This window comes from Mesoplodon bidens (genome assembly GCF_964165515.1).
Source record: "Mesoplodon bidens genome assembly, chromosome: 10".
NCBI lineage: Eukaryota > Metazoa > Chordata > Mammalia > Artiodactyla > Ziphiidae > Mesoplodon > Mesoplodon bidens.
Window position 1 is genome coordinate 77,907,129 of NC_138172.1, and position 144,179 is coordinate 78,051,307.

Consider the following 144,179-nt stretch of genomic DNA (forward strand, 5'->3'; position numbering starts at 1 on the left):
TAGAGCTGTCAGCTGGATGGAAAATCCAGTTGTGGGAAATCAAATTTTTTGTTTATATCAAGAAGTTTATCATAAGATGCAAAAATCCTTCCTATATTGAAAGTTAAAATAATATGATAATGTACTATGATAAGATCATAATAAAATAAAATTAAATTAACCAAGAGTTAATGTCGTTCCCCTGATCGAGATCCCATGATTATTATACGTAGGCTTTAATCATTAGTGGCAGTTTTCTCTGGTACAAGGAATTAAAGGTATTTTTTTCCTTCTACTCTTCTGTATTTTCATGATAATCACATATTCCTTTCACAGTCATTAAAAAAATGTTTTACCCATTTGATTTAGAGTTATTGGTCCCCATTGGGTTGTTCAGAAGGGAACAGTAAATTAGGTAGTCTAACATCTCATTTTACGATATGGGAAACTTGGCAAATTTCTTTTGGTTGCTATTCTTAGGAAATACCATTTTAACATTTTGTTTCACAAAGATTCTCAGATACCTGTTCTGCTCTTCAGTTTCCAAAGCGCTAATACACAGTAATCTAGGAGCTAGAACAAATTCCCATGGGAAAAAATTCCTCTATTTGTCAGTCATGTCAAAAACACAGACCTGGAGGGGAGGGATAAATTAGGAATTTGGGATTAACAGATACACACCACTGTATGTAAAATAGATAAAGAAGGATAGTATGGGAACTATATTCAATATCTTGTAATAACCTATAATGGAAGAGAATCTGAAAAAGAGTTTTTATATGCATATGTATAACTGAATCACTTTGCTATACACCTGAAACTAACACAACATTGTAAATCAACTATATTTCAATTAAAAAAAATTTTTTAAAGACACAAACCTAGGAGGATTCTAGAAAGATGGTGTGTTCAGTTCCAGACCACCCCAACAGAGTGAGTTACAAGAATGTTTTGGTCTCCCAGAGCATATTAAAAAGTTATGTTTATACTATACTGTAGTCTATTAAGTGTACAATAGTATTATGTCTAAAGAAAGTACATAGCTTAATTCAAAAATACTTTATTGATTAAAAACACTAAGCATCATGTGAGCCTTCAGCAAGTCATAATGTTTTTGCAGTAGTAACATCAGAGATCACTGATCTCAGATCACCATCGCAAGTATAATAATAATGAAAGAGTCTGAAATATTGAGAGAATTACCAAAATGTGACACAGAGACATGAAGTGAGCAAGTGCTTTTGGAAAAACACCACCAGTGGACTTGCTTGAGGCAGGGTTGCCACCAATGTCCAATTTGTATAAAACACAATATCTGTGAAGCACAATAAGAAAACGAGGTGCACCAGTAACAAAATATATATAGTCTATATAATATAGTATATAATACATGGAATTATATATAATACATTTTTCTAGTTTAATTGTGATATTGACATGTAACAACTTTCAAGTATGCAGTACAGTATTGTCAACTGTACACACTATGCTGTACATAACATCTCCAGGACTTACTTATCTTGTAACGAAGTTTGTAACTTCTGGCCACCTTCACCAATTTCTTCCACCACTCACCCCCCAACTCTGGCAACCACCAACCTGTCCTCTGTTTCCATGAGTTCGTTTTTTTTTAGATTCCACATACAAGTGAGATCATATGGTATTGTTCTTCCTCTGTCCGACTTCACTTAGCACGATGCTCTCAAGGGCAACAACCATCACAATGCCCTTCCTCTCCCTTCCCTCTACCTGTTGCTAGAATTCCCATTGTCCTTTTGATCCATCCAGTTGAAGGTGAGCTCTAACCCCAGCTTTCAAGACAGCCATGAAGCCTGTGAATGGAGTCTGTCTCCACACACTGACCCCAGGTTGCCCTCCTTACTCAGGTGTTGTCATGGTGATCCACCCGCTATTCCCCGCTAGAACCTTCCTTCTGTTCCTTCCTTCAACTCCTCCAGCATCAGGGTTAGACCCTCTTAGAACTTTCCACAAACCCAAGTATTTCATACATCTTTCCCAGAGGGAAATCTCAGTACACCATTCTGCACCTCTCCACTCCAACACGTGAGCATTTCCGTGACAACTTCCTGATAACAGTACTTTTGTTACACTGAGGCTCGTGTTAACATGTCAGACAAAAGAAGCCATGATAAGTCACTAGAGACATTTAGGGGTAAATTACTCTGTTTAGCAGAGTAACACTGGATGTCAGACCAGGGCATGGCGGAGGGGGCATGAGGGCAGCAGGACTTAATTTTCTCTTTTCCTCCATGTTCTTGCCAGAGGAGTGGGATTGCCCACTCCATGTGGCTCTTGGTTACACCTGCTTGGTAGGGAAGAAAGAGTTGAATCTGGAGGGAGACCTGAATTCATTGCTAACTCACTCTGTGGCCCTGGACCCAGTTCTTAATGCATCTACCTGGGCCTCGGTTTCCTCATCTGCAAAATGGGGAAGTGAATATCTACTCCATGAGATTGTTGTCTAAAACACCTGGCATATAATAGAGGCTCAGAAAATGGTTACTCACAACCAGCATCCTTGTTCTAAGACTCCATCCTTGCTGTCCCCTTCTGAAGCACGGGGGAGAAGTGAGCACACATGATTGGGAGGGCCTTGGACAGACTGGGTGTGGTGTCCACATTCAGAGAAACACCCTAGGGTGTGGCGAGCCTCTTGCTTTCCTTTCCCCAAATCACTACTCCCACCGGCTTCCTGCATCTTACACCACTCTGGGGCCACCTCAAAGCTTCCTGCCAGCATCCTCGCCCCTCCCTGAGTCCTCCCAGGGCAAACATGTCAGCACTTGGTGTTCAGAAACAAAGCTTTGAGGCCCATCCAGGTGCAGCCTATGGCCATAAAACTCACTTGGCCTGGACCCACATTTGGCAATCAGGGAGCATCAGAGGGTATGCTGCAGTGAAGTGCGATTCAGGGAAAGAAATCCCCTTTCTCCCTTTCCTTTTTAATTTGTTTTATTTGCATAATGCCATACATAATTGCTTAACAATTATATTCATGGACCAATCTCTTCCTGCCCCGGACCTCCCCACACTCATGCTTTCAACTTCTGATATTCCTGAGCAACAAAGATTTATGTCCCCACCCCATACATCAAAGTTAAGAAGGCAAGCCCTCCGGGTTCCATCATGCCTCTGGGGTTATTCAAGCTGTTCATCCGGTTATATTCATGGACACAGGAAACCAGCCTCCCTTCTGTTGTGAGGACCAGCACTGTGTCCAACTGAGTCTTCCTTGGCCTCCCTCATTCAATCCCCTTGTGTCCCTCGTCTGCTGTGGTCAGCCCAGCCTGTGTGGTACTCAGCTGACCCCTCAGGCTGACCATGGGCCTCTACCACGTGGGTCGGCAAAGCTTTTCTGTAAAGGGCCAGATAGTGACTATTTTAGGCTTTAGGAACCAAGAGACAAAGTCAAAGATACTACAATCATGTAGGTACTTATGCAACCCTTTCAAACATAATAATTTTTTACTTTTATTAATTTCAATTTTTGTTCCTGAAGGTTCTATTTGATTGTCCAGTTGGCCCAGTCATTTTCAATAATCTCTTATTCTTTACTCATCCATTTGATAGCATCTTTTCTTTGATAAGCATATTAAATATACTTCAATTTATTCCATAACCAATAACCGAATAGCTGAAGTGTTTGGCAGGCTGTACCTGTTGTCTGTTGTTTTTTCTGGTTCTCTCTCATGAGGCCTTGTTTCCTCAAGTGCCCTGTGATCCTTTTTTCAGTTGTGAACTCCAGTTCCGTGGAATTTTACATCTGGGCATCGGTAAGGTCTATGATAAAGGTGATTCCTTCAGTGTGGATTTGATTTGTTACTAGACTGAGAAACTTGGCCCCATTAAAACAAACTATCAACTAGGGTTTTTCAAACTACAGGGAAAGTGTGAAGTTGGCTGCAAGCCTGCAAAAGGTTAACCGGTGGTCATAAATTCTCAGCTTCTTCCTCCTGTTATCCAGAGACTGTTAACGCAGGCAAGTTTCCTTTCTATCCTCTTCCGTGGGGAAATGGAGTTGTAGAAATTCCTGGTTTCAACTGTCACCGAGAAGATATCCTTTGGGGTTAAAGTACTTTATAAGAGGGCCTCTGATCTGACTTCTCATGTTCCCTGGACTTTGTCTCACGTAGATTGTGCAGATATTAAAACCAAGTCTCTGGGTCACTTGAGGGTAGAAAGATACCCACAAAGGGGCCGTCAGCTTCATCATTCTCTTATGTCTCTGCTTCCTCATCTGTTTATTTTGTCTCTTACTTTGCAATCAGCATAGTGATACATTTTGAAAGATTTTTAAAAAATTTTTTAACAAATTTTTTATTGAAGTATGAGATTAAAAAAAATTTTTAATTCAGAAATTGTAGGTATTTTAAAGAAGAAAACTTTTACGATATCCAGGTCCCCCTATGACCTCTTGTATATTTTTGGAAACCTCTAATCTCTCCAACATATGAGTTCAGTGGTACCAGCATTCCAGATGCTCCCTAGCAGTCCCACCTATTTTCTCTCTTCCCTATGTGACTGACTGTATCTGGCTATGACCTTGACTTGGGTACTTCTTTCCTGGCTAGGATTCCTGTAAGTTGTCACATTTCTCTCTCAACTCCTGTTCACTCTCTCTTTTTTCTGTTTTTAAATGCTCATTTGTTTCCCGGTTAAACCAGTTTTCGGTGTTGATGTTTAATACATCTGCTCTTCATAAACCCTGCAGGCTGTTTCTATCTGTGCAAACAGAAGAAAGTCAAATAAATGGGCCTCACAACTGCCACTTGAATGAGCTGCCTATGATCCCAGGGCCCTTTGGTTCCATAGCATGCATGTTCCTTTCCACCTTCTTTTTAAAGTCTTCCTGCACCCCATCCGCAGCCTCCTATGGCCAAGAGAAGATACTCATATTCCCTTAAATTATCAGAGTAACTTCTTGGTTATTTACATGGAAATGAATTGAATCAACTTTTTTGTTTTCTTCTTCTTGAATAGAAACCCATTACAGGATGAAAATATACAGGGAGAGGCAAGTGGACAAACTTCTACTTCATTTATTTGCCTCACTGGAGCTGAATAGCTATTATTTTATGAAGTCAGTAGCTCTTAAATTTTGGAATATATTTCTGTTCTCCAATAATATTATCATGAAAATCAATATTTCTAAGTAACATCATCATCTTCATTAGCACTTACAAGGATATTCTATGTGCCAGGCACTGAACTGATTTCTCTATATGCACAGGTCATTTAATCTTTACAACCACCATATGAGGTTTATTACTACTACTGCTACTTTTATTATTTTACAGAGGTAGAAATGAAGGTTCAGAGAAGTTAACTTGCTCAAGGTCACAAACACACAGCTTGTAAGTGGTGCAGCAGAAACTCAGAACCCAGCATGTCAGACTCCCAAGTCCACTCAGTAGTCAACATTCCAGCAATATTTACAGAGTACCTGCTAAACCCCACCATGATTCTAGGCACCAGGTACACAGCGGTAATCAAAACAGACTCGGTGTCTAGAAGAGTTTACAGTTGAGTGGAGGAGACATAGTAAACAAATAAACAGGCCAATTTTTAAAAATAAATGTATTTATTTATTTTGGGCTGCGTTGGGTCTTTGTTGCTGCATGCGGGCTTTCTCTAGTTGCAGGGGCTACTCTTCGTTGCGGTGCGCGGGCATCTCATTGTGGTGGTTTCTCTTGTTGCAGAACACGGGCTCTAGGTGCACGGGCTTCAGTAGTTGTGGCACGCAGGCTCAGTAGTTGTGGCCCACGGGCTCTAGAGCACAGGCTCAGTAATTGTGGCACACGGGCTTTGTTCCTCCGTGGCACATGGGATCTTCCCGGACCAGGGCTCAAACCCTTGTCCCCTGCATTGGCAGGCGGATTCTTAACCACTGCGTTACTGCTCTGCCAATTTTGTTTAGTGAATGGATTTTTCATGGAAATCATGAGTGCTAGATTTTGTTACACCTCATTTAGCAACAACAACAAAAAACCCCTGAAATTCCCCAAAATGAAATTGGTCAAAGATCACAGTCCAAAGAAGTAGGCCAATGGTATTGAAACAAAGATCAACTTCAAATGTAGATCATTAATGGCACATGACAATTTTCTTGGCGGGGAAGACATTCTAAGGTATCTTGAAGATGAGAGAATAGGAAAAAGGGAATACAATCAGCAAAATCCTTAAAAATAAATGGAAACAAAAAAGAAGACAGAGTCAATTGAGCACATAAAATGAATTGCACAGCCTAAGCCTGCTACCATCCTGGCCTGGAGAAAGATGACGTAGAGTGAAGATCAACAGAGAAGAAACAAGTCTCTGAAAACTGGGTAACTTGCTGCAAAAGATTTCCAAAGAAAACAATGTAAAATAAACTTGGGGAGGAAAAGTCACCAAAATACCTTCTTAAGAACTCTTTTCACACAGCAGAAGAGCAGAACATGCTGTTGCTTCCACCTCAGCACTTCTGAGCAGTTGTGTCCATATTTCCACAGTTACACAGAACACGTTTACATCTAGGATTAATCCCAGCAACTGAGACAAATAATCCTTGACTAAAAATCATAGGAAAGTTTTAGGGCCCAAGTTCCACAAGTGGGGACTATGGGGGATCAAAGTAGACTGTGTTTGATCTTTTTGTCTTGTATCCTAGTAAACTGGACAAGAGGATAGCAATATAATTGTGATGATTGTCAAAAATAACTAAATCAGAATCTCTGATGACAGGGTCCAGACATCAATACGTTGGACGTACTGGGCTGATTCTAAATGTGCAGCCAGTGTGAAGAGCTCTTGGCTTCGATGAAAGAGCCAGAGGGTTGGAGTCAAGAAACTGGGTTTGAATCGCAGCTAGAAGGTACCAGCCTTGAGACCTTAGAGCGAGTTCCTCACCTCGCTCATTCTGTTTCTTCATCCACAAAATTGAGCACATCTACCTTATGAGCTCTTGTGAGTATTTGATGGGACTTTGTAAGCCAAGTATCTCATGGTGCCTGGTAGAGGGGCCATTAAAGTCGGGGAGAGTGGGTTTTGCACATAGCCCAGTAACAATAAATACATGTCAGATTTGAGTGATTTTGCTCATGGCCACCCATTCAACTGTGCCTGGATAATTAGGAGATGCCAGAATGACTTATTTCTTCTACCATCACACACACACACACACACACACACACACACACTCAACACATTACACACACACACACACACAAGGCAAAAGTATCCAAAGGAAGCTGCAAATAATTTCTAGTTGGGGAAAAAAAACATCCAGGACCAGGGGAAAGGGAGAAGAGGGAAGTAAAATATGGTCGTGAAGGGCTGGATGAGGCGCTACAACATCTCAAGGTGCTGACAAGGCAGGCTTAGAACAAGAGATGAAGAACAGACATCTTAGAAAGCCAGACAATACCTTAGCCTGAGAGTAGGACATACCTTTGGCTTGGGACACTGGAAAGAAAAACCAAATGAGTTAAGACATTTCTCCAAAGGAAGACTGGGATCCATCCTGCATTTTTATGTTTCCAAATGATATATAACTGATTCCTTTATAGAGTCCGTATTGTCTGTAGCAAAGTGGCTGCTGCTAAACTCAAGCTATGTAGTCTGAATGTATTTCAGTGTTTCCAGTAGTAACAGCTAACAATTACTGAACATTTTCTATGGAGCAGACACTCTGCTAAGCCCTTAATGTGCGGTCAGAAGACAGAAGGTAGATAGTGACTACAGAATAGATACCCTTGTCTTCTTACCATTTCACAGATAAGCATGATTTGAGAGTGGGTGGTTTGCTAAGGCACACGTGGTTAGGCTAGTGATGGGAACACAACACGGTCTGGTCCTCTGATTCCAAAGCTAAGGCTCTTAGGATCTATGCTCATACCTGCTGGTGTGACAGTCCCTTTACTAATCAACAAGAATTTACCAAGCAACTTCTTTGAGGAAGAAACACTGGGGGATGCAAATGTGACAAGCTTGCTATCGTCACATCTTGTACCTTTCAGTGAAGGATCCAGAAAAGTGCACAGCTATCTGTTAAAAAGTTAAAACACACACACGCACACGCACACACACAATACAGGGTGCTCAGTTAAATTTTAATTTCAGATAACCGACAGAAAAATTTTAGCGTAAGTATTCCCCCTATTATATCTAGGCCATAATTATACTAAACAAATGTACTCATTGTTCATCTGAAATTCAAACTTCACTGAGTGTCCTGTATATTATCTGGCAACCCTGCTGTGTGAGAGGTTGCATGGCAGAGATTCAAAGTAGAAATTCAGAAGAGAGAGAGTTCTAGGAACAATTAAAGCCAAGATATAAAAAATGGTGATGAGATAGAACACTGAGATAACTCCAAAGAAAGATCACACCTAGTTGTGCAGTTAAGGAAGAATTGGGAATTCCCTGGCGGTCCCGTGGTTAGGACTGCACACTCTCGCTGCCGAGGGCCCGGGTTCAATCCCTGGTCAGGGAACTAAGATCCCACAAGCCATGTGGAACAGCCAAAAACAAAAAAGGAAGGGCTCACAGGCAGTATTTGCACTTGACCTTAGGGGTGAAAGATGTTGTAGAAACCCAAGGAGGAGTGAGAAGACAAGAGCAGACCACAGCATCCATGTTGCCAAGAGGTCAAATAAGATGAGAATTAAAGAGTGTCCACTGGATCTGGAATGGAGAAATCATTGATGACCTGGCCAGAAGCCCTCTGAGCAAGTGATGTAGACAAAGGCTAGATCACAGTGGAGAGAGAAATGAATTAAAAGTGAGGCATTGGAATTACAGACAAATCTGAGGAAATTCAAAAACCACTACATCTTTATGATGTATCCTCGTTTACATCACTTTCCTCCTCTCCTGCTTCTTTCCCTCATTTACCTATACTGTCATCCCCAATTCTCTTCCTATTGAAAGCCTAGCCATTTTGTTAAAGATCAAATCAAATAAAATCTTCTTTGAAAATCTTTTCCATCTATTGTCTTATTTTATTTTAGTTATTTATTTTTTAAATAACAGAACATACATTTTTAAAATTAATTAATTAATTAATTTTTGGCTGCTTTGGGTTTTCGTCACTGCGCGCGAGCTTTCTCTAGTTGCAGCGAGCGGGGGCTACTCTCTGCTGTGGTGCACGGACTTCTCATTGTGGTGGCTTCTCTTGTTGCAGAGCACAGGCTCTAGGCACATGGACTTCGGTAGTTGCAGCATGCGGGCTCAGTAGTTGTGGCTCACAGGCTCAGGAGTTGTGGTGCATGGGCTTAGTTGCTCCGCAGCATGTGGGATCTTCCCAGACCAGGGCTGAAAACCATGTCCCCTGCATTGGCAGGCAGATTCTTAACTGTGCCACCAGGGAAGTCCCCAAATACCATCTTTTTTTTTTTAACATCTTTATTGGAGTATAATTGCTTTACCATGGTGTGTTAGTTTCTGCTTTATAACAAAGTGAATCAGTTATACATATACATATGTTCCCATATCTCTTCCCTCTTGTGTCTCCCTCCCTCCCACCCTCCCTATCCCACTCCTCTAGGTGGTCACAGACCTACTAGAGAATGGACTTGAGGATATGGGGAGGGGAAAGGGTAAGCTGGGACAAAGTGAGAGAGTGGCATGGACATATATACACTACCAAACGTAAAACAGATAGCTAGTGGGAAGTAGCGGCATAGCACAGGGAGATCAGCTCGGTGCTTTGTGACCAAATACAATCTTATTTTGAGCTTCCCTTCACTCCTGGCAGTTAAAATGGATTACTCAGTACTGGTTACATAAATCTTTGCTGAATTAGCAAACTGTTCCCATCGCACTGATCATATGGAATTTCCTTTGTATGTCTGTTATAGCACTGACTTCTTATTACCTTGTAATCTATTTAGTCATACACAGCTGTCTCCCTGACTATACAACTTAATGATGAGCTAGCTATGTATTAGTTACCTTTAAACCTCTCATAGTTTCTAAGTGCATTGGGCAGTGGCATCATCCAAATTGATATCTACTGACTGTTCTCTAGCTTGCATTGATGTAAGCACATGCTATATATGCCATGATCTTTATCCTTGGAGACAGTGGTTTTTAATGGTATCTATAATCCTAGGATTTGCTAGAGTCATCTTTTTTTTGTTGTTGTTGTTGTTGTTTTTGCATTACGCGGGCCTCTCACTGTTGTGGCCTCTCCCGTTGTGGAGCACGGGCTCCAGACGCGCAGGCTCAGCGGCCATGGCTCACGGGCCCAGCCGCTCCGCGGCATGTGGGATCTTCCCGGACCGGGGCACGAACCCATGTCCCCCGCATCGGCAGGCGGACTCGCAACCACTGCGCCACCAGGGAAGCCCTTAGAGTCATCTTTAACCTCTCAAAATCTTTCCACTATTATTCATATGCTTTACATATTCTAAATTCTATACAATGTTATCAGATTGGATCTCTGTATGAATGAATACTCTACAAGCCAACTTTCTGATTCAAGGAAAACAACCCACTCAACTTTTAAGCTCAGAAGACTCAAATAGCAACTCATTAATGAAATTAAGTTAATATTCACACATATCTTTCTTTCCAAAGAACAACCTAGGAAATGTTAAACCAAGCCAAAATAGGAAAATGACATTGAGCTTTTGGGTTTCTAAAGACTAAAACCAAAAGAATGTCATATTCTTAAATTCTAGGCACCTGATGATTATTTGGATTTGATTGATTTGAAGAGGGCAAGGACCATACAATGTTCGATGGATTTATTATGTCATAGACTGAAAGACTTCCAAAATTTTTCAAAAATTTAGTAGTTGGGGAAATTAAGAGCAACTTAAACTCTGTTAAATTCATACAATTGATAAACTCCAGTTTTAAAATATTTTAGAATTTCTATTAGCATGTTACATAATTCTTCTGCAATGGAATCTGGAACTTTTGTCACCTCTTCCCTTTCAAAGCCCCACCTTTCACCGCATTTTAAAGAAAAAGCACAGAAATAGCCAACTCATCTCTGGGTCACTCAATAGAATTGGGATTAAAGTCCAAAGCTCCATTTCTTTAGAAAACAAAATTAGGAAGCAACTATGGTTAAATGTTAATATCTGACAAAACTGGGTAGTGGGGACCCAGGCAATTGTGATATTACTTTCTGTTCTTTTCTCTTGGTGTGAAATGTTTCATACCTTTAAAATGAGAGGGAAAATATCCATGTCATCCAAAATTACTGGAGAACTCAATAACAAAGAATTTCTTGTACTGATTCTTAGTTACCCAATTTCTGTGCTTGCCCCATGAACACTTAGGGCAGAGCTATTTCTTCAGTTTCCAGAGGAAGAAACAAAAGTAGTTAAGAGAAACCAAATGATTCTGGAGTAAGGGTAGGTGCAAGTTCAAGTCAGAGTTAAAATTCCTGGAGTATCAAAGGACAAGAGTCTGCCTCCAAATACTGAAAGCATAATAGACATTCAATTAGCACTGATTTGATTAAACGGTTGCTTGTTTAACAGGAACGAGAGCTCAGCTCCTTGAGAAAGATGGCAGATGTCACCTTTCATTCATCACTGACCATGGCAGTGCTGGACCAGACTCAGGCGACCTTTGTGTGACTTCAGGAGTGGTGAGAGTTTCATGTGGAAGCAATCACACTCTCAAGGGGCCGTGCATTTATAAGGTGACTTACCTGGGGTTATGGGTACTGTTAATAGCCTCCGTGTAGAGCAAAGTTAATAAATCCAATGATAGGAAGAACTACAGAACCTAAGGACAAGAAAGAGCAAAAATATCCCCAAGGAAATTAACATCCAATCTCCCTCACTTTGCAGCATTTCTGTTGCCAAAGAGGTGACTAGATGGTGCTGATTTGGTTGGTGGAAGAGTCCACCAAACAAGAGAGAGAATGCATGGTGGTCCCAGTCCAGCTCTTTAAATCTTCTCTGTCCTTCAGTTTAATACAGCAGCACTTACTAAGCACGAGCTTTTACTGAGTGCCAACAGTAAGATACTACACTGTCTTTTCTCCCTCAGCTTCTCAATGTGTTATCTCTCTATCAATCCTTCTCAATCAGTCCCAATCTCTCTCTCTTTCTCTCTCCCTCTCTCTCTCTCTCTCTCTCACACACACACACACACACACACAGACACACACACACATTCCCAATATTGCTAGCAATTTGTTCTGCCTACAAGAAACCCATGTTCAGATGGGCATCACTTTAAGCAGCTGTAGTGGGTTGAATGAGCCAAGGAAGGCCAACCTCAACTCTAAGGAAAGATACTGGCTGAAAAAACAAACTGAGCTCGTCAGTGCTCATTTCCTCGAGGCTGTCTTCTTAGGATTCCTTCACAGTGCTAACTCATAACTAAGTCGCTACAATTAGCTGACCTTCCTCAGCAGCAACACACACAACGTGGGCCCACCTTTCTAGGTGCCAGCTGTTCAGCTCATCCCCAGTGTCCTTGACTGATGCCTCCTTCTTCTCTCCAACATCATCTCCCACTGCCCATGAAACCCTGCCTCAAACAGGCAAGTCCAGGCTCATCTTGGACCTCTTCCTTCTCACATGCATCTCGGTTCATGTTCTCCTGGGAAATCTCCCTGTATCCACCCCACACAACAAATCCTCCCAGTCCTCACATCTCCACTGCAGGCACAACCTCTAGAAAACTTCCCTGGACCTATCAGCTCTTCAGCTGAAAGGAGGACGCTTGTGGCATTGACAGCCTCTCCCCTCTCTGGGTAGTTACTACATAAGCCTCTCTGCAGGACTGGTCACCTGTCTCCCTTAACCAGACTGAAATCTTCCTTCAAGCTGAAACCCTGGCTTGCCCCAGTCTGGAACAGCACGGTGGGCCATGCCAGAGTCGTCAGTACTCGACTTACTCATCCCCTGTTGACTATTGCTGCTGTGGGATGAGAATAGCAGAGAAGAGGGTCTGGCAATTCAAGGATATGGGGCAGATTCGAGGATCCAGAGATGCTATGACTTAGGGACCACATGAGTCCATGATACATATAGAATTTCCCTTAGCTTTGTCTTAACCAAGGGCCATTACACGGTGCAAGAGGATTCTGGTGACAAGGGCACAGGTGATATGTTCACTGAAGTGTCTTGGGAGAAGTGTAGTTCAAATGCATCCTCTTAGAGAGAGAGCGGTCAGAGTCACAAGAAGCAAAGATGTGCATGTGTCTATGTGCATGAGCATGTGTGTGACTGCTGTTTGCAGGAGTGGTTCTTACATGGAGGCGGCATTCATGTGCCCTCCCTGGGCAGCCACAGCCCTGGTTGGAGCCAGGATTCCACCCCGGCCAGGGCTGAGGATGGGAAGGTCCTCAGGGAATCCTGAAGGCTGCAGCTGGAAAGAACTTAGCAAGAAGCCCAGCCCCCCCCCAACCCCACATTGCACAATGGAGAGGTAGGACCTGGAGATGATGCTGAGCTTAGACCAGACTCTGGGTGAGCGAGAATGTCAGCTCAGACTCTGTTCCTGACCTGAGTGGTGTGGGGCACAAATGCCCACCGGGAGCCTTCTTTGTCACCTATAAAACACCGCCAATGACCGAGAGGAGGAATCATGAGGCTCATGCTCTCATGAGCCTCATGAGTCACCTTCCCAGGCTGGGCCATATACAGTGTCTTTCCAAACCTTGCCCCTGTGACTGGCAGTGGAATTTCTCCTCCACAGCTCCATGAGAAGGAGCCAGAGAAAGTTAGAGAAGGTTTCAAGAAGGGCAATGAATGAACAGGTGGGAGAAAGGGCTGCACAGAGGAGAGGGGTTATAAGATGAGCCAAAGGGAAGCCAAGGTCAGCCCTGGACCCATGACAGCAAAAACCAAGTTGAGCAATGCTTTTCTCCTCTCTGCAGGGGAGGAGAGCCAGACCAGGCAAGTTCTGGGAGTTTCCTCTGAACACCCCAGCCTGCTGAGTCCTTTGCTTTCCATGACCTGGAAATGGTGGGTGAGGGGATGGCATGGAGGCAAACCTGGTGGTGGGATGAGTCCCAGACACACAGTCAGGGCCCCCGAGTGAGTCCATCTTTCCTAAGCAGGCTGCCATCACTGTACCTGGGGGACCAACGCTGGGCCAGACCTCGGAATAGGATACCTCCTTCAGGACTTCTCATCAACCTTTGGTCTGAACTTGCCTAAGACCAAGACGTCCTATGCCTCAGCCAGCCTAATCCTCCTAAAAAATGCTTTCATCTCACCGCTCCCAGGATCAGATCACTCTCCTGGCTCCAGAGCGCCTCCTGCTTCAAGTCTCAACTTCTCTGCCTGCTTCCAGGCGCCCCTAGTTCAGCCCTGCCTCCTTCCCCATCCTCAGATCCCTCCCCTCGCTGCACACTCACTGTCCGCTCATTCCTAACTCCCTTGTCTTTCTCTCACCTCTCTTACCCAGGACATCCTGTCTTCTCCCTCTGCCTAAAAATAATCTGCTTATCCATTCAAGCGTGGCTTGGGCTGACTTCTCCCATGAATCCTGCTTCTTTAAGAATTCACATGGATCTCTCCCTTCTCAAAATGTCATTGTAACAATCCAGAGCACACCCGGGAATGTAGACTCTGAGCTCTGGGGAAAGAGAGCTCCCAGGCAGCAAGATGAAGAGTCAATGGTCTGACTCCCAAGTCTGCTGGGCAGGTTCACACAGGGCATCTGATAGTCCGTATGACATCTTTGTGCCCATTAGAAAGAGGTGCCCCACCTGCACAGTGGTACACAGCAGCCCTGGTGCCAATCGCTCACCTGCTGCCCACTAGCTGTGTGCCCTGAGGCAAGTCCTTAATTTCTATTAGCCTCAGTTCCTCATCTGTAAAATGGAGGTAATAGTGCCTACCCCGCTGAGTTATTCTAAGAGTTAAGTATGAAAGCTGATATAAAGTGCTCAGCATTTGAATCCATGGAACAGTCAGTCACTAAATGTTAGCTATTACTGTCATGAACCTTCACTACCTCTTTGATGAGCTGTCTCTAGAAAAAGGAAAGGTCTTCGGTAATTTTTTAAGACAGCAACTGATGCCTCTGCCTCTTTCTCTTCTTTTTTCTTTGCCATCATATCACTACAGCCCATAATTGGCAATTTCAAAGACCCTGGAACCAAAAATAATATAGCTGTGGGGAAAAATTACATCTGAGGAGTAAGAGGAATCAGATTTAGCCTAAGACAATCCAGGCATCAGGAATACAAGAGAGAGAAAAAATTAACTTCTAAAATGGGAGAAAGAGAGTGAGAACATTGTCCCTAAAGCCAGTATTCGAGAGTGGGGAGGTATGAGTACAAATGAAGTGTATGTGGAAGCCGAAGCATTATAGGGCTGACTTGGGCAGTTCTTAATGATTAAATGAATTGACTTTGGAGTTTGACACCATAGGGTTCAAATCTTCAATTTGCTCCTTACTAGCAGTGTGATATTGGACAAGTTGCTTAACCCCTCTGTGCCTTAAATTTCCTTTCTAGGTATAGGAGTTGAGTGGAACCAATTAAGGGAGATAGTATGGTAAGTGTCCCCATATTTGATAGATATTTAATATGTAAGAGGCCCTCTGTGGCATCCACTGAGAGGAGAAATCTCTGCCCATTTTTCAACCATGGGACCATTAATAACCCTTACCATCTCCTCCAGAATAAATCATCCCTGAACTGAGTCAGGGTTCGGGACAACCAGGATTCACTTTGAGGAGGAAGCAGGAAACATAGGGACAGTTGCATTTATCACAGTAAATATGTGATGCCTTGTCAAGTATCCGACACATTAACTTTTGTTGAAGGCATGCATAAACAAGCAGTTAGTATATAATTTAGCCTGGAATAATACTTAACCAGAGCAGAATTCATAATCCTGATGAGGATTTATTTTGTATTTTTTATTATGAATAATTTATACAAAAGTAGAAAAGTTTCATAAACCTCAGTGTATTCATCACCCAGACACAACAACAGTCAACTCACGGCCAGGCTTGTTTCACAGACATCCCACTCTCTCCCTGCCCAAAGCCAAATTATTTTGAGGCAAATCCAAAATACCATAGCATTTCATGATGAGGATATATTTTTTGTAAAGGAAAGGGAGAAGGGACACATACCTTTTACATAAGTTTTACTTTTCCTAAAACAAGGCATGCATGGCAAAGAGGAGGCAGGATGAGCAGAAAGTGACTGATTCTAGTCCTTTTTAATTGCTTCTCCACTTTATACTTACACCATTTATTCTTTATCATTGCTGTTATGTATGTTGCCCTGTAATGTGTAGCTTTAATCATCTCACTTGGATTTGTTTCATCAACTCCAATGGAATCGAAATCACATGGTTAGCAAGAACCATGTTTTCCTCTCACTGAATTTAATGTACGTTCTAATGTCCTGTATGACATCTGGTCTACCTTTCCACGACCCGTTCCTCTTAATGTCCTGCCTTCCACCCTCACCAATCTCCTAACCTCCTAATAACTTCCTAACTTCCTTCTATTAATCCCATCAACATTGACTGGGCACAGATCCTGGCGTACAGTAGACAAAATGAAAATGAGATGGGAACACCTAGCAGACCATTGGAGGCTGAAAGCTGGCAGGAAGGTGGTGCATGCAGCTGAGTCTTAAAGGATAAGAATGAATTAGCCAATAACGGAGGAGGTGGAAGGCAGTGAGGGTGCAGGAAGATCATTTTAGGAGGAAGCAGCCCTGACAAGTGTCTAGGAAGGAAATTTGGGGTCTCTTTGGGGAACTGCAAAATGTACCATGTAGCTGGACAAATAAATTTGAGGGGCTAAAGGGGTGAGAATAATAAGGGTTGAAAAGGTAGAATTAAACATAGTCCAGTCCCTGGAGAACAGTAACGGTTGGTTAGGGTGGGGGTTTGTTGGAGTAGGGCTGGTGGGAGTGAGGGGTCCTGATATGATGGAGACACAGCTAGGATGCACTCTCCAAGTACCTGGAAGTCTTTTCAAGTCCTACATCATCTCCTGGGAAAGCATAATCTCCCAAGACTGGCTTATCTGTTTGCTAGTTTACTAAAAACTGGCTCCTGCCCCAAATATTCTTTTTCTTGATATAGAATCTACATGTCAAAGTAGGCATAATATCCAAAGCAGGTACATTTATTTTGTTTGCAAACATTTGTTTTCCCTGAAAATATTTTCAAAGCAGAAACGAGACCAGACCTTATTATTATTATTATTTTAAAATAAATTTTATTTATTTATTTATTTATTTTTGGCTGTGTTGGGCCTTCATTGCTGCGCGTGGGCTTTCTCTAGTTGCGACGAGAGGTGGCTACTTTTCGTTGCGGTGCACGGGCTTCTCGTTGCGGTGTCTTCTCTTGTTGCGGAGCATGGGCTCTAGGTGCACGGGCTTCAGTAGTTGTGGCTTGCGGGCTCTAGAGCGCAGGCTCAGTAGTTGTGGTGCACGGGCTTAGTTGCTCCGTGGCATGTGGGGTCTTCCCAGACAAGGGCTCGAACCTGTGTCCCCTGCATTGGCAGGCGGATTCTTAGCCACTGCGCCACCAGGGAAGTCCCAGACCTTATTATTTTTATCTATTTCTTTTACTTGGTGCAGCAAAACAAATGCTAATTAGGATGGAAAGGTGGTGATGTGGACAAATCATTTTTATGGTGGTGGTTGTTTTTATTAGGTTGACTGTATCTGTAATGCACCTGTGGAAATATATTTGGAAATGTTCACTTCATAGCCCTTGAGCTGTTTACTCGTGTAGCTGAGGCTTTGAGTTAGATTTGTAAAACTCAAAATGAAATCAATTGACCACTGAATTGGAGTGCGTAGATAATCATTGCCATTGAATTATCTATTTTTTCGTCACTTCCCCAATTTGCTTGGCAGTTGAAAATTCCACACTTTGCACTTGAGTTGTTGCACTTGACTACTTTTAGAGCTCAGGGGCTGGAGGGTTGTTTTTAAGTTTCATGGGTCATGAATTTGAATTAGAGTGAAGTATGCAATAGAGCACTTCGGAGTGAGAAGTGTGATTAAATGACCTCTAAGTTTCCTTCCATTTACATAATATTCTAGTTCCTGGACCACAGAGATCTGGAGCTACTAAATTTAACTATCTATAACTAGATCTACATCTATATCTATATATTAGTATTATCACTTTTAATGTTCTATAAAAAGGGAAAGGCTATTTTCTACCTGAGCCCTAGTGTGATCAAGAAGAGACCGTGTACCATGGGACAAGCTGCTTTCTGATGGACCCCTCCCCTCCAGGGGTGCAGGGCAGAGCCACAAGTGGGCTGGAGTTAGAATTAAACTAAATTTCAGGAAGATGACTCAACGACAAGTTTGGATGGTAGAGGTAAGAGTTTGACCATGTTGAGATCTAGTTTCATATTTTATGATATTTACATTCAGGGACCACAAAGAATCTTATTCCAGGACAATTCCAGTTCCCCTGCATCCAGAAGTGACTTCATTTCCACTCACTTGCTCCCCCTTTGAATCAGGGGCTCACTCACCTGTCTTCCTCAATTCCCATGGTTTTTTATGCCCTGCTTGTATTGTCTTGCTTGATTGCCATCCACCCACCTCTCATCCTCATCTATAAAGACAATTGTGCCCCCAACTCCAGGGATAGATCTGATCTTAGGGGAGGAAGGGCTCTTTGGGGAGAACTTGGAGCCTAAAATCCCTGCCTTTAAATCCTCCACTCTCAAACCATCACGAGTGGGTTTCCACCCCTATTTCCATCTTTGAGGGGCTGCTTGCCGAACCCATGCTGCTGGCCTTCTAAATACTAACATTCTACTCTCTGGACTTTGGCTCATCTCCCACGCTACTCCTGCTTGGGGCCACCACTGATTTTAAACTGGGAGGCCTTGAAAATTGTCCTTGTGACCTACGAGTTCTAGATCCCTGGGACACACACCCTCTGGAACCCTCCTCCATCTGTCTCCCAGCTGGGCTCCCATGTGGACCTTCAGGTTCTGTCTTGACTCAAGCTAAGCTCATAATCCATAATTCCCTAGTCTGTCCCAGCCCCCTGCCAGGGCTATGACCCTGGACTTGGTTTCAGGCCAAGGAGAAAGTGAAGGTGAAATCTCTGGCTCTGCCAAAGCCTTGCCTCAGTTATCAGCTCCACATGATCACTTTCTAATTGCTTTTCCCTGTATCAATCTTCTGTCTTCTATGTCCAAATGCTGGTCTCTGACCCAGAGCTTGACCTGATGATCATGGTAACAGTGTCTGTCTTATGCTGCTTGCTTCCTTGGAACTCTCTGGGCCTCTTTAGCCACTGGGATATTACCTAACTCTGATAGATGGCTCAGATGTGCTCAAACCTCCCTAGCCTTAACCAACAGCATTTGTGGGCTAAGGTCTTCTGACCCCAAATCCAGTGTTCTTTCTAGGATGCCACAGTGTTATGATTTATACCAGTGCCCTAACTTCCCACCTGAAAACCACCGGCTCCCTGGATGATGTCCAGTGTTCCCTACAAAGGTAAGGGCTACAATTCTGGCTAAACAAAAGATCACATTTACTTTTCTCAAATTAAAGGTCAAGATAGGACCTTGCTGCATCTACAGGACTGTACAATGAGATGGAAGCCCCAGTGGCTCAGGTGTTGCAAAAGTCTGAGATTCTATGATACAGTCAGTGCAGGTTTATGACTCATGATACCTTATTTCATTTCTTTGAAATTGGCAAACCTTCAATCAAATATACAGGTAGAAACATAAATCAGGATAACATCACTTCCCAAGTGTTCCTGTTTAATCATAGGTTCATAACATCACTTCCCGAATATTCTTGATTAATCATACCTTATATATTATGCTCAAAGCCATGAAGAACTGATTAGTTGCAGGTGGGTTCATCAGTGCAATTAAGCCATAAGATGTTGCCCCAACTGTGCTTGGTAGTGTATCGATTCCTAACAGTTACATAACATTTTAATTAATTAATTAATTAATTAATTAATTAATTTGTCTGCACTGGGTCTTTGTTGCTGCACTGGGCTTTTCTCTAGTTGAGGCAAGCGGGGGCTACTTTTTGCTGCGCTGCACGGGCTTCTCATTGTGGTGGCTTCTCTTGTGGCAGAGCACGGGCTCTAGACGCATGGGCTCCAGAGCGCAGGCTCAGTAGGTGTGGCGCACGGACTTAGTTGTTCCGCGGCATGTGGGATCTTCCCGGACCAGGGCTCAAACCCATGTCCCCTGCATTGGCAGGCGGATTCTGAACCACTGCGCCACCAAGGAAGGCCACTAACAGTTACATAACATTTTACAGCAGGGTTATGTGTCCCAAAGCAAGTCTGCAGGGTTGTGTGGGACTGGCTATAGCAAAATCACAGCTGCAGATCCCCAGGTTACCTCCCTGTAAGATTTATCCATCAGATCTGGGGTGAGGCTCCAGAATCACTCTCTTCACGAGCTCTTAAATCAGCCGTTGTGCAAGCTGACTACACACTGGCATCTCCTGGGGAGCTTTAAAAAATGCTCATGTCGGGGTCCCATCCCTGAGAGGCTGACACAATTGATCTGGAGTTGAGCTTGGGCATTGGATTTCTCAAAGCTCCTCTGGCTGATTCCAGTTGCTGTAGATTCTGACCAGGACTGGATTGCCTGACGGTGGAAATCTCTTTAGATCATCAGAGATTTTTTCCTTCTCTCCTGTGGAATTGGTGTAAGCTTCTCCCACATCAGTGCTACTCTTTGGAAGTCTCTTTGAAACCGAAGCTTCATCTCAGGCTCCTCAGTGTGATCTGGGGGTCAGCAGCATCCATGCCACCCAGGCACCCCCTCTCCCCGGCCAACAACTGGAAAAGAATCTGTGCTGTAACAAGATCCCCAAGTGTTTCATTGCTTATTAAAGTTTAAGAAGCACAGCAAAGTGGCCTCAAACTATGCATTTCTAAAAGCTCCCAGACGTAGTTCGGCTGGTCCCCAGTCCACAGTGGCAAGGATCTAAAGCACTTTTCTCAATGTGACCCAATGAGGGTTTCCAGAAAACTTGTGTGGGAAGCTCGAACTCCATGTCACCACAAATATCCTGAATCAAACTTTCCAGGAATCTGCCTATTTAGCAGCCTGCTCATTCCCAGACGATGCTTACTTACATGAAAGGTTCAGAAGCACTGAAGCACGTCCAAGTTCTCCTCAGAGGAGGAATCATTCTCTTTGAACACCAGCCTCACCTAGGTGTGTCAAAGCTCCTCTGCATTTAGCCTAAGTTGGCCTAGAGAAGACAGTATGACTCTGTAAAGAAAGATAGTCTCTTGCTTAGCCTTTCAAATCACTGAAGGTAGTCTTTCCCCTGCCTCCATGGATCTTCCTCATCAAGTGTAGATTTCCCAGCCGTTGCTCTCAATTCTGTGTCCTACTCTTCTCCCCAACCCCACAGTGGAGACCTTCCAGTTCAGCAGACCCCTCAAAGCAGGGCAGCTCCAATCAGAGAAAACCTCCAAAGTGAGCAAGAGAGTATACAAATGAGATTATCATCAGCTCCAATCAGAACATTCTAGTTTTTAATACTGCAGTTAAAGGTGGTCTTTTTTTTTTTTTAAGAAAAGCTATATATCATGTTAATTCAATATTCAGCTTCTGTTTAACCACAACTCCTATGTCCCTTTCCCCCGGGTCATCAAGAGATGCCACCCCTTCCCTATATTTCCACAATTATTTATTGAACTTAAGTATAGGGCTTTCCTTATAACCCAGATAAACTTTATCACCATGATCTCTGTGTCCACTGCTTCAGCCTGACAAAAGAGTTCTGGATAAACAGTCCTGAATAAACAGTCTTGGATTCAGATTCAAGTCTGATCTCTACAACTCTGCTGTTGGCCCTTAAGCAAGTTCCTTAGCCTTTAAAATAAGCCTATTTTTCATCTATAAAATGGGCACAAATTATAGTTCCTGTCTTATAGGATAGTTGTGCGGATTCAATAACATAATATGCAAAGTACTTTGTAAAGTATAAAGCTGTGTAAAAGATTAATAAAAGCATCTCCAAGCTATGAATAATTTACAAATTACCGTTAACGCTGATTCATTCATTTATGATGTTCTCAACCCCACATAAAATAAGTGGCAGTCCTGAAATCCTCTGAAAAACAAAAAAATCTGTCTCCTCCACTACCCTCCAGGACCCATTCTGGTTTGTTTTCCTTTTGTGAAGAGTTTCTGTCTTCTGGTGACAAAGAGGAAAGGAAACTTGGCCCGAGAACCATGAAACCAAATCCCAGGATGGCGCTCTAGAAACCAGCCACATGGAAGTGGACAAAATCAGAAAACCCCTTTCATGTCACTGACATGGGTGTCAAAGTGTTCAGACAGGGTATCTACTTCCAATTTCTCACTGAAAGAGGAACTCAAAGTTGCTGAGGGTCTGGCTGTGGGAATTCTGTAGAGCCAGAGTTCCCAAGCTAAGGGAGATAAGCAGTGAAATATAAAATATAACATAATAGATAAAATATAATGTAATATATCCCACCAACATAAGATGTTACCCTGCCATACTGCCAAGAAAGCCCCCTGAAGTTAATCAGGGGCAATAAGGTTTCATATAGAAGCCTATGAACTTGTGTAGACAGGCCCATGAACTTATATAGACCCGCCCATGAGTATTAATTTCCAAGATGGAAATGAGTTAAGAAGAATATAATCCAAAGCCTAGTCAGCATTTATACCTCTCCACCTCCCAATCCTCATTTCTTAAAGCAGAGACAATCTCAAAAGCAGGAGCCTCAGATTTACCCCCAATAAACTAGGAAATGCTTGTTCATCCTCAATGCTTGGAAGTCCTTCTCTATGAATCTCTAGGTACTTTTCCAAACACAAACCTTTGCTAATGTGCATGATTCAGATTAGAAATGCTTACGTTTTTAGAATACACTTTTCCAAGAGACTAATCAAAGAATTATAACATGAGCACACGAACAAGGCAAGGATTAAATATACTCAACTACTCAAGTAACAAACACCTAATATTTATTAATAAATTAGTACACTTGAAGGCAGTTTTCTGATATCAGTCCCTCACCACTACCCACAAACCCCACCCACACAAAGGGAGTCCAGACCACCTTTGCATTAGAATTCAGCAACTAAGCATCAAAGAGCGCGTTTATAAATGGGAGCAGAGTTGCAAATATATCAGACAAGAGTTCTTAAAGCTGCAGCCATTTTTAACTAAAGTGATTGAATGAAGGAAACCCACCGAGACCAAGGCCTTGAGGGCAGACCAGACCTATCGACTATGTGTGTATAAAAAACAAGACATCTTGTAAAGCAAAGCTGGACAAATTCCCTTTGGAAAAGGTGCCATTTGTCACCAGCACTTCAATTGTGACTTTCCAAAGTGCAGCAATATGTTCCAGAAGAGCTCAATCTCTAAAAGTTGAAGTTCAAGTTCCTTGGTGGCCCAGTTGTCAAGCCACTCAAATAGCAAGTCATGATGGCTTGTGAGGATTTCATGTCTCCAGCCCAGAGCAGATTAGCGTAAGGGGAGCACAAGTAAACAAGCATTCAACACGGTGTCCAGGTGAAAACCATACAATCAGCAACAGTGTGGTCAAGTTTCAGCCATAAATATGAACTATCCAACAAGGCATGTTAAAAAGAGATTTCAAGATCTAATTGCATTACAGTAACTCAATGGGGTCTTACGTTTCTTGAACCCTTAAGAAAATTCATAAATGGCAAATAATAAAATAGTAATAATAATAATAATAAAGCAGATGTGAATGTTGAGACATGAAGACAGCTTATAGCATTCACAAGATGCTATGACACTTTTAAGAAGTTAAGAGCCTCATAATCCAGTGTGTGGGAAAAGCCACACTATATTTGTGATATATTAAGTGAATTTAAAGTGCACAGAACAATTTTGAGAATACATATGAAGGCAAAACAGAGAAAATATGGAACCTAAAAAAACTTCAGCGGTGGATATTCTGAAACAGTTGAAAAGGCTTATATGTTAACTTCCCAGAAGGGTTTTTAAAAAGAAAGAATGAACTCAAAACACTGGCCATATACTCTGTTAAACACACACACATGCACGCACGCACGCACACACACACACACACACACACCAAAAAACAAAAATTTAAAAAAAAATAAGAATAAAAACGCCACCCTGCCACTAAATTGAGTAATTTCCAGAGTGCAGTATTCCTCGTGTTCTACAACAGGTCGGGAAGGTGGCTATAAACAGAGTCCAGGAGGGTCTGGCTGGCTTCCTGGCTCTTGACTCCAATGATCTCAAACAGCCGGTCCAGCTTGTCCTCGGCCTGAGGAATCTCTTCAATCACCCGCAGCTCCTCGGGATTCAAGATGTGGAGCATGTCATCAAAAATAGGCTGCAAGTCGCAGGGGTCCAGGCGCACCTGTCGCAGCACTGTGTCCTTCTTTTCTGCAGGGAGGAGAGCAGAGGGGACAGCTGTAACGGGACTGTATTGGGGGACGGAGGAGAGCTAAGGTGACAGCGACCCTCTCCCCAGGCTGTCCCCATCCCACCCCACAAGGTGAGGGAGTGAAGCTCAGGCACATTGGTTTTTACCGACGTTGCACGTAAGATAACAAACAAGATGTGCCTAACAGAGATCAGACAAGGATCTGCTCATCTGCTTGAATGCGTTGATAGAACATGACATTTGCCTAGACTCAAATGACGTCTCCGAAATTCTCCTGAAACTCAGGAGAATGCTGAAATACTTAAAGAAACTTTAAAAAAACAAAAACAAAAACAAAACGTCACTACTTTCCCCATCTGTAACATATTAGTAAGCAAAGATATGAGCCCAGCCTTTCCCCTCAAACATTCCAAGTCAATAATCGGCTTATCTGACTTCCTAATTACATTGTCATATTTTAAAATTAAACTGCTTAGAGCAAAAGCACATAAATAAGAAAATATTGCTTCTTGGGTCATATCTTACAATGGAGTGAGGAACTATAACTTCTATTATCATTTATAAAACGTATTCTCTAAAATATAATATGTAACATAAATTATAAACTAAAATATAAATCTTTATATAAGTATAGAGATATATGAATATATAAAGTATAAAATATAAATATGTAAAATAGAATTATTTTATAAAGATATAAAAAACAACATAAAGTATAACCCTTTTGGTAAAATATAACCGGTGTTACCCAAACTAGGAAATTTCTAACAAAAACCTGTCATCAGTATAGTGTACATGCTAATTCCCTACCCTGCTATTCAAAACTGCAAGTGGCAAATTATTTACCGAAGTACCAACCCATGATGTTTAAAACATTGTTATTTGCAACCAAGCTTAACAGAGCGAAATTTAATTTCAGTCACTAAAACCTCTACTCCAGACTCTCAAGATAAGTTATACTTTAAATCCCTGGATTCTGCAAGCCTAGTAAATAATTTGCACACACACACACAAAAAACCTGCCAGACTACACGTTATCGGACCTTCCCCGAAACACACACTCGATAGCATCATGAGGATCAAGGGTGACCGATACTCCTGGACACAGGCTCCCGGCCAGACAGTCGGGGCTGTAAAGATTTTCTAGGCAGGTCCCGACTAGCTAATGATGTCATTTCGCACAGGCCTCACCTCGGAGTCCAGGGCAGGTCATTTAGATGACCCAGCCCCTACTGGAATGGGGAACTGATGGAGGGAGAGATGCCACGGGCTATTTGAGGGGAGGCTAAAGAATGAATGTGGGTCTGAGCCATCCGTACCTTTGGTTATAAAGGATCCGGTCCTGCTCAGCGCCGAGGAGCCGCTGGACGTGGAGTCACAGCGAAGGAGGGGCTCGGACTCGTCCACGAAGAAGCCCTTGTTCTTATCCAGCGGGGAGGGCTCCACTGTCAGAAGCGTGGAATTCTCAAGTTTCGGGTTGGGGCTGGCGACCGGGCTCGTGCTAAGCGGGCTGGGGCTCCTCGGGAGAGCCAGCTTGTCAGTTTCCAGCTGTGGAAAGAAACAAACAATTTTGAATTATATACTTCAAAAATTATAGAAACTGGGACTTCCCTGGTGGCGCAGTGGTTAAGAATCCGCCTGCCAATGCAGGGGGCACGGGTTCGAGCCCTGGTCCAGGAAGATCCCACATGCCGCGGAGCAACTAAGCCCGTGTACCACAACTACTGAGCTTGCGCTCTAGAGCCCACGAGCCACAACTACTGAGCCCACGTGCCTAGAGCCCGTGCTCTGCAACAAGAGAAGCCGCCGCAATGAGAAGCCTGTGCACCGCAACACAGAGTAGCCCCGGCTCGTCGCAACTAGAGAAAGCCTGCGCGCAGCAACGAAGACCCAATGCAGCCACAAAAAAAAAAAAAAAAAAAAAAAATTATAGAAACTAAATGGAAAGCATCTGAAAAAGAATATACATATATGTGGATAACTGCATCACTTTGCTCTACATCAGAAACTAACACAAGATTCTAAATTAACTATACTTCAATTTTTTAAAAAATAAAATAAAAAATAAAGATAGAAATAATTTTTAAATTAAAAAAATTAAAGAAAAAAATGAAATTAAAAGCCCTTCTTGGAGGCTTTTTTTTTTTTTTTGGTTCCATTTAGTATTTTGTGGATAAATTCTCCCATTTGGACAGTCCATAACTTATATTATTGCTAGATACACACACACACACACACACACGCCCTTCAAAATGCACGAGAGGATATGTATGAACATTAAAAATTAGGAAGCATATGCACCAAGCTGTTACCTCATAGGAGTGAAACTTGGGCAAGAAAGTGAGGAGGAAGATCTCCAACAAAAATATAATTTCGTACTGCTGGAAATGGTCTTAGATATTATGCAGCATATTCCCCTCTGTTTCGGGATGAATTCTGTGCCCCCAAAATTTGTATGTTGAACTCATAACTCCTTGTACCTCAGAACATGACTATATTTGGAGATAGGGCCTTTAAAGATGTAATTAAGGTACACCTGGGCCTTCCTCCAATATGACTGATGTCCTTATAAGAATAGATTAGGACACAGACACACAGAAGGGAAGCCATGTTGAAGACACAGGGAGAAGATGGCCATCTTCGACATGCCCAGGAGAATCAACCCTGCTGACACCTTTATCTCAAACTTCTAGTCTCCAGAATTGTGAGAAAATACACTTCTGATGTTTAAGCTTCCCAGTCTGTGGTAGTTTATTATGGCAGCCCTTGCAAACAAATACACCCTCTCCTTTACAAGTAAGGAAACAGGCCCAGAGAAGGTAAGTGACTGTCTTTAGGGCACCCAGCCAGGAAGTGGCAGAACTAAAACTAAACCCTCCGTTTCCTGATTCCCATTTCAAACTAGCTCAGGAAGTAAATAAAACTGCTTGAACAAAATGAGAACAGGAGAACACCAGAGCAAGAGCGGCTGGAAGGAGAGAGGGAGAACCACCCCGCTAGAGCCAGTGGATAGGCTCTTCAGGATGTAGGGGAGACCATGAAGCTTGTATTCCAGGGCAGGGATCAGAGAGAAGATAACAAGAAAGCAAGCAAACAAGATGGTTTCAGATGGAGACAGTGAGCATCATGACCGCTCTGGCTGGTGCATGGAGGCTGGATTTTAGGGAGGTAAGAATCAACACAGGAAGACTAGTTAGGATGCTGCTACAGTGAGTGGGCAGGTGAGGTGTAATCATGGCTTGTACCAGGGTGCACAGTGGAGATGAGGGTAAGTGATGAGTGGTATCACCCCATTTTGCAGGTGAAATGACTACGGCCCAGAGAGAGCACACAAACCCAGGGAGAAAGTCAGTGCTCAACTCAGGCCAGCTGGACATCTCTAGTTGCCCCTGTCATTTGACACCGTACCCGAGAAACCTGGCAGACACTGGTGGCACCTCCTAGTCAGTTGACTTATATTTTTATTGGTTCTTCTGGCACAGAGGGAAATCTGGGAGCCAGGTGGCCAGACGACATGGGGCCGGGTGCAGACAGTGATGTGCACTCTTCCCGGAGCTGTTAATCACTGCTCATTAGAAACCTCATGACTCGACTCCCACTTGTCAAGAGAAACATTTTCAAGTTCCTCAATCAGGAAGACATTCCCCCTTGTTTCAAAGGATGACGTTCTCCAGTTGTAAAACACACAAAGCAAAGCACAACTGCCTCTTTTACATGCCTTACGGCCTGAGAAATTCTTGCAACTGTGCAGATTCCGAAGGCCTCTGACACGGCAAATCTAATGTTCCAACAGCATTTTTCCCTTGTACAACCACCCACATCCTGCTTCTACTTCCAGTGCAGTCTTAAGGCTTAGATATCACGCATTCCCACCAGCCCCCTTCTGATCCACAGACAAGTTTTATGGATACGCTTTTAAGATTTGAATTCATTAGGCCCTGGCATGCATATGCCCCTCCTCCCTGAAAATGCACATGGCCACTCATGCCAAAACATGTTTTTTATTCACTCAATTAGACAAAGAACACTTGTCTACACTCTGGTTCTCAGGGACAGTACATTGGATGACCCGGCCAGTCAATATAGTGCACTGTTCTTGCTTAAGAAAAGGAATTCCTGCCCACAAACCACATGCCAACAGCCTAAGAAATCCACCCACCTATTTCCTGAACTCAGTTCAAAACTTTCAATATTTAATATCCTCCCCCAATTTTGCCAAAGGATATTATCAGTGGAAATTAAGTACATGACTTCTAACATGATTTCGAAGGCAGAATGCTGAATTGGTGCTTTCCAATCATTAACAGTGAGTCAAGTGAATGGGAAAATGCTGCTAGGAATGGTTTTAGCAGCTCCACAATGGAGCTCAGAACCACAGCTAAAGCCAGAGACCATTTGACAAGCACCTTTCTAGAAAATCTATTCCTCTACCAAGTATAGATATCTGTCACTATGTACAGGATACACAGTAGCTGGCTGCATTCCAGATTTCTCTAAAGTTACTGGCATTTTTTTCCTAGCAGGAAAAAAAAAAATTTGCCCCTAGAAACTTCCTTCTTTCCTCCCTTTACCTTACTATTGACAATATCCATCAAAATTCTTTTGCAGCACTGCAACTCGAGCATTGTGTTACCTGTGACTTCTCTAATAAGAAATTGAAGCCTCAGGGTGTGTGGAATAAATTAATTCTTTATTTTCTTAGTTCAGAAAGTTCATGGTTCAGTATTGAGTTTATGGCAAATAAAGAGCACTTATAGTAAGATTCAGATACTAAAAAAGAAGGCAAATGCTCTAAACAAGAAAGCTAGATGTCCACAGAAGCGGGTTGTATCCTCTTGGAAAAGATTTGAACATACACTTATCCAAATAGTCACAAAAGAGATCCTGAGTAAATTAATGTATTCCTTTTTCTCCTTTAAGCTTCCCAAATTCTCTACAGGGCCATATTAACTTTTATAATTAGAAAAACAATAAATGTTATTTTTAAAAGCAGTCACCACTGATAAGTATATTTTCCCTCTGTTAACTGGACAATGTGGCTGCAACAGCTCTTATTTATATTGGTAGCCAAGGAACAGGACAGGTGGAAAATCATCTACTTGGCTGAGCTCCTCTCTTTACTTTTTGTAAGCATTCACAGGCACAAAAGGGCAACACTCCTCCTCCCAACTTATTGTGGTGATGCAAATATTAAGACTTAAAAGAAAGGCCTCAGGGAAAACTTGGCCAGTGAAGGCAATGGATCCACCAGATATTTGAAGTCCCTTTGGAGAAACTTGAAAAGTAGAGTTCTTTTTGCTCTATAGCCATGTTGTAACCGTGCTAACTGAGAAGACTCATTTGAGAAATCAGGGTGAGACAGTAAGACAGACCAAAAAGGGGGGAGAAGGCAGGGATCATGAGGGGAGAGCTCCCTAAGTAACCCAAATCAGTACGAGTCTATTGTATGAACTTCAAGACCGTGAAATTTATTTTGGCCAAATGAGCCCCAAATGTCGTCCTGATTAGTTTCCATACAAATACACTTTGTCCTTCCAGATACTGTATTTATTGGTCTAAGCTGATAAGAAAAGAGAGATAAGTGGTTCACCTTACTGGACAGCTGAGTCATACCTGAAACTCCACTGCTGACCTGACTATTTTCCTTTCGGATTCCCAGAACCACTGAGTATGAGGAACCATCCAAACGGATTAGGTAAACAAGCTATTGATTAAAATTCGTGGGCTTGAATGCCTCTGAGCTACAGAGGTTTGAGCAGTATCGGTGAGAACAATGATATAACTTGTCCTTGGTTTGCATTGGAAAGAGCCATTTCCAGCTGTGTCCTTGCAACCGTCCACTCCTCCCTCAACCAGCTCCCCAAACTGACATGCCCGCTCTGGGTGCACAATCAAATCACAACTTGAAACTGAACCTCAAAAATAACTCTCCTCTTGGGCTTCCCTGGTGGCGCAGTGGTTGAGAGTCTGCCTGCCGATGCAGGGGACTCAGGTTCGTGCCCCGGTCCGGGAAGATCCCACATGCCGTGGAGCGGCTGGGCCTGTGAGCCATGGCCACTGAGCCTGCGAGTCCGGAGCCTGTGCTCCGCGACGGGTGAGGCCACAACAGTGAGAGGCCCGCGTACCGCAAAAAAATAAATAAATAAATAAATAACTCTCCTCTTAACAAATATACACTACTATAGATAAAATAGATAATCACAAGGACCTACCATATAGCACAGGAAACTCTACTCAATATTCTGTAATAACCTGTATGGGAAAAGGATCTGGAAAACAATGGATGTATGTAGATGTATAACTGAATGACTTTGTTGTATACCTGAAACTAACACAACATCATAAATCAACTATACTCCAATATAAAATAAAAAGTTAAAATAAAATAAAATAACTCTCCTCTTTTAACATCAAACAAAACACACTTCCCTGTTGACTGGCCTTTCTGAGGATGACACACTGTGGAAGGCTGAAATGTTTCTCCAGCCCTGGGGATGGTGGAGCCATGGATGCTGAAGCCATTGTCATGGCGAGGGTGGTATATAAGTGAAACAAGAGTTTGAGACTACTTTGCTTCTCTCCTATGATGGAGCAGCATTCCTGAGGATACTCTGCAAACAGGCAGGGGTGGAAGACTCCAGCCCCAGAAGCCTTCTTTTCAGCGTGTTTCATGATCTTCATAGTCAACTCCTAAAAGTCAAAGTCATGACAATCCTGGAACATCATGGCAAAGGAAGAAAGGAAATCTACCACTCACTAGCTGTGTGGTCTTAGAAAAACCGCACCCCTTTTCAGATCTGTTTCCTCATTTCTATAAGAAAAAGGTTACTCTAGGTCATCTCTCTTCAAATTGTCTTATTGTTTGTCTCACTATGGCTCTTTCATTCTCCCCCCTCCCCACCTACAGACCCCAACTCCCTTTCTCCTTCCAAGTTACTTCCACTGGTTCCTCAACTAAGGTTTACCACTGAGTTATTTTCAATTACTATCCAATTACAATCTCCCTGTGGTTGCACAATTTGTTTTCATAAAACTAATTAACAACTTTGATGCATCAGTGATCCCCTGAAATGAAGCCTTAATTACCCAGCCCTGATGCCCCTTGCCAATCTGCTAAAATGGTTCAACTTAACCCCTTGGTTCCTGGCATCACCCAATCAGATTCCACAAGATCCTTTTCTCTCCTCTCTGTAGCCAGATATGTCTGATAGACTCAAGAAGAAAGCTCCTTACAATTAAAAATCACCTTCCTACTGAACTTTCCCTCCAGACCTCATCATCCAACACTTAGAAAGAAGGAAGAATTCTCATGTTACATTTGTGAAAACTTCTGTCACTTTAATGATGGTTTTCGAAAACCCATTTGCTAAATTCAATGTAAACTAATTGCTATTCCATCTGAGTTGACCAGCTTGTTACTCAGATCCAGTAAACAAAAAGGGACTTTAAAAAATAAGCCATCATCAATACTCTGCTAAACAACTCAGCATGAAATATATGGAATCCATTTGATGTTAGGGTAGCTCTTATTAGCTCCATTTTACAGATGAAAAAACTGTATTTAAGAGGTTTAAGTAACCTGCCCAAGATCACAGAAGCCAGGACTCAAGATCAGGTCGGGTCTAGTTTCCAAGTAATCCTCTTTGCTGAGTCATGTCACTTCCCTGTCTGGACCCACTGCAGTTACAGAAATTGACAAACCCTGTAAACTCAATACAAAGACATCACATGACCACAAGGGGCTGCCGTGGTCCATCAGCCAGGGTGAAGGGGCCAGAGCCAGGGTCTGCAAGGACCTGTAACTCAATGGCAGATCTTGAAGCCCAGCTGGATGACTGCCCTGAGATAAAGATGAGAGATTATGTAATGAAACTTAAAAGCTTTTGCACAGCAAAGGAAACCATAAACCAGATGAAAGGACCACCCTCAGAATGGGAGAAAACATTTGAAAATGAAGCAACTGACAAAGGATTAGTCTCCAAAATATACAAACAGCTCATGCAGCTCAATATCAAAAAAACAAACAACTCAATCCAAAAATGGGTGGAAGACCTAAATAGACATTTCTCCAAAGAAGATATACAGATTGCCAACAAACACATGAAAAGATGCTCAACATCACTACTCATTAGAGAAATGCAAATCAAAACTACAATGAGGTATCACACCTCACACTGGTCAGCATGGTCATCATCAATAAATCTACAAACAACAGATGCTGGAAAGGGTGTGGAGAAAAGGGAATGCTCTTGCACTGTTGGTGGGAATGTAAATTGATACAGCCACTATGGAGAACAGTATGGAGGTTCCTTAAAAATCTAAAAATAGAACTACCATATGACCCAGCAATCCCACTACTGGGCATATACCCTGAGAAAACCATAATTCAGAAAGACTCATGTACCACAGTGTTCACTGCAGCACTATTTACAATAGCCAGGACATGGAAGCAACCTAAATGTCCATCGACAGACGAATGGATAAAGAATATGGGGCACATATATACAATGGAATATTACTCAGCCATAAAATGGAACAAAATTGAGATATTTGTAATGAGGTAGATGGACCTAGAGAGTCTGTCATACAGAGTGAAGTAAGTCAGAAAGAGAAAAACAAATACTGTATGCTAATGCACATACATGGAATCTAAAAAAACGGTACTGATGAACCTAGTGGCAGGGCAGGAATAAAGACGCAGATGTAGAGAATGGACTTGAGGACACAGGTGGGGGCAAGAGGAAGCTGGGACGAAGTGAGAAGGTAGCATTGACATATATACACGACCAAATATAAAAGAGATGGCTAGTGGGAAGCTGCTGCATAGCACAGGGAGATCAGCTCGGTGCTTTGTGACCACCTAGGTGGTGGGATAGCGGGGTGGGAGGGAGGCTCAAGAGGGAGGGGATATGGGGATATATGTATATATATAGCTGATTCACTTTGTTGTACAGCAGAAACTAACACAACATTGTAAAGCAATTATACTCCAATAAAGATATTAAAATTTAGGGCTTCCCTGGTGGCGCAGTGATTGAGAATCTGCCTGCCAATGCAGGGGACATGGGTTCGAGCCCTAGTCTGGGAAGATCCCACATGCCGCGGAGCAAGTAGGCCCGTGAGCTACAATTACTGAGCCTGCATGTCTGGAGCCTGTGCTCTGCAACAAGAGAGGCCGCGATAGTGAGGGGCCCCGCGCACAGCGGTGAAGAGAGTGGCCCCCACTTGCCGCAACTGGAGAAAGCCCTCGCACAGAAACGAAGACCTAACACAGCTATAAATAAATAAAATTTTTAAAAAAAGATATTAAAATTTAAAAAATAGATAAAGATGAGAGACTATGTAAATAACCAGACACTTCAACTGTGGCCAATAACTGTTTTCTATTAGAAAATATTTCCGATCCCAACAGACCAGTGACTATTTAAAAAAACACAAATTCAATTTCCACTAAAGGTTTATCTCAAAGGAATTACAGTCACAAATAAATACATGACTACAACTATTTAAGGATGATATTATCTGAAGCTTGTTTCCCCCATTCTCCCAGCTGCCCATGTAATCAAGATCTAATTAGATTTCATGACCTCCCATAGGTCCATGTAGGTATGTAAGATGGGCTCTGATAAAAACGAGCACTTTCCTCCTTGCTATACCAATACCTCTTGATATCTGAATCTATGTAGTTCCTACCTTGAGAGAACAGGAATTCGGATGATAAGAAATGCTTTGTCATCCAAAAAGCTATGTGGTTCCAGGACTTCAGATCTACATGAGGGTTCAGATAATGATGGCTACCAGCCCTATCACAAAACATGTACCTGAATCTATTCAATTCCTAAGTTCAGATACTAAAGAATACCTGTATACGATGATTTCTCCCTAAAAAAAATAAAACAAATACACCACCTCCAACAGAAAAGGGGGAAAATAGGTGGGTTTCTTTAAAGTTCCAGCTGATAGGGGACAGACTTTTAATTATTCTTCCGAGTGTGAATTCTTGTTCAATCCAACCCAGAGAAAGAGGTCTTAAGAAGAATAACCCAAATTTACTCAGCAAAAATTTTTGCAAACAAAAAGAAAAAAATTAAGAGGAAATTGAGAAGACGCTGATTCCTAAACCTTTAAAAGAAGGGTTAGGGCTTCCCTGGTGGCGCAGTGGTTGTGAGTCCGCCTGCCGATGCAGGGGACACGGGTTCGTGCCCCGGTCCGGGAAGATCCCACATGCCGCGGAGTGGTTGGGCCTGTGAGCCATGGCCGCTGAGCCTGCGCGTCCGGAGCCTGTGCTCCGCAACGGGAGAGGCCGCAGCGGTGGGAGGCCCGCGTACCGCAAAAAAAAAAAAAAAAAAAAAAAAAGAAGGGTTAGCAGTTATAAGAAATTTGGATGGAAGTCTTAGAAAGAGGAACATGGACTGGAAATATATACACACATATATAGATAAAGCAAAGATGTCAAAATATAATTGTTGAATCTAGGTGGTAGGTTCTGGGTGTTTGTTGTACTGTGTTTTAACTTTTCTTTGTTTCCTAAGTCTTATTTTTAAAAGTTAGGACAATAAATAAATAAAAAAGAAGGGCTAAGGGCCAAATAACCTGAAGACAGAAATTCCCCAAACTTTTCCTAGGCTTCTGATTATTTAGTCTTTTGTTGACCTTCCTTCTTTCTTCTCCGGCCCAGCCCAGAACATAGGAAAGGGAAGCACAGAGGGGCTTCCATTGCATAAGTAGGGAACAGTGCTAACGCTTAAACGTAAATCATCAGCTGGCAAGCGGACACTGCAGCATTATGCTGTCTAGATCTCCCTGGGTTCACTGGAGGTCACGGGATGGAAGCAGGAACAGGAGTACAATGCCAAGATGCCCTGTTCAGCTTCCCTGGGAACCCCTGTGCTAGACCACAGAGGCAACAGAGCTGAGTGCACACTGAGCTATGCACTGCCCAGGTAAGCTGCAAGCACCTGCAGAACAAAGTCACCCACCCTCAGGAAGCTCACAGGATTCACGTGACCAAAAACTGCCCAAACCACTGGGGAATTATTTTAAAAGACACCCCACACGCCCCCTACATCCGTCCAAGCACAGGATAATTAAAGAATTTTGTTTCAACTGCAACCTTACTTAAGATTCCATTTAAACATTAGTCCAGGCGAGCTGGCCATGGCTGGTTTCTCCTTTAAGTATCTCAAGCCCCAATCAAGGCAGTTGTCAGAGTCTTGTGTTTATATGTCATCTGCTAATTCTGATCATGTCTAACAAGTTCATTTCAAATCCACCCACGTTTAAGCCAAGGTGTGGTTGGTGGCCAATCCTTGCCTAGCAAGAGAACTTAAGAGGACTGGGTGCACGGTTGGGCGAGGGGGCAGCCACAGGAAGCCACAAGCAGTGCTGTGCAAAGCTGCCAAAACTGGTAAGAACCAGCTGGCTCCGGAGGGAGGAGAGGAGGGCGTGGCCACCAGCTGCTGGCACATGTGTCTGCCAAGCAGTCCAGGCTGCTGACATCAACCGTAATGCTGCAGCCCTGAGCTGACTCACCGACTAGCTTTCTCAAAAAAGGAAGTGAGGAGAGTAAGTCAGGGGTCCCCATCATTATAGGAGGAGATCTTGCTGTTGGAAATGCCTCGGGTTTTCGTAAACTTCACTCAATGAGACCTATTAGGAAACCTTTCCCACAAAAAAGCCTTTGGACAATTCTAATCATGAAAAAAGGTTGCAAGAATCATAAGCTTGACTTAAGACAAGATAGAAGTATCCAACTATATAAAAGGAGGTCTTGTGCATTTCAAGTTTGCAAGGCACCTGTGTACTTAAGCTATGTACAGACACTTACTGTACAGTAGCTTTGACCCTTTATTTGGGGTACATTAATCTTAACAGTATTTATCCACCCAACCCCAGACTGAGATACTGCTCCAAGGTGCCTTCAGTAGCTGCCAGTAAATTATGTTAATGGCTGTCTTGAAGTTAACAACTGTTATAATGAAATAGTCTACCTGGTGCTAAATAAAGCCTTTAGAATGTTTTTTAGAAAAGTATGGAGGACAGAAAATAATTTCATAGGAAATGCATGACCTTGAAATAAGAAGGGTCAAGCCAACCTTTGTGACTCAAGTTTTCTGAACGTCCCAAATTTGATTAAATTAGTGTTAATAAAATCGTTAACTGAATTCATGCCATTAGAATTAGACTATACATGGTACACAATGCCACAGGTACAAAAGGGGACCCTGAAAATACTTCCCCCTCACTAAACCCTGACTTTAGCTTCTCCATACCCACCCCTCAGTGTTAACTGTTACCAATTCCCCATGTATTCTTCCAGACATTGTCTATACTTATACCAATTGGTAGGTACATATATTCTCCACCCTATTCCAGACCTTCTCTTTCATGTTTTACAATTTTTTTTTACAATATGGTGGCAAGGTATACATACACACTGTCCTGTACCTTGCCCATTTTTGTTTAAAAACCCTTCTTGAGGTTAGCACATAAAGAGCTGACTCATTGTTTTTGATAAGTGCATACTGTTACACGGTGTAGATGTTCCATAGCCTACATAACCAGTTTTCTATTGAAGCGCATTTGTGTTGCTTCCACTCTTTTGTTATTAATGAGAGATACTACAATGAATACTTATACTTGCATCACTCTGCACATATGTGGGATGTATATAAGGATATATGTAGGATGGGGTCAGGAAGGGATGGATTGGGAGTTTGGAATTAGCAGATGTAAGCTATTATATAGAGAATGGATAAACAACAAGGTTCTACTGTATAGCACAGAGAACTGTATTCCATATCCTGTGGTAAACCATAATGAAAAAGAATATGAAAAATAATGTGTGTATATATATATGTATAATTGAATTACTTTGCTGTACAGTAGAAATTAACACAACATTGTAAATCAGCTATACTTCAATAAAATAATTTTTTTTAAAAAAGAATATATGTAGGGCTTCCCTGGTGGTGCAGTGGTTAAGAATCCGCCTGCCAATGCAGGGGACATGGGTTCGATCCCTGGTCCGGGAAGATCCCCCATGCCGTGGAGCAACTAAGCCCGTGCGCCACAACTACTGAGCCTGGGCTCTAGAGCCCGCAAGCCACAACTACTGAGCTCGCATGACTAGAGCCCGTGCTCCACAACAAGAGAAGCCACTGCAATGAGAAGTCCAAGCACCGCAACGAAGAACAGCCCCTGCTCGCTGCAACTAGAGAAAGCCCGCGTGCAGCAACGAAGATCCAACGCAGCCAAAAATATAAATAAATAAAATAAATTAAAAAAAAAGAATATATGTAGAATGTATTTCTAAGAGTGGAATGTCCGTGGTCAATGGACATGTCCTTAGGTAGATGATACCAGATGGCCCTCTGAAGGGGCAGGGCTGATGTACACACCCATTGGCAATGGATGCTGTTCCTCTTTCCTTATTCCCTTCACAGTACAAGAATGGTGTCATACCTTTCCCTCTTTGCCAGTCTAAAAGGTTAAAGTTGTATCTCAGTGTAGGTTTCAATTTGAATTTTTCTTATTTGAGCAAGGTAAAAAAATAGCATTCCATTGTATATATGTGCCACATCTTCTTTTCCATTCATCTGTCAATGGACACTTAGGTTTCTTCCATGTCTTGGCTATTGTAAATAGAGCTGCAATGAACATTGTGGTACATGACTATTTTTGAATTATGGTTTTCTCAGGGTATATGCCCAGTAGTGGGATTGCTGGGTTGTATGGTAGTTATATTTTTGGTTTTTTAAGGAACCTCATATTGTTCTCCATAGTGGCTATATCAATTTACATTCCCACCAGCAGTGCAAGAGGGTTCCCTTTTCTCCACACCCTCTCCAGCATTTACTGTTTGTAGATTTTTTGATGATGGCCATTCTGACTGGTGTGAGGTGATACCTCATTGTAATTTTGATTTGCATTTCTCTAATGATTAGTGACGTTAAGCATCCTTTCATGTGGGTAACGACTAGTTTGTTCTCTATATCTGTGAGTTGCTTCTTTTTTGTTATATTCACTAGTTTGTTGTATTTTTTAGATTCCACATATAAGTGATATCATACAGTGTTTGTCTTTCTCTGTCTAACTTATTTCACTAAGCATAATGCTCTCCAAGTCTATCCATGTTGCTGCAAATGGCAAAAATTTGTTCTTTTTTATGGCTGAGTAGTATTCCAATGTATCTAGTGTGTGTTTTCATTTAGTATATCTGGTGCCTGGTACAGGGCTTGAAACAAAATGGGTGTTCCATTAACGAATGCTAAATAAATTGCTTGTGTTAAACTATCTCATTTTTAAAGGCTACTAAAAAAAAACAAAAAGCATGTGTAAGTCTGTGTGTGTTGGGGAGGGAGGGTATATCAATCCCAAGATCCCAAGAATCTGTTTCCCAGACTTTTCCCCCTATAACCTGTACTCTTCAAGCTCAACTACCATATTTCATTAATTCTATGGTGGGATATTTCTTTTCACATTTTAACATCTCTGAAATAGGGATGTATCTAACAACTATAATTAGCAATGTTTTTATTGCTTTCTTAGTGGTACCTATAATAACGGTGCATACATGGTTGCCATGGCATTCAACGAAATACAGAAATATATCTTAATTCTAATATTGACCTATATCTCACAGGGCCATGAAGCTTGCTAGATAAAAGCAGATGCAAAGCACCCAATGTGTTTGGGACCCAATAGATACTCAGCAAACACTGGTCCCCTTTCTCCTTAATCTCCTTTTACAGAAAGTAGAGTGGTATTGCTCTTGAGTCAAAAAAGGAGAGTGTAGAATTCAAATTCCAACATGGAAAACAGTAGCTAAGATTTACTGAGCCCCCCTAGTAGATGTCAAGTGCAGGACTGGACATCTACAATCATTACCTCTACTATGTACACTCTATCTCACCAGATGCTTACAAGATGGCTACAAATTCAAGAAGTAGGGAATTCCCTGGCGGTCCAGTGGTTAGGACTTGGTGCTTTCAATGATGTGGGCCCAGGTTCGATCCCTGGTCAGGGAACTAAGATCTTGCATGCCGCATATTGTGTCCAAAAAAAAAAGGAAATATATATATATATATATCTGTTCTTATTTTCTAGGTATATTTTGGTGGGTCGCATAACCCTGCCTTCTGATGCTATCTTACAATTCCTCGTGCACACTTCTATTATACATTTGCTTATCCCACTGAATTGTCATTATTTGCACGTCTCCATCTCAGTGAGTGAGCTATTGAAAGGCACACACCTTTCTTCTTTACATAGTACCAGGAACACAGCTGGTGCTCGAAAAAAGATTGTTGACTAACTGAATGAAACCTTGGAGTATGATAACAAGTAGAATGGCCTGAAATGTCATTAAAAGTCAAAAGGCTTATTCATAGACATGGCTCCTTTGTACACAATAACCACCTTAAACACAAGCATCACTCAATGTACTTGGGCCCACTGTGTGTCAGCAATGCCTTTACAATGTCCCCTTCTCACCACCTCACAAGTTCCCCAGAGCCCACAGTCACACCCTGCAAAATTAAGTAACTTGACCTGAAATGACCTTCCACGCAGTGGTCACACAGCAGAAGTCAGGGGCTCGACACACGTGAGCTTAGCTAACATCTTAAGGTCTTAGGACAATAATCCCTGTTTTCTAGGAGATGATCAACTGGCAAGTTAAAGACAGATTTGAAAAGCCAAAAAGTCAACAGCTAAAGGTACAGCTGGTATTTGCCTCCACTCACCCTCGCTATATTAAATTTCTGAAAAGAGCTGGTCTCAGTCACACTGTAGATAAGGACAGCTGCACCCTGCAGCTGGTAAGAGAAAAAAAAAAAAATCACATAGTTCCCTTTGCAGCAAAAGCAGTGGTACCGTCCTTGCAAATAGAATGCCCAGTGCTCACCTCACTGGTAGATTCTCCCTGTTGATTATACAGAGCAAAACCACTCAATCTCCAACACAGAGTCCACTATAGTTGAGAGAGAGAGACAGAGAGAGAGAGAGGGAGAGAGAGAAAGAGAAAAAACTCTGTCCCTGAGATGTAGGTTTCCTATGTGGTTTCTGGAAAGGATTAAGAATCTCTAACAAAGAATCATTCTACTACATAGAAGTTAACCACAACAATACTGGCTTCAGAGCCACTGGTTGGTACATTACAGTGTAGTTTTAATCTAGCTAATCCTATGGAAGGAGGGCAGGGGGGATGAGCTACCCAAACCCCCTGCCTGACCAACACCAACTCTTTTCATTTATGAATCTCTGGTCAAAGCAGGAAGCTAAAGTAACACTTTATATTATTTTAAATGACTGTGGTTGTTTTTAATATGATCATTTCTTTTTATGGAAGTGTAGTTGATTTACAATGTTGTGTTAGTTTCTGGTGTACAGCAAAGTGATTCAGTTATACGTAGATATATTCTTTCTCATATTCTTTTCCATTATGGCTTATTACAGGATATTGAATATAGTTCCCTGTGCTATACAGTAGGACCTTGTTGTTTATCATTTTTAAGTATACCTAAAATTCCTTTTGCCTCCCTTTCTCAAAATGAAACTATAAAGGAATGCTGGAAAATTCAAATCACCACGACTTCCGAACCTAGCCAGTAGGCATCACTTTCATTACCTCATTTTTTTTTACATCCCACAGTTCAACAAGCCATTATCTGATTTAACTCTGAAAAGCACTTGAATTCCCATTTTAAATAGAAAACTCTGAGTCAGAGAAATCATTTGCCCAAGGTTTCCTAGAGAGAAAAAAACAAGTCCAAGGTGAGGGGAAAAAGAAAAGAAAATAACAGCACTGGGTAAGCCTATTTGAATACACAAAGTACCCCCCGCCAAAAAAGAAAACAAAGGAAAGTAAGGAAACCTAGAAATCCAGTTGCTCAATTTCATGTCCTTTTTCTGACAGCCCTTGAGAGCAGACCTGTCTACATACACACCATCACCTTTGTTTCTTCACTACAGCAAACATCCCTGCCAGCCTAGGAACGCTCACTCAGGAAGTAAGGAATAAATATCTATAACTACTAGAATTTCCAGTTCTTGGGCACTGAATGCAAATGGCAACCCTCGTGCTCAACCATCTACCCGTCAAGCAGTCTTGGACTTGGCTGTCCCTTCCCACCTGACACTGAGCAACCCTTGGCGTTCAGGATTTAAAGGATCCACCATGTGAGTTGGAGCTAGTTCAGGAACATTCTTCCACCTCTCTTGCCTCTAGAGCCTGGGAATAACTGCAACGATTCATGGCAAACATTCACCAAGAGCTTCCTGTGGGTCACACTGACCTAATGTCACAACAACTCAAAGGACAGGCACTAAGGGTGCTCCCATTTTCTCAGGAAAACACTGAGGCAGAGAGGTCAAGTAATTGACCATTGAGTCCCCAGTGTGATATGCTGCCTGGACAGGAGTTTAACCTGGCACACACCTCCACACTGACATCCCGATTTGGAGCCTTAATGTTGATAAACTGTACATCCACCAATTCCCTCCTCCCTCCCTCCCTCCTGGGTTTACTCCCTTAGATTAAACATTGATATGTATACGTTTCTTCAGTTCAATGGTAAGTTTCCCCAACAGCAATGAATCTGTCTTCCTTGTCTTTGCATTGCCCGAAGTCCCTGGTATAATACTGCACGTGTAATTCGTTATGTAATATAGATTTAAAAATAAAATCACATCCCCTCCTTTGCTATTTATTTAGCAAGGGAAACTTAAACCCACGCAAGAAAGTACTGAAAGAAAAATAACTATCAAGCTTAAGTTCTATTTTCCAGCTCACCTTCAAAAACAAAGGGCAAGAGGCTTCCCTGGTGGTGCAGTGGTTGAGAGTCCGCCTGCCGATGCAGGGGACACGGGTTCGTGCCCCGGTCCAGGAAGATCCCACATGCCGTGGAGCGGCTGGGCCTGTGAGCCATGGCCGCTGAGCCTGCGCGTCCGGAGCCTGTGCTCCGCAACGGGAGAGGCCACAACAGTGAGAGGCCTGCGTACCGCAAAAAAAAAAAAAAAAAAAAAAAAAAAAAGGGCAAATAATGCAACTTATTTTAGTCAGTGGGCATTTTCCAGGTGAAGAAAAACAGAGTTTATTGCCGGAAACCTACACTAAGTATTCTTTAGGCCAAAGAAAAGTGTTCTCAGGCAGAGATGGGGAATGAAGAACAATAGAAAATATCAGTAAGTAGGTAAATCTATGTGGATCGTGACTGTGTAAAACCGTAATAATTATGCCTTTGGGAGGTTTAAGAAATGTGTAGTGTTAAAACGTATGACAACAAAAACACAATATAAGAGAAGGATAAATAGGATTAAAGTCTTTTAAGGCTGCTGTGTGGTCTGAAAAGTAGTAGAAAGTACACATTTATAAAATGGCTCATAATTTAAGTAGGCGTGTTGTAACCTCTGGGGTATCCATTAAAAGTAAAGAAAAAATGTGTAACTAAGAAGTTAAGAGGAAAAGTAGAATAATAAAAAAAATGCTTTATGAACAAGAAAGGAAAGGGGGGAGAGAACAGATAGGACAAATACAAAACAAATAATAAGATGGCCAAATACACGGGTAATTATGTTAAAAATGTAACCACACTGAAATTCTCTAGTTAAATGACAAAAACTGTCAGAATAGGTTTTTTAAAACCTTAAATATATGCTCCTTACAAAAGACTTTCCTGAAATAAAGCCACAGAAAAGAATCAAAGTAAAAGGACGGAAAAAAAGAGATAACATAAAATTTGGAAGGCTGTGTTAGGTTTTTGTTTTGTTTTTTTTTTAAAGAGTTTCGGCAAAATCCCAGTAACTTCCAAACTATTGTCCCACTGCTTTACTGCTTCTCCCAAAAGCTCATGACCAGGAAGGAAAGAATTCAGATGATTCTGGAAGGCTGGGTTCAGTTTTGATGTTGACCTTGAAAGAAGAGGGAACTGAAAAACCCAGCTCATGCTTCAGAGAAGGAAAGAGTCAGGCAAGTGGATGAATACATAAACTGTGATAAATCCAGACAACTGAATATTATTTGGCGCTTAAAACAAATGAGCATTCAAGTCATAAACAGACACAGAGGAGGCTTAAATGCGTATGACTGAGTGAAAAAAGCCAACCTGAAAAGGCTACACACTCTATGATTCCAACTATATGACATTCTGAAAAAGGCAAAACCGTAAGAGACAAGGAAAAGGTCAGTGGTTGATGTAGGAGAGAGGTGGGCAGTGGGGAAGAGAGAAACAGGGAAAACATAGAGGATTTTTTGAGCAGTAAAAGTATTCTGGGGCTTCCCTGGTGGCGCAGTGGTTGAGAGTCCGCCTGCCGATGCAGGGGACACGGGTTCGTGCCCTGGTCTGGGAAGATCCCACGTGCCGCGGAGCGGCTGGGCCCGTGAGCTATGGCCGCTGAGCCTGCGCGTTCAGAGCCTGTGCTCCGCAACGGAAGAGGCCACAACATTGAGAGGCCCGCGTACCGCAAAAAAAAAAAAGTATTCTGTATGATAGTATAGTGATGGACATATGTCATTATACATTTGTCCAAATCCATAGCACATGTACGACACCAAGAGTGAACCCTAAGGTAAACTATGGACTCTGGGTAATTATGGTGTGTCTGTCAATGCAGGTTCACTCTTGGTAAAACTGTACTATTCTGGTGAGTGAGATTGATAACGGGTGAGCCTGTGCATGTGTGAGGGGAGGGAGTATACAGGAAACTCTGTAACCTCCCTCTCAATTTTGTTTTAAACCTAAACCTGCTCTAAAAACTTGTTTTAAAAAAATGCAAAGAACAGTACACCAAAAAGTAAATTTTACTGTATAATTTGTTATGCATATTTTTTTTTTAAAGTAAGACTCTGGATGTGTTTAACTCAAAAATGGCTAATAGGCCACCATGGTTAATAATGGACCAGCTGTTCCTGACAGAGGTAACTAAAAGGAACACCAGGGCTAATCCTTCGAGTGGAACATAACATAGGTGTTCTTAGGCTCATGAATAGGAAAAAACATTAACCATTTTAAACACACACACGGAGTCATTTTTGCATATTATGAGTCCATTAACTCCTGGGGCAAAGTCTCAAATTGTCAGCAGTACCACCATACACACAGAATACAGATCCACTAGAAAATGGAAGCTAGGTCTCAATTATGCCCCCTGCATTTTGATTCTCTTGTTTGACTCCACAAGTCTCAGAGATAAACTATGAACAAACTGTGCAATCAATAATAGCTGGCAGCCAGAAATCCATGCTCACTGGCTGTTAAAATTAGAGTAAGATCTGGGTCCACAACACTGCCAGACAATGATGGACATGATTAAAACATGGAACAAGAAGCTTAATACTGCCTTCTCAGCCTCTATCCTAACATGCAGGCTGCACTAGAACCAAGAAGAAGGCTACAAGAGGTCTTGATGTCACTGTTTCTTACAAAATAAACAACAAAAAATAGACACTAGCATCTTTTGTATATGTAGGAGATAAGAGGAAGGAAAAAACTAAAAGGAACAAGAGCTTGGCACTTGGGGACCAAGGGTTTTGGTTTCTTATTCATTGACCCAGTGATTTTTGCTATAATCACTCTCCCTGACATGTAGTCTCCTCCATGGAGTCTGCACCTTTGGTCCACTTTTCTCAGCACCTAGGACAGTGCCTGGAATAAAGTAGGTGCTCCATAAACATTGATGAAGCTCAATGGTACTATAAGAGAAACATACCAATGTCATTTGGTATAGACAGTACTCTACCATCATCATTACCACCATTCAGAAGTACCTTAAAGACTAGGCCCAAATTCTAAGTGATTGTGGAGTGTACACAGAGAGAGGAGACAGATCTGCAGAACCTGAAAGTAAAGTAAGTTTTAGGCAAATATGACCCAACATAGCAAACCTCAGCCAGTCCTCCCAAGGAAGAATGGATGGCACATAAACCACTGTCTGCTCTTCCTCCATTAAAATGAGGATGGTTCCGTCTTTCAATTCAGCACAGTAAAACAAAGCCCTACCTATCTTTCCTCGTGGGCCTTTTCAGCTGTCATTTAAAAAAATGTTTTAAACCACAAAAGTAATGTTTTCATTATAGAAAATAATTTTTAAAAATCACTTCTAATTCAACCACCTAGATTTAATAATATTAACATTTATGCATTTTCCTATGTTTATATTTGTTTTTTCTAATGAAAAACCTTCTTTTGAACCCTTAACAATACATCATGATCATCCTTCCACCTTATTAAATATTCCATTGAACGACATCAATGACATTTTCTCTTTTTTGAGAAACATCGCATCAATTACATTTTCTCTTTTTTGGAGGCATTATCAAGGTGATACAGCGGCTTATTCTCAAGTATCTAAATCCTTCTTCAAATCTACTGCTCGTCCTAGCAGTTCTTTCCTTAAAGCCAGCACTCCAAGGAAGCACAATAATGTTTTTTTGTTTGTTTCTTTGTTTGTTTTTGCGGTACGCGGACCTCTCCCGCTGCGGAGCGCAGGCTCCGGACGCGCAGGCTCAGCGGCCATGGCTCACGGGCCCAGCCGCTCCGTGGCATGTGGGATCCTCCTGGACCGGGCACGAACCCGTGTTCCCTGCATCGGCAGGTAGACTCTCAAACCACTGCGCCACCAGGGAACCCCTGCCTTTTAAATTTTAAGTGGGTTTTTTTTTTTTGGTTTTTGTTTGTTTGTTTGTTTTGCAGTACACGGGCCTCTCACTGTTGTGGCCTCTTCCGTCGCGGAGCGCAGGCTCCGGACGCGCAGGCTCCGGACGCGCAGGCTCAGCGGCCATGGCTCACGGGCCCAGCCGCTCCACGGCATGTAGGATCCTCCCGGACCGGGGCACGAACCCCTGTCCTCTGCATCGTCAGGCGGACTCCCAACCACTGCGCCACCAGGGAAGCCCATTAAGTGGGTTTTATCAAGGCTCAAGGGCAGCATTTTTCCTTTGGGAACACGTTACAAAACTTCAATCGAAGTCTAAGAAATATGATTCAATAGCCAAATTTGTATTTAATTCATGGCCTTTCAGGGAAGCACCTTATGATTAAGGAAAGGCTAAGTAAAATGAGTTACATCATGACCATAACTACAATTTACAGAACACCTTCAATGTGTCAGGCATTTTACATACTTTATTTCCAGTCTTAATTAACCCTATAAACCTGGCTTACAAGGGAGAGAACAGAGGCAGAGAAAGTTGAAGTAAAGTACCCTTGGTCACCCAGCTAGTAAGTGTCAGAGCCAGGATTCCTATCCAGTGCTGTCTGACTCCAAAGCCAGGGCTCATGGACCAACGATTATAAATAAATCACACTCCGGGGTCCCCTCAGTTTCATCTGAGGCACTGATTGGACAAGCCCAAGGAGAAATATCAATCCTGTTACTAACTACTGCCAGTACCACCTGCATCCTTGGGGGTACTCAGGGGTAAGACACAGCATTCTTAAACCACATCACAGAAAATATTGTCTGGAAGGGAAAGGGGATAGAAAAAAGTCTTGCTTCTTGCTTTTGTTCCAAGTGTGTTATGCAAAATGAAACTGTAAGTTGGGTAACGAGGAATAGATCTAGCCATACGGTCTGATGCCAGAATGCACTCCAAAGGCAAAGATTCTCCACTTTGCACATTAGAATCACTTGGAGAGCTTTTAAAAATACTGATTCCTAAAAATACTGGTTCCTAGTCCTGTCCCTAGAGATTCTACAGTGACTGGTCTACAGTGAGGTCCAAATAACCAAACGTTGTTAAAAGTTCTCTAGATAATTAATGGAAAACCACTGAGAAGTACTGCCCTAGAAGAGGGGTGTGTCTGTGAGTGAGACAGAGAGAGAGAACCTAGCCACCTACTATCAGTTCTTTCTCCTTATTACATATACCTGGTAAAGTCGGGAGCACAGGGACCTAAAGGTTAGTGGGAAAGACAGACAGTCCAGGCTGCATTACCTGGGCTGTATCTTCCATCAGGCCACGGATCTTCTCCACAACATCGTTGCGCCGGTGCTGGCGCAGGGCGCTAATTAACTGGGCCAGGCTGGCCTCGGGGCCCCGGATGGTCCAGTGCTGCAGTGCTGCGTAGGCCCGCTCGTGGTCCGCCGTGTACCCGTTGGAGAAAGCGGCCACCTCCCTCTCGCTGGCGTTGCACAGAAGCTGATAGATATCCTTCCACTGGCTTCCCACTTGGGCTGCTACAAGCTTCAGGATGTCAATGCCTATACCAGACACAAAATAAAATAAAACACAAATACAGATATGTGAGGTCTTTACAGAAGGCCAGTCTGTTTTAATGAACTTAAAGAAGCATGCCTTCCCATGGCTCTCGTCCGTCAAAGGGATGCAGGGCCTGCTACTGCACACGCAGGCCATCCGGGAGACTAGTTAGGTACCCTCCTGCAAATGTCACTTCCAGAACGTGGAACCAGAGGAGCAACCTGGAAGAAAAATAAATCGCCCCTAAACAATATTTTGAAAGTCAAACCCAAACAAAGTACTCAGAGTGATGCCTTTATCGCTGCTAAAAAACTGGAACCAAATAAATTAGAGACTCTCAGATGAAAAAAGCGGCGACTTTATAAAATCTAGAAAAGGTAAGCCACAGGTTCAAACTGCAGTGGAGTTTATCCAGCAGGGTCTGGGTAATGGGTGGTCAGAGTCTGGCTATGGTGTCTTGTATATCAAATGATGAAATTCCCAACTGATCCAGCCCAATGGGGGTATTCCTTCAGAACTTCTAACTTCCCATGCTCTAAAATTCTATGCTCAAAAGGCAACTTTCTGATTTATTAGTCAGTCTCCTAAAGTTGACTTGCAGTTATAATGAAGACAACAGCAAAATGACAGTATACTAACAATAGCTATTATCTTCCAGGTATTATGTGAAGGCATTCGCTCATTAACATTCCAATTGCCCCGTAAGAAAAAAAAAAAAAAAAACACAGAAAAGTCAGGCAACTTGCCCAATATCACAAAGGTAAGTGGGTTGGGTTTTGAACCCAACTCACTGGATAATGTTATAAATGGAGTCATTCTGGCTCATCAGTTACTTATAAACTCAATCAGCATGGGTCTGCAGTCCCCAGATCTGATGAACAGAGGGTGAAAATGCCAAAATCAAATCTTGGGATTTGACAACTCAGGATAAGCACCTGGCACCGACCCTCTGTGAGCTGGGGTTTTCCCCGAGTGGCACAATTTGGTGTCTTCCTCTTTAAGGCACCTTCTCTCTGCAATTATGCATTGGCTTTTCCCAAATTTATCCATGGAGTGTATATATAACCCCACAGTAAGGGCTCTGGTAGGTATCACAACAGGTGAATGAGTCTTCTGAATCAATATCACCATATCTTTGAATGAGGCCATACTCACAAACCCAGATACCAGAGTTATTATAGTTAACAATGTCTTGGCTAACTACAGCTAACAAAGAGGATACACAATGGAATACTACTCAGCCATAAAAAAGAATGAAATAGGGACTTCCCTGGTGGTGCAGTGGATAAGACTCCGAGCTCCCAGTGGAGGGGGCCCGGGTTTGATCCCTGGTTAAGGAACTAGATCCCCCATGCATGCCGCAACTAAGAGTTCACAAGCCACAACTAAGGAGCTGGTGAGCCGCAACTAAGGAGCCCAAGAGCTGCAACTAAGGAGCCCGTCTGCCACAACTAAGACCCGGTGCAGCCGAATTAAAAAAAAAAAAAAAAAAAGAATGAAATAGTGTTATTTGAGCAACATGGGTGGGCCTAGAGATTATCATACTAAGTGAAGTGAGACAGAGAAAGACAAATACCATGTGATACCCCTTATATGTGGAATCTAAAATATGACACAAATGAACTTATTTACAAAACAGAAACAGACTCACAGATGTGGAAAACAAACTTATGGTTACCAAAGGGAAAAGGGAGTGAGGGAGGAATAAATTAGGACTTTTGGATTAGCAGACACAAACTACTATATATAAAATAGATAAACAACATCCTACTGTATAGCACAGGGAGCTATATTCAATATCTTATAATAAACTATAATGGAAAAGAATCTGAAAAAGAATATATGTGTATAACTGAATCACTTTGCTATACACCAGAAACTAACACAACACTGTAAATCAACTACACTTCAATTTAAAAGGAAAGTTGAAAAAAAGTCTTTAAAACATTTACTACTCAAAAAAAAAAAAAAAAAAAAAAAAAAAAAAAACAGGGGGGCGTATTCCCTGGCGGTCCAGTGGTTAGGACTCTGTGCTTCCACTGCAAGGAGTACAGGTTCGATCCCTGGTTGGGGAACTAAGATCCCAAAGGCCACTAGGCGAGGCAAAAAAAAAAAAAAAAAAAAAAAAAATGAAGTCAAGTTCCCAAGTGAAACTTGGGGAAGAAAGCAAAAGAAGAGAAGAGGCGCTTACTGTGATGGTTAATTGAATTTTTCAATTAACTAGAGGTTAGTCGGGGGGGAAAGAAAAAAACCTTTTTTGCTCCAATCAGTTGTTGGGGAAAACATTTATAAAATGAGCTATCAACTTTTGCCTGAGAAAAGAGCAATAAGAATTCCCGAAGTTCCCTTGTAAATAGAGGAATTTGTGGTTCCTCCATGGAAACCTTTCCTCTGCCACACAATACCATTGAAGCAGATGACTTGGAAGACTTGCGTGTACATCCTGAACCAACCCCCTGAAAATGGTTTCGGAAAGTGAAGTTCCTGGTGGCAGGCTGCTTTCTTGTCAACTGTAAAAGTAGAATGCCACAGATTGAGACCCGACTGTACTTCCCACACTATTTTCCCCGGCAGTGTGAAATACACTTGAACCCGCTGCTTTTCAGTTTTCATAGCAATGTTTAGCCAGATACTGAGCTTCTGATTTCAAGCAAACAGACGCCTCAAAAAACAACAATGTCTTATTTAAAACCCCGCAGGTAACTTTCAGAAGCAAGCCAGCTCTTTGTGGTTGGTGTGGTCGATTCTTCCAAACACCAAAAGGCTTCTTAGCCCCTGAATCTTTTTTTTTTTTTTTTTTGCGGTACGCAGGCCCCTCCCATTGTGGAGCACAGGCTCCGGACGCGCAGGCTCAGCGGCCATGGCTCACGGGCCCAGCCACTACACGGCATGTGGGATCTTCCTGGACCGGGGCACGAACCCGTGTCCCCTGCATCGGCAGGCAGACTCTCAACCACTGCGCCACCAGCGAACCCCTGCCCCTGAATCTTAATTTAGGTCAAGTCAACGAAGGCCCACAGTGTCTTACATGGAAACATGACTGTGTTTTCTTGTATGTGGGCCTTTTGCTTAAATCTTCGTAGTGACAGTGACAGTGTGGCTTTGGGCAAACCACTAACTGTCATGTTCATTTCCTCATTTGTACAATGGAGATACTCAGTATGGTCCCTGGGGATGAGCTGATTAACATTTTCTATAGAGTGGATGTATTTTTGGAAGCACCCCATCATTATAAATGTTCCATACACTGGGCACTACAACTTAAGACTAAATGCATTTCTGATGGAAACACACAGGCTTTATAGAGTAATTACAGAGTTTAAAAGGCTTACGCTTAACAATAGCTCCTTCTTCCAAAAGCCAGTATTTATACATTTTTTCTGCCACAAAATTTAAAAAAAAAAAAGGAAAACATGAAGAATGGGTGCAATGAGATTTTCCTGCAACTAAAATTGCCTGGAAGCTAAATTTTAGGTCCACGAATCAGGTTTCACCTTATTCTTTTCCTATGTAAACATTGGAGTCAGCTTATGTGAACCGGCCTGGATCAACAAGGTTCCTCACCAGGGGCCCCTCCCACTTCGGAGCTGATAAATACAAAGATATCAGAGACAACCACTACCTCCGGAGAGCCCAGCCTCAGCCTAGCACAGGATCCCAAACCACAGCAGGAGGAGGGAAGACCAGTCTGAACTAGCCCACGACTTTGACTTTGGTGTACCCTGCCCCGACCCCACTATCGCCACCAAAGGGAAAAGAAAAACCTGCGAAATATTTCAAGAGTATTTGTTGGGCAGCCACTGTGTGTTAACTTTGTTTGCTGGACTGAAAGCCCTTGGGAGATTTTCAGACAAAGAGTTTAGCACCAAGAAAATGAAGTCACACTGATGAAGCACAAAATTTGATGGAATCTGAAAGTGCTCTTCGTTTAGGAAACAAGTTTCAGGCAAAACTAAACAATACAACTATAGGGAAAAGCAGTAGAATGATTAAACTAAATTGAGATAGCTACCGTTGGGGAGGGAGGGGGGTACGGTAGCTGTCCACTACTGGATAGGTGCACAGAGGGGACTTCAAAGGTTTTCCCGAGGTTCAATTTCCTAAGCTGGATGGTGGGGAAATGGGTCTTCTTTTTATTTTATTTTTGTATTTCATATTTATGTTATTATTCCTTTTAAAGCTACATACATATATATATAACATACATATATAGACATATATTTACATATACTTCATACCTATACATACTATGATGTGGGATACATAATTTTTTAAATGTTTAATTTTACTGGTGAGGAATCTCATGTAGAAAGGTTAGTGACTAGTTCAAGGTTGTCCAGCTAGTTAGTGGTACCTCTATTGTGGTTAACAGGGAATATGGTATCACAGAGGAACATTGCTATTCGCTGAAATTAGGCTCCTAGGGCACAGTCCACATATGAATGCACTCGGCATAGACCATGGTGTGTGTGCTTCTTCCTGGCCTGTTATTACTGACCAATCAGATGCTTGGAAAGTTTTTCTTTAGGGCTAGCAAGTGTAGTTCTTGGTACCCTTTTTAAAAAAAAACTATGGAACCCTTTTTTTAAAAAAAAGGAAGTTTCAGCAAGCTTTTTCTGTACAGGACAAGAATAAATATTTTAGGCTTCGAGAACCGTACAGTCTCTGTTGCAAGTTCTCAACTCTGTTGTTAAATGACAGCAGCCATAAGCAGTACAAATGAGCCCGTGTGCTATAGTTCTCCAACCCCTGAAACTGTAGCAATTTAAAGAGACCATAGCTAGACTGTCAAATGGCAAAAAGATTTAGAAAAGCATTGTGTTAAAAGAAGCACAAATGCACACAAAGCCCGCAGAATGAAAGCTCCAACCCCAATGGTCAATCTCAATGTGAAATGATAGTAAAATAGAGACCAAATCTCTGCGTGGCTGGGTGCCCTGGTCACCCGTCCATCAGCGTTCCGACAATTTTCATCTAGAATGGAGACAGTCACCACGTGTTGAATTAATCTAACTTGTTTAGCGTGATGCCAAATCTCTTTTTTCTTAGGTTGAAAAGCAATACAGCCGTCCACCCACAGAAGTGCTGACAGATAGGCAAGGAGCTTAACTTTGCTCTTCTTGTGATGGCAGGTCCTGGGGCTCTGGAGAATGGCTGAAGTTTCCAAAGAAGTCAGGAAGCAGCCAAGCCCTATAAACCAGGGGCTGTACTTGCCAGGGGCTGTGTCTGAGAAAGTGGTCCTGGCACCAGGGAAATGGCTTGTGACTCTTAAGGTGCAGGTAGTAGAAAGATCATAAACTTGCGAATCCCAAGATACAGTTTCAAACTCCATGACTTGTGAGTTGTGTGACCTGGGGCAAAGGACCTCTAAGATTTCAGTGTCCTCATCAGGAAGACGAAAATACCACCTCTTATCTCATAGGCTGGGTAAGGAGATGTATGGGGTCAAGTATGAAACCCGGAAAGCACCTTGGTTCTCCTTCCTCCGTCCCCTCCATTTCTGGACAAGAGTCACTGGGGCAACGAAGCTGACAGGCGGGAGGAGTTCTGCACAGACATCGGTTTTAGCACCAGGACCACAGGCGCTGAACAATGAAGCCGGGCACCAGCATCCTCGCCTCCTGGGTTTTTCAGAACCTCACCAGTATGTGTCCGAAGGGGCACCACTGCACAAGAGGGGCACCACCCACAGAAAGGCACATGTGAGAAGTCAACGCTGTCCCCCGCCACACACAGGGCATCACAACAGGACTCGGGGGCGTTCTTCCGAATGAGCGGACTCTGCCCAGCTCTGCTGTGAGGGAGCTCAAGGAAAAGGCACGAGGTGAGCAGCTGGGTTATTGTGGAAGGCATGGCATTTTCCCATGCGTTATAAAACCCTGAATCAGATATAATGTGGGTGACAACCCTCATCGGAGGCTCAATGTCAATGTCAGTGTGCAAAAAAAGTTCCTCCTCTTTTTTTTTTTTTTTTTTTTGCGGTACGCGGGCTTCTCACTGTTGTGCCCTCTCCCATTGCAGAGCACAGGCTCCAGATGCGCAGGCTCAGCGGCCATGGCTCACGGGCCCAGCCACTCGGCGGCCTGTGTGATCTTCCCGGACCGGGGCACGAACCTGTGTCCCCTGCATCGGCAGGCGGACTCTCAATCACTGCGCCACCAGGGAAGCCCCTGCAAAAAAAGTTCCTCCTCTTTTAATACGAACCTGAATTGACCTTTACAAGAGAAGGTATTAACGCTCCTTCCTTTTGGAGATAAATATCTAAAATGAGTGCTATCATTAAGAAGCCACGGTAAAGCCTTCCCTGGAAGATGCATGAAGGACAGTGACGACAGAGCTAGAGGAAACGAAGGCCGTCTGGACCCCATGACACAGCCCTCTGGATTTCATGCTGTACAACCATACTTCGTACAGAATGGGTACCTCGAAGAGGCGAATGTGTTTATAAGCTTTTTGCTGGTACCACATTCTCATCGTTTAAAAGATTCAGGTATTCCCACTGCATCTCCCATCCTTGTTAAAGGTCATGGCTCTTCTCATTATTCTGCTAGGAAAAGAAATGGCAGGGGCGTGGGAACAAATAATGAGAAAACTCCCATGGAGGCAGTTAGTACACAAACGCACTCCTCTCGCGACAGATGACTCCACAGTTATCCCTGTGCTGGTTTGCTGGTTTACACACACACACACACACACACACTCTCTCTCTCTCTCTCTCTCTCTCTCTCTCTCTCTCCTGAGACATACATGTCGAAAACAGGCCATATGAGCTCAAAACAACTTCCCTGCTACCAACAGCCTGACTCCCACCCCAAACGTGCCCTTCATCGGCAAGTGCTGTGACCCCGGGCTTGCCAACTGAGGACACAAGGGCAATGTTGGACAGGACACATAAGACATTTGTACAGAACAACAACTTGTAAGTCAAGTTCAGAAATGTGAATAAGAGTCTGGCTTTAGGGCTTCCCTGGTGGCGCAGTGGTTGAGAGTCCGCCTGCCGATGCAGGGGACACGGGTTCGTGCTCCCGTCCGGGAAGATCCCACATGCCGCGGAGCGGCTGGGCCCGTGAGCCATGGCCGCTGAGCCTGCGCGTCTGGAGCCTGTGCTCCGCAACGGGAGAGGCCACAACAGTGAGAGGCCCGCGTACCACTAAAAAAAAGAGTCTGGCTTTAGCACGCCATGATGGTCTTCCCTGTACAGTGGTCACGTCCTCAGAGATGCCTTTTCTGGCCGCCTTCTGCCTGAGCCCCATGTCTGCTTCGATCACCGTTATCCCCAGCTACTCCCGGAGCCTAGCACATAACAAAAGTACAGTGAATATCTCTGATTGAATGAATGAATGAGAGCCTTTTTTTTTTTTTTTTTTTTGCGGTACGCGGGCCTCTCACTGCTGTGGCCTCTCCCGTTGCGGAGCACAGGCTCCGGACGCGCAGGCTCAGCGGCCATGGCCCACGGGCCCAGCCGCCCCGCGGCACGCGGGATCCTCCCAGACCGGGGCACGAACCCGTGTCCCCCGCATCGGCAGGCGGACTCTCAACCACTGCGCCACCAGGGAAGCCCTGAATGAGAGCCTTTTTACATCCCTCCCCTCTTGCCTGAACCTCCTCCCCACCTATTTGTTATCCCATTAGCCCCTGTAACTTAAGTCCCTGAGAATGAGAGGCACCAAATGTTATCACATCCTTGCTGTGTAGCCCTGCCAGATCTACAGTCTCTATGATGACAAGAAGGAAGGCCCACGTGTGGCTGCCAATGGGGGAAACGTGGGCTTCCTGGCCCAGGAACCCAGCTGTTGTGCAATAACTCTCCCTCTGCTGGCGCCCGTCTTCCCATTGAGGGCGGTCCACTGAATCCATGTCAGGGCCCAGAGCTCACGAGGCAAAGAGGTCTCACCATGGCGGAAACCTCCTCCAGAGATAAGCTATCCAGGCCACGGTCTGTCTGGCCTGATAACATAGTAAATGCTCCTAAAAGCAACAACCCCACATGTGCATGGTGTTTTTTTTGTTGTTGTTGCAGTAACCAGCATGTCATAGGATGGTTAAAACATGCTATATCAGGACTCCCCTGGCGGTCCAGTGTTTAAGACTCTGCGATTCCATTGTAGGGGGCACGGGTTCAATCCCTGGTCAAGGAACTAAGATCCCGCGTGGCCAAAAACAAAAAAAAAAGACAAAAAAATACTATATCTAAAGTGATCGTTCCCAAAGCATCACACAGGAAACTGCTTCATCCACGCCAGGAACTTGGTTTGCCCCAAGTTAAAAATACTCCTTCCCTACTGAGGTAAAAAGTTGGAGGAACTGCTTAGATTTCATTTGAAACCCCAAAAGTGATTTCCAAAGCTGAATTCATCAGTATCTTGTTGAAGGTTCAATGGGCAATCACTCCAAGCTCAGATGAATCTCGGGAGCCGCTAAAAACCACCGTGCAAAGGTCTCGTGGTTAATGGAAGAACTGTTTACCAAGGGCAAACTCTATCAAAGCAGTAGGAATGGAAGATATAAATTTCACTGAGGCTGTGAGGACAAAACTAATAACCTTTTCTTTCATTCCTGTAGGAAAACAAAAACAACACAAAACAAAAAATGCCCTCTTCCTCCCTGTCTTAGACTCTGTATGAAGCTGTTCGTTTATTCATATAATGAAAATGTACTGAGCCCTTACTGAGCACCAGACACGATTCTGGGCATTGGGGACGTGGCAGCGAACGAGGCAAAACAAAATCCTTTTTCCTGGTGAAGTCTGCATTCTGTTGGGGAACGCCGGAAGTACTAAAATATTCCATACGTTACACAGCCAGGAGTGCTAAGGAGTAAAAGACAGCAGGGGAAGGGGACCGAGGGGGCAAGGCTGCAATTTCAGACATGGGGCCTTCTCCCTGATATCTCAGAGAAGGCTCCACTGAGCTAACGCTGAATCAAGCCCTAATGGGGGTGAGGGAGCAAGTCCTGCGGAGGGAACAGCAGGTAGAAAGGGAGGAAGGGTGCTGGCATGTACGCGAAGGGCAGGAAGGCCAGTGTGGCTGCAACAACGAGTGATGGGGAGTGTGGTGGGCGTCAGAGGCCGGATGCGAATGGCCAGGAGGGGAGTACAGATTGCACTGGGCCTTCAGGCTGCCGCTCCCCGTGCAGTGAAAAGTCACTGGTGATTTCGACTTTTCAAGGACAGGACTGCCGCGATGCGACTTACATTGAACAGGCTCACTCTGGCCGTCGTGAAAAGAATAAACTAAAAGGGGCACAAGCAGAAGTGGAGCAACCAGTTCAGAGGCCACGGCAAGGATCCAGGAGGAAGGTGACAGTGCCTTGGGCCAGGGTGGTGGCTGTGGGAATGAGGGCAAATGGTCGCCTTCCGCATCTACTTTGAAGGTAGTGCTGATTGGATTGGCTAATGGCTTGGATATGGGGTGAGAAAGCAGGAAAGGAGTTAAGGATGATGCTGAGGTTTCGCTCGGAGCAGCGGGAAGACCAGAGGGGCCATTTTCTGCACGGGCAACCGATGTGAACAGCACGGCTCGGGATTCAGGTTTTCACATCTTAAGTGGGAGGTGCCTGTTGGACATCTGGGTCCATCAGGCAGGTGGGAGGCTATCTGTATGTTGAGTTCAGGTACAAGATCCAGGCTGGGTAGATGCACTTGGGAATTAGCAGCAGATAGATGGCATTTAAAGCCATGGGTCACCCAGGGAAGGGGTGTGTGCGGGTAGAAAAGAGGGGTGAGTCCTGAGCCCCGGGGCTCTCCATTATTCAGAGGTGGGGTCCAAGAGGAGGAACTAGCCAAGGAGCTGGAGAAGGAACAGCCAGAGAGGTGGGAGGAGAGCAAGAGAGGGTGGAGTCCAGGAAGCCAAAGGAAGGAAGTGTTTCAGGAAGAAGGGAACCAAGGGACCCAGTAGGCTGTAGAGGACAACTCAGAACCGAACAACGCAGTTAGAATCATGCTGTCAGACTACGTGGAAAAGAGGCAAGATAGGGGCTAAAACATTGCTACCATATTTTAGGTGCTAAAACATCTAAATGCACTTTTTAAAAACTGAAATATAGTTGATTTACAGTGTTCCAGGTATACAGCAAAGTGATTCAGATATAGATAGATTGATAGATAGATAGGTATTCTTTTTCAGATTCTTTTCCCTTATAGGTTATTAAAAGATATTGAATATAGTTCCCTGTGCTATACAGTAGTAGGTCCTTGTTGGTTATATACAGTAGTGTGTACCTGTTAGTCCCAAATTCCCAGTTTATCCCTCCCCCACTCCTTCCCCCTTTGGTAACCACAAATTTGTTCTCCAAATCTGTGAGTCTGATTCGGTTTTGTAGATAAGTTCATTTGTATCAGTGTTTTAGATTCCGCATATAAGTGATATATATGTTTTTAACCAATGCCTTTCTGTAGCTTGGTTGCAGGGTGCTTTTTTCCTTCGTGGTGTATAAAATACTGGTGCGTCTCACGATCGGTGGTGTCTTAGATTTGACGAAATATAGTAAGAACGATTATTTTTTTAATTTATAAACTTGAACCCACCTAATTTTTACAATCTCACATACCATCAACAACCTAATACGTCAAATTCTGTTCATACGCCGCAAGGGTAACAACCAGTTACTCGTGAAGAACAATCAACAGAATTAGAGAAATTCCTCCTTCTCTGCAAAATCTGCTTACACAATACCTGACCAGGTTGATTCAAGGACACTCATTTGTAAGGATTTTCTTTTCTGCTTGTATTTTAGCCCTACGTGGGGAAAATGCTTATGTGTTTTTCAGTATCCCAAACAGCTTAAATTCAAAACCTGTTTGATAAATTAGACAATAAAATATACATTTAAAATATAAATACCTGTCCTCTAAAGCCTAGAGGAAGAAGCCATTGGTGGGTGGGCCTGGGGAGGACAACAGCCTTCCAAGGGCAAAGGCCACACCTTCTTTGACTCTGTGCATGAGATAATGCTTTTGAGCCTGTCGCAATAAGAGGCTTTTCTCCTGCAGTGGTTGTGTGTGCTTTATAATTCTCAAACATCCTAGAGGTTCAAGCAAAAGGTGCCGTCGGCTGGAAGCAGCATTACCGGAAGCAAAGGTGGCAAAGACCGGGGTTGGGGAGCACAGGATGGAGAACAGCCCGCCTGTTGCTGCCTGCTCCCCGAAAATGACTGCGGCCCTGGGCGCAGAGCAAGGGCACAGGAACCTCTTAAATGGAATAATCTGCTCCCTTCAGCCCGGCTTGCCGGTGTTTACACTTCAAGTCTACTTCCCGTAGGAAATTTGGGCTGACAGACAGGATGACTGTCTGGAATTTGGAGTCCAGGAGCCTTTTGGCAAAGGAAGGAGGGTTTCTTTGGTTGCAGCTGCTGCTGCTCTCTGGAGCTGAGAAAACTACCACCAAGTTCAACAGATGTGCGTTCCAATTAGCACGACTCCATCACCTCTGACTTATCTGAAACAGCCTTTATGTTTTCAAACAGCCCTCAGAGCCTTCAGCCATTGGGTATCTGGCTTTAGAATGTTTCCATTTCAAGCAATCCAAGAAAACAGTGAAAAGTAGGAAATCGGGATGACTTCTATGGAGGAAAACTCATTCTTGGTGACAATTTTTCAGTTGTTTTATTTCAGAACAAGCTGGGTTTTCTAAGGGAAATAAATTTTTCTTGATTGAGCACAATTTTAAAAAATCAACCATAGAAACTAGAAATTTCTAACATTGGAAAAATTAAAATCCAGATTCCAAGAACCAGAAAAATAAATCCAGATTCTAAGAATCAAGGGGCAGTGTCCAGAGTCAGATCAGTGCCTGAGTTTAAAGCCTAGCACTGCCCTTTGGTAGCTGTGTGACCTCGGGCAAGTGATTCTCTGTACCTCAGTTTTCCCACCTGTAAAATGGTGATGATAGTGGCCTACCTCATATGGTTAAGAAAATTAAGTTAATATTTATAAAAAATGCTTAGAACAGGATATGGCATTCAGTAAGCATGATACAAGTCTTTGTTAAAGAAAAGTAGACAATAAAAACTTAATGGTAGCAGAAACCTTTCTTATAAGGTTAGAAAATTATATTAGTAAGTCACGGTTTATTCCATCTTTTGCACCCCCAAATCACCTCAATATCTTGCCTATGTGGGTGGTAGCAAACACTCCCTAATCTCACTTTAGAAAAATGTAAAGTGGAAAAGTACTTATTATTGAATTCCTAATGCACTTCATTCGTTCTTCATTTCTCAACACTGTTTATGGTGGTTTTAATAATTCAGGCGAAATGTTACGTCATTCCTGAAACCTGATTGAAGAGTATATTGATGTTGTTCAAATGCATCCAAGGCACAGATTTCAGTTACTCAGCATCTGTCCCTAAGCAAGCCCTGCAACTTCGGGGAAATATTTATAAGAGAAACACAATCACAATTCCACTCTTACAATTCGATTGCATCTTACTGCTTCCCCTCGAAAGAGGATGAAGTCTGCAGAGTTGCAAAACTGGAGGATGGTTTTCCTTCATAAGCCCCAATAAAAACCACTTCTCCCACACTGGGCCAATCCTAAAGAAGGAAGCACTTTTTCTCAGCCTATTGCTGGGATTTGTAAGGAACCAGAATTTGGGGAGGAAAGGAAGCATTTATTCTCAGCCTATTGTTGGGATTTGTAGGGACCCAGACCTGAGAACATGGTCGTTACTGAGTAAAACCTAAAGACAACAGAGATGGGAGGGGATGTGTCTCTGCTTGTTTGCTGGGTAAGGCAGGATGATGCCCTATTTTGCTTTGCTTGAGCAGTGAGTTGTGGATGGGGGAAAGGATGGAAGAAATAAAAAATATATTACCAGAAACTCAAGATCTAAAATAGAGCTCAGTGCCAGGACGATATCTGAACCTTTTAAGTAAGTGCACTAAGCCAATTCTGTTCCTTAAGCAGCATTGTTTTCCCTAAGAACAGTCTTTAGGTACAGATTGGGACGTCAAAGTTATGCAAAAACATGGATGTACCTAGAGATGATCATACTAAGTGAAGCAAGTCACACAGAGAAAGACAAATACCATATAATATCACTTATATGTGAAATCTAAAAAAATGATACAGATGAACTAATGAACTTATTTATGAAACAGAAGCAGACTCACAGACATAGAAAACAAAGTTATGGTTACCAAAGGGGAAAGGGTGAGGGAGGGATAAATTAGGAGTTTGGGTTTAACAGATACAGACTACTATAGGACCTAATGTATAGCACAGGGAACTATATTCAATACCTTATAATAACCTATAATGGAAAAGAATCTAAGAAAGAATATAGATAGATAGATAGATAGATAGATAGATAGATAGATAGATAGATATAACTGAGTCACTTTGCTGTACCAGAAACTAACACAACATTGTAAATCAACTATACTCCAATTTAAAATTTTTGTTAATTAAAATTTTTTTTAAAAAGAAATAGCATCTTAGTATCTCGTTCTACAGTATGAGCCCCTTGCCTTTTTGCTGCTGCAGGTACAAAACGGTCTGCTTGAGAAAACATCCGCCAGCTACCTTCACAATCCCTTTTGCAGTCCATTGAAAGGAGATGCTGTCTTTATATAACACGTGCTTTAAGAAACTACACAGGGACGCATTACTGTCCCTGTCAAATGCTTCCGATCTCCCCAAGATCCAGGACTATGAATGTGCTCATCAGGAGCTAAGTGCAGTTTAAACAAGGTAAATCCAATTCCTTTGTCTCTCACCCTTTTTTTCCCCTCATTTTTCTTCATAGCCTGAAGTCTGAAAGAAAAAGGGAATGCGATTGAAGAGAGACATTGTCTGTTTTTTGCTCCTTTTCTCACTATCCAGAACCTTCTCCACAAGTATTTCAGGGCAATTTCCATGCCTCACTTGCTTTTCCAAACTTCCCCTCAAAATCCCTAGGGCAACAGGGCTGCTGGGAACCCAACTTCATACTTATTACAAACAGTTACAGGTCACAAATAGGAAGAGAAAGAAGTGGGGAAGGCAGAAGGGAGGAGAGGAACAAAGGAAGGAAAGTCAATAGCAAGGACCCATATTAGAAACAGCAACGGGAGAACGGCATTGGCTCCCGTTCTCAAGCCATCTCTGTCCTTAACTGGGACAGGACCACAGTTCTGTATGATCCATAATCCTAACGGAGTGAATGAGGTGACTGTTTTAAGATCATTTGAGACTTTCTCAGTGCAATGGATGGCCAGTGTGTACACGCTAAGTGTCACTCTCCTTACTTTGGTGCTTTTTGTTTCCAAAGCGATCAGACAAAAAAAATATTGTTTTCCGTGTAACTTCCCAAATAACATGAACCCACATTCATCTTTAAGTTGAACATTTTGGACCCCCACTTGCCCCGTTATGCTTGGGTTATGTTATCAAAAGAACTAAAATTTTTAAAAACGACAAAAAGGGACTTCCCTGGTGGCACAATGGTTAGAAGCCCTCCTGCCAATGCAGGGGACATGGGTTCAATACCTGGTCCGGGAAGACCCCACATGCCACAGAGCAACTAAGCCTGTGTGCCACAACTACTGAGCCTGAGCTCTAGAGCATGCAAGCCACAACTACAGAGCCCGCGGGTCACAACTACTGAAGCCCGCACGCCTACAGCCCGTGCTTCCAACAAGAGAAGCCACTGCAATGAGAAGCCCGCACACTGCAACAAAGAGTAGCCCCTGCTCGCCGCAACTAGAGAAAGCCCGCGCGCAGCAACAAAGACCCAACGTAGCCAAAAAAAAAAAAAAGACAAAAACATGGCACATTAAGCATTAACAACAGACTTACATCTTGATGATACTTGGACCCAGTAATAAACTCTTAAATAAATTCTGAATGGACATTCAATTCCTGCTGCTGAAAAGGACATATTACAGGAAACCACAGTACAGTCCCAATCTACCAACAGAAAATTGCTATGACTCCAGAAAGGAAGGAAACATACAAACTGCCACAGCCCCTCAGTCTCCCATCCTCCTGGCCACATAAGGTCTCATCATGTGTTTCCAACACTAGGATTCCACGGAAGTAGGGTAGCAGTTTTGTGGAGTTCAACTTTAAAACCGTAAACCCATGGAAGGCAGAGAGGGGTGAGTGGAACCAAAAGAGGCTCTTGTTGGTGAGAAAGATGGGAACCACTGGGCTGGCTTCACAGTGCTGGGGGTCTACATGGCATTCAGGAGCACAGCACCATCTGCTTAAGGTGGGTAAGGGTTAAGTGAGATCCTACACGACCTCTTATACAGAATACACAGGACTAGGCGATTTTATCCCCACCCTCATCCTCTTGAACAATTCAGTGTGAAATGGACAAGGACCAGAAGACGATCTTATTATACAGGATCATCTGCTGCCCAGAACTCACTGCAATCAGATCAACAAGGTATTGTTTCCAGAGGCCTCTCTGAGCACCTGGAATGGTTTTTCTGAAACAGAACCTCTCTTTGTTATGGGATTTTACCTGGGTGTACCTCTGAGAATAGCAATTTGGAAACAGACCTTCCTTAAAAAAAACACCTTAAACATAAACTTCCCAATGCAAAATCCCAGGGAAAAAGGTTAAACTACTGGAAGAGATAATAACATCTGAGTGAGATGACTGTGATTTAGTTGTAAGAGTGTATTGCTGAAATACTGCTTTCTCGGAAGGTAGGCTCAGGTTTTGTTTGATTTGGCACTTCCATTCTTTCTACAAAATAGGATTGTTTCAAGGACACAGACATAGTAGTTTATGAGGTTACAGTGGCTATAAGAATGCCTAAGATCATTGTATTAAATTGCTTTCTGCTGCTGGACCAGATTTACTTCTACAGCTCCCTGTGTTCTCAAGAATTCTGAAAACTGCACTGCAAGAGAGTTTAGAACTATAGCTGACCATAATCTAATCTATAAATCCAGCTACTAAGGTAATGGAGCTGTTTCTTTAATAAAGTGAGGGCTTCCCTGGTGGCGCAGTGGTTAAGAATCCACCTGCCAATGCAGGGGACATGGATTCGATCCCTGGTCTGGGAAGATCCCACATGCCCCGAGGCACCTAAGCCCGTGCGCCACAGCTACTGAGCCTGTGGTCTAGAGCCCTCGAGCCACAACTACTGAGCCCGCGTGCTGCAAATACTAAAGCCTGTGTGCCTGGAGCCCGTGCTCTGCAACAGGAGAAGACACCACAGTGAGAAGCCCGCACACCGCAACGAAGAGTAGCCCCAGCTAGCCACAACTAGAGAAAGCCCACGTGCAGCAACGAAGGCTCACGCAGCCAAAATTAAACTAAATAAATAAATAAATTTATTTTAAAATAAAATGAATAATGAGAGGAGAGTTCCAAATATTTACATAATTAAGCACAATGTGCACTGTTTTCTGCTAATTAGATATATTAGAACAAGTATTCTGCCTGGCCACCTTAAAGGACAATTTAATGAAATATAGGATCCTAGGCAGGATCCTATACCAGAGGAAAAAGTATGCTGTTTATCAAGGGGCTTACTGGGTCAACTGACAACTATGGAATATGGACAGCAAATTAAAATATTGTATCCATGTTAAATTTACTGAAGTTGAAAACTGTGCTGGTTTTTTAAGAGAATATCCTTATTGTTAGGAAATACATACTGAAGAATCTAGGCATAAATGGTCATAAAATGGTTCAGAAAAATTATTTTATGTCTGTATATATGTGCATATACATGCTATATATTGTGTACTATGTAACATTATATTATATAACATTATATATAACATAGATTATTCTACATGGCACATTTTATAATATAAAATTTATATTTTTATAGAAAGAGAGCAAATGATAATGCAAAAGGGCAAAATGTTAACAATAGGTCAATCTGGGCACAGGTATATAGATATTCTTTGTACTATTTTTGTAATTTTTTCATATGTTTGAGATTATATCCAAATAAAAATTTTTTATTAAAAAGGAGGAAGAATTGGAGCCTCCCTTGCCCAGCTGGTTGCCTGCAAAGGGTTGTTTTATTCAAGTCTGTATAGGCTCATCCCAAGTCGGGGGTTCACCCCAGTCTGACTTTCACTTGGTTTGAGCATTCATATAAATTAGCAAAAAGAAGCAAAATGAGTTGTTTTTTTAAACTTTCTCTACATTTCTGATTATAAAAGTAGCATGTGCTTATTATAGAAAATTTGGGAAAAAGACAGAAAACTAATAAAGAAGGAAAAAAATCCACATAAATCTCACCAAATCCCACCAAACTGGAAGAAACATCATTGTCATTTTGGCATACTTCCTTCAGTATTTATTCCCAAATTTTAAGAGAACTAGGATAATATTCTATAAAGTGTGTAGTGTGGAGCTTTTTTTTTCCCCATTCTTTAACCTAGTATAAACATTTTCCTATATCATGGGTAAAAAGTTAAAAACTTCATAATAAAATCTTCAATGTCAACATAATATTCTACTATATAGATATGCCATAATTTACATAGCCATTTCCCTAAAACCAGCCCTTTGAGTATTTCCAGTTTTTATTTATTATAAATAATGCTGAATTAAAAGTTCAAGATCTTTGTGCTTAAATTTTTTTTTAATATCTCTTGTTTATATCTTTATGATAGATTCACAAAAATAGAATTGCTGGGCCAAAGAGTATAAACATTTTTTTCAGACTCAATACAAAAGACCAAACCACCTTTTAGGAAGTTAAGCTTACTCCTTTATCTTTTTATTTTGTTTTTGTTTTTTTGTTTGTTTTTTGTTTGTTTTTCAGTACACGGGCCTCTCACTGTTGTGGCCTCTCCCGTTGCAGAGCACAGGCTCCGGACGAGCGGGCTCAGCAGCCATGGCTCACGGGCCCAGCCGCTCCGCGGCATGTGGGATCTTCCCGGACCGGGGCACGAACCCGTGTCCCGTGCATCGGCAGGCGGACTCTCAACCACTGCGCCACCAGGGAAGCCCACCCCTTTATCTTTAAGGAAAACGATCCCAAATGGGATTATCAAAACTTTGAGCTGAAATATCATTTAATATTAAAGAAACGGAAGTTACTGCCATAGTCTGAAAACTGTAGTCTTCAGATCACACTTAGCTGCTAGGACAAGTTCTATAAGCTATTTTTTGCCCTCAAAAGAGGAAGAACTGAAATATTCCAGCCTGCATCCACACACACTGACAACTAGGTAAAAGATACAGGGCCCAGCCTCAGATGATAACCTATATACTAAGCTTTGAGTATCTAAAACCCTAAAGACCTTTCTATCTTCCTGATAGAAATCCGATCCTAAAAATATAAGGGGGAAAAAGTACATGTGAGAAAAGTGATAGGAACCTAAAAGCAAGGTTCAAATTCAAAAAGGCAAATTTAAGACAAGTTGTTTTTTTCCTCCCTCAATTTTCTGAGCAGTCTCCTGTGAAGAAGCAAGGGCTCCAAAGTCAGGAGACATGGATTCAGTCCCATCTGTCCCGAACAAAAGACTCCCCTGGGTCAACGCAGCCAAACCTCTCTGAACTTGATTCCCTCACTTGTTAAATGATGAGGTCGAACAAAGTCCCTAAAGGTCACTCTCACAACTCTGATGCCAAAACACTGTCCTCTAAGTGTGCCATGGGGACAGATGGCAGAGGAGTTATTCTCTCTGAACATATTATGTCGAAGGCTGACCACCTCCTTTTTCGTAACACAAACAGCACTTGGTATTCAAAGGAGATGCCAGAAACTTTGAATTTCCCATTCCTTCCGCCCACAGGGACTAGGGAGGGAGAGGCGGGGGATCTGGAAGCAAGGGGAAAGGATGGGAGGCTTACCGTGGCCATTGCAGTAGTAGATCCACTTCTCCCGGTTCTGGGTGGGGGTCATGGATTTCTTGAGCCCCGCCTTTTCCACAATGGTGCTGGGATCCTGCCGGGGCCCCTTCTTCAGAGTCCTCGAGCTTTTCCGGATACTGCACACCACTATCACCACGAGCACCAGCAGCAGGAAAAGCACGATCATCCAGGGCAGGTGCTCATTGATGTCAAAATGCTTGTGTGGGTTCTGCCTGGGATGGCCCCTCTTGAGGCCCTTGATGGGCGTGCTGGACTTCTCGCCCCCAGTGGCCTCCATGGATGGCAGCAGCTTCAGGATGTGTCTGTGGTGGGGGCCTTGCTGGTGGTTGACTACCTGGAGGTTTGGGAGGGTCTTGTTCATGCCTTCCACCCCCTTCGCTGAGCTTGTGTTCTCAGGGACTGTCCCTTCCTGGATGCCACTCGGCACCTTTGGTCTAACAGAGGCAGAAGAGTTGGATTCTGTTGAGTTCGTGCCTAGAAAAAAGAGTAAGGAGGGGGGAAGAGCTTTTCTATATGTGGGGCTCCATACATTCCCTCCTCTTCCTAGTCATCTCCAAACCAGGCCAGATAATCCAAGAAAAGATGACCTTTGGAGCTTAAGAATAAATGGCATTGTACGTTTTCATAAAGACCCTGACAGCACCTTTATGTAGAAGGTAAAAACTCAGCTTAAGAGCTAAACTCACTTCCTCATGTCAAAACCAAGAGCATCCTCAGGGATCCAGTGTCTGAGCTTCACAGCAGCTTCTCCTGGGCTGCACATACTGAGTCAACCCTTAATTGTTTTGATTATTCAGAAAACTAGTTCCAGTTGAATTCCTTTGTCCTTTAGTTTCTTTATTGCTACTCTCCCACCAGTTTGCTATTTCACGATGCAGTGGTAAAATGGAGAATATGAGTAAAATAAAGAAAAGAGCTCGAACTCCAATCGAAGTCTGACTAGTGAAAGGTCCGGTGAGACAGGTCAGTGAATAAAATAAGGCAGGACTTGCTTAGTATGTGCTCGTGATAAGAGGGACAAGATTTGAGCAGGCAGCTTAGTGGGCTGCTTTCGGAGAAGCTTCCACAAGCTTTCTCTATTAAGGAGAGAAAGCCTGGGAATTTGAGTCCCAAGAGACAGGACCTGGCCTAAATCGACCCCTGAGGAAACCTGGGCAGGTCATGGGATCTCTCTGAGGCTGTTTCTTCATTTCAACTGGCGGTTGTGAGAAGGCCCTCCTCATGGAGTCATCAGGAAGGTCAAACGTAACCACACGTGAGAGTCTGCCGGAAAGCACAGCTCACATTGGCTGTCATCTCATGAAAATTAAATTTAATCAAAAAGGATTTGAAAATAAAAACAATGTTATTCTTGCCTGAGGTTCAAAATGAATTCTGAGGAAAACTGGGGTACACTTAATGCAGGACATGAAGTCCTTTGAAAACAAGAAATTCTTTTCTAGATGTGAATGCTAGTTACCTTCCGTGTGACACGGATGTGCTTGTTTCCTGAAGCTTCTGCCTTACTTCCCTTTTCTGGCCCACCTCTCAGATCCAACATTCATCCCTCCCTTCCAGATGTCATGGTATTTTTCTCCCCTTCTCCTTCTGACTTTCAGGCTGTGTCTCCCCAGGATTGGCTGGGTGTTGGAAAACTTTTAATCTAGAAGGGACCTTAAAACAGCTAAATCACTCATTTATGGTGCCATACGATTGACAAGTTTGCAACCAAGGCCTGGAGAAGTTCAGTGACTTCCATAAGGCCACACGCTGACCTTGTTTCTCTCAGTTTTTACTTTCTAGCTTGATGTCACCTGGTTCTCAGATACTTGCTCCCCCCAATAGATAATTTCTGAGTCTCAATGTTTCTAATAGGTCCAAAGAAGCTAGACTTTAAATAGCCACAAAACGCAAGCCCTTTCTTCAAGGGGTGACTTTGGAACAGACCAGATGGAGAAAACATCCTGGGTCCAAGCCCATTCTCAGTACCTCCATGGGGCACAAAGCCTTCCTCACATACATAACTCATGAGGTTAAGTTACCTTTGGGAACATAAGTGGAGGAAGGGACTTCGTGGGGTTCCACGTGCTCAGGGCGGGAAAGGCTGATTGTGCCAGGGGAAGGAGGGGTGGTGCTGGAGAGGGGCGGGAGCGTGCCACAGACGTTGTCTGCCTCCTTGGTCCCCAGCCTGATCACCACCAGGTTCTGACTCAGACAGTCTGTGTATGATCTGCATCTCATCACACTGGAAGGCACATCAGAGAAGGTCCCCCGAGCACACTGCTTACACCGCACGTCCTCTGTCTCTGTCCCCTTCTTCCGCACCCCCCAACCCACAGGGCACACCGTGTGGGGGGCGCAGGTAGCATTTGACTGGAACATGCCAGGTGGGCAAGTGCATTCTCGGTCAGTCAAGGCAGCGCAAGGTAATTTCTCAATCATCGGCCGGGGGCACGGCTGACTACACTCGTGGCATTTCTCAATGCCATTCTCGTGTCTGGTAAAGGTCCCCATGGGGCAGCTGCTGCAGACACGCAGGCTTGTGTTGGTACAGTGCTCAGACACATAGGTTCCTGCTGGACACTTGTCACAGGTAAGCACCTGGCCGGTGACACGGTCGACATGGTGGTATTTGCCAATGAGACTTGGGGCCTTCTGTTCCGGCTGAGCCCTGGTGGTACTGAGGAATCCAAGCTGAAAGAAAGAAAAAGCAGGTGGGGGGACAAAAACCAAGAAGGTGTTACACGGGAAGAGGAGGAGAAAGGATGGAAGAATCCCAACCCCACCATCATCATCATTCCCATGAAAGGCCTGACCCGTTCTGTACCCTTTTAACACTGCATCTGCAACATAACAGAGAGAGAAACAGACTCCAGTTCCGTACAGGGGCCTGATCTCCTGGCTGTGAAGCTTTGGTTTTGTTGCCTGACCTTTGCCTCAGCTTCCTTTTTTTCCATCTGTAAAATGAAGCTGACAGTACCTCTCGAACTGATTGTAAAATCAATGGAGAATACGAACGTGAAAGCACTTTGGGACTCACATTAAAAACGCTACACAGAAGTCAAAATTCTAATGCAAGAGGAAAATAACTTGCTGAATAGTATCCTCCTTCTATGACCCAAAGGTTGCGTGGCCATTTCTTGATACCAGGACAAGTCAGCTGAGAAGCAGGATGGCAGATATTTGAGCTGCTACTTCCATAACAGGTGATCCGGGTGGAGCTGACCAATAGACAAAGGTAAATGTTTTTTTGTTTGTATTTTGTAAAACAGAGGCAGGCCCTTGGCATTCGTAACGAGCTTTAAATAACAGAATTAATGTTTTTAGATGCACATCCTGTTTGTTGAGCCTCCGAAGGCCACAGTCAACCTGCAGCCACCTAGGAGCCCAAGCACAAAGCTTGGGGAGGAGGGCAGTCAAGTTCAAAAACAGTATTTAAGGGACTTCCCTGGTGGCACAGTGGTTAAGAATCTGCCTGCCAATGCAGGGGACACGGGTTCGTGCCCTGGTCTGGGAAGATCCCACATGGCGCAGAGCAACTAAGCCCGTGCGCCACAACTACTGAGCCTGCACTCTAGAGCCTGCGTGCCACAACTACTGAGCTCATGTGCTGCAACTACGGAAGCCCATGCGCCTAGAGCCCGTGCTCCGCAACAAGAAAAGCCACTGCAATGAGAAGGCCACGTACTGCAACAAAGAGCAGTCCGCTTGCCACAACTAGGGAAAGCCCACACGTAGCAACGAAGACCCCATGCAGCCAAAAATAAATAAATTATTTTAAAAAAACAGTATTTAAGAATGTTCCCTATAAAATGTAAAGACAAATTTGATGATACCGAAAATCTGATGTTAGGGAAAACACCTGAATCGAGAGACACAGTCACTGAGAAAAGTTCAGGAGAACAGGAGCCAGAAAGCCTGAGGCTGGTTCCCCCTGATTGAGATCCTTACTTCTCTCCTTGATACAGAGGCAGGGAAACTAAATCAGAGCTTCAAACAAAGACTCGGGCCTCAAACGCAGCATCAAAATTACCTGAGAAGTTTTTAAAAAATCCACATCCCCAGCCCATCACCTGAGATCATCTGGATCTGCAGTGTGGCCAGGAATCTGTTTTGGTTTGGTTTGGTTTGCTTGTTAAGCTTTCCAAATGATTCTCATCCCCAACTAAGTTTTAGACCCCCTGAACCATGACGGGCCTCCTGGGGCTCTAATCACCTATGATTCTGAGACAGCTCAGTTCCACGGTCAGAGCCCTTCCCTCTGCCTCTCACCCAACCTGGCACTTTTTACTGTTTTAATATTACTCTTTTTTAAGTATTATTTTTATAACAAAAATAAACATTCTTGTAACAATTTTACTAATTATGAAATCGAGTGAAATGTTTAAGTCTCTGCTCAAATCCACCCATTCCCCAGAGAAACGCACTGTTCATTCTGGTGGGCACCGTTCCAGACCATTTTCTGAGCATTTACACATAAAACACACATACATGCTTTCAGTTGGCCAGTTCAGCTACTTTGGGTTTGGTTTTGGTTTACATATATAAAGGGGATAGGCCATACCCACTATTCTGTGACTTGCTTTTGTTCACCTTCTAATACTGCATCACTGAAATCTTTCCATGTCTGAACACATAGGTACTTCCTTCTTTATAATGGTCAAAGCTCTCTTCAACAGTATGGATACGCCTTTCAACATGCACATGGTAAAGAATTTAGACATACTTCCTACTAAGGACATGTAGATTGCTTCTCCTTCCATGTGTCAGTGTACGCATGCGTCTTTCTATAATCCATATTCACCTCCTTCCCTTCCCACTCCACACCCCAGTTTCCCTTTTCTTTCCTTCTCATCCCAAATGACAGCTACAACCATGCTGCCCTCAGTCTTTTGAGAACCCCTTTCTTCAAGGACCAAAGAAGTCTCCAGACAACCCATAACTAGGAACTTCTCACTCCTTCTCCTCTTTATTACTATGAATTTACTAGATACGTATTTTCAGCCTACGAGAGCACCAGACCTGAAATACAAAGAATACCTGGGCAAAGATTTAGAGAACAGAGGACTTGTGTTCTTGTCCAGACTCTGCCTTAAGATCAGTTGGACCTGGTTTTACATGCTTGTAAAATTATCAGGTTGGACTACGTTGTATTCAGCTCTAACCTTCAAGGTGTCTGTGATTGTTTATCAAGTTCCACCTTCTCTATGAAGCCTTTACAACCATTCCTAGACACCCAGATTCCAAGCCGATGAGCAAATTCTTCATCACATTTCCTGTTTCTTCTGTTCATCATGTTGGTGCCTAATGACATATTGCCTTGTAATGTTAGTTGATGGCTTCCTCAGTGTATATACTTATCTTCCCATAATGATTATAAGCAGCTCGAGGCCAGGGTCAACCACGTAGATTGCATTTCCTTCCTTGCTCAACCACCTGTGATGAAGATCATGGAAATGATAAACAAAGCATCCTCTGAGCCAAGGGTCAGCAAGCTACATGCCCCCTGTTCCTGTAAATAAGTGCTTTGTGACCACCTAGAGGGGTGGGATAGGGAGGGTGGGAGGGAGGGAGACGCAAGAGGGAAGAGATATGGGAACATATGTATATGTATAACTGATTCACTTTGTTATAAAGCAGAAACTAACACACCATTGTAAAGTAATTATACTCCAATAAAGATGTAAAAAAAAAAATAAGTGTTATGGGAACCTAGGCATTCATTCAGGTATTGTCTATGGCTGCTTTCATGCTATAACGGCAGAGCTGGATAGTTGCAATAGAGACCATATGGCTGCAAACTTAAAGTATTTACTATCTGGCTCTTTACAGGGAAGAAAAAATAAAAGAAGCCTGCCAATACCGGTGCTCAGCAGTCAAAAGAAATGTCAAAAAATTCAGGGACCAGGAGCTCACTCATAGAAACACTCATACCTCCTCGGAGAGTCTAGCAAAGAGTACGGAGTTCGTGGCTTCCTTTCTTGACACCCATTCCAACTGACACACCAAATCTGATCCTTCCGTCCCCTGCTTAAAACTCTCAATGGCTCCCCACATGACTTACGATGGAATGCAAAACCTTTACCAGAGTTAGGACTTCCTTGGAAATGCCATCCCTGCCCTCCCCTCCCCAACTTAAAACTGGTCTCATATTCTCCCCTCATATACATTTTTTAGGCTAATAAATGTTTTATTTTTTTTAACTTATTTTATTGAAATATAGTTGACTTACAGTGTTGTGTTAATTTCTGCTGTCCAGCAAAGTGACTCAGTTATACATATATATACATCCTTTTCCATATTCTTTTCCAGTATGGTTTATCCCAGGATATTGAATACAGTTCCCTGTGCTATGCAGTAAGACCTTGTTGTTTATCCATCCCCTCATTCCTGTTTTTCCTATACGACTACCTTCATTTTGTAGTTACACATGCATCTGCTTAGTGTGTCTTCCCCTCTGGACCACAAGCTCCATGAGGATAAGAATAGACTCTGTTACATTCTGATGCTCTCCAAGTCCTTGAGGAGAGTACCCAATGTGTGGTATAACTGGCAAGGGTTTGTTGGCTAAATGAATGAATGGTTTTGCAGACCATGAGTAATTAGAAGCAGCAAAGTAAAGGGTGGGGATGGAAGAGGTTGCTGGGCATGAGCACGGATATAAAGGCAAGTGAGAGAAAACCAAAATGCCTCCACCACGTAGCCATCATCACTCAAGAGATAAAGCAGGCTGGCACCTTTCGGTGGAAGGGCAAATAGTTAGTTTCGCCTCCAAAGCCCCTGAGGATATCACTCTGTTTTAACAGAACCAAAAATGGCTTATAAGAATTATGCTCTGTGTGGTGCTTAAGATGACAAGCAAATGTAATGACGAATTTAAAATATCTCCCCTTCATTTCATAAAAAGATTACACTAACTTGGTGCTTGGAATTATAAGCAGTATAATGAGATTATTCTCCAGAAGTCACCTATGTCCCATCTTAGTTTCAACTTTAGTTATTTGAAAAATTTCATGTACCTAGGACACTTATTTCACCACCAATCATGGTTAAATGAGCAAATATCAGTGTACCACCCCAAACTGTACAGGATATGGGAACACTATAAATACTTATGAAGTGATTAAAAGGGAAAACCCAAGACAAAGCAAATTTCAAAGGAGGGAAGAGGTAGCTTTAAAATGACCAGCTATGAAGGCCTCCACACTCACCTTGGTGTTACACGTCACACCTGTCCTGTTATATCACTTCTACTCTAGGGCACAGAGATGGACCCAAGAAGCACCAGATGTGCTGATACCTGTCAGAATGCTGATGCCTATTTCTCTTTAACAATTCTTACCCTATGACGTCGTCCTTCAAACAAATGGGGGAAAAATTCCATGCAGTTTATAAGTACAACGTGTTTATGTCATTCTTGTTCCCTATCAAATTCCAAGCACTTTTCATGGAAAATAAGCAAACTCAAGACAGTGATAAACTTTTGTCTATTCATAAGGGATCAGCAGGAAGACCACTTGTGAGTTTGCTATAGAAAATTGTTCCATGCTGCCTAAAACTAGTACATCAAAAGGAATCTCCGCTACTGTGGATACGGTAACGAAGAAAAGGGAACCAAGTTATTCCTGCGATGGTGACTATAAGACATACTAATAGATGCTCAAACAGCAAAAGCCAGGCAGGGTAGAAACACCCCCAGAAGTTCTGACCATTTTATTTTCAGCGCCACATTAAATTTGTAATCGCAAGACACTGACTGCTGGGAATTCTCTAGACCTGAAGAAAGAAAAAGAATGTACAAAGAGAAAGGCACCAGGGATAAAGCATCTACAAAGCACAGACAGACCTGTTCTCAGTTGTGTTATATAAATTTGGTTGGCTCTGGCACTGCCTACTATCCTCTCTGATATAAAAAAGCCTTCTGTTGCTAGGGTAAAAGCAGGGACTGCTGTTAAAGCTGGCAAATCTAGAGAATGCTGAGGCTAGAATGAGCTGACAACAGGACCGGAAGAAGGCAAGCTCAGGGCACACAGGGGAAAAGGGAAAAAAATGGGCAAGACTGAAGTAACCCGAATGCTGTCTTCCCTGGAACCTACAATGCAGAAGAGTGTGTACTCAGCCTTCAGGCCTTGGACCACAGAAACACATCTCCCTCCATCCATCACGATGGCTAGTTTTATAGGCTAAGACCCCACCTACGTGGAGAAGCCAACTTATAAATAAGACAGTGGTAAAGGTGTAGGGGAAACATGCCTCTGGGCTCACTGAGAATTTATAGAATCCTCATATAAACCAAGGCAAAACTAACACCACCAGCCAGGCCAGCAGCTCCAGCCTGAAAGTATAAACAAAACCTAATTTAGCCTGAAGCATCTGAGCAAGCGCAGCTCTATCAGGTCCTGATTTGGAGCTGGGGGGGGCGGGGGAGGGGGAGGGTATGGAAGTGGTTTGACCTGTGTCTCCATTTCCTCATTAATATAACGGAGATAATAATAATACAATTAAATAATTTTAATAATAATGCAATAAAAATAATACATAGGATAACAATCCTAGGGTTGTTTTCACAATTAATTGTTACTACACATAAAGCAGGTAGAACACGCATGACCCAAGGAAGTTCTCCATGAATGTTCGTTATATTAATCATCACTCCTGGTACTATCATTTTACTCTAGTTTAGCTTCAGTCCCTTGGGATTAGACAACTTTTTAAAACACCCCAATTAAAACAGAAATATCCAATAGAGAACAAACTAGTGGTTACCAGTGGAAAGAGGCAAGGGGGAGAAGCAATATGGGGATGGGGGAAAAAGGGTTACTATGGGATTATATGAATACGAATCATGTGTATGAAACTTCTGAAAATTGTAAAGCACTACAGAATTTAAAGAACCTTTCATTCAATAAAAATAATAATAAATAATACCTGTTTTTTTACACTAACTAAAGAATAAACCTGTAGCCTCCTTTTTATTAAAACAAACAAACAAACAAACACGGGAGTTCGCTGGAGGTCCAGTGGTTAGGACTATGTGCTTTCACTGCAGAGGGCACGGGTTCTATCATCCCTAGGTGGGGAACTAAGATCCCACAAGCCATGAGGTGCAGCAAAAAAAAAAAAAAAAAAAAAAAACAAGAAAATATCCGATTCTTGATAAGTGTGTCAGAGACTCTAGATTAAAAAAAAAAAAAAAACACTGTAAACCTAAAACACACCCTACTAGGCTAGGAGCCCACACAAAACAAAACGTACAGACTGCATGGCAAGGAGGTAAAAGACAAGCAAGGACCAACTGGCGTTTCCAAACAGATTCAGAATATAAACTTACTATACAGCAAATGAGAAAACACAAGCGGAGGGCTTCCCTGGTGGCGCAGTGGATGAGAGTCCGCCTGCCGATGCAAGGGACACGGGTTCATGCCCCGGTCTGGGAAGATCCCACATGCCGTGGAGCGGCTGGGCCCGTGAGCCATGGCCGCTGAGCCTGCGCATCCGGAGCCTGTGCTCCGCAACGGGAGAGGCCACAACAGTGAGAGGCCCACATACCGCAAAAAAAAAAAAAAAAAAAAAAAGAAAACACAAGCGGAGAAAGGATTTGTTACTAGTAGGTACACTGGAGACAAAGGGAGAAGAAGTTAAGTCAGCACTTTCCAGAGTGAAATTCCCTGATCTTGTCCCACAAGATGTTCACGATTCTAGGGTCTACAACACCGGTGAACCAACTCCGGCTTTTACATTTTCAATAGTTGGGGAAAAAATATCAAAAGAAGAATAAAATTTTGTGACACATGAAAAAAAATGATTTGAAATTCAAATTTCAGTGTCCACAAATCAAGTTTACTTGGAACCCAGCCACACCCATTCTTCTGGGCATTGCCTAGGTCCGGCTTTCAAAGTACAGAGGCAGAGTTGAGTAGTTTCCACAGAGATCACAGGGTCTACATGGCCAAAAATACTATCTAGCTCTTTATAGATAAAGTTCACCAACCCCTGGTCTAAAAGTTTAGGAAATGCTCCTGATAGGAGCCCTGTCTTGCAGAGGCACAATTCATGGCAGCCTGATGATGGCTCCAGGAGGCCCAGCGGGAGGGCTGCAGAAAATGGTGAAACATGAAATCCTTTCCTCACACTAGGAGTATGAACATTCTGCAGTACACACTGATGTAGTTCTCACCACCAACGTGATGCTGAATTCCAGAAAGGTTAATAAACCCAACATTAAAAAGATCAAATATAAAATTTAAAGTAATAGCAATCGTTGATTTAGCCCATCTGTAAGGAGATCGAAGTCTAGGAATAAAGACGCAGATGTAGAGAATAGACTTGAGGACACGGGGAGGGGAAAGGGTAAGCTGGGATGAAGTGAGAGAGTGGCATGGACACATATACACTACCAAATGTAAAACAGATAGCTAGTGGGAAGCAGCCACATAGCACAGGGAGATCAGCTCAGTGCTTTGTGATCACCTAGAGGGGTGGGATAGGGAGGGTGGGAGGGAGACGCAAGAGGGAGGAGATATGGGGATATATATTTATGTATAGCTGATTCACTTTGTTATAAAGCAGAAACTAACACACCATTGTAAAGCAATTATATTCCAATAAAGATGTTTAAAAAAAAAGAGATCAATGTCTGACTGTGAAAACAAAAATCAACAACAAAAAAGAAGATACTCTCCGACACAAAAGAAGATACTCTCATTTTCTGATACTCTCAGAAAATAGGTTTAAGAAATTAACCGAGGGAACTCCCTGGCAGTCCAGTGGTTAGGACTCCACACTTTCAGTGCCGTGGCCCAGGTTCAATCCCTGGTCAGGGAACTAAGATCCTGCAAGCCGCATGGCACGGCTGAAAAAAAGAAAAAGAAAAAAAAAAGAAATGTTTGCATTATGAAATATAAAAACATTAAAAGTAGACTGGAAAAATATATGCCACATATAGCTAATAAAAGCTTATAACTGAAAATGTAAAGAATTAATGCAAAGGAGGTCAACACAAATTCCACTCAATAGTTGAGACAGAATAATTACAAGGGAAATTATCCCACGGATAAATTGATGATATCCCTAGCAACTACTGAAATGTAAATTTGCACAACCAAGGACCTTTACGTGTCTATATTAAAGCAGCATAAATAAATTAAAATGAGAAACTTCAATGTTGGCAGGCTTGTGGGGTAGAAGGTACATTTATAGGTTGCTGGTGATGCTCTCAATGAATTTAGTCTTCCTAAAGACAATCTGGCAACATGCAGCACGAGCCATAAAATGGTTCATTCATTTCCTGCGACCCAGCAATTCCACTTTGGGGAATACACTTCAAATGTACCTCACTTTTGGGAACAACCCAAAAGGAAAAAGAGCAACTCGTCTGTACAGAGACAACGCTATTTGTGCTGCTCGCTTGCAGTAGGAAAACAATGACAATAACCCAAGTGTCCAACAACGGGGGATGACTCAACACACTGCCAACCAGAGAAGAGGTGGGCTTAAAAACTGGCGGGCATGAAGATTGCACTGACATAAATCACAGCACCTCAAACTCACATCCAAACTTTGGGTGCCCCAATCTCACCCACTCCTTCCCCAGCCTCCCCTTCAAAGGAATCAGATCATCAAAGACTCAACTCAAGAACTGGAGAGTCATGGGATTTCCCTGGCGGACCAGTGGTTAGGATTCCGAGCTCCCACTGCAGGGGACACAGTTTCGACACCTGTGCCCCCCGGGGAACTAAGATCCCACAAGCCACACGGTGCCAGGGAGCCAGGCTTGATGACTGCTTTCTTTTCACCGCACCTGCCCGCTCGTATTTCACCATCAGGAAACTCTCTTCAAACTCTTGCAAATCTATGGTAACCTCCCATCTTCACTGCCACCACCCCAGAACCATCATCTTTCCCCTGAACTATGGCAAAAGGTTCCAACTGGCCTCCTGCATCTACGTTTCTCCTTTCCAACCCATTTTCCACAGAACTGCCAGAGTGATCTATTAAAAAAAAAAATCTAATTAAAGCCATATTATAACCCTGCTTACCACTGTACTCTGAGTGATATCCTGACATATTCGTATCTTTAAAGATCTTGTACAATCTGGCCTCTGCCCACCTCTTCAACCTCAGTCCATGCTCACTCTGCCTCTATTCGCTGAGCACCAACCACAATGGCCTTCTTTCCAGTCTCTAAACATGCAGGCCCTTTCCTACCTCTGGGCCCTTCCACGCGCTGTTGCCTCTTACTGGAATATCCACCCTTCTGCTCTTTCAGAAGATCAGTCCTTAAATAACAACCCTTCTGTCTTCCCTGATAAACTATAAACTTCAAGAGGGAGGACCCATTAATAGCCTTTTACTATCACATACCCAGAGTCTAGCAATGCCTGATGTTTAACAGATGCAGCATAAGTATTTATTAAATGAATGAAAAATATATCCCTGTAAGATCACAGAAAAATAGCTACATAAAGAAACACAGAGCACAAGCATGTACATATTAGTTTTAACTGTACATGAATGGTTGTGTAACATCCAAGAATAAGAATGAATTGGGAAGGGGCTTCCCTGGTGGCGCAATGGTTGAGAGTCCGCCTGCCGATGCAGGGGACACGGGTTCGTGCCCCGTTCCGGCAGGATCCCACATGCCGCCAAGCAGCTGGGCCCGTGAGCCATGGCCGCTGAGCCTGCGCGTCCGGAGCCTGTGCTCCGCAACGGGAGAGGCCACGGCAGTGAGAGGCCCGCGTACCGCAAAAAAAAAAAAAAAAATGAATTGGGAAGACACATAAAGAGACGTCCACGTCCACTAGGTTCTTCTAGTCTGCCAACTTGCTTAGGTTTACAATGTTCTCTGTTGGGAATTCCCTGGCGGTCTAGTGGTTAGGACTCCGTACTTTCACTGCGTACTTTCACTGCCGAGGGACCAGGTTCAATCCCAGGCCCAGGTTCAATCCCTGGTCACAGAACTAAGATCCCACAAGTGGTGCAACGCGGCTAAAAAAATAATAATAAAAAATAAATAAAATGTTCCTTGTTAGTAACTCAAATACCCTTGAGATGTAGCTCCAAGTATTGAGAGGTAGATCAAGCTCTCACTACCCTCTAACTTGTCTAGAATGAATGAACAGTTAGTTTACAGCAAAATCCTTCTGGAATTCATTCAACAATCATTTATTGCTTAACTACTATGTGTCAGGGCATTGAGCCAGAAACACGAAGATGAATAGCACATTGTCTGTCGTCAGTAAGAAGCTGAAATGGAGTAATGCTGGCCCTGAGCATTTCATATGGGGAGGGAAGCATACCCAAATCTTGTCCGATTTGGTGTTTCTCCTGGACCAGGTACACAAGATTTCAACCAAAGAGAGAAGAGCCATGGACGTCCAGAAGTAAAGGAAGAGCAAGGAGTGACTAACGACCAGTTAGATTATTCTGGGAACCTGTCACCATTTGCCTTTGAGTATTTTTTCCCCTTCCGATCCTCTTGCCTCTCTTAACCCTGGTTATGCTGAACTGGCCATACCTAAGTTGATATCAGATTATGGTCTTGGCTCTAAAGGGTTCTTTGGGAAACCAGAATGCTAACTTCTTTCCTGGAACCAGTGATAACATTTCTTCTCACCTTATGCCTTTCTTTAGTCTACTCAGCACCTACAATCTATGAAAACCTTGCTTAGGAGAGCGCTACAAGCGTGATCAACCACACACAAACACATCACATACAAGACCATGCAAATCATGGAGCCCAACCAGTTTCTAAGAGACCTGAAATGAAAAGTTTACAAAGAAAATACTAATAACAGATAAGGCAAACCCATGCACTGATCCTATACAAATAATCAGGCTGGCAGCAAAGAAAAAACCCCAAGAGGTCCTCAGGTTCTCAGGATGAGTTGAAACTGCCATGCTAAGCAGAACCCATGTCATACTGTTACTCACTAAGCAAATATTTTTCAAAATGACCCAAGGAGCAGGAAAGCAAAGCGTCTATTCCCTATTTATAACATTTTAATTTGCAAGAGTATCTTTCCATCCTAACCATGGCACCATTCCTTGTCAGAATCACACCATAGGAAAATGCTTGCCAATGGCTCCATGCCCTCCCCTTTCAATACACACACACACAGGTTGCTCTTACTTTATAATCAGCCCTTTTGGCTAAATTTCCAAATGCCATCGTGGAGCAGAACTGCTCACCCAGTGGAAAGAGAATGTTCGACTCTCAGGTAAAAGCATTCCTTTAACGGGAAACAAAATTCCAGTAAATTAAGGTTACTTGTGCCCTACCCACATCTTGGCAGAAAGAGCAGTGTGTAGGAAGCCAGGTTGGCCTAGATCTGAATTCTCTCTCTGGCAGTTGACAATTGCTTGACCATAACTTCTCCTAAGCCTCATTTCCTATAAAATGGGGCTAATGCGACTACCTCATGGACTTGAAGGTTTTATTGAGATCATTCAACACAATGTCAATGGTACATGCTCAATAAATAGAAGCTTAACAATACCAACATCGATGATTCATATTAAGAGCCGTTAATATTCCTTCCCTCTGGGCTGTCAGGGCCAAAGCCCTCTTTGAAGCCACCGCTGCTCGTTTGATTCCAGAACCCATGAACTCACCCCTTTCCTTTCTCCTAAATCCATTCAACTCAGGCTCCTTCTCCCAAAACAGATTAGCAAATGGCTCCAAGAACTAGAGCCACCAAGCAGTCCTGGTGGCAAAAGAACAAATGGAAAATTATATCGGGACATCCCTGGTGGTGCAGTGGCTAAGAATCCGCCTGTCAGTGCAGGGGACACAGGTTCGAGCCCTGGTCCGGGAAAATCCCACATGCCTCGGAGGAACTAAGCCCGTGTGCCACAACTACTGAGCCTATGCTCCAGAGTCCATGAGCCACAACTACTGAGCCCACGTGCCACAGCTACCGAAGCCCATGCGCCTAGAGCCCGTGCTTCGCAAGAAGAGAAGCCACCGCAATGAGAAGCCCGTGTGCTGCAACGAAAAGTAGCCCCCGCTCGCCACAGCTAGAGAAAGCCCATGCACAGCAACGAAGACCCAACGCAGCCAAAAATAAATAAATAAAATAAATAAACTAAAAAAAAAATGATATCAAGATCAGCTCACGAGCCTTGCTGTGACTTCGTTTATGAAACCCCCTCTTTTTTACTTTTATTTTTTTAACATTTTGGCCACACCGTGTGGCATGCAGGATCTTAGTTGCCTGACCAGGGATCAAACCCGTGCCCCCTGCAATGGAAGTGCAGAGTCTTAACCACTGGACCACCAGGGAAGTCCCAGCAGCCCCGTCTTTTTTAAACTTGGTTTTGTTTTTTTCATTTAGAATGAAGCCTTGGACAAAATTTTCAGATATTCTCAAGAGAAGATGGGGCTAGAGCACGCTGTCCTGACTCCACACCCATGCCCTGGCCAATCCCACCCCTGCTTGAGGGTCGACCCTCTGAGCACAACTTTCCCACCACTGCAAGCATCCATCATCTCCAAGGCCAGGGTGCTAACATGTGGAAAAACTCCAGAGAGCCAGAATCCACGAGAATGGACCATTCCTGGAGGCCTTCAGCAGTGTGAGATCACCACTGCTTTCAAGCAACGGCCTAAACATCCGTGAGCGCCAGGTTTCTACAGCTCTCGTGAGCGTTCAGCAGACACTTAAACATCTGCCAGGTTCCTCCCTACTTATAATCTCTGCCTGGCTCCTCTCCTCTTGGACTCAGGCTGGAAATGGGAGGTGGCAAAGTAGCCAGGTGGCAGCACATGAGCCAATTTAGGATGCCTGTTTACTTTTTGGTATTTGACAAATACAAACACTGCGGCAAGGCCAGTATTTATTCACGATCTCACCCCGCCCCTAAAGAATCAAAGCTCAGCAGCTGCTATCCCAGCAACAGTAATGCCCAGTGTCCCGCTAACGCTAAATGGGGATTCAATTTGGGGACCAGGTTAACTCCTATTACGGCTTCCGTTTTCATTCTCTAAAACAGACATATCTGCACCTAATGCTCCAGGCTGCATCCGCTCCAAATGGTCGTCGGGCACATGCCCAAAGGTGATGAGAGACTCTTGTCACTGAAGAGAAGCAACTGAGTTTTCCAGGAAGTTGCCGGGTGACCTGACATCACCGGAGTCTGCCAGGCCTGCTTGGGGGAAGAGGGCCAGCAGAGTGAGTGCTTACCGGAAAAAAAGGCATGGCAGTTGACAGAAAGAAAAGTCACTCAATTCACACTGGCCCCAGAATAATCTGATGATGCACCTGACCATTTCCCATCATACACACACACACAATTAATAAAGTTTACTTCAGCCAATTATAGTTTGCATGCTTTATAAAGGGCCGGCTGAGTACAAAACCAATTGCAACTTCTCTAGGGATCTCCGAGGAGACGTTTGCCTCTCATCCTCACAGATGGAGTCAAGTATAAGGTGAAATGTGATGTCTTCTGACCTACAAGCAGACTGAGCCCACGCACACTCACCCCATCCACCTGGAGAAAGGGGCCTTCTGCAAACAGTGCTGGAAAAGACAGCATTAACTGTGCTAACCACATCCAGCTTGAAAGACTCTGTCCAAATTTAGCCACACGAAAATATGTAATCTAGCCGGTTGGTGGACCTATGCCGATTTAGTCCCAGGTACTGTCTCAACTTAAGGTAGCATTCATTCCAGGACAAGGAATCGTTTTCTTGATGATTTGGTGCGCCTGTGTATTTTCTTTACACGGTAGGTTTGTTTATTTGTTTTGGACTGGGCCTGAGAAAGATTCAGCCATATGCCTTTAGAAACAGTTGAGATGAGAATTCAGATGAGAAAGCTCGATCCCATTCTATACATTTTGACAACAGGGATGGGAGATTCCTGGGGTACATGAGAAACCCTGCCTTCCGGGACAGGTCTGCATTCCCTACTCTTCTGAGTCATAAGTCACTTTCCCTACGAAGGCTACTAGATATTATTCTGAGAGTAGGAAGACGTTTCTTCTTCTGACTTTCAGACTAAAAGCCAACATTATTTCAAGTAGTTTAAAGATGTTAACATCTATCACATTTTATGTATTACTTTGAGTATAGTACATTCACCCACTGATTCTTTCTGAACGCGTGAAACCCAAACAGCACTATTGATAGCCATGTACGTTTATACACCATATAAATTGCACCTGAGGGGCAAGATCCAAACCCTAATTCATCCCCGGGCTCCCACAGTGCCTCTCACAGTAAGCGCTCAATGTAGGTTTGTCAACATGAAAAAATAATTTGCTTCCCCAATCTAGGCTGTTTTTACTCCTCCAGTTTTCCCTTCCGGTTTTCACACTCTAGGATTGTGGAGTTCAAGTACATAAAAAAGAGAAAATCTTTTGGATATAACATCAGCTCTAATCTAAAGTTCTCCTCGAACTCGTCACTAAGTCCACCCAGGACTTCAGCTCCAGCCAGCTACTCCACACAGACCTAGTCAAATAGCCAAAGTCAAATGCCAATATACTAGATAATTAACTTTGATCAGCAAAGGTCAGGAGATGGCATTAAGCTAGACATCTAGTCTCAAAGACAGTGACAAACACCATACTTGGGACCTTCTAGAGTAGCACAGCTGAAGGATCTTACAGCAACTGTCCTATCTGGAATTCATAATCTGTGCAGATTAGTGGTTTCTAAAATTTCAGACCTCATTTCCTTGTCAGTTACGGCTCCCTTCTTCTGACTGTCCCACTGCCAATATTCTATCTGTCCAGTCAAAGCAACTCCCTGAGGGCAAGAGACATCTTTGAGTGTGTTGTGTCATACTGGGCAAACCCTTCTAGGGCATTCCTTAACACTGGCACAAACCTTAAGCTCTCATTTATCTGCTCTCCAGACTTTTGGCCTGAAACACGTAATATTGTTTTTTTGTTTTTTGGGTTTTTTAAATATATTTTATTTATTTATTTTTGGCTGCATTGGGTCTTCGTTTCTGTGCGCGGGCTCTCTCTAGCTGCGGCGAGCAGGGGCCACTCTTCGCTGAGGTGCGGGGGCCCCTCATCGCAGTGGCCTCTCCTGTTGCGGAGCATGGGCTCCAGGCATGTGGGCTTCAGCAGTTGTGGCACGCAGGCTCAGTAGTTGTGGCGCACGGGCTTAGTTGCTCCGTGGCATGTGGGATCTTCCTGGACCAGGGCTCGAACCCATGTCCCCTGCATTGGCAGGTGGATTCTCAACCACTGTGCCACCAGGGAAGCCCTGAAACACGCAATAGTTTGCCTTTCAGTGTGTGGTTCACTTTCCAATATCACACAGACATCTCAACGCATCAGAAACATGGGGCTTTAGGACTTCCCTGGTGGTGCAGTGGTTAAGAATCCGCCTGCCAATGCAGGGTACACAGGTTCGAGCCCTGCTCCGGGAAGATCTCACATGCCACGGAGCAACTAAGCCCGTGTGCCACAACTACTGAGCCTGTGCTCTATAGCCCGCAAGCCACAACTACTGAAGTCTGCGAGCCTAGAGCCCGTGCTCCACAATAAGAGAAGCCTGAGCACTGCAACAAAGAGTAGCCCCCACTCGCCGCAACTAGAGAAAGCCCACGCACAGCAACAAAAACCCAACGCAGCCAAAAATAAACAAATTAATTAATTAAAAACAAAAAAGAAACAGGGACTTCCCGGGCGGTCCAGTGGTTAAGACTCCGTGCTTCCACTGCACAGGGGATGGGTTTAATCGTTGGCCAGGGAATTAAGATCCCACAAGCCACATGGTGTGGCCAAAAAAAAAAAACCAACAACAAAAATAAACGCATCAGAAACAGAAGTGCAAGCAGCGAAAATACTTTCCTCCAAAGGCACTCATGTAATTCTCATCAATGTCCTGCACCAAACCAAACCACCAGCCTCAACTCTCCCCCAGTGAGCCTTCTCTCTTGTTACATTTCATCATCAGGCAATTTGGAGTTGTGAAGTCAGGGAAGTCCCATGAGATCATCATTTTATACACTAACAATGCCTGGGCTGAGGACTGGAGCTTGCAGAGCTGGAATGGGAAAAATAAAAGACATTGCCTCCCCACCCTGGTGACCCCTGGTCCACCCTCTCAGTTTCCCTTCAGGACAAAGGGGTCAATTCTAGGCCATTCCATGAACTGAAGTGGAACCTTTCTATCATAATTAGCAGAAGAATAAGGACTCTTATTTTAGTTAATATCTTGAGATTGCTTCTAAACACGACTATAAATTTCATTTTTTTTTTAAGACAGCCAAACTTGCATTCTCAAGTCTTCAGTTGCAAATCCAGTGCACAATTTTGAGGTCAACTGGACTTAATGATTTCGGAAAAGGAGCTGGGCTCTTTCTCCGGAGGTTAAAGCAAGCTGCACTTTGATTACATTCTGACCTTACTTTAAGCATCTCATGCAGAAATGGAAAGTCAATGAAATATTGCACTGACTTAAGACTTAATCCAGAAATGGACTCTATGGGGAGCATAATGATCAGATGTGTTGGAGGAATTGGACAAGCATGTAGTGGGGTGGCACGTAGTGGGGTACAGTAGTAGATCTAAGGCTGACAAGGAGGCAGCTGAAGGATGGACCTACTTCATCTTAGGATCAATGTTCCCTGGGTCTTAGATGGGTTTCTCTCCACACCAAGACTGTCCAATCCAGGTTCACTGCTTTAAGAGACCTTCCCCCTCTACCGCTCATCATCCACCACCCTTGAGTCAACGATAAAAATCTTGACTTTGCCATTTCTATAAAGTGGGCAGAAAAGGGTCTTTGAAGGAAGACTGGGACTTACCTCATTATAAATGCTAACAGCACCAAACTTTTCTTTAGTCTCTCTCTTCCCCTTTAAAACACACCCTCACACAGGGAACCAGAGTGTCTGTAGGATGAATTCCCAGGCCATAGCAACTGCAATGCCCTGGGATCTAAGAGATCTTGGCTGGCCAGGCATTAAGCCCTTTTCGGGAAGGAGACAGCAAGCCTGCCTTTCCCTGACACAGCCCTGCCATGAAAATAGGCTCTTGTTTTTTGTTTTTGTTCGGCCTTTAGCTAAGAATCTCCATCCTCCTTGAGGAGACAAAAAGATATGCACGGGAAGCTTATGGTGGCTCGGGTTTGATCTTAAATCAATTTTCTTCCCCCTAACTCATCCCATCCCCCCTAACATTTGCAAAGAAGGGGAAGGGTTCTGGGGAAGTTGGGGATAAGTTTTGGGTCAAAGGTGCTTTCAGGTTCTGACCAGATAAGTGACGGAGAGGACTACCTACAAGGCACGCCCTGGAGCTGGATGCAGACCGAGTGCCCAAGGAGGAAGCTGTCTCACCCTGCAGGCTCACCTGCCCGGCCACAGGTAAGCGAGCGATAGGCAAGACTGGAGAAAATTCAGCTTCCTTTATGGAGAGCTCTCTCCCCCTCCCCCCACTCAAGTGCCAACGCGCTGGCTGCCTGGCTGCGAGCCGGCGCTTTGGAGGCGCCTGAGAGCGGGTCTCAGGGTTCTTCTTTGGGCGTGCCGAGACCGGGACCCACCCAGCCAAAGCGGAGAGATGGGGGAGAGGGGGCGAGGCGCCCGCGCCGAATGCTAGGCGCGGATGCACGCGGCGGTCTCGGGGGCCGGCGCGCACAGGTCCCGCGCTCTCCCACTGCGGTAGCATCCCGACATGACACTGCAGCTGCAACAAAGCGGCGGCCGCCGCCAGCCTCAGCGCCCACCCTGCGGCCCCAGCCCCACTCCACGCGGCGGGGGCAGCGGCCGGTGGCCGTGGGGGTGCGTGGAGGGGGTGGAGGCCCCCGGAGGGGCCGAGGAGATGGAGAAGCCCTGAAATGCGCAGGAAGCCCGGTGGCCACCTCCCGCACCTCGCCCGGCGCAGCCAGACTGCAAGGAAAACAATTCGCCTTCATTCCGGAGTCCCGGCTGAGCCCTACGGCTCCCCCAAATGACCCGGTCCGAGCCCTCCGCTGTGTTGCCTTCCCTCGGTCGCAAACCTCCCGACCCAGCCGGCCGGACCCCAGCCCCCCGCAGCCCCGGCCCGAGGACCCGCCCGGTTCCCGGAGCGCGGTGCCTTCTGCTCCCGCGCGGCCGCCACCCCCGGCTCCCCACCCCCCCGCCCCCAGCAACCCCGAGCTCTCACCAGGAAAAGGGAGCCCGCGATCATCGTGGCTCCGGCAATGCGGCTGCAGGAGGCCGGGGCGGTGCTGCTGCTCGCGGAGATCCCCATGGCTGAGCCCGGGGCTCGCAGGGCGCCCGGGGCGCGTGGCCCCCCGGCAGCTGGAATCAGCGGCTGCTTCTGCCCAGCGCCGCATCCACCGCCGCCTCCCGAGCCGGGAGCCCATCTACCTCCAACACCCCATGTGCACTGCGGCAGCCGGACAGCCCGACAGAGGAGGGAGGCAGCGAGGGAGGCTCCGGGGGCGCTCAGCACCTGCCCAGCTGCGCGGCTGCCCGGGCGGGGAGAAGCAGCCGCGGCTGCAACCAGCGCCTCCCCGTGCTCTCCTCCGACAGCGGCTGCGGAGAACCAGGGAGGAGGGCTGGGCGCGAGAGAGCGAAGGAACAACTTCCCATAGCGAAGCCTCCAGCCGCTGCCAACAACCCTCCTCCGCTGCCCAGACCGGCCGGCGAGGGAATGAGTCGGGTGGCCGCCGGGCGCGGGGACACACGTGGTGGTGCTGAAGGGGCGGGGAATCGGCTCTTTGTGATGTCACCGCGAAGGAGGCCGCCTCTTTGTGCGATCTGAAGTGGGAAGGCGGTCCAGGAGGAGGGAGGAGGGAGAAGATGCCGCCTGGCGTTCGCCGAAGAAATTGCAGCTGCTTATTGACCCTGGGAAAACTTTGCGAAGGTATGCACACCCTTGACCCAAATTTACTTCCTTTTTCTAAGATGATTCTCAGTAATTATTTTCTGCGACAGACGCCTTTCTGTTGCTTCTGGCTCAATGATTAAGGACAGCAAACGACCATAAAGCATTAGATCAACTGTATGCCATAAAGAGACCAGCAACTTGGTTCTCAAACGTAGCTGCGCTTTAGAATCAGCTGGAGAGTTTAAAACATACGCGTTGATGCCTGGTCCTACCCCAGAGATTCTGCTTTACTTGGAACAGGATGTGGCCTGGGCATTGGGAATTTTTTTCAGTTCTCCAGGTGATTTGAGGAGATTATGGGGCAAAGTTTGAAATCCTCTGGGCTAATGAATGCAGTTAAGGAAATCCAGACTAAAGAATTCCAAACCCGGAGTCCGCGGAAGCTGGGTCCGTGGATGGTTTTCCAGGTCTTGGAAATCCTTGAAATACGTGGGCCGGTGCATTTTCCTAAATAAAGGATCCAAAGTTTTGAATCAGACTATCACAGAGGTAAGAAACACCCTTCCCCTCAAAAAAAGTGTTAAAAATTTTTGAGCTGAGTTCCAAATGCCTTTGTGGGATGGGAGTGGGTAGAGAGGGAGGTAATATTCTGCCTCAGAAGTAAGAGCAACCAGAACATTCCCTTGGTTGGTTGGCATCTCCTGCATTTCTCAGTGTGAGAGAAGACCTGGCCTCCCTTTCTTTGTCTCTCCTGGGGGGAGGCAGAGTCTCCTGAGAACGGCCACCTTTTCTGGGACAGTGTCCATCTTCTAGGTTCTGCCAGCACAGGGCACACTGTATTGAAATTACCTCTTTGGCCATCTGGCTCATACCACTCATTTGTGAACCCTATGGTGCTGGGCTTCTTCTAGCTTTCCTTGACCCCTTCTACTTCAAGATAACACACTTTCTCAATTATTTGCTTCAAGACTCAATACAGTACTCCTGAAGGTAACTTAACCAAGGCAGAGGTGCCAGCTATTTATTTTCTTATTAAAATATTGTGCTTTGGCCTTTGTACTATACACACTTGGAAGATGCTAAAAATTAATCTAAGGATTAATTCCAATCTATTCTTTCAAACATCTGTCAGTAAAGAAAAGGGTTGTCCAAGTGAGAGAGTGGCATGGACATATATACACTACCGAACGTAAAATAGATAGCTAGTGGGAAGCAGCCGCATAGCACAGGGAGATCAGCTCGGTGCTCTGTGACCACCTAGAGGGGTGGGATAGGGAGGGTGGGAGGGAGGGAGATGCAAGAGGGAAGAGATATGAGAACATATGTATATGTATAACTGATAAGCAGAAACGAACACACCATTGTAAAGCAATTATACTCCAATAAAGATGTTAAAAAAAAAAAGAAATCAGATGTTCAAATTTGGAAAAAAAAAAGAGAGCACGGTACGATCACCGTCAGGCTTCATGAAGAAAATTTTAAGTTACTACGGATTGACGTTGCCGCTGAGGGAAGACATGCTGAGGTCGAATTCGCAACTGAGTGGCAGAAAGATGCCGAACGCAGAGATCTCACTATAAATTCTATGTTTTTAGGTTTTGATGGTACTGTATTTGACTACTTTAATGGTTATGAAGATTTAAAAAATAAGAAAGTTAGATTTGTTGGACAAGCTAGACAGAGGATAAAAAAAGATTATCTTTGGTTTAAGATATTTCAGGTTTTATAGGAAAATTGTAGACACACCTGGTGACCACGATCCTGAGACTTTGGAAGCCACTGCAGAAAATGCAAAAGGCTTGGCTGGAATATCAGGAGAGAGGATTTGGGTGGACCTGAAAAAAATTCTTACTGGTAACCATGTAAATCATTTGATTCACCTCATCTATGATCTTGGTGTGGCTCCTTACATAGGCTTATCTGCTAATGAAAGTTTAGAAGAATTTAACAAAGTCAGTAAAAGTGTTGAAGGTTTTTCACCAAAGCCAATGACTCTCTTGACCTCATTGTTCAAAGTACAAGGTGACGTCACAAAATTGGATCGGAGGTTGAAGATTTCAAAAAAAGAGAAGAATCTTGGTTTATTTATAGTTAAAAACAGGAAAGATTTAATTAAAGCAACAGATAGTTCAGAACCATTGAAACCCTATCAGGACTTCATTATAGATTCTAGAGAATCTGATGCAACTGCTCGTGTGTGTGAACTCCTCAAATACCAAGGAGGGCACGGTCTTCTGAAGGAGATGCAGCAGTGGTCATTCCTCCATTTCCTATAAGTGGCCATGACAACAGAAAAGTGAGCATTTCTTCTGGAAAGGAAATTGGGACTCTCTTACAGCAGTTGCGAGAACAGTGGAAGAAAAGTGGTTACCAAATGGAAAAAGATAAACTGCTAAGTTACATAAAGAAGACCTAAAATTGATGAGAGCTGGCTACTAAAAAGCAGAAGATTTTTGCTAGTCATAGCATCTTTGTGTGCTACGGGCAAATAGCAATTTTGGACCTTGATAAAACAATTTTGAAAAGCATATTTGTATTAAAGCCCTGCTAAGAGAAAGTGTGACAAACAAACCCTCAGTATATTAACAGAGACTGTGTTGCAAGAAAGGGAGCCTCAGAAACGACTGCACACAGGTCAGTAATTAAATGTATTATAAAATAATCCACTGAAATATTTAAATACTATTAAGATATATATTTGGACCCAACACTGTAGAATTCCTACTATGCTATATAGGAAGTATGCAGATTTAGCTATTTGAGATCTGGTTTTGTCATGTATAAAAAGACTTTAAAAAGAAAAAAAAAAGAATGTAAGTACCCACTTTTTACAATGAAAATAACAGTTCACATTCTTAGTAGTGCCTGCTTTATGGTCAACATCCTGAGCTGATCCATGAAGGAATGAATGACAGGAATTTGATGGGAAGAGGTGTGAGCATACAAAAGGTACAAGAATCAGCTTAAAGCCACACTCACAGGGGAAAAGAGCATGAAATTCATCTAAGCAACAACAAGATTGTTTCATTTCGACACTTACTGAGTATCTCCTATGTGTCTGGCACTGTTGGGTACAGCAGAAACAATATTAAGAACTGATGATCCTGTCTGAGGAATTCACAGTCTCAGGGAAGAGAAAGGTTAAAAGATGACTAAAATAGTACAGCAGGTCTGGGTGTTAGAGATGGCTATTGTGCCCCATTATAGGTGCATACTTATTTCAACCAATCATGTGGCTGCCCAGAATAAAAGACTACTTTTCCCAGCCTCCAGTGCTCCTAGGTATGGCCATATGACTAAAATTCTGGCCCAGTAGAATTGCCATGTGTGTCTTCTGGGAAGCATTCCCATTGGCTAGACCTTAGTTATTCATCATCCCTCTCATCCAAGGTCATGAAGACCTGCCAATTCTATCTCAATTAATTCTAATCTAATTCTGTCTCTGTCATTTTTTCCCCTTTGCTCCTCCTCTAAATCCCTTCTGCTCTGGTCAAGGCCTCTTGTCTAGACGATTACACAAACCTCATGACTGGCATCCCTGCCTCTAGTTTTGCCTGGACCTCCCAGTCCTGCAATAAATCTCTTCTTCACACCCTAAGGATAATGAACATTTTAGAACCTAAATCTGGTCATGTTCTTTCCTCACCAAAACCCCGACAAAGTTTCCTCATTATTCTCAGTTTGAAGTTCAAAATCCTAACAAGACAATTCATTCTGATCTCTGTCTATGGTTCAACCCTCCCCACTGCTACAAGGTTGAGTAAACATGTACAAATATGGCACATAGAGCCTTTACTTCCTACATCTGGCTTAGTTTCATCCCCACTACCTGCCAGTCCCTACAAACCCCAGGTTCTACATACTAATCCCATTAGATCATTGTGTTTCTTAACTACCTTGTCCTTGTCATACTTCTGAGCCTTTGTTAGGTGTTGTTTTCTTTTCAATTCCCCTCCTCTGCTTATTGAATCCCTATGAATCTACCCTTTAAGACCAACCTCAAGTGGTACCTCATCTCAGAAGCCTTTCCTAATGTCCTCTCCTCACCTTCTCTACCCTCATATGGAAAGACAGTTGTTCCTCTAGTTTTATCCTACATGTCTCTGTTATAGCATGTATGACATTATACTATAGTTAGTTTACCTCTCTGTGTCGCTGGCCAGATCTTGAGCTCTTTGGGTCCAAAGTTTATGTCTTAATCATCTTCTATCTCCATAGTGAAGATTCAAGATATTGACCTGGCTCAATAAATATTTGTTGAGTGAAACAAACTTGGAAAGTTTAACAAACCATGGAACAGTTAACACACCTGATGTACCTTTTCCTTTTCCAAGCCTTAAATCAAACATCCTGAGTTGTGTTATACAAATAATAACAGGTTTAATCTTGTGTTTTGCTAAAGTGCTGTGTCCTGGACTTCGGTTAAGTGTTTTGTCCATAGCTTTGTTTCCTTAAGCTAGTTCATTTAAGAACTTGCCGTTCTCTGGCCTAAGAAGGAGTATCAGCCATTCTGCAACAGATTGCAAGATTAAGTGCATGGGCATGGTTTGATCAAGTCTCCATGATTACATTCTACAAAGAAGGCATTCTTGGATAAGATCAATTGGGAATAGGATTGCAAGGCAGGCATGGTTCTGGAAGCTTCCTTCTCTCTTGGACAGTAAAAGAGGGATGATTTGAAAAAATAAAATAGCCGATCATTTGAAGGTATGACATCTTTGTCTCACTCCCAGGAACAGTGAGGTGATTAAATTAGTTCCTTTTTCTTTTTCACCTGCAGTGCTCTGAAAAGTGGCCCTGACCTTGAATTGCCCATCATCCATATGCCTTAGGAGTTCACACCTGTAATGTTCTCATTATACCATAAGCTCTTCCATGCAGGGGAATGGACGGAGAAACAACTTCATTAGCAAGAGAAAATTGGAATTGGACCCAGAATCATTTAAGCAATGGAAATTTAGGCAGTATAATCACATACCCCCCAATTCACCATTCCACACACACCCTGCCTCACCCCATCAAGGGCCTTTAGGGTTTTTTTGATGATTGGTCTTTGGTGCCCTGCCTACATCAACTGATCTAAGAAAAAAGGGATTTTTTTCTTTAGAGGGAATTTTCCCTTCTGATTCTATCTTTTTCACTTTTATTCTCCACAGCACTTACTATGTATAGTATTTGACAAAAGATGTCCCAAAGGTCTTAGTGCAATTTTAAATGTTCTTACTTTCAGAAGCATATACGTCACAAACTTTAAAAACCATTTGAAAGTTCAGTTTTTTTACTTCTTCATGCAATTACTACATTTTTTAATGTTTTAGGATAATTCATATTTAATTTTAATTTTTGTCTCTCTAATTGAAGTTAGCAAACATTGACCAAAACAAACAAACAAACAAACAAAAATTAAAACATTAGTCATTCAAGGGAATTCCCTGGCTGTCCAGTGGTTAGGACTTGGCACTTTCACTCCCATGGCCCAGGTTCAACCCCTGGTCCTGGAATTAAGATCCCACAAGCCGCCTACAAGCCACGTGGTACAGCCAAAAAAACAAACAAAAAACAAAGTCATTCAAAATGCACCAAAATGCATAAAGGTAAAGAAATTGAAATACTAACACTTTTAAATGATTTTGTTGTTGTTTGTAACATATATACTGTTGAAGTAATGAAAGCTTGAAACCACTTCAAGATTTTGGGGACATTCTGCTCACACTATGCCTTAAGCTCAATTGAAGTAACTTGCTTGTATCTGAAGTCACTTTTAAAGCAGCATGAACTTTGCTTGGAAAATAATCATTTTATGGAATTATCTGAAATATTCAAAAGCCTTAGAGTAAACGACAATGTGGTTGTCACTTTGTGAGATTTTCAGCCATCTCTCTTCACAGCACTAAAACTAATATTAAATAAAAGATTCATAATGATGAACACAATGGATATTTGTATCTTAATGTAGTCTTTTCTAGAACTGATTTATGAACGGGGTTGTTTGAAAACCCATCCTCCTCTATGTCTTTTCCCAAATCAGTTAGACTCTGTTTTTAATATAGAAACATTTACTGCTTTTAAAATTAAGGATTGTAAATGAGTTGATTGGCTGCTAAAATGGTATTTTATGCAATTTTTCTCTTAGAAGTAAGTGTAAAAATGAGTTTCCTTTTAAGGCATTAAATTCTTGTTTCCCTAATAAAATAAGTATATCTGTTTACAAGCAATTTAAAAAAGTAACTGCACCCTAATTCCTATTGCTTTTTTTTTTTTGGCCGTGCCACACGGCTTGTGGGATCTTAGTTCCCCAACCAGGAATTGAATCCGAGCCCTTGGCAGTGAAAGCGCCAAGTCCTAACCACTGGACCACTAGGGAATTCCCTATTGCTTCTTTTTCCAAGTTCTCCTGTCAGGTGGGCTGAAGACAGAGGGATCTGCAAGGCAGAGAATAAAATTTAAGGGTGGGGAAGCCACGGGTAGAAGGTTGAGTGTTATCTCTGTGGAACTCAGAGAAAGGTATAACTTGAAATTTCACAGGTCATAAGCTCTTAGTTTGAGTGATTACTATATGCCAGACATTTTCACAAATATCATCCTACATTAATCGTATGAGTCAAGAATCCTTAATCATATTTTACAGATGAAGAGACAAATTTTCAGAGAGGCAAGCGACTGGTCCAAGCTCACACAGCCAAGCAGTAAAGCTAGAATCCTACCCAGCTGCTTGGCGATGACTCCTGCTGGTGGCAGAAACTAAGACCCAGTTTGAGAAGTGCAACTTTATTCAGCTCAGATCAGGAAAGAACCTGAGATCCATGCTCCCTTTACCTCCGACCCTCGCTGAAGACAGATCTCTAAATTCACTATGAACACTGCCCCCAGCCATTATATATCCACACTATTGAAAGTTTTTCAAATTTGTTTGTTTGGCTTTTTTCTACCTTTTGACCCCGTTCACCCATTTCTCGCACCCCTACCTTCCACCTCTGGCAATTACCAATCTGTCCTCTGTATCTATATGCTTGTCTTTTGGGAGTTTTGTTTTGTTTTTTAATTTATTTTTGGCTGCGTTGGGTCTTTGTTGCTGCACGCAGGCTTTCTCTAGTTGCAGTGAGCGGGGGCTACTCTCCGTTGCAGTGCGTGGACTTCTCATTGCAGTGCCTTCTCTTATTGCGGAGCACGGGATCTAGGCACGCAGGCTTCAGTAGTTGTGGCGTGCGGGCTCAGTAGTTGTGGCCCATGGAGCTTAGTTGCTCTGTGGCATGTGGGATCGTCCCGGACCAGGGCTTGAACCCATGTCCCTTGCATTGGCAGGAGGATTCTTAACCACTGCGCCACCAGGGAAGTCTCTGTTTTGTTTTTTTAGATTCCATGTATAAGAGAGTCATGCGGTATTTGTCTTTTTCTGTCTGACTTATTTCACTTAGCATAATGCCCTCGAGTTCCATCCATGTTATTATATTGCAAATGGCAAGATTTCCTTCTTTTTTATGGTCCATGCATGTTACTGCAAACGGCAAGCTTTACTTGGTTTTTACACACATACTAGAATTTCTTTATCCATTCATCCATTGATGGACACTTAGGCTGTTTCCATACCTTGGCTATTGTAAATCGTACTGCAGTGAACATGGGGGTGCAGATATCTTTTTGGATTAGTGTTTTCATTTTCTTTGGATAAATACCCAGAAGTGGGATTGCCAGTAGTTCTTATTTCTTATTCGTGTTTGTATTACCTCACAGCACTTGGAACAGTACTCTTCAAACAGGGGTTGAGAAACATTTGCCTGCTTAATTCAAGATGAGCAGTAAATCCAAACTTTTTTCTGGGATACATTGACTTGAGCTGATATAAAAACAAGAGTATGTTTGGGAAACTTACCCCCCAGGTATTTATGTTCCAAGAGAGAAAGGAAGGGGAGAAAGGGAATTATGTAGTCTTTTCCTTCCTTCCTTTTTTCCTTCCTTCTTACTTTCCTTCTCTTGTTTTTCTCCATCTCTCTCTCCTTATTGTTTTTGGTTTGGTATGACACCTGTTATACACACTGAAACTTTTCCTTAGAAACATGTCAACATGTTTATTAAAATCTTTTTGGTATATCTGTACTTTCTAAATATCTTTAGACTGTCATACCACTCTTTAAAAAATCAGAAGGAAGGAGTGAAGGGAGGGACCGAGGGAGGGAAAGCTAGAAAGGAAAGAGAAAGAGTGCTAACTACAGGCTAGGCAACTTGCTAGGTAGATCTCATTTGTTAATTTGTGCATTTGTGAGCTGGATAATTTTATCCACATTTACACGCAAGAAAAACTCAAGTGTGAAGAAATGTAACTTCTTACATTGTAAGAAGTAAATCTTCTTTCCCCATGTAGGTCATTACTCCAACTCCTCTTTCTAAAATAGCAATCCTTGCTATTTTCCGTACTCTTCCCTGTTTTATTTTTATCAGCATTTTTCTTTACCCGGCATTGTATTTTATCTTTATGTGTTTACGTTATCGTGTTCTGTCTCCCTGATAAGAATTTAAGCCCTGTACTTACATCTTACAATGTACTTAGATACCTAAGTTACACAGGTGTGAAGTTTCAGAATCAAGACTTGAACCCAGGCTTGCCTAGCTGGCCTACTCTTTGGATTATTTTGTACAATAAACCAGAGTGGTGAGATTTGTCTCAAAAATTACATTCGGGGAGTTTCCTGGCGGTCCAGTAGTTAGGTCTCCATGCTTTCACCACCAGTGCCCAGGTTCAATCCCTTCTTGGGGAACTAAGATCCCAAAAGCTGCGCAGCAAGGCCAAAAAATAAAAAATTACATTTGGTTTTTGTAATTATGTTGTTGTTAATATTGGGTTTTGCCTTTTCAGTCCTCAATTTTGACCAGTGTAATGACTAGATTTAAAACCTGTGGCCCATTTTTCATCCTCCACGTCCTCAAAGATGAGCTCCCCAACCCTCTGCCATTTCAGCTGCAAGAGCAGGCAGGGCTGAGCCACCTGGTAAGGACAGTCAAGGACGTCCCCTCTGGCCCCTGGACCAGGCAGAAGATGCGAGCAGCAGTGGTGTGGAAGCTGATTCCCAGGGGTGTCGGACTCCCCTTCTTTGCTCTGTTTTGTTTCTTTATCCTTCCTTGAATCACATGTCCTCAGCTTCACCTTCCAAGCTTTCTCCCACCTCCCCCTGACTCTACTTACCCTTTGGAGTCCTTCTTCATCCCCTATGTCCAAGATGCTAATCATGGAACAAAAGCAACAGTAGGAGAAGTAAACCAAGCCAGACAATGGAGAAGAAAGCCAAATATCTTTCCAAATATAAGAGGAAGAAGCAAATCCTCTGAAAGAGGCTGTCATGGGGTGATGACTTGGGTATCAGGGCTTGGGAAGGGATGGTTCCTTTCGACTCCCGCAGGAGGATTGAGCTGGTCCAATACAGAGGCTGGGATCTTGAGAAATAAAGACTTGCCCGAGGTGGGGACTCTCAGGACCACAGAAGGATCAGTTACACCTTCAGGGGATACAGGAGGGCTTCTCAGCAGAGATGACACATGAGGAGGGCTTTCCTGAAGGCAGCTTAGCTGTGCCGTTCAGACGAGGAGAGGGGCATCTGTCTCCCCCACCAGAGGAGCAGCCAAGCAAAGACAGAAGGTCCTCTAAGACCCTCCGGGGTACAACCCCTGGAAACCTGTCCACTTTCACCTACCAGTCCTTTCCATGCTCACTCCTCTCCAGCCACACCCACCTCCTGGCAGGGTCTCAAACTCACTACCCAGATCCTGCCCCAGGGCTTTTGCACTTCCTCCCCTCCGCCCCTGCCTATCTCTTTCCTCCTCCCTCACTGCTCACATGCCCCTCCTCAGAGAAGCCCTCTCTAACTCCTCTTTCTTTTTTTTTTTATTTTTATTGGAGTATAGGTGATTTACAATGTTATGTAGTTTCTGTTGTACAGCAAAGTGAATCAGTTACATGTATATATATATATATATATATCCCCTCTTTTTTTAGCTTCTTTCCCCATATAGGTCATTACTCCAACTCCTCGTTCTAAAATAACAATCCTTGTTATTTTCCGTACTCTTCCCTGCTTTATTTTTATCAGCACTTTTCTCTACCTGGCATTGTATTTTATCTTTATGTGTTTACGTTATCGTGTTCTTTCTCCCTGATAAGAATTTAAGCCCTGTACTTACACAACCTTTTCCTCTAGCTTCTTAGCAGACCTGGAAAGATTCCCCTTTTCTGCATTAGCCACATAACTTTCCCTTTGCCTTAGAATTCCATCACCCAGAGGGCTTTGCATAAAAACTCTTCCCACTCAGGGCAAATGGTCCTCACAATTCATTTGTGAATCCAAATGAGATTGCCTTATCCCCATTTAACCTTTGCTATCTTTTTTCCCTTGGGCTTTATTATCTCAAAATGATACATTCTACCTCTCCCTTACCTGTCTGTGCCCTGGTCTGTGGCAAGCTGTCTGCTGTAATGCTGAGGGCCTGCTTCAGACCTGGGGCAAAAACCGTAAGGTGGGACCCGCTAGCCCGGCTGTGTTTTTCTCCAGACTCTGGTCGAGCTGCTTGGATGCAGGCACATGGAGGCCTGGGTAAAGTTGTAGCTTACAACAGAAGGGAAAGGCGGGGTGTGGAGGGTGCCTGCCATGGGGGCCTCACAGAGATGGGTCCTGGAATCTACGCCGAGGAAGTGAGGACATGGGGACAGATGGCAGGTGATTGGAGGTAGGTGGGAGGAGCCTCTCCGCCCCACCCAAAGCCACGTCTTAAGTCCCAGAACCTGTGACGGTTACCTCATAAGGCAAAAGAAACTCTGCAGATGTGATGAAGTTAAGGATCTTGAGATGGGGGGAGATTACTCGGGGTTGTCTGGTGAGTCATAAATGTGGTCACAAGGGTTTTTAGAAGAGGGAGGTAAAAAGGTCAAAAGATCGAGGAGGAAGTGTGACGGCAGAAGCAGAGGTTAGAGTGATGCGCTGTGAAGACGAACGAAGGCCATGAGCGCAGGAGTGTAGGTGGCTTCTAGATGCTAAAAAACACAAGGAAATGGATTCTCCCCTAAGAGCTTCTAGGAGGAACCAACCGTGCTGACACCTTGACTTTAGCTCAGTGAGACTGATTTAAAAATTCTGACTGCACCATTGTAAGAGAAGAAATTTGTGTCGTTTTAAGCATCCTCCCTCCAAAAAGAGTTCTGCCCTAAGGCTGTGTGAGAACTGTCAAGTCCCAGGGTGTCCCCTGAATTTAATCAGGAAGCCACTATCATTGCATCATCATCCTCATCCTCATTCTCATCCTTCTTACCATCCTCACCATTAGCATCTTCAGGCTTACCTTCACTGCCACCAACCTCAGCAACAGTTAATATTTACTGAGCTCTTGCCATATGCTGGGTTCCTTGATAAGTGTTTTATGTGCATTATTTAAACTTCCTATCTATAATAACCCTCCATAGGGGCCTCCCTGGTGGCGCAGTGGTTGAGAGTCCGCCTGCCGATGCAGGGGATACGGGTTCGTGCCCCGGTCTGGGAGGATCCCATATGCCGCGGAGCGGCTGGGCCCGTGAGCCATGGCCTCTGGGCCTGCGCGTCCGGAGCCTGTGCTCCGCAACGGGAGAGGCCACAACAGTGAGAGGCCCACATACCGCAAAAAGAAAAAAAAAAAAAAAAAAAAAAAAAAACCCTCCACGGAAGATACTATTATTACCCTTATTTGAGAGATGAAGAAAATGAGATTGAAAGTTAACTTATTGGACAGAGGTTTTATAGGCTGTCTACCAGGTAGAGAAATGCACATATTTCCTGTCTCATGGTTTGCCAAATTGTGCTAAACAGGGTTTGAGATTGGAAGTAGGGGAGCCAGTGGGGAAAAGAATCTGATCCCTTAGTATATCCCTTTCTTATATCTGCTTCCCTTTTGGGGATTTGGGGTGGGGGAAAAACACCCCATCCATTAGAACCAAGCTAAGATAGAACCCTAGTCCCTGATCCATGACTCTGGCAATGGGTCCCTGGAAGACACTCCAGTAATAATAATAATCACCATTTGCAAACCTACTATGTCCTGGGCAGGCCATAAATGGAATTTCTAATCTTCACAACTATCCTGTATAGTAGGTGTTTTGACTGACATTTTATCGATGAGAAAACTAAATCTCAGCTAGGTTAAAGGACTTCCCGAGGTTACCTGGCTATTTTACTTAGGAAGGGGCTAAGTCAAGATTCCAACCAAAGTGTAATATCACAGTCCATGTTGTTTCAATTACATACCTTCTGTACTCAACTCCCACAAACAGGGTATATCTTGAGGTCCATTCAGGCTTACACTCACCTTTGGCTTCAGTATCTGGTCTTATCTTGGTTTACCTGGGGCCTCAGTGGGTGCTGTGACTACTGTAGTTCAGATTTCTGCTGAGCTGGACTCTGCATAGGTGGTGTTCTAGTTTTTGAACCCAGATCATAACTACCCCAACCTTGGGGTTGGTTGCTTGGCTGGCTGCTTGGCCAAGCAAACCTCAGTATTTCATTCTGAGATAGTCACAGGTTCCAGGAATGCGGACATGGACATCTTTTATTAATTATTCAGCTACCACCAAGGAGGGAAGGTGGGAGGGGGGTAATGAATTGGGAGACTGGGATTGACATATATACACTAATATGCATAAAATGGATAACTAATAAGAACCTGCTGTATAGCACAGGGAATTCCACTTTGCTGTACAGTAGAAACTAACACAACATTGTAACACAACTCTACCCCAATAAAAAAGAAAAAAAAAAGGAGAAAAGAAAATTATTCAGCTACCACGGCAGATAACGCAGATCAACTCAACCTTGGACCTGGTGCCCAGGTCCCTGCTGTCCAAATGTGGCTCTGGAGTCCACATCTCATCTTACTGTACACTTTGTCCCCCTGTCACAACCGGCCAAACTCTCCAGAAATTCAACAGTAAATAGTTATAGAATGCCTACTACATGCCAGTCACTGCGAGAGGCTCCAGGGATTCCAGAGAACCTACTCTCCCATCACAGGTGGGAAGCAGCGGGTAAAAAACAAGTAAAAAGAGAATTAAGTAAAATAATTAGAAGTTTTAATAAGTTCTACAAAGTAGCAACATTCTGAGTGACATGGGCAAGAACTCTCTGAGGAGGTATGCTTAAAACTGAGTCCCAGGGCTTCCCTGGTGGCGCAGTGGTTGAGAGTCCTTCTGCCGATGCAGGGGACACGGGTTCGTGCCCCAGTCCGGGAAGATCCCACATGCCGCGGAGCGGCTGGGCCCGTGAGCCATGGCCGCTGAGCCTGTGCGTCCGGAGCCTGAGCTCCGCAATGGGAGAGGACACAACGGTGAGAGGCCCGCGTACCACAAAACAAAACAAAACAAAACAAAACAAAACTGAGTCCTAAAGGAAGAAAAAGAGCAAGAGCACATAAAGATTGTGGAGAAGAATATTCCAGACAGAGAGAAAAGGATGGACTAAAGCCTTTAAAGAACTTGGCCCCTTCAAGGCACAGAAGGAAGGGGAGAATGCCAAAGATGGCCAACAGGGTGGTGGGGGGCCAGATGCTGTGAGCCCCGACAGTCCTCTGGATGTTATTCTCAGCAAAGTCCATTGAAAGGAGAGTACAGTTTAAGCTGAGAGAGGTTGTCAATGATTAAAGGACTTACTTGCCCTCCAAGCTCGGGCTGTACAATTCTCCAACAGGAAGATGGAGGACAAAATGCAAGCCACGCCTCAAAGCAGGCTCCCTTCCCTTGATGGAGGAAACTAAATGTTCACTCAAAGGCGTTTCTCTGTACTTGGAAAGGGGTTCCTGGCCTTGTTCCCTTGTCTGACACTGCAGCTTCTTTACAACTCAGCCTCAAAGGTAGCTTTTTTTGCCTTAAACATCATCATGCTCTTTCACTATTTCCCAATCTGGGAATCTATCCTAAGGAATAATCATCGATGCAAACAAGAATTTATGTAGGAGACTTATAGCATCATTGCAATAGTGAAAATTTGAAAACAACCTAAATATCCACCAGGAGGGAAATATTTAAATTATACTATATATTAAAATAATGGAATAGTATGTAGTTATTACAATAACATGTTTTGAGAATAATGTGCTTCCATATGTTTAGTTATGTAAAAATCTTTGTAATATAACATGAAATTAATGTAAATATTAGTTAAGAATATTGTACATATATGCATATACATACACACATCCTCAATTTTATTTGAGGTATTGAAACCAAGCAAGACCTTGTGGAGCCCTCCTGGGTACAAAAGCCTTTCCATGTCCCCCAGTTCTTGTTTCTGGAAAAAGGCTTTATTCCCCTAGGCCTTCCCTGGGTTCCAAAGAGCAAATTCAAGCAATTGTTAATTATAGAAGGAGTGAATGCAGAGACTGAGGAAAAGCAGTCAAGAAACAATAGTGTAACATAAAACCGATAAAACCTGAGTCCTAGTTCCTCCTCAAGGGATATCCATAACAATCTGATACTGTATCTTTGAGTTGTTCTGCAGGAACTAAGGCCCCCACCCAGGTGAAGGACACTAACTACCTGCAAAGATCCCAGACCGTTTGGAAGCAGAAGGCTGATGATTGAGATTCCCGGTAACCACCATTACCTCCCACCAACCAGTCAGAAGAAGGTCATGCCCCCTGCAGCCTTCACCCCAAATGTTTCCTTTAAAAACTATTCCCAAGGCTTCCTTGGTGGTGCAGTGGTTAAGAATCTGCCTGCCAATGCAGGGGACATGGGTTTGAGCCCTGGTCCAGGAAGATCCCACATGCTGCAGAGCAACTAAGCCCATGCACCACAACTACTGAGCCTGTGCTCTAGACCCTGAGAGCCACAACTACTGAGCCCATGTGCCACAACTAATGAAGCCTGCGCACCTAGAACCCATGCTCCACAACAAGAGAAGCCACCCCAATGAGAAGCCCACGTACCGCAACGAAGAGTAGCCCCCACTCGCTGCAACTAGAGAAAGCCCGTGCACAACAATGATGACCCAACACAGCCAAAAATAAATAAATTTTTTTTAAAAAGTATTCTCTAAAAGTCATTGGGGAGTTTGTGTCTTTTGAATATGAGCCACCTGTTCTTCTGCTTGGCCCAGCAAAAAACCTTTCTCTGCCCCAAAACTCCATTTCTGTTTGTTCGGCCTTATCATGTATCAGGCACATGGACTTGGGTTTGACAACAATAAGGTAAAATGAATGTAAAAATAAAAATATTTACAGTGGATATGTAACTGGCATTTAAAAAATATCACCCAGTCCCTAATAGGCACTATAATATATTTGTTGATTAAAAAATAATGTAACCAAACAAAGTTCATGTCCCCGACACACAGTGAGGCCAAACAAACCAAAAGTCAGAGTCTGGAGCAGAGAAAGGTTTAGTGCAGGGCCAAGCAAGGAGAATGGGTGGCTCATGCTCAAAAACCCCAAACTCCCCACTGGTCTGGGGGGAGAGGTTTTTATAGGCAACATTTGGGGTGAGGGCTGCAGGGTGTGTGACTTTCTTCTGATGGGTTGGTGGTGAGGTAGTGGGGAGGTGCTGCAGGAATCTTGCACTCAGCCTGAAGTTGCCATCCTCCATCTGGGTGGGGGCCTTGAATCTGCAGAGGGGCTCAAAGATATTGTTATGTCTATTCCTTGAGGAGGAACCAGGACCCTGCCCCAAGGCTGCACTGTTGTTTCTTGACTGCTCCTCCCTTGTTTCTGCATCCCCTCTCTTCTCTGATCAGCAACTGTTCAAATCTGCCCTTTGGAACTCAGGGAAGGTCACGGAGGCTGAATGAAGCCTATTTCCTACAAACAAAAAACGGGAGACACAGAAAGGATTTGTACCCGGGAGCTGCACAGGATCCTGCTCCGTTTCAATAACTCTACAGGAATACGAGAGAATTAACTTCAGGTCCGTGAATGACAACTTACCTCTCCCCTGCAGGAGAGTGCAATGGGTAATGGAAAGCTTGAGAATTCTTAAATTAGAAACTTTTTCCCTCATAAAAGGATCTTCCCATCCTTCACCTTGTGACTTCTGAGCCTCTTTTAGAGCATAAAATGTGCTTATTTGTGCCCATCTCAACATCCTTAATCTGGCTTATGCCCAGAAAAGTTATTCATTTCTTAATCTTCATCAGTGAAATAAAAGTGGTGACCGGGGAGATAATATACGTAAAAGAGGCTGGAAGCTATATTTACTGGCACACAGAATAAGTTGTTGTTTGTATGGTAATTGGAGTAGCCCTGGGAAATGTGCTCCCTCCCAAATCTTTCTTTCCTTCTAGCACAGTATGAAATGCCACATTAGAGGGTAATTTGTTCGGCTTAAGGCATCATTAAAATGTAAATACCCAGGATATAGACTAAGCCATTCTCAGTTATAATTAGTTTATCACATCTTTTTCTATAATTCCAGGATCTGACCCTGGGTGCTGCTCTTTGGGAGAGTGGATGCCACGAGGGGTGGGAGCTGGTGAGGAAGAAATACACAGGACCAGTGAGAACCAGGTGAGTTTGGCATGATGAGAAGGGCACGGAGCAAGGAGTCTGAACACCTGGATTTGAGCCCTACCTCAGCCACTAATGGTTATGGGAGAGGCTGCTTGGAGAGGGGGTTCAACACTGCCACCAGCACAGTCCTGTCTAACAAAAGCAAATTACTGTCACCCTGGGCACAGGCGATGAGTCCCAGGACAGCTGACCCCCAGGCCAGGTGGCAGTCTTTGAGAAGATCTGACACAAGAATATTGTCCATGAAGAGTAACTATGAAACTAAAGGGGGACTTCCCTGGTAATGCAGTGGTTAAGAATCTGCCTGCCAATGCAGAGGACACGGGTTCCATCCCTGGTCCAGGAAGATCCCACATGCTGAGGAGCAGCTAAGCCCATGCGCCACAACTACTGAGCCTGCGCTCTAGAGCCCACGAGCCACAACTACTGAGCCCTTGTGCCACAACTACGGAAGCCCGCATGCCTAGAGCCCATGCTCCGCAACAAGAGAAGCCACCACAGTGAGAAGTCTGCGCACAGCAACGGAGAGTAGCCCCCACTCGCCGCAACTAGAGAAAGCCCACACTCAGCAACAAAGACCCAACGCAGCCAAAAATAAAGGAAAGGAGGGAGGGAGGGAGGAAGGCAGGAAGGAAGGAGATAAAGGAGGAGGAAACTAAACGAACCAATCAGCCCCTCTCTCGGGAACTTTTTTTTTTTTTTTTTTTGGCAGCGCCATGCAGCTTACAGGATCTCAGTTCCTGACCAGGGACTGAACCCAGGCCACGGTAGTGAAAGCCCAGAATCCTAGCAACTTGGCCACCAGGGAACTCCCTCTTGGGAACTTTAAAGGCTAGACTAAGAGAAGGACTTAGCAATGGGCAAAAGCCAATGATCCACAGAGACCCAGCAAGCAGAAACCACAATCAGGAGAGGCCAAGAGTCAGCATGAGCTATAAAGAAGACAGACGAGTTGGTTTTCTTCTTCTCAAGTTATTAACCTGTGGCAGCAGAAGTAGCAGGAGTAGCAGAGGCAGAGATAAGAGGAGTGAGGTTGTCACCAGGTGTAACACTTGGGTGGAACTAAGAATTCCTTAATTCTGGGTATGAGCCCCGATGCCTGGTTTCTGTGCTGTATCAACCCCTGCAGAACCTTAGAATGTTCCAACATCCATAAAGCCTGGCTGTATGGCTGCTGGGATTGCGTCTTACATTTTCCACTTGCCTGCATGGACCAGGGTCTCCTACCACACACTCTTCTCCAACACACACACACACGTACATACACACACACACGCACACACATGCATATCCCCCATCAGAGTAGGGAACCAAGATGTGCCTCTGTTGCTTTCAGCTCCAGAGTCTTGTTAGCTTGAGATAAATTCCCCTGATCTGTTTTTTTCTAAAATGAAGGAACTAGATTTCACTAGACGGTCTCTAAGGTCCCATCCGGATCTTGCCTTTAGAATTGTATGAATCCAACAAAGATGTGAAGAGATTAGGATTGAAACATGTTTTTATTATAGTACCTTCGCCCACATTAAGGGAGATGGTGTCTAAGAATTTACCCCTTCCTTGCTGTGGAAATCCAGTGACTATCATGGCTTGCCATGACAAGAGTCAAGACAACAGGGGAGAGCCTGAGATGACTGAAGTGTGTGTGTGTGTGTGTGTGTGTGTGTGTGTTGGGGAAAAGGAGCTGACGAGTGGAGAGATGGAGAAGTAGAAATTAGTTCGGAAGACAGGCTGAGAAGCAGAGTGGGCTGAAGCAGTCAGGACTGAATTAAGAAAGCTTGAGGTTTGCTGCTTTCAAACTAGTCCTAATTACATTATTTGAGTGTATATAATGGGTCTGGTGCCTTTTCTTCAAAATAATGTTGACACATGTCTGCTCAAGTAAATCAGTGCCCCTATCTCTATGGACTCATTTGGTGGGAATGACAAGCACACATGCTGACTGGAATAGAGATGAGAAGAGGGCACAGCAGCAGGAAAAAGAAAGACAGGGACGTTGTACAATTGATCAAACCTTCCCTTTGCCACAGGATAATATCCAAACTCCTAGCTGTATGCATGCCTGGCCCTGCCTCCATCTTTGCCTTCCCACTGCATATCCTATGAGCCAAGCATATTAAGTTTCCTAGTGCTTTAATTATATTTCATTTTCTTTCTTGCCTTTATGGCTTTATGTATCCTGTTCTCTCTGCTGGAAAAGTCTTGACTCCCTTACCTATGCAGTGAATGCTTCTTCTTCCGGCAAAACATGAATCAAAATTCATAGCACCCAACTAGAATATAAACCCTGATAGGGCAGAGCCCTTGCTGTCTTGTTCATGACTATATCTCCAATGGCTAGAGCAGTATCTGGCACTTAAGCCGGCACTCAGTCAATGTTTGATGGATAGATGGATGGATGGATGGATGGATGGGTGGGAGGATGGATGCATGCATGCATGCATGCAGGCATGCATGGACTATTCATAAAGCTTTCCCTTAATCCCCACAGGTCCCTTTGCATGCAAGTCTTTCTTGATGTCCTTTCAGCACTTTGTACATATCTTTATTAGGTGTTATTCCCAAGTGATTAAAATCTCCTAAAGGGAAGATAACATGCAGTAGTAGAGGCAGAGAGTAATGGGAGTCGGGGGAGGAGGAAACCTGCTATTTGCAACCACAAATTTCCATTTACCAAGGCTGGATTCTGTTAAATAGAGATCCCCTACTGTGCTGTTGAGCTCTCAAATACCCCATTAGCCTGGGACCTGGGGCCTGGGTACCTTCTCAGAAAGCAAAGAGAAGAATTTAAGAGGCATGAGGAAGAGAGCAGGAAGATGGCGTTACTGGGTGTCTGTGCTGGGACAGTGGAAAGTCACTGTTAGTGATAAGGCTGGATGACAGTAGATTTGAAGATATTGCCTTACTGCATTGTAAACCCTCCCTCTGTCCCCTTAAGTCTTCAGGAAGTCCTGTATCACATGCTTGGAGTGAAGGTTTCAGCAGGAAGAAGGGGCGGCACCTAGAATTTTGCCAGGTGATTCATCAACCTGTGAACTCAGGACAAACAGGAGCTCAGATCACAACAAACTCTAAGCTTCCTGGGAACGTGGTTATCTCAGGGTGGGCTTTGCGCTCCCATGGGGCATAGAATGGAGTTCAAGACAATCATGTCTAGATACTTGGGACCAGGGAAGATCCAGCTGATGGCTAACTTCTAGAAGGCTCTGAACAAATTTGTTGGGGGGAAAAAAAAAAAGCAGGGATGAGAGGAAATGAGTATAGAGGAAAGGGAAAGATGCGAATATGTTTGCCTTGTTTTAAGAACGGAATCCCTTTTTTAGAGTCAGATCTTTATTTTAAAATCTGATCTAAAAAATAATAATTAATTAATTTTAAAAATCTGATCTGGCAATTTGACATTTTCCACCAACTCAGGAAGCAGAAACCTTCACGGGCTTCACAATATTTCTCTTAGGTGCTGCCTTTGAGGCAGGCTTAGCAGCAGCCTTTGCTATATTTTTAGATGCTTTCTTAGCCCTCTTTTGCTTCCTTGGCAGCCCTGTTAGGTTGTTCTAGTTGAGCCTTTCTGATTCCTCTTAGCCCTTATATCAGCAAGGCCACCACCACCCGTGGTGGCCTCTGGAATTTGACTATACTGTGGGTTCTTTTTAAAATTTCTTCAGCTCTCTCTTTTTGTGCTTTCTTCTGGAGAGAACAGTCCAGTTTACCTGCCAAGGATTCCTCTTGGAAAGGAATGCCAACTTGCAATTTGCATTATGAAGTTGGAAAACCTTCCAGTAGGTCCTGGTGTAGACCCTCCGGTGTCCAGGGTAGATTGTATACCCACCAAAACTGCAGAGCTCGACCCTCTTGTCTGCGGCTGCCAGGGAAGAGGAAGGATGGCAAAGAGAAGAACTGGGTCTTGGTTATTTAGCGCAAATATGGAAATGAAGATAGTACCCTTGTAATAATAAGAGCTACTCAAAATTAGAATTTTCTCTCACAAACTGTCAGCAGAGTCTTTAGCAAAATTAAAAATGGGAGAACATTTGTCTTAACCTCTCATCCATTTCGTCCCAGATGTCAGGTGCTTTCCCAAAAGCATTTGCACTGCCAGAGGACAACTTTCTAACCCCAAAAGACCTCTAAAGGAAGGAGCTGTGTGTGTGGGAAAAGGGAGGGAAGGTTTTATGCATGAGAACTTTAGGATTCTCTTCCTTTTCTCTGGGTCAACAAAATTCCCCACTGAATCAAGGAGTAATTAGAGGTTCCACCTTGAGTCCTCATGCCCTTTCCCTCTATAAGTCCTCCTGCCCAGTGTTGGTGGACTTAATAACTAACTGATCACTGATCATCTTTTTGGGCTTCCCTCCAAAGGACTTTTTCTGCACTGGAAGCCTCCGCACCTACAGATCTTTGTGCCACATGGGAATTTTTTTTTTTTTAAGAAAAATCTGTAGGTGAAAAATTACTAGTGAAACTGTGTGCGTATATGTGCATGCAACATGAAAGTATAGCAGCACCTAAGGAGCTCAAATCTTGGTTCCTGTAAAACTTCAAATTGATGTGGTATTAATAAAAAAAGAACACAGTGGAAAAAACGTAACTGTGTGTTTGCTGTGCCATCTGTCCCCACATTCCCTTCTCTGTGTTCACGGCTCTAACTTGGGATCCCTAGTATCTCCCATCTTGTTCCTGATTGACCTAACAATTTATCTCCTCTCCATCAATTTCCATCCTCCATCAACTTGTCTTAAAATGCTATCCTGATTCTGCTCTCACCTGTGTCCTATTATGAAGAATTAAGAATAGACTCTCTCGGGCTTCCCTGGTGGCACAGTGGTTGAGAGTCCACCTGCCGATGCAGGGGACACGGGTTCGTGCCCCAGTCCAGGAAGATCCCACATGCCACGTCCAGAGCCTGTGTTCCACAATGGGAGAGGCCACAACAGTGAGAGGCCCGTGTACCGCAAAAAAAAAAAAAAAAAAAAAAAAAAAAGAACTGAAATTGAAACTGTGATTTAAAATCTTCCAACAAACAAAAGCCCAGGACAAGATGGCTTCACAGGCGAATTCTATCAAACATTTACAGAAGAGCTAACACCTATCCTTCTCAAACTCTTCCAACATATAGCAGAGGGAGGAACACTCCCAAACTCATTCTATGAGGTCACCATCACCCTGATACCAAAACCAGACAAAAATGTCACAAAAAAGAAAACTACAGACCAATATCAGTGATGAACATAGATGCAAAAATCCTCAACAAAATACTAGCAAACAGAATCCAACAGCACATTAAAGGGATCATACACCATGATCAAGTGGGGTTTGTCCCAGGAATGCAAGGATTCTTCAATATATGCAAATCAATCAATGTGATACACCATATTTACAAACTGAAGGATAAAAATCATATGATCATTTCAGTAGATGAAGAAAAAGCATCTGACAAATTCAACACCCATTTATGATAAAAACCCTCCAGAAAGTAGGCATAGAGGGAACTTACCGCAAAATAATAAAGGCCATATATGACAAACCCACAGCCAGCATCGTTCTCAATGTTGAAAAACTGAAACCATTTCCACTAAGATCAGGAACAAGACAAGGTTGCCTACTCTCACCACTATTATTCAACATAGTTTTGGAAGTTTTAGCCACAGCAATCAGAGAAGAAAAAGAAATAAAAGGAATCCAAATCAGAAAAGAAGTAAAACTGTCACTGTTTGCAGATGACATGATAATATACACAGAGAATCCTAAAGATGCTACCAGAATACTACTAGAGCTAATCAATGAACTTGGTAAAGTAGCAGGATACAAAATTTATGCACAGAACTCTCTTGCATTCCTATACACTAATGACGAAAAATCCGAAAGAGAAATTAAGGAAACACTCCCATTTACTATTGCAACAAAAAGAATAAACTACCTGGGAATAAGCCTACCTAAGGAGAAAAAAAGACCTGTATGCAGAAAACTATAAGACACTGATGAAAGAAATTAAAGATGATACAAATAAATGGAGAGATATACCATGTTCTTCGATTGGAAGAATCAACATTGTGAAAATGACTATGCTAACCAAAGCAATCTACTGATTCAATGCAATCCCTATCAAACTACCAATGGCATTTTACACAGAATTAGAACAAAAAATTTCACAATTTGTATGGAAACACAAAAGACCCCGAATAGCCAAAGCAATCTTGAGAAAGAAAAATGGAGCTGGAGGAATCAGGCTCCCAGACTTCAGACTATATTACAAAGCTACAGTAATCAAGACAATATGGTACTGGCACAAAAACAGAAATATAGGTCAATGGAACAGGATAGAAAGCCCAGAGAAAAACCCACACACATATGGTCACCTATGTTTGATAAAGGAGGCAAGAATATACAATGGAGAAAAGACAACCTCTTCAATAAGTGGTGCTGGGAAAACTGGACAGCTACATGCAAAAGAATGAAATTAGAACACTCCCTAACACCATACACAAAAATAAGCTCAAAATGGATTAAAGACCTACATGTAAGGCCAGACACTATCAAACTCTTATAGGAAAATATAGGCAGAACACTCTATGCCATAAATCACAGCAAGATCCTTTTTGACCCACCTCCTAGAGAAATGGAAATAAAAATAAAAATAAACAAATGGGACCTAATGAAACTTAAAAGCTTTTGCACAGCAAAGGAAACTATAAAAAGACAAAAAGACAGCCCTCACAATGGGAGAAAATATTTGCAAATGAAGCAACTGACAAAGGATTAATCTCCATAATTTACAAACAGCTCATGCAGCTCAATATCGTAAAAACAAACAACCCAATCCAAAAACGGGCAGAAGACCTAAATAGACATTTCTCCAAAGAAGACATACAGATTTCCAACAACCATTGGTCCAGATTATCCTAGCTGCCCCTTTGGAAAAAGGGGAGCAGAGGCTGAGAAAGGGCACCAGAAGAGACAGGGTCGGGACTTCCTTGACAGTCCAGTGGTTAAGACCCTACGCTTCCACTGCAGGGGACATGAGTTTGATCCCTGGTTGGGGAACTAAGACCCTGCATGCCACACAGCACAGCCAAAAAAAAGAGAGAGAGAGAGAGACAGGGTCGATTGTGGAAGGATGGAAGGATTGGAAGAGAGTGATATAGAATTATCTGAAAATTAAACTCTTCACAGAAAAGATAGGCAATGATGAAGCAGCTCAGTAAGGGATGACTTTATTAGTCGAGGCTCTTTAGGTCTCAAGAAACAGACACCCAAATCAAAGTAGTTTAAGAGGGGAAATAAAAAGGTAATGTATTGGCTCAGTTATCTGGGAAGGATACTGGGGCAATTCACATGACTGAGAAGGGAGCTACAGGAATCAGCTCTTAGGACAGAGGGACTCCCAGACGCCAGGACTCATTATCTGTCCTTCCATCACCCATCACCCATCCCTGCTTGTTTCTCCTTGGTTTCATCCCACAAACAGGCTTGCTCCACTTAGTAGAGAAGCTGGCTTAGGGGACCCCTAACCTCAGGCCCAGACACAAAAAGGACTTCTTTTCTGTGCTCCTTATATGAATTTTAAATAGGACTCTGGTTGGCTCTGCATGGGTCATGTGACCATTACTGCATCTGGGGGGAGGGGAGCCCCACCAGAATAACAAGAAAAAAAGAGAACAATTACTCAAAGAAAAAGGCTGCTGTAACCTAAAGAAGAGGGATGAGAAAGTATGACAAGCAGATAAAACAATCAATAGCTGTCACCAGCCTCCCAAGGGGCCCTAGATGGTCTGAGAGCAGGAGGTACCCAGGAAGAAGGAGGGCTGACAGTGAGGCAGGGAAGGATGTACCCAAATCTTCGTTCACAGCTCTCTTTGGCTACAAATAATACTAAACATTTCTGAGAACAGAAAGCAACCACTAAAAGCAGATGATATCCGGCAGAGAGCAACATAAGCTCCTAAGGAGAGGGATAAGCAGGTTATGTAACCTAAAAGAAAGATGTCACTTAGGCCAGAGGGATGTCGTGTCTCAGTTCATCTTTGAATCTTTCAACTGCCTCAATGAAGGCACTCAATAGACAATTTTTGAATACGTGAATGACATCATATTTAATATTTTCACATGTAGCTCTCGAAGATGGATTACCCCAACCACTTCTGCCATGAATGTGAACCAAGAGATACGACTTGGAAAAGCCAATCCTTGTCTCACTGCAGATTTGTGCCTCTGTATACCTACCCAACTAACAACAAAACTTCAAATATTAATACTATATTTTCTGAATTTTTTAAAAATTACAAAACACTGGACAAAATTATCTTTTAAAGCAGTCTAATTTTTCATTATTTTAATCATACCATAGATGGATAGCTCTCTTTCTCTTTTCTTTTTATGACTATTCTCAAGCCCCAAATCATTCCAAGCTAAAATTGCAGGATAATGCACTGGCTCCAAGAACCTTGTGAAAAAGTCTCCTAGAAACTCACTGGAAACTTCCCTGATGGCGCAGTAGTTAAGAATCTGCCTGCCAATGCAGGGGACCTGGGTTCGAGCCCTGTTCCGGGAAGATCCCACATGCTGTGGAACAACTAAGCCCGTGTGCCTGCGCTCTAGAGCCCGCGAGCCACAACTACTGAGCCCGCGCACCACAACTACAGAAGCCCGCACGCCTAGAACCCGAGCTCTGCCACAAGAGAAGCCACCGCAATGAGAAGCTCGTGCACCGCAACGCAAGAGTAGTCCCCACTCACCACAACTAGAGAAAGTCCACACACAGCAACAAAAACCCAACGCAGCCAAAAATAAAAATAAATAGATAAATAAATAAATTTATTAAAAAGAAAAAGAAACTCATTGGTATGGAAAGGACAGATATTGAATGCCATGAAAGGAGTCACTTTGTGGAGTCCCAGGGGGTATAAATGCATAAACATAAGCCTTCTGATATGTTTGGGAACCACAACAGCCAGTATAAACAAATCATCTTTAAAACTGTAACTTGAAAAAAAAATACAAAAGGAGATAGGAAAATGAAGAAATTACTTTTGCCAAAATGCCTCTCAAACAATAAGAGGGAGGATGAGGGGATAAATAATAGATTGGATGGTTTTAAGAGGCCTTAGTAACCATTTAAGTACATTATTTGAAATTTCTGAATATTTACCACAGACAGCCTGTGGTAAACACAATCCATGTTGATTATTTGCCTACCATTAAAATTCACACACACACACACACACACACACACACAATTTTTTCAGGCCAGGTCTTTTTAAAATATCCTCTTGAGAAGACTTACTCTATGGAAAACAACATTCATTATTGGATTACTTCATCCAAGCAATGGAAACCATGCAAAACACTCAACTTTTTGGTGCAGTCGTATTTCTGGAGTCATGCCCTCAACTTTGGATGCAATGGCATTGATGCAGTTCTGTACACAAAATCTGAAACGCAGCCTAGGTGGTAGTATTTAACGAGCTGACTGCCTTTAACAGCAGCCTCAGAAATGGAGTAACATGGATATCATATCTATGATTTAAAAGTGAGATCATTGCTGTGTTTTCCAGTTTGGGAGAGAAATAGAAAAGTAGGAACCTGAATGCAGGAGGAGTATCCATGGAAGCTAAGAGGGCCATATTAACTTTTGGTTCTAAAGGGATACAGGTCAGGTGACGTTTTCTTCCTTCTTTCCTTCCTTCCCGTCTTCCCTCCTCCTTCCTCCCCTTCTCCTTCTTTCCATCTCACAAATTCCCTGTTTGTAAAGTTCAGGCAAGCTTTTAATTGTTTTCATGTAAAGTACCAGGAAGTTCCCCGTCTTTGAAACCTAGAGCAGTTAACCAATTTGAGGGAAGAATAGAATTCAACTTACTCCAAAGCCATCTGGAAAATCAGCAGTGTCCTTACACTGCTGTCCATACTGCTTTATGAGAAAATGAGACATGGTAATCAAATGGCCTTTTATTAAGCAGTCTATCTGTTTCCAAAATATTATCCTGATGGCTCAAGAAACCACTGAGAATAAGAAATGTCTTGCTTGAATCAAATGTAAGGGATATGAAAGCCACGTGCATCCTTCTCCTCTGGGATTGGTCCATGTGGCACATTAGAAGGGTATATTTTTTCCTGCCCTTTTAACTCATGTAGAGCTGCAGTGTCAGAACTGGTTGTAAGGGGTGTAATCCTGAAGAATCTATGCAGAAAAACAAGATGCTGAAGGGTCCGAAGGGTCAGACATCATCTGGGATGCTCCAGAGATGCTTTTCTTTCCCTGTGATTCCCTTAGCTCTCAAAGTCAGTTTTTTTTTTAACCAGTTTTAATCCAATTCCTTCTTTCCTTGTTCAAATTTACTATTTTTTTTTCCTTTTTTTCTTTTTGGCTATTGGGTCTTCGTTGCTGAGTGTGAGCTTTCTCCAGTTGAGGCGAGCGGGGGCTACTCTTCATGTTGGTACACGGGTTTCTTGTCGCAGTGGCTTCCCTTGTTGTGTAGCACGGGCTCTAGGTGCATGGACTTCAGTAGTTGTGGCGTGCGGACTCAGTAGTTATGGCACATGGGCTTAGTTGCTTCGCGGCATGTGGGATCTTAGTTCCCTGACCAGGGATCGAACCCGTGTCCCCTGCATTGGCAGGCGGATTCTTAACCACTGCGCCACCAGGGACGTTCCCAAATTTACTCTTGACTAGGGTAGCCAGGCGCTTTAATTTCTTTCTCAAATTACCTCATGCTTTAAGAGTGTCTATAAAATCTCAAAAGATCTGCATGAACATCTAAATGTCTCTATTTCTATTTTGCAAATCTAGTAACAATGAGTCTCGATCAGTGGCTCTGATCTTACAATGATCAATGTGGTCAGCAGAAGCAAAACCCAAATGCTTGACTAAGTGTTCCTAATAACATGAAATGTCACAGGACAGTGAGTCAGCGTGTAAGGCCACTCATACTTTGCACTTGGAAAGTATACTTAGTATCCTTAGTGCCTGCTTTTTTTTTTTTTTTTTTTGCGGTACACGGGCCTCTCACCGTCGTGGCCTCTCCCGTTGCGGAGCACAGGCTCCGGACGCGCAGGCCCAGCGGCCATGGCTCACGGGCCCAGCCGCTCCGCGGCATGTGGGATCTTCCCGGACCGGAGCACGAACCCGCGTCCCCTGCATCAGCAGGCGGACTCTCAACCACTGCGCCACCAGGGAAGCCCAGTGCCTGCTTTTATTAACTAGATTTTTAATTACAAATGTGCTCTCATTTTAACAAGTAAAAGCATAGTGAAAGTACACTCTAAAAGTATAGTAAACGTTAGTAATCTCTCCCCTCATCACCTCATCCCCACTCCCCAAACTACACTCCCCACATTCAGGTGAACCTTTTGAATGCCAATCAAGTCAAGGGCTCATGAGTACCTGCAAGCATCCTTTAGTGCAGGCTGAAACTCAGGGAAGAAAGGAAGTAATCACAGCGGTCCCTTCTCTTCTGTGGATGGAAAGATTGGGCTATAGATGCCACCAGACATACCATGGGGCTGTGCTCCAGAAGAAGGATCCCACCTCTCTGTGACTCTTCCTTTTTATGGGGCACGTATTGGGATGTGCTTGCAAGTAGGGAAAAAGAGCTTTGCGCTTGAGTACCAAAAGGGTGAACATGGGTGCCAGCTGTTCCCAGGCTTCTAGGACCATTATCTGCTAGCACCTGATAGCCTTGTGAGAAACTGAGTTGGAGTCTCACCTCCCCGACCCCAGGGAGGAGCAGTCCCTGACCCAGCCCACTTACTGCTACTGACGCTAAATGAGACTCAGGGGCCAAATATCCAAGCATTCTGCTTATCTCTTTAGAATAACTTATGTTAAAAGCTTTCTTTGTGTTTATCCATGTGTGCATATCTATATCTCTATGTAGATGTAGACGTATATATTGTATGTATCAATGTATGTATATATATGCATCCTCCACATATATCTATACAGTATATGTATGTTATGTATGTGACACATAATACATATATAAAGGGGGATTTTGTTATAAAGCAGAAACTAATAAAAAAAATTTTTTTAATAAAATAAAAAAAGAAAACCCTCCTTAAAAAAATAAATAAATAAAGGGGGATTTTTTGGTTAGGTTTTGTTTGTTTGTTTGTTTGTTTTTTGGCCGCATCGTGCAGCTTCTGGGATCTTAGTTCCCTGACCAGGGATTGAACCCGGGCCACTGCAGTGAAAGCACTGATTCCTAACTATTGGACCACCAGGGAATTCCCATAAAGGGTTTTTTAGTATCAAAACAGAAAAGGAAATGAAATCTTACTAGACACATTATTCTGCAACTTGTTTTTTGTTTTTTATTTTAATTCCGTGATTAAAGTTGAGGAAATTGAGGGCCAGAAAGGTTAAATGATTGCAGTCCAGGACTAGGAACCATTTAGTGACTGAACAGAATTGAAATCTTTATGTCTTCATCCCCTACACTGCCTGGTCTCGATGCTACCCTCAAAGCAACACAGACCTTGCCTGAGATGGGATTGGTAGATGCAAGACCATTTGCTGGTGCAAAGCTGCACAATTTCTGCTCCTCTACAGAAGTGCAATTCATTCCAGATCCTGCAGAGCTGAAGCATCTGACTAGGCGAGTCTTCCTTTTTGTTCCTGTCTAATAAAGAGACAACAAGTCTCAGGGATGGTCCCCTGGGCCTGAAAGTGGCAGATGCCCTAGAGGCAGAGTAAATAAGTGACACAGAGAGATCAACACTAAAAATTCTGTCCCCTCTAATCCTTGTCACAAAGTCTGTTTGTATCTAATATATATTTATCTTGGTGGAAGATGGCAGCTTTGTTTCATTATGAGGACAATAAATTTGTCTCTTCTTGGCTCAATGCCATTTCTCAATTTAGGGGAGTGTTTTCTAAGTGTCTTTGTCTTGTTATTCTGTGTTATTTAGATGAAAAATTCCAGGGACCATTGTCAGATATTACATTGTATTTTTCGGGATTGTTTAAGAATAGAGAATGTGTATACCCGTAACACACTCCAGGTACATAACAGTAAATGGATAAATGATATTAATGTGTATACAAGCTCTTCTAAATGAACTGTCAAATATTATACTGTAACAATTGAGACGGTATTCATGGCAGTACACCATTTGATATAAGGGACTTGAGCATCCTCGGATTTTGGTACCCACAGGGTCTCCAATCCCCCAGGGGATACTGAGAACCTCTGTATAATGCTGGTAACGTTAAGTACTTGGAAGAAAAACAAAACTAGGATGGGGACAAGAGAGCAGTGGGACGTGGCATTTCAGGTAGAATCGTCAAAGAAGGCCTCGCTGGTAGATGACTTTGGAACTAAGCCTGAATCAAGTGAGGGAGTGAGATGGTGGATATATTAGGGCAGAAGGAAAGGCAGGATTTGAATACATAGCAGATAAATATCACTACCTCAATGACCTCCTTATAGAAATGTTCTTCTACGTAAATGAGCACAAAGTATTTTCACTTCCTAGACATTTAGCTATACCACTGTACCCTTCCTATCTGCTCATCAAATTTTTTATTAAATAAAAATGCCTATGTAACAGATGCCATGGACCCTCCATCTCCTTCAGAGTTAAGTGTCAAAGTATCATCCATGGCCCCAAAGTTCTACCTACTCTGACCTGCCTGTAACCTTCCCCCTCCCCTCTCCAATTCCCTTTCGGACCCTATTTCCTACTACTGTGCCTCTCCCTCCCTCAATTCAGCCACTCTGGCCTCCTTCGTGGCCTTGGAACTTTCCAGTCATACTTCAGCTTCAGGACTTTGGTACTTGCTTTTTCATTTGGCCAGGATGCTCTCCACCCACATGGCTTTTATGAATCACTCCCTCACCGCTCCCTGGTCCTGACCCACATGCTGCCTCCTTGTGCGTCCTTTCTTGACTAGCCTTTCTACAATTGCAGCCTCACCCCACAAACAAATTCCTTATCCCTCTTCCCTGCCTTATTTTCTCCTTAGGGTTTAACATCAGCTAACACACTATAGTCTAAGGTCTTATCTAATTTTCTTGTGTGTCCATGAGGTCAAGGATTTGCGGGGGCTTGATTTGGGGGGAGGGGTTTTTGGGGGGGTTCTCACTGTTGTATTGCCAGCACCCAGGACAGAGCCAAGCAACCTGGTAGGCACTCAATAAATACTTGCTGAATGAATGAATGATTGACAACTTACTTGACAAAATGATCAGCTATTTCACACTGTTTAGCATTTCAAGAGGTCACATCAGAACCATAAAGACATGGTTAAACCTGGGCTTAATCTAGGACAGGTCAAACTCACTGTGCATTTCCTGTATCAGGGATAGTCAGGATCCAGGATTGAGATACGAAGCAAGCCAAATACTACCAGGGGAGCCAAGGTCAGCATAGACAAAGCCCTTGCACTGGGAGCTGTCTAGATGAAGGGCTGTTGTGATGCTGTGATTTATAAGAAGAAATATATATAATAAGAATATGTATATATATTCAAACTTCTTCCTGGCACAGAGCTCCTAAAACCCTTGGAATTTCCCAAGTGAAGAGAGCAACAAAGGTGTCTTGTTATGTTGGTGGGTGACTTTTGGAAGGAACCTAAGGAGGCTAACTTGCCAGGAGAACCAACCACTTAATTAGAGGGTTGGAACATTCAGTCCCAATTCACACCCCCCTCCAACCTCTGGAAAGGGGGAGGGGCTGGAAGTTTAATCAATGACCAATGGCCAATGGTTTAATCAGTCATGCCTGTGTAATGAAGTCTCCATAAAACCCTAAAAAGACAGGGTTTGGAGAACTTCCAGGCTGGTGAACATGTGGAGATTCAGGGAAAATTGTGTACTTGGGAACCATTGGTGCACATGGAAGCTCTGTGCCCTTTCCCCATATCTTGCCCTATGCATCTCTTCCACCTGGTTGTTCTTGAGTTATATCATTTTTTTTCAAAAATTGGTAATCTAGTAAGTAAAACGTTCTGAGTTCTGTGCGCTGGCAAATTAATCAACCCCCCAAGTAGGGGGTTGTGGGAATCTCTGATCTATAGCCTGTTGGTCAGAAGCCCAAGTGACTGCCTGGACTTGTAATTGGCATCTGAAGTAGGAGGGGAGACAGTCTTGTAGGACTGAGTCCTTAGCCTGTGGGATCTGATGCTATCTCCAAGTCATCCCTCTGTATCTGCAGGGGGATTGGTTCCAGGACCCCCTCGAATACCAAAATCTAAGGATATTCAAGTCCCCTGTATAAAATGGCATAGTATAGCAGGCCCTCCACATCCACGGATGCAGAAACTGAAGACAGAAAGGACCAACTGCAGCGTTAGAATTGGGTTGACTTGTAGGACACGCAGCTGGAGTCAGAGAATTACTTGGATGTACGGAATCCCCCTGCCCCCGCCATGAACACACACATATATGTTGGAAAATCACTCCAGAACTTTAAGCTGTGTGACTCTCAGGACGGAGAAGCTGCCTCCAGCTACTCAATGGAGACTTGTTGGAGGAAGAACTGGACACTGTTTATGGCTTAGCTCCCCATGCACATAGCTGGTCTTTAAGCAGCCCATCCAAGAACTCCCATACCCGCTCTTTTCCCTTCTCTTCCATACCTGGCAACCAGCATCCTCTCAACTCAGGTAACGTGCTGCTGTCCCTCCAGTGGAAGGGTAGATAAGACCTATTTGTCTTCACTGAAATGTGAGCTAATCCTTATGGCTTCATCACTACTGGATGGGAAATGGACCCCACCAAGCCGCTGGGGGAATCCCTTGAGAAGTTTCACCACTTAGTTACCATCATGTGGTGTATCTAACACTCAGAAATGTTCAATGTGCTCAATAAATGCTGGCTCATGAATTAATTATCTATTATTTCTGTCTCTGGTCAATATAGAGCATTTACTCTAGAGTTCTCTACAAGACTGTGGGCATTGTGTACCTTGTTGGTAATTAGATGATGCCCTAGGGATCAGTAGATGAAAGTAAGCCTGTCCCAAATGTCATATTTCAGAGTCCTAAGTATAAAAATCCATCATCGGCTACCTCTTTAAGAACAAAGAGACTGATGGTTTGTCTGCCCCGAGAAGGATATGCAAGATGGACACAAACAAAAGGTCGTTGCTGTAGGGACATGAGATTTTTAAATGACCTGGGAAAACCCGGTGGTATGGTGCCCTGGAGTAAACCCTGTGAATATAAAAACCAAGCTGGGAACAAGGCTCTCATCAGCACTTACGCAAATGCTCTCAGGAGAGAATGCTACGACTGATGTTGGGTCCCCCAGGATGCTGCGGAACTTTGAAGATAATCACCTGTGACACTCAGGCTTTCCTTGGGACACAGTTTTATACAACTGACCTTATTTCTGAGCTGAGTGGATGCCAAAATTGAATTTCTGCTCAGTTGGAACCAAATTCATTCCTAGCCATCTCTCAAGTGAGTTGGCAATACTTGCTTTGCATTCTTTGCCCTACTTATGCAGAATTAATTTGGGGTCATTTTGAAGTCTTTCTCCTTTGGGTTGGGAAGCGGGGAGGGAAGCAGCACGTGGCATTCTGGACTCACGTTAACCTCTGGGTGTGTGTGTCTGCTTTGTTTTCCACTTCCTGCAAAGTTTTGTTCAAGTAATATGGTGAGCAAGTCTACAATTAGGGTTCACATCAATTTCACAAATATTTGTTGAGTAATCACTATAAGGTTGGATACCTGTTAAATGCTGGGGTGGTTGGCCTGGAGGAGGAGTACGGTTTACAGAGAAATTGATGGAGGAAAGAATACAACTCTGGAGTCAGACTCTGGCTTCTAACCCTGGCTCCGCTACAGACCAGCAGGTAGAACTTGGGCAAGTCGTACACACACCACATCCCCTCCACTGCAAAATGGGGTCATAATCCCAAATTTGAGGAAATTGTATTTGCAAACAAATTCAAATCATATATATCTCTAAAATAGCATAATACATAAACACACACACATACATACAACACGTAATAATAAAACCACGTATTATATTCTTTTCAGTGTATCATTAGTCCCTAATCTCTAGAAGTGGGCAACTGAGAAAGGGAAATAGGCCTCACACACTCAAAACAAGTACAGAGAATCACAGACGGCAAGAGACCAGATTCACATCGCTGATACTGGGAACAGCCAAAGTAGGCACACGTTACAAAATGTACATTGGAGGAAATAAGTGCCGTGAGCAATAAGGAAGCACATCACAATTCCTGCTTAGGGATTTTTTTCCCCCATCGTCTATCATCCAAGCCTCAGTGCTTATGTAATTAGAAAATGCAGGGTGTTTTGCTCTCGCTGTGGTGAGCGTGCCTAATTTAAATTCCATTGCATTCCAGTCCGGATCAACATATAAATTAAAAGCTGTTTGACTCTCTGAGATGAAATGCAACTTTTGACTTTTCTGCTTGAAGGAACAGTACCATTGCCACTCTACTAAATAACCGAAAAAAGAAAAGCTTTTTTTTCTTCCCTCACCCTCATGGACTATAAAATCAAAACGACAGGGAAGGGGCTTCCCTGGTGGCGCAGTGGTTGAGAGTCCGCCTGCCGATGCAGGGGACACGGGTTCGTGCCCCAGTCCGGGAAAATCCCACATGCCATGGAGCGGCTAGGCCCGTGAGCCATGGCCGCTGAGCCTGCGCATCCGGAGCCTGTGCTCCACAACGCGAGAGGCCACAACAGTGAGAGACCCGCGTACCACAAAAAAATAAATAAATAAAAAAGACAGGGAAAATCATGCCCAAAGTTTGACTGAGAAAGAGTCTGATTTATTAATAAAATTGCTCCCAATAGTTATAATAATGGATATATGTGCATGTAATAATAAAACATATTGTAATAATGTGTATGCATGTATATGTAATAGTGATGTGTATAGGTAATGATGTGTACGTTCACGTAGGTATATGTAATAGTATAATTCATATATGTGTATGTGATGTTATAATAACATAACAATTATCATCAATGGCCAATCTATAACCTCTACAGAGGCTATAACTTTTTGCACATGTGAGATCTTTTAAGGTCAGTGACCCTCTAAGTATAAAAACAGAACGTGTGAAACCCCACCTATGGGTGTTCAGAGCTTCAGGAAACAGGTGACATGTGAGTCAAACAGATATTTAAGGCATTGACTGTCCTCCAGAAGTGAGCATTTCTGTTTTTCTGACTTGAAGATGTAGATATTTTCAACCTCTTAATTCTAGGCTGCCTTATTCTTGTCTCCTATGGTGGGGCACACACCCTACGAATAAGGCCTGTTTCATCCAAGAAAAACAGCCTTTGACAGGACACTTCTTCATCTCTCACCTGATGCAAAGCAGTTGGCCTATCTTTGCGTGACATCAACACCTTGAAATGTGCACAAATGGTCACTTTACCGAAACGTCTAAAAGGTCCACTAAAAACGAATTCTATCTTAATTTAATAATAACAGTCTCTCTTTGAAAACCAGTTTCTGGTCATTGAGTCAAACGATTATGTGATCAAATTCTTCCCATATCCAGCTAACATAGCTTGATGATTTTAATTCATGATCATTTTTAACTATTTCATGCAGACAGGTTTTTCTTTTTCCCCTAAAGCATTCACGATGCCAAGATTTTAAATAGAAATGTATCCTTCCAGGCAGCTTTGGCAGACTATTCATTTTTTTTCCCTTCCCAGGTGAGCTTATGTTGGCTGGATTTCAGAGTATTACTGATACAGTGTTCCCTTTTTAAGGAGGTTCCCTAGTTGAAGGTGGGGAAAAGTTGGTTGTGTGAAAGGAAAATATTCTCTTTTTATACAGTTAGTGAGTAATTTGGAAGACATTGTAGAGATCATCTAAGTCTCCTCTGTAAAATGCGAGGGGCTGAATCGAATTTCCTTGGTATCTCCTCCCGGTTTGAGCATTCTGTGAGTCTGTCACACACTCAGCTTTGAACTCCTGGGGAACAATCATCTCAGGATGTCCAAAGCCCCTCATAGGGCCTGGCCCACAGTAGGCCCCCATTACTGGTTTGTCAATAAATGAATTAATCATCTTGCTTTTTTTAATGCTTCATTCTGTCGACTGAAAAAATGCACAACATAAAATTTGAGGATTATGTTTTATTCAGTGGACTTGTGAGGACTTAAGCCCAGGAGACAGCCTCTCAGATGGCTCTGGGGGACTGCTCCAAAGAGGTGGGGGGGAGCCAGGATATATGAGGAGTTTTTCCAGGTAGTCAGAACCTCAAAAGATTACTGCTAATAAAAGAAAATCATACATCTCAAGTTAATGAATAATTTAGTGCTTTTCTCTATATGGGAAGATGCAAGAGTCTGTGTTCATTGAAATCATTCCTTTGATGTGCACCTTAACTATCTAAGGCCAGGATCCCGTTTTTTTGTTTTTGGGGTTTGGTATTTTTTTTTCCCCATCCTGAATCCCCTCAGGGTGAACAGTCAGGAGGTGGCGTGGTGACTGATGGTTTGATGGCCACAACATCCTGATATGGCAGGTGACTTTTTCATCCACAATTCCAATACCTTCTGAATATAGCAAGAATCATACTTTGCCATTAATGGCTCACAATTCTGTTCTTCAGGATCACAGAATCTTACATTTTCCCATTTTATGTTTTGTTCTGTTGCTGTAGGGCACATACACATTCACTAACTACTTCTCAGTGCTGATGATTTTTGCCTGAGGTCCTTAATTCATTCAGTAAATATTTGCAGAGTGCCTCCTAGGCACTGGTAAGTATTACAGTGCTGAACTAGACACACTTCCCTCTAGCAAGGAACTTACAGTGCATGAAGGAGACAGACAAGTTAATATAAAATAACATAGCTACTATGAAGGGTAAACACAAGGGGCTGTGAAAATGGAGGAGTAGCTGACCTGGTCTGAAGAATTCAGGGAAGGTTTCCCAAAGGAAATAATTTTTTTTTTTTTTTTTTTTTTTTTTTTTTTTTTTTGCGGTACGTGGGCCTCTCACTGCTGTGGCCTCTCCCGTTGCAGAGCTCAGGCTCCGGACATGCAGGCTCAGCGGCCATGGCTCACAGGCCCAGCTGCTCCGCGTCTTGTGGGATCTTCCCGGACCGGGGCACGAACCCGTGTCCCCTGCATCGGCAGGCGGACTCTCAACCACTGCGCCACCAGGGAAGCCCCAAAGGAAATAATTTAAAAATTCAACCCTTAGAATTAGATAGGATTTAGCCAAGTGAAAGTGAGGAGGAGGTAAACAGCATTGAAGGCAATGAGAACTAAGATTGCTGCATTGGTGTTTATTTAAAGGGCAAAAGAAGATTCTAGAAAGAGTTTAAGCAGGGGAGTGATAACGATCTAAATTGTGTTTTAGAAAGATCTTTCTAGTTGCAGTTGGAAAATTGGAAAAGGACAAGATTAGAGGCCAGAAGTGTAGGCAGGCTTTTAGAGGGGCAGCGAAGATGAAGATAGTAGCAGCAGACGTGAAGGGAATTAGATGGATTCTGGATACACAGAGGAAGAGAGACAATGAGTGTATATGTGTGCATGTTGGAGATGCTGGAAGGAAGAAGTGAAGTGTGATGTTTCCTTGGAGAAATTGGATGGATGGTGTGTCACTCACCGAGATAAGAATCACCCTCCAAAGCAGCAATATTTTGGGAGGGGAGGGAAGTGATGACGAATTCCGTAGGGTAGCAAAGAGACATCCAAGATGAGATGTCCGATAGCCAGATGATTACATGGACCTGGATCTCAGGAGACAGTTTGGGGTTAAAATGATAGAATTGATAGTCATCAACATATAAATAGAAACTGAAGCTACTAGAATGCATATCCTGGGGAGGAGAAGAAGACTGAGGAAACCTAGGAAATACCAGTCCTTAAAGGTCATTTAAGGGAATCCCCCGGCAGTCCAGTGGTTCTGACTCTGCGCTTTCACTGCTAAGCATCCAGGTTTGATCCCTGGTCAGGGAGCTAAGATCCCACAAGCTGCGCAGCGCGGCAAAACAAACAAACAAACAAACAACAAAAAAAAGCCCACATCATTCATAATACTCAGCTTCCTAAGTGGGAGGTTGGTGTTAGCAGATGTAAGCTATTAGATATGGAATGGATAAACAACAAGGTCCTACTGTACAGCACAGGGAACTATATTCAGTGTCCTGTGGTAAAGGATAATGGGAAAGAATATATAAAAAAGAATGTATATGTATGTATAACTGAATCACTTTGCTCTACTGCAGGAATTCACACAACATTGAAAATGAACTATACTTCAATAAGAAAAGTACTTAGCTTCCTGATTGAGGTCACCTGCTCAGTCTCCATTGCTAAGGACCAGATTCACTCTAGGTGGTAAAGAATCTGACGAGGTACTTTCTCGTCCCAACCGGGAACTCCCTGGAGGACAGAGCCAGGCCCGAGGCACTTAAGGATGCCTCACATAAATGATTAATTACTCAGCCAAAAGGATGGGCAAATATTCCTTGGTCATATGGGTGTGGAGTGGAGGAAAATTATTGTAAAGTATGTGGGTGCAAAGGTATGCTTCTGAGATGAACGCAAGCATGTTTTCATAGATTGCCCTGAGCACTACGGGCATAAGATACAATATCATAAAAATCCATCTAGGAGGGATGTGTCTTGTGTTTGTCTCTAAGCCGTTACTGGGGCCAGGGCAGGGGCAGCACAGTTCTCTGCTTTCGCCATCTTCCCAAATCACAGACACAACCTGGAGAAGATGGCAGCCGTGAAGGTATCCGCAGAATGAAGTCTGTAAAGAGCTACAACTACAAAGAACACTTTTACCCCTGATAACAAACTGAAAGCAAGAGCTTTGGGCCCAAGACTTGAGTCACAGACATATGATATCTGGGCGATCACAGAGGCTGGTCTCAGAAGTATTTCTGCAAACAGGGTTAGGCAGAAATCCGTAACTAAGCAAATCATAGTTTCTTTTATAATTTTATAAAGCCCTGGGAAGATTGTAGTGATTTTTTATTTTGTTTTGTTTTGTTTCACATAATCCAGAGCTATTTGAGATCCCATCTGTTGAAAGCTTCCAAGCTTGTTGTCAATCTTAGAACAAATGTTTTGATTTACTTAGGAGCTTAAATCAGATAAGAGATTCTGGAGGATGTGGAACCATCCAAAAATTGTTATCTTAAGAGATTTAGTTACTTCTTAATCATGCATCTGCTACAAACTTCATGTTTTAAAAAGCTAACTTTCTGCCAGCGCCCCAGTTCTAAGAATATAATGAATCCCTAAGATTAGACCTCTTGGTAAAAATAGACTTGTGGATTAGTGGCAGATAATAGTGTACCCAAAATGGAATCGTATATACTGCTTAAAAGCCTCTCAAAGTTTTAAGCTATTTGAACTTTAACAGGAATCTGAATATACGTTGGCCCAAGATGATTTTGTAAATAAAAATCCATCACTTTTAATTTCCTTTGTAGGGGAATATTCTAATTAAAATGAAGCTCTGTGTTGTCATTGAATATTTTTTATTGAGATATAATTGACATATAACATTATACTAACTTCAAGTGTACAACATGATGATTCATTATTTGTGTATATTGTAAATGATCACCACAGTTAACATCCATCACCACGCACAGTTACAAAAAATTTTAACAAGAACTTGTAAGACCTATACTCTTAGCACCTTTCAAATATGCAATACAATATTATTAACTATAGTCACCATGCTGTACGTTACATTCCCATGATGTATTTATTTTATAACTGAGATTTTGTGCCTTTTGACCCCCTTCACACCCATTTTGCCCAACTCCAACCCCCGCCTCTGGCAACCAACCATCTGTTCTCTGTATTTATGAGTACTCAGTGTTTATTATATTTCAGGCACTTCGGTGGGATTTGCTGAGCTGTTAGTGAATATCTGAAAGAAAGCCTGGTTTAAGTTCACCGGGCAGAAAGTCTTGCTTTTGACAGTTTCTCATATGGGCCACTAGGTGGCAGCATCCACCCAAGACAATGCTGCTCTTCTAAGAAAGGAGAAAGGAAAGCAGGGGTATAGGTAGGTGTACATACACAATAGCTGAACATACAGTTCATTTTTTAAAATAGACTTTACTATTTTTTTACAGCAGTTTTAGGTTCACGGCGATTGTGAGCAGAAGGTACAGAGATTTCCCATGTACTCTGTGGCTCCACACATGCATCCCTCCTCTATCCTCAACATCTCCCACCAGCGTGGTACATTTGTTGCAGCTGATGAACCTACATGGCCACAACATTATCACCCAAAGTCCTAATTTTACATTAGGGTTCACTCTTGGTGTTGTACATTCTATGGGTTTAGACAAATGTATAATGACATGTACCCACCATTAGAGTACCAGACAGGGTAATTTTGCTGCCCTCAAAATTCTCTGTCCCGGGCTTCCCTGGTGGCGCAGTGGTTGAGAGTCCGCCTGCCGATGCAGGGGACACAGGTTCGTGCCCCGGTCCGGGAAGATCCCACGTGCCGCGGAGCGGCCGGGCCCATGAGCCACGGCTGTTGAGTCTGCGCGTCCGGAGCCTGTGCTCCGCAACGGGAGAGGCTACAACAGTGAGAGGCCCGCATACCGCAAAAAAAAAAAAAATTCTCTGTCCCTGGCAGCCAGTAATATTTTTACCATTGCCATAATTTTTCCTTTTCCAGAATGTCATATAGTTGGAATCGTGCAATTTGTCGCCTTTTCAGATAGGCGTTTTTCACTTAGTAATATGCATTTAAGTTTTCTCCATGTCTGTTCATGGCTTGATAGCTCTTATAGTACACTTTTTTAAATTTAATTTTTATTTTATATTGGGGTATAGTTGACTTAAAATACTGCATTAGTTTTAGGTGTACAGCAAAGTGATACAGTTATACATATACATATATCCATTCTATATCAAGTTCTTTTCCCATATAGGTTATTACAGAATATTGAGTAGAGTTCCTTGTGTTATACAGTAGGTCCTTGTCATATAGTACACTTTTAACTCAAATATCCCTACCTCAGAAAGGGCATGTGTAAACCTATACGTGTATATATCTAAAAATACAAGCCAGGCAGGTAAGTGAAAGCAAAATCTCCTCAATGGTTAACATTAACTTTTCTTTTTACTAAATCTTCCAGTTGAGGAATTTCCTGACATGAAAATGGGTTTGGTCCCAAAAGTGAGAAATGGTAACTCATTATTGTCTTAAAACCACAAAACTTATTTAAGCTGTAATTTTGCTGTCAGCACTTCAGAACCTAACCATCACATCTAAAAATGTTTCCATGGGGAGTGTTTTGATTCAACTTAGTATGCCAAAAGACTGTCTTCCAGTCTTCCCACTCCCCCAGGTAGTGGGGATTTATTCAGCTCCAAGCCAGAGTGTCAAGTTGTAGCTGGAGGTCAAAGATAAAAAGTTTGCTGGGCTCTTTTTTTCTTCCTGTCTCATCAGGGTGGGGTCATCAGCTTCATTTTCAATGGTGTTTCCATGGGGACGTTAGCCCTCCCAGTGTGTCACGCATCAAAATTCGATGTGACCCCATGACTGCCTTGAAACCACAGAACCTTTTTAAGATTTTCCAAGGACTTTTTGTTTGGTTAGATTTGGTTTTACTGTTTAATTATAACAGGAAACCCAAAAGGGGTCAAAACACCAAAGAGAAAGCTACGAAGTTTCAAACAATTCCTCAATAAATAGTCTCCCAATGAGAGTTGTCCCTGGTATTCATTGAAACGAAAGTGAAATTAAGCTTTGATGGTTCTCACTACTCTACAGTTTAGTTTAGTTCTTTTTTTTCTTTTTTTAATTTATTTATTTATATTTTATTTTTGGCTGTCTTGGGTCTTCTTTGTTGCACACGGGCTTTCTCTAGTTGCAGAGAGCGGGGGCTACTCTTCGTTGCGGTGCGCCTGCTTCTCATTGCGGTGGCTTCTCTTGTTGCGGAGCATGGGCTTTAGGCACACAGGCTTCAGTAGTTGCAGCATGCGGGCTCAGTAGTTGTGGTACACGGGCTTAGTGGGTTTAGTTGCTCCGCGGCATGTGGGATCTTCCCAGACCAGGTCTTGAACCCTTGTCCCTTGCATAGTGATTCAGTGTTATTACACTTAACCACTGCGCCACCAGGGAATTCCTTAGTTTCGTTCTTGAGAGCCTTGCCCAGCTCTTGTCCTCCAAGACATTTCTCTGTCATCTTTGCCTCCCCTTCCTCCTTCATTTATTCAATACTTACAGGAAAAGCTGTAGATATATATAGCAGTTTGGGAATGCAAAAATAACAAGATTTAATTACATTCAGAAGAAAACATTTTTCTTTCTTTCTTTTTTAAAACGAAGTATGGTTGATTTACAACATTGTGTTAGTTTCAGGTATACAGCATAGTGATTCAGTGTTATTGCAGATTATATCCCATTATAGATTATTACAAGATATTGGGTATATTTGAAGAAAACAGACGTTTTTGTCCAAGTTTTCCTTCTTTGGAAAAGAAGGTTGTTGTGTGTTTTTTCTTACTAGAGCAGGGGTTCAGGAGCAGATTGGGAAGCAAAGACTTGGACCCAAGCTGAGGATGCTGCAGAGCACACAGTTCAGAAACAGACAGTCACAAGAAAGGGGTGATGTGATGCCTAATGTATACTTCACCTCCAGTAAGTCCTACAGTACTTTATTCAGGATCTGCCTAATCAAGAAATCTCTTTCAGAGAAAGACAAATACCATATGCTAACACATATATATGGAATTTAAGAAAAAAAAATGTCATGAAGAACCTAGGGGCAAGACAGGAATAAAGACACAGACCTACTAGAGAATGGACTTGAGGACATGGGGAGGGGGAAGGGGAAGCTGGGACAAAGTGAGAGAGTGGCATGGACACATATATACACTACCAAATGTAAAATAGATAGCTAGTGGGAAGCAGCTGCATAGCACAGGGAGATCAGCTCAGTGCTTTGTGACCACCTAGAGGGGTGGGATAGGGAGGGTGGGAGAGAGACGCAAGAGGGAGAGGATATGGGAACATATGTATATGTATAACTGATTCACTTTGTTGTAAAGCAGAAACTAACACACCATTGTAAAGCAATTATACTCCAATAAAGATATAAAAAAAAAAGAAATCTCTTTCAATTTTAAATAATGTCATCCAGTTTGCTGCCAGCATTAGGGTCCCTTTGCCCAGTGACTTTCTCTGGGCACTGGAGTCCAGTCTGCTGCACCTGGCTTAAAGGACTTAGACATCTGGGTAGTACCCCTTAAAAAAATGACTGATGGAGAATTCCAAATAACATATGAGGATACTCTCCTCTCTAGGAGGTGGAGCTTCATCCCCTCTCCTTTGTTGTAGACTGGTCTTAGTGACTCAACTTCCAAAGAACACAGAAAGAACTTCCAAAGAGTATAGAAAGGGGAAAAAAGGAACTTTACAGTGTTCGAGAAGCCTGGCAGATACCACATGAACCAGGTCACTAAGGGCAACATCACCAGCATTGCCATGTTGCTATCATGCGCCCTGTGATGTGATGTGATGAGATGTGATGTGATATGAAGGGCACTTCACCTCTTCTCCAAAACCATTAACCCCAGTCTAACCAGAGGAGACACCAGACAAATGCAAACTGAGGGACATTCTACAAAATAACTTACCAGTACTGTTCAAATCTTTCAAGGTTATGAAAAACAAGGAAAGACTAAGGAACTGTCACAGATTAGAAGAGATTAAGAAGACATGATGACTAAATGCAATGTGGGATCTTGGACTGAATTCTGGAACAGTAAAAAGACATAAGTGAAAAAAACTGGTGAAATTTGAAGAAAGTTTATAGTTTGAGTGAAAAAAAATGACAGATGGGAACTAGTGGAGCAGTATCCCATTTCCTTCATCTGCAGGGCGTTAGCTCTGAGGTCTGTGCTGCACTGGATCCCAGAGTTCCCAGCTGGATTAAGTCTCAGTTGTTCATAGTGGTAACTGACTTGATGACACACATCTTGGTTGCTTTCTCCTCCTTGCCTCTCCTCCTCACTCACCAATATTACTTGGGATCCCACAGAAACCGCTTCCTCTTAAATCCTTGTCCCACAAGGTCTGTTTTTGGGGGAAATCCAAATTAAGAGTATATAAACAAATGGATTTTTTAATTGTGGTAAAATATACATAACGCAATATTTACCACTTCAACCATTTTAAAGTGTGCAGTTCCATGGCATTACATCGTTGTGCAACCATCACAAACCATCCATCACCAGCACTTTTTCATACTCCCAAACTGAAACTCTGTACCCATTAACAATTCCCCATCGCCTGCCCCTTTCACCGTCCCCGGACTTTCCAGCCCCTGGTAACCACTATTCTACTTTCTCTTCTATAAATTTGACTATTCAAGGTATATATAAGTATACCTTATATAAGTAGAATCATACACTATGTGTTATTTTGTATCTGGCTTATTTCACTTAACAGAAGTTCTCCAAGGTTCATTCATGTTGTAGCGTGTATTAGAATTTCATCCCTTTTTAAAGCTGAATGATATTTCATTGTATGTATAGACCACATTTTGTTTATGCATCCATCCATTGATGGACATTCATTTCCATATTTTGGCTCTTGTGAAAAATGCTCTTATGAACACTGGTGTACAGGAACCTCTTCCAGTGTCTGCTATCAATACTCTTGGGTATATACTCAGAAGTGAATTTGCTGGATCACATGGTAATTCCATGTTTAATTTTTTGAGGAACCACCATACTGGTTTCCACAGTGATGGCACCATTTTACATTCCCACCAGCTATACACAGGGGTCCAAGTTTTCCACCTCCTTGTCAACACTTGTTATTTTCTATTGTTATTGTTGTTTATAATAGCCATCCTAATGAACATGGGGTGGGATCTCATTGTGGGTTTAATTTGCATTTCTCTAATGATTAGTGATTTTGAGCATTTTTTCATGTGCTTACTGGCCATTTTTATATCATTTTTGAAGAAATGTCACTTCAAATCCTTTACCCATTTTTGTAGTCAGGTAATCTGTATTTTTGTTATTGAGTGGTTAGGAGTAAATTCTTTATATATTCTGGATATTAACCCCTTATCAGATATATGATTTGAAAATATTCTCTTCCATTCTCTGGGTTGCCATTTCACTCTCTTGATAATTTTAAATTTTTATAAAGTCTAACTTATCTATTTTTCTTTTGTTCCCTGTGCTTTGGGTGTCATATCCAAGAAATCAGCATCAAATCTAATGCCAGAAAGCTTTTCCTCTATGTTTTCTTCTAAGAGTTTTACAGTTTTAAGTCTTATGTTTAGGTCTTTGATCCATTTTGTGTTAATTTTTGTTTATGGTGTAAGGTAAGTGTCCAACTTCATTTTTTTGGTAAATAATGTGGTAAATTAATTTTTAAAATAAAGCCTCGGTTATTATGAATTAATATGAGTTGTTTTGCTAAAGACAAGGGGGAATAGTTTATTGTCTTTAATAGTCCTCCGAAATTCTTATGTACATTGTGGAGTTCTGGTCAATTATCCATGCCTTTATAAGAGAGTTAATTCAATGGCAGGTAAAGAATGATACTTCTGAAATCTGTGGGATCTGAAAAATGAGGTCTGACTGGTACACAAATGAGTGGTTTTAACTCAAGTATCTCTTTCCTGACTTTGGAGGGGCAAACTGACTTGTAATATTTAAGAGATAAAGATACCCCTCATAAAGAATATGAAGAAGCCACAAATTAGATGACATTCATTCCTAGTTCAAACATACATAACAATAGCTTGAGATCAATTAAAACATAATCATCCATGGACAGAACCTGTTTCATCCCATTACACACAAAAATTTATCCAACTTTACCCCCAATACAACTATTGCTGGCTACCAACAAAATCATTTTCAAATACCTAAATGTCTTTACTATGTTGAAAAGCAAAGTATTGTTTAAAAATGTAATCAAAATAGGGGGAAAATGTTTTTCTAAATCATGCTGGTCAAAGTCTTGCACTGAGGTCTGATTAGCAATAAAACTCAAGGCATTTTATTATTTTTTGATTTATTTTATTTTTATTGAAATATAGTTAATTCACAATGTTGTATTAGTTTCAAGTGCACAGCAAAGTGACTCAGTTATATATATATGTATGTGTATATATATATATATATATATATATTCTTTTTCAGATTCTTTCCCATTATATTTTATTACAAAATATTGAGTATAGTTCCCTGTGCTCAAGATATTTTATTTTTTAACCTCAAATCATTCTTAGGTTTTGAGAAAAACTATAAAACACATTTAATTGTTTAGAACTTTGGAGCTGGAGCTTTAGAAAAACAGTTTGGGTTTTAAAACTCCTAAAGAAGGAAATGAAAAGAAAACTCTGCCTTTCAGCTTTAATAGGAAACACTGAAATGCGTTTTCTAAGCCTGAAGTTACCTTACAAAAAATTAGTATTGCAATGAGTCGATAGGAGAGAGATAACATTAAAAAACAAAAATGAATAGGAGTGAACATTCCAGAACCACACGTTTCTAGTTTAACTAAAGCCGTCCCCACACTCGCTTTTCTCTCCTCTCTAAAGTTTAAAAACAGTAATGTTTCCTGAAAAGGAAATAAGCAAAGGGACAGGTACACAGAGGCAATTCACTTTTTAAATGTCTTTCCTACATTAAGTACTATTATGCCTTGCATCCAATTAAAGAAGAGGAATTTCCCCCAATTATCAGGCTCCTGGGCTCTCCTTCTTGTCAAGAAATACTTTGGGTCTGAATAAGACTGGCAAACTCTCCTTGCCCATGGATAATCATTATCCAGCATGTCAAATCCCCATCATTTACAATTAGATCATATTGACTCTCCATTCCCAGAACTACAGCAAGACAAAAGAAGGGCGGAGCAATTAAAAAGCAAATTTAATTTCTTACAATTTTCTGTAACTGGATAACTTGGGCTTTCTTTCCTCATTTTCCCCAAGAAATAGCCCAAATGATTGTACAATTAGTTATCATATTATTTTTAAACAACAATAAGCTTCCCTTAGAGATCCTAAGTCCCCAATTAATAACAAATTGATGAAAGGCAGGAAAATGAAACAAAAAGTCAACAATAAACCAACACACATTTATTAGATGCAGTACTTATATGTTTAGCAATGATGCCAAAATTTTATATTTTGTTAGCTGAATTTGGCTCTAAGCTTCCTGCCATGGAGTTCAACTTCAATATCTCCTGCTTTTGATCTTGGCAAATATTTTATCAACATGCTGAGAAAACAAACAGCATCCTCTGCCTCCAGCCCCCTCTTTCTCCTTTGTGTTTTGTTTGTTATTCTCAGTCCTGTTAAAAAGCAAGCAGCCCAGATTCTTGACCCGCTCCTTCCCCAAACTCCACCGGCTCTATAGCTGGTGGGCAGTTAGGAAGCAGTATGTGTTCAGGTGTTGTATCAGATGCTAAATTAATTGTCACATCAGGATTAAAATATTTGGAATTGCCCAGAAAACAGCTGTGGGTGGCTGAAGAACCAACCTTCTGAATTCTGAGTCATCTCCTTGGAATGGAATACAGTGTAAATATGTTCATGCCCACCCAATTTATCTCAACCTCTGGAAATTATCTTGAACCAAGCAGGGATTTCACTGCATTGGCCCTCGGGCTTGCCCTCCTGGAAACAAACCTTTCTCTGTGGGAAGAATCAGACATATTTGCTAAGAACTCTGAACCACCAGGAAGCTTTGAAGAAAGGTTTGTGCTTCTGTAGACCATCCTTTCTATCCTAAGGAAGGTTTTGCTAAAGCGCTAACTTAGAGTCTTCAACCTGTTCATCTGTATTGCAAAATGTAAGACATGTTTCTTTTTTTCTCTTTAATTTATATATTTTATTTTATTTGTTTATTTTTTTGGCTGCGTTGGGTCTTTGTTGCTGCACGTGGGCTTTCTCTAGTTGCGGCGAGCGGGGGCTACTCTTCATTGAGGTGCACAGGCTTCTCATTGCAGCGGCTTCAAGCACGGGCTCTAGACGCGTGAGCTTCAGTAGTTGTGGCATGAGGGCTCAGTAGTTGTGGTTCATGGGCTCTAGAGCGCAGGCTCTAGTAGTTGTGGCACACGGGTTTAGTTGCTCCACGGCATGTGGGATCTTCCTGGATCAGGGCTCGAACCCGTGTTCCCTGCATTGGCAGGCAGATTCTTAATGACTGCACCACCAGCTAAGCCCCAAGATGTGTTTCTTAATAAGGAATTTAAATACTGGCAGCTGGCACTGATAGCTAATACTACTCCATTATTTATGCACATAAATCAACTCTAAACTTTCCATAGCCACTTTCCTCTTGTGGTGCCATCCCTCTACCATTATATTTCTGGCCTCACTCCTTATAGCATAACTTAACTTGTGCTCCAGGAATAAAACACATTACAATGTTAATATGAGTGAGTAAAATCACATAAATAGTAAAAATTATATTAAAATAAGATATTTGCATACCTATCATTATTGTTAATTTGTTTCCTCCACTGAGTTGATTGCCTGTCAATGTAAATATATATATATATGTATGTGTGTGTATATATATATACACACGCATACACATACTTAGCAAACATTTTTATTGGTTATTATCCTCAGTTTAGCATGACTATCTCAGTCCTAAGAGGTATTTGAAGGAAAAAAAATGTGTGTGTGTGTGGAGTGGGGAGCGGTTGAACAGATCAATGACATTATATGGATAATCAATAGTAGAAGCATGACTGGAGTGCATTTTCTTCCCTCAGTTTGCTCCTTGACACACACTAATCAAAGTAACCCATTACCCAAAGTAAAATAAAACCAAACTCTCCATTCAAGGAGCATTTATTATTCACCACTGCTGATTTTTTTCCCCAGAATTCAACATCGTCCTCTGTCAATAATACAGCATTTCTTTGCACTTGAGAGCTGAGTCTAATTAGCTTTGCACAGGGATGGTTTCCTTTTCATGTCTATACAGTGGCAGCCTGCTGAAAAATCTTCTTATTGTTATTGCTATTAAACTACCCTCTAGCTTACCGCAAGGGGGATCTGAATCTGATGTTAAGTCTGTCCATCTTGTGTTCTCTACAAAGTTCTCATTGTCAGAAATCTCATGACGGGTGACTCAGTTTCACCAATAACACTCTCCAGCGTTTGCCTAAAGACAGTATGAAAGAGAGTTTCCCTGTACTACCCTATAAACTCATTTTGAGAGCTGAATATGAACTACCCCAAACCTCATCTAATATCATCATGGAAAGGGAAGCAAAACTTTTCTAGGTTGAAGTTCCCTTATTTGTCACATTAGGAAGCTGGGCTCAATGACCTAAGACAATTTGGGGCTCTGTGAATGCTGATTTTTACTTTCTGTAATGTTTTAAGAACTTACAGCCACAGAGATGGGACCCATCTTTAGAGATTTACTTCCACACTTGCTTCTAATGAGATTTCTCCCTTTCAGAAGAGGCTTCTAATGTTCCACATCCCTACCTTTTTACCCAGGGTAGTTAGAGATGGCTTTATACATATATATAATAATCCATGGAACAGCTCATTTCTTATAAAATAGAACAAGAACCCAGGTCCAGAAGTTAAATCTCTTTTGAGGAGATTCTAAAAGAGTCAGAGTTACAGTCCAAATTTACAATAAGTTTCCAAGTGCGATGTTAAATATTGTCCTTATTTGGAAATAACGCGGCTCAGGTGATCATTCTCCTTCCTTTACTTAGTGAATAGAGAACTAGATCTGCCTGGCTGTTTCTATTTCTTGTTAAATGAAAATGCAAGAATTGTGTCCCAGCATGAGTCAGTCTAATGATGTTTACTGAGTGAAAAATAGCTACACTTTCAAAAGGAGTATGAGGAAATATAATGGAAATTAAAAATGTATATCACCGGGCTTCCCTGGTGGCGCAGTGGTTGAGAGTCTGCCTGCCGATGCAGGGGACGCGGGTTCAAGCCCCGGTCCGGGAGGATCCCACATGCCGCGGAGCGGCTGGGCCCATGAGCCATGGCTGCTGAGGCTGCGCATCCGGAGCCTGTGCTCCACAGCGGGAGGGGCCACAACAGTGAGAGGTCCGCGTACGGCAAAAAAAAAAAAATGTATATCACCCAGAGAAAGACAAATATCATATGATATCACTTATATGTGGAATCTAAAAAAAAAAAAAAAATGGTACAAATGAACTTACAAAACAGAAATAGAGTTACAGATGTAGAAAACAAACTTATGGTTACCAGGAGGGAAAGCTGTGGAAGGGGGGCGGGATGGGCAGATAAATTGGGAGATTAGGATTGAAGTATACATACTACTGTATAAAAAAAATGATAATAAAGACCTACTGTATAGCACTGGGAACTCTTCTCAATACTCTGTATTGACCTAAATGTGAAAGAATCTAAAAAATAGTGGATATATGTATATCTTTAACTAATTCACTTTGCTGTACATCAGAAACTAACACAACATTGTAAATCAACTATACTTCAATAAAATTCTTTTTAAAATTTATGTCCTTTCTGGGTAGCTTTCAATCTCATATAAAGAATAGAGATAAATACTTTTGTTTTCTCTAAACTGTTGAAATTCACAACTAAGCATAGTAGTTAGTGACACTGTACAAAGTTAATACTATGTGGCTGTGTGTGGTTAGTGGGGTAACTACAGCTGCTTGGGGTGAGAAAGAGGAAATCTTTTTGAACAGAGTGATGGTGTGTGTATGGCTCTGAGATAGCAAAGAATAAATAGGTAATTCAATTTAGAAAAGATCATAGAATTGCCTTTCATTGTTTGATGTCTATTAACTCTCATTCATTTACTCATACAGTAAACACTGTGTCTACTATGTAACGTTCTTTGGGCTTGATATTATGTACCTAGCTGTAAATATCATTTCTATGATGATGAATTCCAAATACATACCCTCTTTTTCTAACTCCATTCTTATCATCTCTTATCACCCATTGTTGTGCCACTTTATCGTGGAAGGAAATCTTTGAGTTCAGTCTTCCAGAAATCAACATGTAGACTTCCCTCGTGGCACAGTGGTTAAGAATCCGCCTGCCAATGCAGGGGACACAGGTTCGAGCCCTGGTGTGGGAAGATCCCACATGCCGCAGAGCAACTAAGCCCATGTGCCACAGCTACTGAGCCTGTGCTCTAGAGCCCGTGAGCCACAATTAATGAAGCCTGCGCACCTAGAGCCCGTGCTCCACAACAAGAGAAGCCACCGCAATGGGAAGCCTGCACACCACAATGAAGAGTAACCCCCGCTCGCCGTGTGCAGCAACGGAGACGCAAAGCAGTCAAAAGTTAATTAATTAATTAATTAAAAAAGAAATCAGCATGACTGTTAGCTGGTCAGCCTATTGTTCTAACCATTCTCCCCTGTCTGTCCACAAGTGTGAGGCTTGAATCTCAGGGTGTACCCCAAGGGTATTCCCTATCTCAATAGATAGCATTCCTTCTTTTCTTCTTGTACCATTTCTCCCTTCTCACACATAGTCTCACAGTTCTTTTTAACCTGTTAGCTCCTACGTAAGTTAGGGGATGTGCTCAAATGTATAAAACAAAAGCCCAACTAGAGTTGATTGGGGAAATGGTTACCTAAAGCAATAAGAATCCAAGAGGTAAGCAATCCAAGGCTTGCTCTAAGGAAACAGGCATCTTTTATTCTCCTATTTCTTCACTCCTTACTGATGGCTTCAGTCCCAAGCATTCTATGCATTCCAAGTAAAAAGAAGCAGGAAGGAGATGATTTCTGTTTATCTATGTCTCATTGGCCAAATTTAGTCAAGTGGCCATCCTTAACTACAAGGGAATCTGGGACGGCAAGGCTTTGGTAAAGGAAAGACTAGGTAGAAGGGGGCTGGAATGGGTGGTGAGTGTGCCCCTGCCACAGATTCTAGCTCCGAAGTCCTACATCCCCTTTATTATTCCTCTGCATGAGTTGTCAGTCATTATTAGACACGTCTGCAACTATAGTTGGATGGGTTGGACGTGTCTAATATGCACGTCTGCATATTAGACACGTCCCAACCATGTATTTGGGACATGAAAGGGCTGCTTCTGATTAAGACTTGAAAAGAACCCTTGAGGTGATCAGGCCTCAGAACAGAACATCTAAGAAATACTCAAAACTCCCCCTGTGAAGATTTACCTCTTCCTAGCATTTCTGCTGTCCTTTATTATGCTAAAAATGTGTGTGTTGCCTTTTCAGCCTAAGCTACAGTAAAAAATGTCACTTGCTATCCCTTTAGTCTCAGTAGATGTCATACTCTACCAGAAGAGGAAGAGATTGGAAGTAGAATGACTCTTCCATGCTTAATATTTTCATTTGGATACATAGTCATCTCATCAAACTCAACAGGGGTAAAGCTTAAGTGCTTATATTATTTTTTTTAAAAAGTCTTTATTGAATTTGTTACAATATTGCTTCTGATTTTGGCTTTTTTTAGCCACAAGGCATGTGGGATCTTAGCTCCCCAACAAGGGATTGAACCCATACCCCCTGCACTGGAAGGCAAAGTCTTAACCACTGGACCGCCAGCGAAGTCCCTCTTATTATTGCCTTAAGAATAAATCTGTATTCTTGTTACTTGTTTGCCCTCACACATGTTTCCCTCATCTGGTTTTCCTAATTTTGTTACTGCCACTATTTAGTCACTCAGTCCCCAAAGCTGAGAGTCATCTTGGCCATTTCTCCATCATATCCTTCCCGAAGCCAAAAGGTATACGGTCTGGCTGGTTCTTCTTTTTTAACGTCTCTTTTATCTTTCCATTCCCTTTGCTACCACACAGGGCAGGCGCACCCAATTTGTTGCTCCCTCTTTAAAACTTAAACCTAAAAACAAAATCAGAAACAATTCACCCATTTCTCCAACCCTCCACCACCTCACTCTGGCAACCACCAACCCTGTTCTCTTGCATTTAAGAGCTTGGTTTTATATATATATTTAGATTCCACATATAAGAGAGATTATATGGCATTTGTCTTTCTTGGTGTGCCTTATTTCACTTAGCACAATGCCCTCAAGGTCCATTCATGTGGATACAAATGGCAGATTTCCTTCTTTTTCATGGCTGAGTAATAATCCACTGGATGTATACATACCACGTGGACACTTAAGTTGTTTCCATATCTTGACTATCGTGAATAATGCTGCGGTGAACATGGAGGTGCAGATAACTTTCAAAATTAGTGTTTTTGGTTTCTTTGGATAAATATCCAGAAGTGGAATTGCTGGATCATATGGTAGTTCTATTTTTAATTTTTTGAGGAACCTTCACTCTGTTTTTCATAGTGGCTGTACCAATTTACATTCCTATCCACAGTGCATGGGGCTTCTTTTTCTTGGAGAGCCAAGACCTTTCAATTGAAGATGGATCTGCTAACTGGGGTTCTAAATTCTCTTTCTAGCACAAACATACCCATGAAGCATCATCTGTGGTTTCTTGGATATAATTTTTGTAAAGTGGAGTAAGAACTTATACACAGTTGTGAAACAAGTATAGAACCCACCTAGATTTCAATTACTTTCCCTTAACCTTTTACTGTTGTTTACAGATTTGATAAGTTGTTGTTTTATTTCGTTTTGTTTTGTTTTTACCGACTTCCCTCTATGGAGTCCCTTCTAAACATTCAAAAAACTAAGAAAAACTTCAACCACTTTTGTTTCTGTACTCATATGATTTTGGTTCACACAATGTTTAATTAGACTCTATAGAGGTTCAAGTTCCAAATAAGAATAAGCACACTTCTCCCTGTCTCTTTCATTGATAGCAGCTATGAAATCTGGACAGAATGCATGGAGAAGCTATTTGTCTGAAAAGTAAATAATGGCAAACTGAAGGGAAGTTTTGGAATAATGGAAAATTGAACGGAAAAACCCAGGATTTGAAGTACCTCTGACTGAAGCAGCGTTGAATTTACTGCATTTTTTTCTCTGGTCCTCCCAAAGCTTAGCCCCACAAGTGGGAAAAGTTGTACTAGTTGGCAGCAAAATGGTTAAAAAGAGCCCCACCTTTCAGATGTGAGAACCAAAATGGGAGTTCAGGAAACTGGAACGTACTGGGATGTCTGGGAGAGAGTACAGCTCAGGAAAGTGACCCCATAAAGTTATTTATGAATCCTGAGCTCACTCCAAAGTAGCACATACATGGATCTGACTCAAGTAAGCATTTAAATTTAACAGGCAGACTACCTGCTCACGTCTCAGGTTGGCCAATGGGGAGTGCACACATGGGACAGGTCCAAACAGCACTGCAAAGGCTAACTAACTAAACTGGCATTAAAAACATAGCCCACTAGAGGTGGGTTAGAGATTGTGACCTGAACCCAACCAGACTGATGGCCTACTAAAACAAAAATAGCAACATTCATTCTCCATAGAATTTAAACAAGACCCAGAATCTTATAATGTAATATTCAAAAAGTCCAGGATACAATCCAAAATTATTTGCTATCAAAGAACCAGGAAAATCTCAATCTGAATAGGAAAAGACAATTTATAGATGCCAAAGATGAGTGACATGGATGTTAGAATTACCTGGTAAAGACTTTAAAGAAGCTATTATAAAATGCTCCAAAAGCAATCACAAACACACGTGAATCAAACAGAAAACTAGAAAGTCTCTGCAAGGACAGAGAAGATACCACGAAGAACCAAAAGGGAATTTTAGAACTGAAAAATACAATAACCGAAGTAAACTCACGTGCTGGGCTCAAGAGCAGAATGGAGATAATAGAGCAGGAGCCAATGGACTCAAAGATAGATCAATAGAAATATCCAATTTGAACAACAGAGAAAAAGAATTGAAAAAAAATGGACTTAGCCTCAGGAAACTGTGGGATATTAACAAAAGGTTTAACCTTTGATTCACTGGAGTCCAAGAAGGAAAGAAGTGTGAGTGTGGTGCTAAAAATAGTTTTGAATGAATAATGGTTGACACTTAACCAAAAAAGTTATGTAGATGGCAAATGAGCACATGAAAAGATATTCAATATCTTTAGCCATTAGTGAGATGAAAACTAAACCATGATGGGATAACACCTCAAATCCATTAAAATGGCTTAAAAAAATACTGACAGGGCTTCCCTGGTGGCACAGTGGTTGAGAGTCCACCTGCCGATGCAGGGGACGCGGGTTGGTGCCCCGGTCCGGGAAGATCCCACGTGCCGCAGAGCGGCTGGGCCCGTGGACCATGGCCGCTGAGCCTGCGCATCCGGAGCCTGTGCTCCGCAACGGGAGAGGCCACAGCAGTGAGAGGCCCACGTACCGCAAAAAAAAAAAAAAAAAAATTACTGACAGTAGCAAGTGTTGATAAGAATGCAGTGCAGTTAGAACTCTCATACATTGTTGATGGGAATACAAAATGGGACAGCCATTCTGGAAAACAATTTGGCAGTTATTTATAAAGTTAAACATACCCTTACAACATGACACAGCAATCCACTTCTGCTGTATTTACCCTACAAAAATGGAAGCTTATCTTCACGCAAAAATATGTACCTGAATGTTTTTAGTAGCTCTATTCATGGTAACCACAAACTGGAAACAATCCAAATGTCCTTTAGTGGGTGAATGGCTAAACAAGCTGTGGTACATCTATACAATAAAATCCTACATAGCAATATAGAGGAATATACCATTGATATGAGCAGCAATTTGGATGAATCTCAAAAGCATTATGCTGAATGAAAGGAGCCAGCCTCAAAAGCTCATGGTACTATATAAATTAATTTATATCATTCCCAAGAGGACAAAACTGTAGGGTTGAAGAACAGATCAGTGATTACCAGCGTAAGGATGGAGAGACACTGTGGTCATGAAAGAATAGCGTGAGGGACTTTTGCGAGGGGACCATGGAATTTTTTTGTATCCTGATTGTGGTATACTAATCTATACAATAGGTCATACATACAATATAATATGTCAAAATTCATACAACTGTACCCCCAAAAAAGCAAATTTTAATATATGATCATTTGAAAAGGAAAAAATGTATAATTAAAACAACAAGTGCTCTTGGGACTTCCCTAGTGGTCCAGTCGTTAAGACTCTGTGCTCCCAATGCAGGGGGCCCAGGTTCGATCCCTGGTCAGGGAACTAGATCCCACATGCATACCACAACTAAGAGTTTGCATGCCACAACTAAGAGTTTGCATGCCACAACTAAGGAGCCCACCTGCTGCAACTAAGACCCGACATAACCAAATAAATAAATAAATATTAAAGATGATCAAACCAAAATAAAACCCAAAAACCAAACCAAGTGCTCTTAGCACAAGCAATTCAATAGATGGGAGTAGAAGAGAGCTAGAAAATAGTGAACTAGCTATGAGCAATTTTCATGACAGCACGCCATGGGCATCTGCCAGAACGTTACAGAGAGAAGGGAGAGGACTGGATAATCTGGAGATTCGATTAAATGGAGGTCTGTTAAGAGAGCTTCTACTATACTTTCAAAATTTTACTCTTTTTCAAAAACTTCATTCTGATTGTTTGCATTCTCTAGATTTTAAAAAAAATCTCTGTATAAATGTCTTTCATCTTTGATTACTGAAGATCAGTAACACTTTTTCAGGGCACATGAACTCACAGATACACTTCCCATATGGGCTGTTTCCAACTCTTACCCAACTTAAAGTTCTCGATTCCTCCTCACTGCC

The 144,179-nt window shown here is 42.8% G+C and overlaps 1 protein-coding gene and 1 pseudogene across 3 annotated transcripts; one reads left to right on the top strand and one right to left on the bottom strand.

Moving 5' to 3' along the window:
- Window positions 1-22,891: 22,891 nt before the first annotated feature.
- Window positions 22,892-87,908, bottom strand: TNFRSF21 (TNF receptor superfamily member 21). Of its 2 annotated transcripts, XM_081245850.1 has the most exons (7): window positions 87,402-87,480; window positions 71,459-71,729; window positions 68,336-68,987; window positions 66,294-66,788; window positions 47,272-47,537; window positions 25,655-25,883; window positions 22,892-24,334 (listed from the first exon to the last, which is right to left on the bottom strand). In XM_081245850.1, the coding sequence occupies exons 3-7, from the start codon at window positions 68,805-68,807 to the stop codon at window positions 24,105-24,107; spliced, it is 1,692 nt and encodes a 563-aa protein (XP_081101976.1). In that variant the 5' UTR covers window positions 68,808-68,987; window positions 71,459-71,729; window positions 87,402-87,480; the 3' UTR covers window positions 22,892-24,104. The 2 variants fall into 2 exon arrangements, with proteins under 2 accessions (XP_081101976.1, XP_081101975.1); XM_081245849.1 differs by lacking the exon at window positions 71,459-71,729 and having other exon boundaries at window positions 87,402-87,908.
- A 134-nt stretch (window positions 87,909-88,042) lies between these two features.
- Window positions 88,043-90,585, top strand: LOC308624302 (CCA tRNA nucleotidyltransferase 1, mitochondrial-like; annotated as a pseudogene). The gene is made up of 2 exons: window positions 88,043-88,106; window positions 89,459-90,585. The product of its transcript is annotated as a CCA tRNA nucleotidyltransferase 1, mitochondrial-like (transcript).
- Window positions 90,586-144,179: the final 53,594 nt, after the last annotated feature.

What these genes read in the sequence shown, in the direction of transcription:
- TNFRSF21 (XM_081245849.1), bottom strand. Translation starts at nt 87,488, where the DNA reads ATGGGGATCTCCGCGAGCAGCAGCACCGCCCCGGCCTCCTGCAGCCGC. An exon ending in CTCCACTTATGTTCCCAAAG is followed by an intron (nt 66,789 to 68,335) that starts GTAACTTAACCT and finishes TCTTTTTTCTAG; the next exon opens with GCACGAACTCAACAGAATCC. An exon ending in TGATGGAAGATACAGCCCAG is followed by an intron (nt 25,884 to 47,271) that starts GTAATGCAGCCT and finishes TTCTTTCCACAG; the next exon opens with CTGGAAACTGACAAGCTGGC.